Source organism: Phaseolus vulgaris, chromosome 8, assembly GCF_000499845.2.
Source record: "Phaseolus vulgaris cultivar G19833 chromosome 8, P. vulgaris v2.0, whole genome shotgun sequence".
NCBI lineage: Eukaryota > Viridiplantae > Streptophyta > Magnoliopsida > Fabales > Fabaceae > Phaseolus > Phaseolus vulgaris.
In genome coordinates, this window is record NC_023752.2 from 43595499 (window position 1) to 43739677 (window position 144179).

The 144179-nt window shown below is 32.5% G+C and overlaps 6 protein-coding genes, 1 long non-coding RNA gene and 1 other non-coding gene across 11 annotated transcripts in view; 2 read left to right on the top strand and 6 right to left on the bottom strand.

The window, feature by feature from the left end:
• Positions 1-21395: 21395 nt before the first annotated feature.
• LOC137824307 (uncharacterized) lies at positions 21396-23705 on the top strand. The gene is made up of 2 exons (XM_068629880.1): positions 21396-22007; positions 23238-23705. Exons 1-2 carry the CDS (start codon positions 21540-21542, stop codon positions 23304-23306), a joined length of 537 nt encoding a protein of 178 aa, XP_068485981.1. The 5' UTR covers positions 21396-21539; the 3' UTR covers positions 23307-23705.
• Positions 23706-36835: 13130 nt separating this feature from the next.
• On the bottom strand, positions 36836-37405 carry LOC137825185 (probable disease resistance protein At4g27220). Its single transcript, XM_068630860.1, has one exon. The coding sequence runs from the start codon at positions 37403-37405 to the stop codon at positions 36836-36838; it is 570 nt and encodes a 189-aa protein (XP_068486961.1).
• A 33227-nt stretch (positions 37406-70632) lies between these two features.
• On the bottom strand, positions 70633-73597 carry LOC137826028 (uncharacterized protein At4g29660). Of its 3 annotated transcripts, none has more exons than XM_068631871.1 (3): positions 73439-73597; positions 71406-71632; positions 70633-71022 (listed from the first exon to the last, which is right to left on the bottom strand). In XM_068631871.1, exons 2-3 carry the CDS (start codon positions 71586-71588, stop codon positions 70915-70917), a joined length of 291 nt encoding a protein of 96 aa, XP_068487972.1. In that variant the 5' UTR covers positions 71589-71632; positions 73439-73597; the 3' UTR covers positions 70633-70914. The 3 variants fall into 3 exon arrangements, with proteins under 3 accessions (XP_068487972.1, XP_068487974.1, XP_068487973.1); XM_068631873.1 differs by lacking the exon at positions 73439-73597 and adding an exon at positions 73184-73424; XM_068631872.1 differs by lacking the exon at positions 73439-73597 and adding an exon at positions 71766-73135.
• Positions 73253-73345, bottom strand: LOC137827328 (small nucleolar RNA U30). The gene has a single exon (XR_011083719.1). It is a non-coding gene; the product is annotated as a small nucleolar RNA U30 (small nucleolar RNA).
• A 1868-nt stretch (positions 73598-75465) lies between the features above and the next one.
• Positions 75466-114163, bottom strand: LOC137827033 (large ribosomal subunit protein eL32z-like). Of its 2 annotated transcripts, none has more exons than XM_068633229.1 (4): positions 114139-114163; positions 76545-76639; positions 76046-76227; positions 75466-75946 (listed from the first exon to the last, which is right to left on the bottom strand). In XM_068633229.1, exons 2-4 carry the CDS (start codon positions 76632-76634, stop codon positions 75817-75819), a joined length of 402 nt encoding a protein of 133 aa, XP_068489330.1. In that variant the 5' UTR covers positions 76635-76639; positions 114139-114163; the 3' UTR covers positions 75466-75816. The 2 variants fall into 2 exon arrangements, with proteins under 2 accessions (XP_068489330.1, XP_068489329.1); XM_068633228.1 differs by lacking the exon at positions 114139-114163 and adding an exon at positions 77170-77350.
• LOC137824408 (uncharacterized) lies at positions 99118-100219 on the bottom strand. Its single transcript, XR_011083251.1, has 2 exons — positions 99866-100219; positions 99118-99790 (listed from the first exon to the last, which is right to left on the bottom strand). It is a non-coding gene; the product is annotated as an uncharacterized lncRNA (long non-coding RNA).
• Positions 114164-123907: 9744 nt separating the features above from the next.
• Positions 123908-126501, top strand: LOC137824402 (cytochrome b561 and DOMON domain-containing protein At4g12980-like). The gene is made up of 3 exons (XM_068630038.1): positions 123908-124816; positions 125616-125870; positions 126006-126501. The coding sequence occupies exons 1-3, from the start codon at positions 124181-124183 to the stop codon at positions 126261-126263; spliced, it is 1149 nt and encodes a 382-aa protein (XP_068486139.1). The 5' UTR covers positions 123908-124180; the 3' UTR covers positions 126264-126501.
• A 16000-nt stretch (positions 126502-142501) lies between these two features.
• LOC137823792 (small ribosomal subunit protein eS6) overlaps positions 142502-144179 on the bottom strand; it is a 2906-nt gene continuing 1228 nt past the window's right edge. The window contains exons 3-6 of the mRNA XM_068629065.1: positions 144149-144179; positions 143945-144053; positions 143550-143822; positions 142502-142870 (exon numbers count right to left, since the gene is read on the bottom strand). The exon at positions 144149-144179 is cut by the window's right edge and continues 27 nt beyond it. Coding sequence (XP_068485166.1) covers positions 142638-142870; positions 143550-143822; positions 143945-144053; positions 144149-144179 — 646 coding nt within the window. The 3' untranslated portion in view covers positions 142502-142637. The remainder of the gene's footprint in view (positions 142871-143549; positions 143823-143944; positions 144054-144148) is intronic.

Below are 144179 nucleotides of genomic sequence, written 5' to 3' on the forward strand. Positions count from 1 at the left end.
TAGAAGACTTTGGGTTGAAGGTCAACAAGGTGCCTTTGCTTTGTGATAACACAAGAACTATTAAAATCACAAAAAATCATATTCAACATTCAAGGACAAAGCACATTGAGATTCACCACCATTTTATAAGGGATCATGTGAGTAATGGGGATTGTGAACTTCAATTTATTGAAACTGAAAGGCAACTTGCAGATATCTTCACTAAGCCACTGACTAAGGACAGGTTTTTCTTCTTAAGAAATGAGTTGGGTATTCTTGATTCTCAAATTATGTTTTTATCTCTTCTCTTACTCTATTTGTGAAGACAAATAGAGGGAAAATGATGTGGTTTCTGGTGTTGTATTTGCTGTTATAACTCTGGTTTATTATGCTGCTGCTATTGCTCTGATTTATCTCTTATCTGCACCTCAATTCACCACTGTTTTAACACTGGTTTTCATACTCTATTTTATGGTTTTCTTACTGAAAAGATTATGCAGAAAATTGGTTTTTGGGTGCTTTTAAAACTTGGGTTATCCTGCTACTATGTATGCCTTGTAAGTGCATAATTTCTGTTTTGCAGGATCTATCAAATTCAAAAACGACAACACAAGCAAACCATAGATTTGTCTTCATCAAATAGGGGGAGATTGTTGAACAAGGTGCTTTGATGTCTCCAAATCCTAGTGGAATGCATGGAGATCCTTGCTGCTGGTTGTATGTGTCCATAGTTGTTGAATTTGTTAATCCACTCTAATTGATGATCCAAGGTTGTTTGATTTTAATCCTTTTGAAAAAGATGTGTCTTCAAAGGAAAGTGAAAAATCAACCTGTTGAAATTTCGATTCAACTGGTTGTTTTACACTTAGTGTATTTTGAAAAGGATTTGAAAAAGCTTGACGTTGTTTGACTCTACTGTCAAACCAATTCAATTGATTGTTTCATGTTTTCAATCGATTGTTTTTCTGAAAACCTTAACAAAATTCTATTAAGTGGCTTTAATTTGTTTTAAATGAATTAAACTGATTTTTGGTTCTTGTCTTAAATGCTTTGACCAATTGTTTGGAGTTTAAATAAGTTGTTTTACGCTCCTAGTTGTTGTTTATTCAAGACAAATCATTTAAATCAGTTTTGCAAGATTGCAAAGAGCTTTGGATCATTCTTTAGAGTGGAATAGGATTATGTTGCGTTAACTTTGCTTTAATATATGATTTTACCTAGGTGTACTCTATTCTTTTCTCTCTTGACTACTGTAATTTTGTGTGAATTGTGTTGATCTAGAGTGATCAAAGGCTTTGAAGAATCCAAATCCAAGTGTTTGATGCAAGGCTGGAGTTGCTGTTGTGTTTAGGATAGGATCTGGGTAGTTTAAAAGTGTAATCCACACTTTGTTGAATCTAAAGCTAATGTGTTTTAAAACCTTTTTGAGTTTAAAGTGTTTTTCAATCTAAGTTAAAAACAACCTGTTGTTTTGTCGAAACAATCGATTGTTTTACTCATAGGTGTTTTTGAAAAGGTTGAAAATTGTTTTGGTTGGTTGACTTGCTGTCACACCAAAACAATCGATTGTTTCGTGGTTTAAATCGATTGTTTCTTTGAAAATCCTAACAGAATTCTGTTTTGGTGGTTGAATGTGCTTTAAATGATTTCCAACTGAATACGCTCCTCTATTAAATGCTTTGACCAATCTTTGAAAAGTATAAATGGTTTGTTTATATTTTAAAACAAACAAGAGAAACAGATTTGAGTTTTCAGTTGTGAGAAAGATTGATTTCAAGTTTTGAACATTCACATCAAGCTTTGGGTTTTCTCAAGAAAGAGTGGAATATGATTGCATTTGTATTGATTTTAGATTGTTCTATAAACAAGTGTAATTCGTTTTGAATCTTTTGTATTTTCTGGTGTTGTTGCCAAGGAGTGTTGTGTGCTCTTGAGGTGGTTAAGATCAACATTCTTGGTGTGTGTTGTGCCAAAGTGAGTGTGTTCTTTGAAGGGTTCAAGGTCACTACTTTGGTGGTTTGTGTGTAATCTGTTTTTGATTGCTTAGTGGATTGCCTAGTGGCTTCTGGGGACTGGATGTAGCTCTTGGTTTAAGAGTGAACCAGTATAAACTGTTTGTGTATCTATTTCTTCCCTTAAACTCATTTAAATTCAGTTGTTATTGCTTTACTGGTATAAACAACCGATTGTTTTGCAGAAACAACTGATTGTTTTTCTGGTGCTTTGTTCTTTTGTGCTTAAATTCTTGGCTGACTGAAATTCTGATCTGGATTCACACAAAGGATTTTGTTCTAGCTGAAAAAGTTTTCAAAAACCCCTCTTAAACAATTCACCCCCTCTCGTTTAAGGCCATATATTCTAACAAATTGTTGTTGTGCAATTTTAGAGGTTGTTCTGAAAAGTGTGATGTATTTGCCAAAGGCGCTGTGTTTTCTTAAAGGGTTCAAGATCACCACTTTGGTGTGTTGTGTGTAATCAAGGTTTTAATTACTTAATGAATCCTCAGTGGTTGTTGGGGACTGGATGTAGCTCTTGGTAAAGAGTGAACCAGTATAAACATTTTGTGTTAATCTCTCTATCCTTATTCTCTTTAAATTTGTTTTTGCTTTGTTTTTAACACTGCTGATATAAACAACTGATTGTTTCGCAAAAACAACCTGTTGATTTTCTGCAATCGCATTAAAAACTGTTTTCTAATTGGCTTATCTAATTTCTAATTGATTGATTCTTCATTATCATTCAATGTACCTTCAATATTTGCGAAAAAATTTCATAAACAAATCACCCCCCATCTTGTTGAAGGCCTATAATTCTATCAATACCTTGAAAAATTCATCTGAATTCAAAGAAAAAGTGATAATGTTCTTGGAAATGTAATCATATTGAGCTTTTTTTATTTTCAATCTCAGTCCATTGGGACCAAGGTTTTTCAATGAAAACATCATCTTTTTCTAGCTTAGGTACAAAAGGGCCATTTGTGATAGCATCCAAGATTCCTCTATCAATTGATTCAACACAAAATTTCATTCTTACCTTTCAAAATTGATAGTTCAGTCCACCAAACAAAGGTGGCTTGTTTATATAAGCACCCTTCCCAAAGGGTAGTTTTTCAACCATTTAAAAAAGGTTTTAGGATTGAAACTTGAGTAACTTTCAAGAACTCAGCTCCTAATGCCAATTGTTAGAATTAGTGGCCTAAACAAAAAAAGGGTGAATTGTTTTCACAAGATTTTCGCAAAGTTTGGAAGTAGAGTAAAAAGTTATGAAAAATCAACCAATTGATTTTATGTTCAACTAAATAAAAATTTTGTTTTAAGGTTCTTTAAAGAAAATCAACTTGTTGTTTTCTCGAAACAACTAGTTATTTATACCAGTAGAATATAAAACAATGTTAAAAACAATTTAAAAGAGAAGAGATAGAGAAAATCACACAAGAGGTTTATATTAGTTCACTATTAACCAAGAGCTACATTCAATCCTCAGGTAACCACTGAGAATTCACTATGTAATCAAACCTAGATTACAAAACACACACCACGAGTGGTGATCTTGAACCCGTCAATAACACACACCACTCTTTGGCAACACCACTGTTTTCAGAAACACTTTTCTGAGAATGCCTTATACAAGAACACACAAAAATACAATGTTCAAGGAGAAGAAAATAGAATACACCAAGGCTTTTCAAAGCTATAGTACAAAAGTATACAAAACTCAATCCTATTCCATACACAAGTGATGATCCAAAGCTCTTGATTTCTTGAAAAACGTTTTTAGTAATTTCTTTCTTAGAGTCTTGAAAAGAATATCAAAAAACTTTTATATAGACTCAATCAAGTGGTCAAATTTATTAGATCATAAACCAAAAACAATTGGAAGCATTTAAAACAGATTAAAACACATAACAAAATTTTGTTATAAAAACAACAAGTTGTTTTCCAAAACAATTGATTGAAATAAATTTTCTGTTAAGGTTTTCATAAAAACAACTAGTTGTTTTATCGAAATAACCGATTGTTTCTATTTGACAACAAATACAAAATAAGCAAAGCTTTTCCAATTCATTTTGAAAACCACTAAGTGTTAAACAACAAGTTATTTCAACAATTCAACAAGTTGGAAAACTTGCCTTAACCTCAATCCCTTGATTAGCAGTTTTTACAATTGGTTGATTTGAAAAACAACTAAATAAAATTTCTCAGCTTTTAAGAAAACATTTATTTCAAAAGAGATCAAGATTCAAATGAGCTTGGATCATTTCAATGAGTGAATTAACAAGTTAAAAACTACTAGACAACACACACACATCAACAGGGTCTTCAAGCTTTCCACACAGATTTGGAGGCATCAAAGCATCTTGTTCAATAATGGGTGTGGTCCGAATCAGCTCGACATAGGCTTGAGTCAACTTGGTGTGACATTGGCCCGGTGCCGACTCGACTTGGGCTCTGGCCTACTCAGCTCGACTTGGGCTAGGGTTCACTCGGCTTGCCTTTGGCTTGGGTTGACTCTGCTCGACTTTTGCCTGGGCCGACTCGGCTCGACTTTGACTCGGACCGACTCGGCTCAACTTTGGCCCGGACCGACTCGACTCGACTTTGGTCCAAACCGACTCGACTTTGGTCCAAACCAAATCGACTCGACTTTGGCCCATACCAAATCAGCTCGACTTTAGCCCCGACCAACATGGCTTGACATGGACTCGAGTTGACTTTGCTCGACCAGAGACCAGATTGACTCGAGTTAACCTAGGTCGAGGTTAAGTCAAAATCCAACCAAAAATTCATTTTGAATAATCCAAATATGTATCCAATTTATATTTAATCCATATCTAATTAAATGAATTGGACTTAAAATTTGGATTTAAATTTGAGATAAATCCATTTAAATAGTTTTAAAATATTATAAATATAAATACTTAAGAATTGAATTTCACAATTTGAATTTTTTGTCCACCATTAATTTAATATCTTAAAAAGTATATTATACTGGTTGACAAAATATATAACTAATAAATATATATTATACTAATCATATATTCAATCATTCTAAAAAAATAGGCTTGGAAAGGAATATATATATATATATATATATATATATATATAATCTATTTAAAATTATATCTCTAAATAATATTTGAGGCCTAAAAGTAAACTTAAATAAGAAAAAGAAATCAACTTGATTTCTAAAATATTAAAAGATTACTTCGTATGATATGTAGTTTACAGGAAACACTTTTTGCGTGTTTATAATTTAAAAGTTTATCTTAAAAATAAAGTAAAAAGATAAACATGCCTAAATCTTTGATTAGGGTCTCACTATTCTTAATTAATAAATTGAGTTGGAGTGAATTGAATCTAACGAAAAGGTAGCGCATACGCCATCTGTTACTTGATAAAGTCAACAATTATGGTGACAGTGCAAGTTGTTGACCAGAAATAACACTTACCATTCATAATTGCAAAACATGATTATCTAAATTCATTACACAAAATAATTATTCAAACAAGACAAAATTACCATCGTTGTCACACCTCCAATATATTGTCTACTATCTTGAGTGCAATTAAACAATACATAAATTTTATTATTCTTGTAATTATCATTCAAAAACCTTTATTCCTTTTGCACTAAGAAAACTTTACACACATACATTTTGAATAATAAGTTGGCAACATGCACACAAAATAAATAAAAAAAAGTCATTTATCTTTTAAATTAAGGGGAATAAAATAAAGTGTTCTCAACAACTTAGTGAGATAAACCCGGTTTCTTTTTTCTCTGCGGTGTAATTTAAAACGAAAATTTCAAAAATTGAGATATCGACGTTAAGGACCTGGTCTGTCTCACTGTCCGGGCATACTTCCCTCCGCTGAGAAGCGGTGCATCCCCCACCTGAGAAACCTCCCGAAATGGTGTGAATCTCGCCATGAACGGGCATCTCGTGCCCCTGATCACCTCCTGGCACTGCCAGTGCCTGAGCTCCCTGTGACTCCATTAAGTAGTCATTCAGGAAACCACTCTTCACCAGTTCGTCCAACTGGTGTCTGAGCGCCAAGCAGTTGCGTATGGGATGGCCATACGCTTGGTGGAACTCGCACCAGGCGTTCTTGTTAGGCCCCAACCTCTTGTCAGTTTTCGCGGGCATCTTCAATCTCTCTGCTATGTTGGGGACAACGATCAGCTCCTTCAATTCCACCAGGAAGTTGTTCCTTGGTGGCACATCCTCCCTCGCTCGCGCCCCCTGGTTTGGGGCTTCCTGGGCTCGTAGAGTTGCTGCTTTGCTGGGGCCTTCTTCTCCGTCGTTGCCTCATGCACCCTCATGGGCTGAGGTCGACTTGGCCCTCACAGGCGGGTGGGGACAACGCAATCGCACTTCTCTGTGAGTTCTCCTTCAGCGACAATATGGGCCACCGCTCGACGCCTGATCTCGCCGAAAGTCTTGGGGCGGTTCCTGATACGTGACTCACTGAAGGATCCCGACACGATCCCCTTCCTGAAAGCGTGTACCATCACGTTCTCATCCTTGGTGTTCATCCTCACCACCTGTGCCCCAAAACGGTTGAGGAAATCCTTAAAGGACTCTCCCTGATACTGTCTTACGTCGAAAGATCGTAAGAGACCGGCGGGGGAGCCCGATTGGCTATGTATTGCTCCCTTAACAATGTAGAAAATTGCGCGAACGATGTCACGTGCCCATTAGGGAGGCTGATGAACCAATCTAGCGTCGTGCTCACCAGCGTGCTCATGAACAGCTTGCAATGCACCGCGTCAGAGCCCTCAACCAGCATCATCTGTGTGTAGAAGGCTGTGAGATGAGCCTTTGGGTCCTCCACACCTGTGAAGGTGGCTTTAGAACCCACGAACGTGGCTGGTATCACGATGTCCATGATCGGTTGTGAAAACGGCATTGGGAAAGCCCTGGGTGGTGTGGCCGGTTCTTGCTCTTCCACCTCACGTTCCCCTGCCTCGTTCTGCAAATTCTTGCGCAATTCCTCATTGGTCCTACGCAGTTCTTCATTTCTCGCTTGCGACACAGCCAGATCAACCTGGATGCGTTCTTGATCCAGTCTTGATGTCGCCACCGTTTCCTGAAGGGCGCGCATCGTTTCCATGATCTGTTGCATGGTGATGCTCTCACCTCCATTTGGTGCAACGGATCCTTGCCTCGTGTTTCTCATTTTGATGGATCTTCGCTCTATGCTAGTGAATGGGACAAAGTTTTTAATCGGTCCCCATGGTGGGCACCAAATGTTCTTGCCAGTTAACTCGATTGCCTTCGTACTTCTAACGACGATCACATGCCCAATTCTCTCTGCCTAGGGTCGTGCTTTCCTTCGATCAAACACCCTGTACCTACAAAGACAAAGGGGCGCCTTAGAGGTCGTTTGCACTCCGACGCTCAAGTCAATACTGGGGCTAGGAAACATCAAAACTCTTGGTCGTAAAGGCTTTGTGTAAAACTTGCGTACCTTGTGAGGTTTCTTACTACCCTTTATATAGTCTAGGGTTTCTGTTGTTTTCGCTACCCGCATTTAGGGTTTCTGAGGGTATGCCCTAGCGCCACAATCACCCACTCTTAGGGCAATCTAGCGCGTAAGGCTCCCTTACTGGAGTGCAACCTCTGACGGAATGGCCACCTGGGTACCAACTTGTGCACCTAATCTCTAGGGCCATCCATCCTGGGGGTGCCCTAGCTGTTCACGTGCCATGCATGCAACCTACCCTTGGAACGCAACCCTAATGGGCCTTAGCGCTTCCAATGGCTTTTTACTTGTGTCGCGCCTGAATGCGCTATTCACACCACACGCATGTGTTGAAGATGGATGAAGCTCATCTCTACCTAGTCTTAGTGTGTTTGATGTAGATGTTAGCTAGGTTGCTATATGTCTTAGATGATCTCGTTCTTTAGGGTTGTGTGTATTCAAGATTGCCTTTTGCTGCATGACCCATCCTAGATGCCAAATCAAGATAGTAAGATCAAGCTCATGATGTGGTTAAACGGTTTCGGAAAATTTTATTTAAGTTTTCTTAAATGGTTTGATTAAGTATAAAAATAAATCTGTTTTATTGAGAAGCAATCGATTTATTTCTTCTCTGTTAAAAGGCTTTTCGAAATTCTGTTAGGGCACCAAAGGTACAGCTCAGTCTGTTATTTCAGTTAAGCTGAGTTGGCAGCTTTATCATCTTTTAACCTGTTGTTTTTCAGAATCAATCTGTTGTTTTGCTAACTGCTCTGTAACTGTTTTTTTAAAGTGGTTGGAAATTGTTCTCTATAAAATAAAATGCCCTTCTCATGTAAAGGAATGCTGAACAATCACAGTTTTAACAGAGATACAACATTTTGTGTGTGAGAAAGTGAATTGAAAAGGTTTTACAAAGGTTTTTCAAAAGTGAAATACATGTGAGCTTGTTCTTGAAGAACCTTGTGCTGGATGAAGGTGCTGGTACTGTCTTGGAGCAAATAGAACAACTGGTTTATGTTCTTGCGACATTGTTTCAGGTGTAATCTTTTCCTTATTCATTCTTGTATTGGTTTTAAGTGTTAGTCACTCTAGATAGGGTTTCTTGGAGTGCAAGGTATGCTGGAATAGTGTTTTTCAGCCTTGATAGTTGATGTTCTTGAAGGGTTCAAGAACTGCTGTGTGTTTGTAATTGATTGTATCAGTTTTTAGTGGATTACACCTTGGAGTGAGGTGAACTGAACGTAGCTCTTGATGAGTGAACCAGTATAAAAATTCTTGTGTGATTCTTTTCTCATCCCTGCACTTAATTCTGTAATTTCACATAATCTGTCAAGAAAGGAATCTGTTATATTGAAACTAAATCTGTTAATTCTAGACCTGGTTAGATCTGCTGTTCTAACTTGTTAATCAATCCTCTAATCATAAATCAAGCTACTGTGTGAATCTGTAATAGGATAAGAAGGGTGAACTGGTTCCTTTAACTAAACTGTGACATTTGGTTCATTACTCTAGATGGCTTATGTTAAGTAAAAATTGATTAATTATGTACCTTAAACTGCAACTTTATAAACAGTGAAAGTTAATCAATTTGGTTCTGGTATTGCTGCTGGTTGATTTGAACTGTGATGATCTTGTTTTAATTGTGCTAGATTCATCTGTAAAAACAATCTGTTCCATTTAATATCAATCTGTTCTTTTCACCTATGTTACATAGTAAATTAGATTGTTTTGCGAAAATTTGATAAGCTCAATTCACCCCTCCCCTCTTGATCTTAGACACTGCTTAACTCTAACAGCATGGACCCCTCGTGATCTGGGCTTCCCCCTACTGATAACTGGTGTGTTGTCTGGGATCCACCTCTCGTGGCCCAGCTCTGCTGTTTGAGTCACCGATGTCCGATGTCACATCGCTCTCACTCTGCTGCCTAGAACACGTCAGCACATTCTGGTGATCGACGTCTGACCACTCATCGGCACCCTGGCGCGTGCCGCTTGCGTGACACTGGCCCATGCCGCTTGTGGGACCTAGCTTACGTGGCCCACCATTACTAGCAGTCAACAACGTCCGAGTACTGGTCGGTACAAATATGATAAAATATGAAATTGGTAAAATTTTAAATTCGAAATATTAAAAAATAAACTAGAAACTTTAATAAAAAAGCTAAAGCGGTGAAAGTTAACAAAAAATTTTAATGTTTAAAAAGAACATGAAAGTCTGACATTAAGTGAATCACACAAACATGGCAATATAATTTAAAAAATAATTTATGTAATTTAACCTAAAGATGAACGAACTATGAGATTTTGTCCCACATGGGGTCCTTCTTTGTTGTCTTGGTGGACGTCTCAGTGGAGGTGAACTATCATCATCATTGTTGTTTTTCCTTCATTGTCGTTAGATGGAATATCTAACCCCAATGAAGGCATTGTGGGTCGATAATAATGCATGGTAGGAACCAAACGAAATGTGTGGTGTCATTCTTGAAGTATCAAACATTTGCAATGGACCCGAAGAAAAAATATTTCTCTACGATGGAAAATTGGTGTAAGTTAATGGCACTTGCTGGTAGGGAAATTGGGTAGACGTGTTGTGGTGATTCTCCATAAAGCTTAATATTTGGGGTGGTTGATTGGGGGCAGATTGAAGTTCAACTTATTGTCCAAATTGTACAACATTTGAAGACCTAAAATGATGAGACCCAACATGATAAGGGTGGCTTTCGGAATGGTGTGATTGACTATCGGGTGACATTTCGTAATGTTGTTTAAAAAAAATAATTAATGTACTTTTTAAAAAAATGACAATATGCAATGAGGTACAAATTGAACTTACATCGTCTTCAAATGTGGCCTCTATAGGTTAGACGTAGCGAATGGTATGAGTGATGTACCATTGCATGTAAGTTGAATCATCACGCAAATGGTGGTTTCCGTGGAATGGTACTTCCTGAATTAAACAGTTTTGTCGGTCCTTCCACATTGTTATCCACCTCTGGTGATACTCTGTTCAATACATATCTGTTCTCCCATGCATGTCTTCTTTGTGCACTTCATCGAGGTTGCATGGATCATGTGGAATGTGTTGTCGATACCCGAATTTTTGCATCACACGGTCTGCTTGATGAAATACGACAATTACAAAATAGAATAAAGGTACAACCACCCAACTTATAACTGTCACATCAATTGTAATTAGACCACTATTTTGAGATCTTTGATATGGAGTCAACAAAAACTGTCAATAATAGGAAATAACATTATTAATTTGTTGGATTACTTAAAAAGAATTTAGTTGTTAGAGGATGAAAGGATAACTTGTTTCGGTTGCAATTGATCTAGCTTTTTCTAGATTTGACCCACGGTTATCGCACTCGTGTTTGATCGATGCAAATTCTAAGACGACCTGCAATCAACGTTTGTAATGCCATAAAATACAAATTTTTGAAACATACAACATCGAGAGCAAGAAAATAAATAGTAACCTTATCGCAAACGGAAAACCAACCTTGACAGTGATGTCCTTAACACTCAATGGGTCAATAGCCGATGAAAAGCATGGCATTTAGTCTCACGCCCAACACTATAATAATAACATGCACCCTCTAATATTTTCTTGATTATAATTAATAACGTGATCCAGTGCACGATACAAATACGCCAACAAAGCTAACCCCTAACTAAAGTTTGATACATTATTCAAGTTAGCCAATAACAATAGATACATCAAATGAACCCCTACCTGATGTGTCCGACATTAATACACTTCCAATTAATGTCAATATGTGTACTCGTGCATGTAGCACAGTAATAATATCAGTTGCATCATGTACGAAGTCCTGAAAAGAACTATTCAACCAAGATATCTTGATTGTTTTTCCTTGAACCACAATTTATGGTGCCAAAGATCCCAACAATTCCTTACAATAAATACCAAGTCACCACTACTAACACCCGTAACAAATTTCTCATCAATTGGGATCACAAGTTGAACGACAACAACTTCTAAGGTGATTGTCATATCTCTGAGTGGCAGATGAAAGGTGTATGTTTCAGTTATCCACCTCTCGACTAATGTTGTAATTAGATGATGATTTATTTCAATGCTCTTCAAAATCAATATGTGTATGAACTCAACATGTTCAATTACATTTATGACTCGATGATCAAGTCATTCGAAATGTTTGAAAATCCAAATGGAATGTCGTTTAGGCCGTATTAGTCTTTCGTTCCCCTCCCATAAATCCTTCCTCACATGTTTATGTTGTTGGGATTGATGGCTAGAACAAGAGGAGGGGTGAGTTGTTTCTAAAATCTTTTCGCAAATATATGATTAAGAATGAAACTTTATCAATCAATCACATATAAACAATAAGAAAGACAGTTAAACAAAGATTCATAAAACAGTTTCAGTATTTTAATCGGTTAAAAACACGATATAACTGGTTGTTTGTGTTACAGAGACAAAAGAAGTTTGTAAGGCAGGAATATCAACCGGTTGAAAATACAAAATAACCTGTTGTTTATGACAACATATCAAACAGTTATGAAGAGAAGAGATAGAGAGATTTACACACAAGGTTTATACTGGTTCACTCAATCCTAGAGCTACATCCAATCCTCAGTCAAACCACTGAGTATTTCACTATGTAACCAATCACAGATTACAAAGCCTACTCACACTCTTTACACCAGCACACACCTCAAGCCAAAATCACACTGACTTTACAAGATTTTACAACAACGTTTGTAGAATGTAATTTGAACAATTACAAGAAACTAAGAAAGGGCAAAAAACACTTGGATTACAAAAGACCAGAAACCCTATGATCAGTTCTTGAATCACAACAAAGCTCAAAAGCAATCTTGCTAAAGTTGGAAAACTTCTTTTCACAAACAGTTGGTAATCTCTCAAATCGATCTGAAATCGGAGTATAAAACTTCTCTCTTTTTCATAAATCAAACATTTCAAGGAAGGCTATATTTATAACCTTTGAAAAGCTACCGTTAAAGGCAGATTTGAACAACTGAATCAGTTAAAACAGGTTTTCAAAAAACTGTTATGAAAACTCACATTTAATCGGTTGAAACTGCGATTTAACCGGTTTAATGGTTTCAGCAGTTACACAACTGATTCAAAAAATAGTTTCAAAAACTCCTTTGCCAGCTAAGTGACAAACAACTGATTGTCTCGAAACTTTAATCGGTTGTTTTTCCCTTTGCATGGAAAAGCCCTTAGTTCTTTAAAATAGATTAAAACAGGCTTTGCGTAGGAATCAAGACTGATCTTACATAAATTCTAAACACTCTAAACTACACCCAAACCAAAAGCAGCAAGACTTCAAGCTTCATCTTGAATTTGAAAACAGTTTTCAAACAGCCAAAACAGAGTGAAAAAACAAACCATAGGTGCAACAGCAAAAGAATAACCGATTAAAACGCAGGATTAACCGGTTAAATTTATCAGAGTAATAAACAAGTTTCTATCTAATGCAGTGATTAAAAGCAATTAAAAATGTAGATTATAAACTATTACATCCCAAAGCACTAACTAATTCTCCCCCTATTTGTCTTATTAAATAGACGAAAGGAGGGATTAATCAACAACACATAAGAAACAAAGATAAAGCGTTCATGAAATAAAGCTAGTACACTTAAAAAGAAGGACTATGGTCCCTGCCAAACTGTAGATCTGAAATCTGGTTTTGTATGACCTCAATTTGTTCATCCAGATTTCCAAAACGTGCATCTAGACCCTGGAAGTTCTGATTGAATTGCTGAAATCGGTTTTGGCACATCTCATAGAGATTGTTTTGTTGTTCAGCAAAGCTATCCATCCGGTTAAGCATAAGTATTTCAAAGGATGTCATTGAGGTGATTCTTTCTCCCCCAACATCAGTGTTAGGTCCAGCATAATCAATAGCAGCAAGTTCAACAGCTTCATCTTCATCATTGATTCCACTTGGGCCAACTTGGTCATCATCCTTACTCACCCATCTCCCACCAAAATTTGGTAAGTCCCATTTTTCTTAGGGATCCATTATTGATCTCACTTGAGGGCTTGATAATTTCAGCTAGTTCTCCCTCAACATCTACCTCAAAATAGTGCAGCAATTTAGATATCAAAATTGCATAAGGGTAGTGAAAGTCACTTAACCTTGTAGCTTTTTGCATATGTTCTTTGATGGTATGAATCTTCACTTTATTCATGATGCAATATATCATCAGCAAATCCTCTTCTTAAAGAGTGGAGTGATTGCTCCCCCTTGGTGTGATGATCCAAGACACAATGAAAGCTAGGAGCCTTTCATCAAGCTTTAGCCCACCAACTGAAAAATTCCTCACTTTGGAGTGGGGATCCTTGAGACAACTTTTGTAAAACTGGATTTTGTTGAAATCTTCCACTACTCCAAGGTTTCCTCTGTTGATTCTGATTCCAGAGAACTTCAATCCAGCCAAAACGGTTCCTACATCATTTGTAATGACCATGTCTACACCTTTCACATGAGACACAAGTGAGTCACCACTAAATACCTTCACCAAATTTGGATATATGTTTCCAGTAAGCTCAAGGAATCTCTTCAATCTTTGCTCCTTGAGGAGACTTCGCACAATGGACATATTTTGTTGCTTCATCCATATGAAGGAGACAAGTTTGGGTGTGTTGATAGTTTGCCTACTTGTTTCAAGTAGAAATTTGTTGATTTGTTCTGATTCTCCTGAGAACCACCCTTCAATCTTTCCACCACTCTTAACAACAATAAATGCAATATTGACCACAGATATCAATGGGTTTGAATAGAAACACAAATCAGATCTAAGAGATTAAATGCAGATTTTCCCAGTGCTGACAGAGAGCAAATAGTCGGTGTTTCGAGGAAATAACTAGTTAAAATTCTAGGACAGCAAGGAACAACCAAACATCTTTCAAAAAGATAAGAAGTGCTAAAAACATTCATACCTTTGCCTTACCTCAACATTTCTAGAAGCTCATGAGGCCAAACGAAGCTAAAACATAGAATGATCATGTACTACTTACTTTCCATAGGACATGAGCTTGAGTAAGGTGGATGTTTTTTGAACCATAGACATTGCTTTAATCAGTTTTCAACATAGCATCTATTATTTGAAAAGATCCTGCAAAACAGTATTTATGCATGTACAAGACAAATATGGCAACAGGAAATCAATGAAATCACTGTTATTAACCAATGCAGAGATATTACAAATCACTATATGCACAGATTATGACAGCAGTAGATCTAATAAGAGAAAAAGCATTATTTTTAAAGCTATTAAGATAACCAAAACACATATAAACTTTTCCCTGTATATGACCAAAAGCATGATTCAAAGGAAAATAGGTTTAACCATGCATAAGCAAACTTGACAACATTATACAAAGATGTAAGAGGAAATAAAACAATTGGTTGTTTCGAAGAAAAAATCGGTTGAAATTCTATGACAACAAACAAAACATAGAAAACCCAAATCCTTCACCAGAATCTGAGAAACACATATACATGTTAAGGCACACATCATTTGGAACCTTCAAAATCTTAGGTGCCTATTTTAAAATACCTTTGGGAACATAAACTTTTCTTATTTTACATAATCTAACAGAGTGACCCTTTTTCATGCAGTAGAAACAACAAACAACCGGTTGTTTCGTACTTTTAACCAATTGATTTTTTATGAGGTTTGAAAATGATTCTGAAAAACTAAAGTTTTTGCTTTGTGGGTTAAAACCCAAACTTGATTTCCCAAAAACACATTGTTGAGAAGCTAAAACATTCTCAAAATTTGATTTCCCTTTAGAAATAATATCAATAGTTTTCACAAGGTATACAACTTTTTCTTGAAGGGTTTTACAATTTTTACAACAACTTGAATCACAATTGCAAGAAGAGTTTTTATAAATCAGTTCAAGATTTTCGAAATCAACATTTGTATTACTCAAATCATTTTCCAAAACTTTGATTTTCTCTTTCAACTTGTTGTTTTCACTTTTCAATCGGTTATTTAAAAGGGTTAATCTTTTAGCTTCTTCATGAGTTTCTTGAAAAGCATTTAGAAGTTGAAAATAATTTTCATAATTGTTGGAAGAAGATGCACTTACTTGGTTCGATCCAGGTCCTTCTTTTGTCATAAGACAAACCTCCTTTCTGGATTGTGAAGAGAAAGATTCAGCAGTAGATTCTCCTTTGTCCATCAAGGAACTCCTTGGATTCTTGTGATACTCTTCAAGGGTATTCCACATTTCTTTGGCAGAACTGCATTTTGAAACCTTGAGCAATTCATTAGAGTCAAGTGCAGATACAATGATGTTCATAGCTACACAATGAAGATGTTCTCTTTCAAAAGAAACAGTTTCAGATATAGGCATGAGATAACTATTTGTAATCATATTCCAGATTTTCTTATCTATAGATTCAACAAAGAATTTCATTCTTATGCACCACAGTTCATAGTTCATACCACGGAACAAAGGTGGTTTGTTTAAACAAGCACCTTCCCTAAAAGAAAACTTTTTAGCCATTTAAAAAAGATTTAGGATCAAAACTTGAATAACTTTCAAGAACCTTGCTATTGATATCAATTGATGGCTAGAACAAGAGGGGGGGTAAGTTGTTTCTAAAACCTTTTCGCAAATATATGATTAAGAATGAAACTTTATCAATCAATCATAGATAAACAATAAGAAGGACAGTTAAACAAAGATTCATAAAACAATTTCAATATTTTAATCGGTTAAAAACACGATATAACTGGTTGTTTATGTTACAGAGACAAAAGCAGTTTGTAAGGCAGCAATATCAACCGATTGAAAATACAAAATAACCTGTTGTTTATGACAACATATCAAACAGTTATGAAAAGAAGAGATAGAGAGATTTACACACAAGATTTAAACTGGTTCACTCAATCCTATAGCTACATCCAGTCCTCAATCAAACCACTGAGTATTTCACTATCTAACCAATCACAGATTACAACAACACACCAAAAAAAGGTGAATTTGAATCCCACAAAGCCTACTCACCCTCTTTGCACCAGCACACACCTCAAGCCAGAATCACACTGACTTTACAAGATTTTACAACAATGTTTACATAATGTAATTTGAACAATTACAAGAAACTAAGAAAGGGCAAAAAACACCTGGATTACAAAAGACCAGAAACCCTATGATCAGTTCTTGAATCACAACAAAGCTCAAAAGCAATCTTGCTAAAGTTGGAAAACTTCTTTTCACAAACAGTTGGTAATCTCTCAAATCGATCTGAAATCGGAGTATAAAACTTCTCTCTTTTTCATAAATCAAACATTTGAAGGAAGACTATATTTATAACCTTTGAAAAGCTACCGTTAAAGGCAGATTTGAACAACTGAATCAGTTAAAACAGGTTTTCAAAAAACTGTTATGAAAACTCACATTTAATCGGTTGAAACTGCGATTTAACCGGTTTAATGGTTTCAGCAGTTACACAACTGATTCAAAAAAAAAGTTTCAAAAACTCCTTTTCCAGCTAAGTGACAAACAACTGATTGTCTCAAAACTTTAATCGGTTGTTTTTCCCTTTGCATGGAAAAACACTTAGTTCTTTAAAACGGATTAAAACAGGCTTTGTGTAGGAATGAAGACTGATCTTACATAAATTCTAAACACTCTAAACTACACCCAAACCAAAAGCAACAAGGCTTCAAACTTCATCTTGAATTTGAAACATCGAAGTTCCTATTTTCAACATATGTTGTAGTCGCAAAAGGGAATACCAGATGATAGTCGTGCATTGGTATCTGACTTGTTCAGAAAAAATAAAAATATGAAAATTTAAAATTTCCTAATACCGGGTAATTGAGTTTGACAAAATAAATTTAAGACTTACTTGGTGATATGGATTACAAACAATAGTATAAGGATAAACACAATAATTGATCTCCAAAATCATAAGGAGGAGGCAACCGCAATGGAGGAGATGGTGCTAATGGTTTAAGGATGGTATGCTTATGTGAACTCCACATCAATTTATTGAACTCTTTGCAGGTACTTGATGGGACTTTTTCCAACATGTCCATATGCATTTGAATATTGTGTGACATTGAAGCAACATGCTATGAATCTCTATGCTAAGCTTTCAAGGGTGAATAGTTAATATTATTGAGGAATCTCTCTGCCAAAGCATGAAATAAAGGTTAAAACAAGCATGAATGGAGGGCTAAACTCACCAATGACATGGACGAGATTCCCTGCAATATATCATGTTGCCATCGCCACTTAAATTGACGAGTTTAGAACATGCCAAATTGGAACTCGCAGTTGGCATGGACGAGTTTGTAGTGGACTCATATTTGTGGAGCACGAGTTTTTTAGTGAACTCACCAACCCCATGAAACAAGTTCTTCAAATTTGGTGCACGCATTTGATGTTGGTTGAAGGCACAATTCAATGTAATAAAGCATGAATAATACGTTTGTGCAGGTTGTCATCTTGTTCAATCTTTAAGAATTATAGTTTCAAACTCAATACTTTGGTCAAGGGAGCACTAATTTCCAAGAGTGAATGACTACACTACGCTTACATGCAGCTTGTATGCTATGCCTTGTAATATACCATTACATTACACAAATTGAATGTCACAAGAAAGTTATTGGGTTGGTTTTAATAATTTAAAACTTAAAGTAACTATGTTATATATATATATATATATATATATATATATATATATATATATATATATTTGCCTAACCAACCAATGAAAGTAACAATTTTCAGAATCATCAAATTTATTTTCCCAGGTTACGAAAGAGGTCTCGTGGGAAGTTTCCGATTGGAGCTTAACGTCTTATATATTCATCTTCACAAGGTTGTAATGAACTTTTTTTATACTTTAAAGTTTGTACTGAAATTACAAGGTTGTACAGAACTTGTCTTATACTCTAAAGTTTGTACTGGATGTTTTTTTTTAAGTATTCATGCTCATTGCATGAACTTTATAATAATAATATTAATTTCATGTTGCATGTGGTAGATGAATCCCTTTTGCATTGGAAATAGTTCTATTGGCACCTAGAAGGAAACCATAATCAGATATATTATTTATGAATTTAGTGAAGAAGACGATGTCGAAGATTTACCTAAAGATGGTGGTTTCGCAACGTCATCACGCCAACAAAGTGATTCCTATAGCCACCCGGACAAATAGTTCAATATGACATTTTTGAGTGGATGAGTTTTTCTAATAAAGAGGCTACTCTAGTTGCTATCAAACAATATCGCATAGCTGAAGGTTACAAATTTACAAATTTGTTGTCATGGAGTCAAAGACGTATCCATATGTAGCCCTCTGCATCCTTCACTAAAATTCGTGATACATGGGAGATCAAACAAAATTGAAGCGCATCACATATGTTTGTCGACCACTCTTTCGGATGATTACTTAAATTTGGACTCCAACCAAATTGCAACTATTATGGTCAATTCTGATAAAGCAAACAAATCCATCCATGTGAAAAGTTTAATTGCAGAAATTAAAAGTCGTTATGGTTATTTTGTAACGTATAAAAAAGCATGGATGGAAAAAGAAAATGCACTTGTCATGGATTCGACAACTGAGACAAATCCTATAATTATCTTCCAAGAAAGTGTTCCTAGAACAATTGTTGAATATGTAACTCGGTCTTTTATTATAGACGGTGTTCAAGACAACTTGTGTTACATATTCGAACGTGTATTTTGGGCTTTCAAACCATGCATTGATGACTTCAATTACTACAAGCCAATAGTCCAAGTTGATGGAGCATTCTTGACCGGAAAATACCACAGGACTTTGCTAACTGCAATTAGTCAAGATGGCAATTGCAATAGATGAAAAATAAGAAGCATTGATATGGTTTTTCCGCTTATTGCGACCACGTGTCATACTGCAACAAAATATCTGCATGATAACTGAAAGAGGAAAGACCATTTTATCAGCTTTAAAATCTCTAAAAGTTGCTTGAGAAGGACATGGTCTCCTATCAGTAATTGCGTATGCCACATTGCATCTAACTTCAATACGAAGTTCAAGAATGTCGAGACAAAAAAACAATTGATAAAAATGAGTATTTATCTTAATATAATTGACTTCTATTGATTATTCTTGTTGTAATACAACGACTTTAAATCATTTCATTTTTTACATTCTCATAGGTTACGAAATGAAACAACTAACTCTTCAGCTAAAGTTATCGACTCTAAGATCACAATTTCAACAAGCTTTTGCCTGGATAGATCAAATACCTTTAAAAAAATGGACACAAGCATATGATGAAGGCAGGAGGTATGACCACATGACAACAAATTTAGCTGAGTGCATGAACTTTGTATTAAAGGGAGCACGATCCTTATCCATATGTGCTCTTGTGAAGACAACTTTTGAAATAACCAAATCTTGGTTTGTTGAATGAAGGACGAAGACAGGGTGCATGTTATGAGTTGACCATCAATATCCGAAAGATATTATTATGTGTCATGTCCAAAGGTACAATAGACAAAATTCAAAGTTTGATGTTCAAGAGCTACCTACTCCCCAACTACGACGCCTACCTATGTCATACACAGTAAGACTTAATGATAGGTGGTGTGATTATGGGGAGTTTCAAGCTCTCTGACTTTCCTGTGCTCATATTATCATTGTTTGTTTGACATGTCATTTACAACTAACAACATTCGTTGACTCTATCTACAACCTACAATATATTTTGAAGGCTTACGAAGTTCAATTTCATCTATTTTGAAATCAAGATTATTCGTCTACTTATATGAGATTGAATTTCATCCCGGACCCTTACATGCATTGTAAGAAATTATGTAGACCAACAACTAATCGTATACATAATAAAATAGATGAATCATTTCCAAATAGGACAAACAAATGTTTTTTATGTAGGAATAAAGATCACAATAGAGCAAATTGTCCATATCGACAATAGTAGAATGCAGACTTTTGTATTATTTTTTTCCTTTTTATGAGAATTAAAGTTTCCAGGCAACGGTCTTAGTTTTAACTTTCTGGTTAAAGTTTTCGGTTTATTTTTAACGTTTCAGACCAACTTAATTTTGTATCATATGAATTAGATTTAATTTGATCATTTAAAAAAAAAATTACTTATATTATTTTATATTATTAAAATATTACATCATTAATTTTATTAAGAATTTAAAATAATTTTAATATTTTTAAAACCAAAAAATTATATTTTGTTTTCTAATTATATATATATATATAATATTTTCTAAAAATGTATTCATTCAACCATTCTTTAATTATATATACTAATAAAATATTTTATAAAAGCCTATTAGGCCATTTTTTAATTATATATAATAAAATATATTTTTTAAAACATATTCTTCTTTAATAATATAATAATTTTTTTAAAAGCATACACCTCGTAATTCATTTTAAAATCGTAAATAATGTATACGATTTCTCATATTTTAAAAATTTTCATATTATAATTTTATTTTAATTAAAAAGTATTGGTTAAATACAAATTTAATTGGAGTCCTTTTATTTTTGTAATTTGCGATTTCTGTATAGTTAAATCGTATAATTCATATATGATTTATCCCTCTTCAGAAAAAAAAAATTGTCCATTTCTGAACTTTCGTTTTAAATTATATTACAGAAAACCAAAAAAACTCTGGGCAAGAAAAAGAGAGGAAGAAGACTGAAATTATATTTTAATCATGAATAAATTAAATTAGAGTATAATCTTTTAAATATAAACTTAATTAAGATTAAAACATAATTAAAAAAATGAAGGAAGTAAGAGAAGAAAAGAAAAGAGAGAAGAAAAAGAGGCCCACACAGCACACAGCAGTCAGCAGTGACCACCGAATAACAATAATTGATCATTCTCTCCTAATCCCTTCTGTGTACAAGCTGTCACCTTTCTTCTTCTTCTTCTTCTTCTTCTTCTTTTCTCTCTCTCTCTCTGCCAATCCCAAAACCCATTTCACTATCTCTCCCTCTCCAAACCAACCAATAAACAATGTTCCCACAACCTTAAAACCTTCAAAACCCACGCACCCAAACCACCCACCACAGTATGCTTTCCTTAGCTCACCCCTTCTTCCTCCTTCTTCTCGCTCTCCTTTCTCCCACCGCCTCCCTCACCCACCGGACCAATGCCACCACCATCTACGAGGTCCTCCGCGACTACGGGCTACCCATGGGCCTCTTCCCCAAGGGCATCAAGGACTTCGGCCTGGCCCATGACGGCAGCTTCTGGGTCCATCTCGACAAGGCCTGCAACGCCAAGTTCGAGAACGAGCTGCATTACGAGCGCAACGTCTCGGGCCACATTAGCTGCGGCATGATCGACGCCCTCTCTGGCCTCCAGGCCCAGGATCTCTTTCTCTGGCTCGAGGTCATGAGCATCCGCGTCGACGTCCCCCCCACCGGCCTCATCTGCTTCGACGTCGGCGCCGCCAACAAGAGCTTCCCTCTATCGCTCTTCGAAACGCCCCCCGAATGCGTCGCCGTTAGCTCCAAACAACACCATACCCCTTCCCAGGTTTCACTCTCTCTTCTCCTTTCTCTTATTCAATCCTTATCCCACAAATTAGTTTCAATCCAAATTCTTACATGTTCGTAGTGGTTGTGGTTGTTCTTGGGTTTATTAGACCATTGGCTATTCAGTCATTGGCCGGTTATCCACCAATGTCTAATTTGGAACGTGGAGTTGACTTGGGGATAAACCTAATTTATTTTTGTTTTTGGAGTGGAGGTTCTAGAAAAACTGTAACTTCAGAAGTGGGAGTTGCATTTGTCTGGAATTTTCTGTAATTTTAAGGATTGTGACGAAGTTGTGGTGGATTAATTGAAATCTCGTGTTTTTGTTTTTGGGTTTGTTGGAGGGAGGTTGGGACGAAAAGGGTGATGGTGTTATTGTCTGAATTCCCGTTATTGTGGTTTAGTTTGGTGGATGGTTGTATTGATGCTGGGAACCGTTTGTTTCTGGTGATTAAGTAGGTGCACGTGGAGGATGGGGTGATGTGTTGAATGGTTTTGATCTTTCATTTGTCTCTTCTTTTGACTATTGGTGGAGTTGTGGTTTTGTTGCGATCTTTGGTGTTGGGAGACCAATGTGGTTGATGCGGCTGCAGTGGCTTTTACAGTTACAGAGACTCAAAAGGCATAATGTTGCGGCCATGATTATGCAGACTGGTTTCTAAAACTGAGGTGTGATTTATATTGTAAAATATTATTTATTTTTAAAAATATTAAGAAAACAAATATCGACACCAAGCTCATGCCTCACCACATGCAATGTCACTCGATATGACCCACACTATTGAGCTGGGACCACAAAACAGAAGAGGATGGAAAGACATTTCCCAGCTGTTTTTGTTTTTTGAAAAGTTTTGTTTTGGAAACAACTTCCAAGACTTAGTTGGTTTTGGATGAAAAATTGATTGTTAAACATGGAATTGTTTTCACAGAAAACTTTTAAAATTAAAATTGAGAGGGAAACCAAACACGTCCTGAGGCTTAAATGTGGATTCTGTTTGTTTTTCTGTTAAGAATAAGTTGATTTTGATGAAGTTCTTTTATGAGGTTGTCTTATTCTGTGGCACCACTTGTGTGCTTGTTCTTTTTGTATCCCTATGGTTCATGGCCCTTTGTTAGCTGCTGGATGAATGTATGTAGTTGCATACAGATTGTGAGCATGCTATGAATCTTGACGTTCTATTTTGAGTCATTAGGCTAAAAGTCTGCTGCTTGATTTCTCTTTCATATGCAGGGACAGGGTCAATCTGGGAGGCTTCGGTATAAGCTTGATGAGGGAACCTCTGGAAGAGATGTTTTATAGAGTATGGACCGTGCAGAAAAGGGTGAATGGAGTTTTTCTGTAGCATGATCATCATGGGTTCTCCAATCAGATTGTATGCCTTGGGAGAGTATAAATGAATAGGTCCACTGATTTGGACCTGTTGTGTTGTTTGTGTTATCGGTGCAGAGTTAGTGTTGTAGAAGCAATCCGTATCTTGGTAATTTGTTGATTCATAGGTTCTTATGAAGAGGAAAGCAATGGAGATAAAGTTGAGAAGATAGTGGTAATGGAGCATTTTGTTGATATGGGTTGAGGTGAAAACTTTGCAAAGATTTTTGTATCATGTCAAATTTGTTTGTATCATAAGAATATAATACTGGGGGTGTTTAGTTGAATCAAATTTATGATATTAATTCAAAATTGATAGATTGGTATGCAGTTTTGGAGATAGAAATTGAGTAGGTTTTGTGTTTATTTGATGTCTGTTTAGGGCTGAGGTCCTTTATACTGAAAGAATGGAAGGAGAAGAGAAGAGTATTAGGTATTCCTGTTGCTTGTTCCTCTAGTCCTACAATTATGCTATTCTGAACCTTCCTATACAGTAGACATTCAGTATAGTTGTTTATATTATTGGTAACATAGTGAAAGTCACTAAAGTGATTATTTCGAGTAATATTGACAGCTCCTTCAGCCCTGCCATACGCCTAAACGAATCTTAACAACCCTTCTGTACATTCGACTGCAGCTTATAAACATGATCTTCCATATATCCAATAACATATGATGTGAGTAGAAGAAAAGAATGTCAGAGCAAAAGCAAAGGATGAATATTATTGAGAGAAAACTAAAACCTAGTTACAATGAACATAAGAGAACTGATATGTATGTATGCATATATATAAAAAAATAAAAGAAAACTGGGCTTAAGTGCAAACAATGCTGGAGCACGATGTGAAAAACACACAAACGAACAATATATTGAGCGAGGTGCTAAGCAAATCATGTAGAAACAAAAATTCTGTTGAATTTTGAGAACCCTCTTGGGAATAAATATTAAACATTCTCAACATGAAATAAAGATTATGAAAAACATTTAGAGAAATAAATAGTAAACATTCTCAACTTGAAATAAAGATTATGAAAAAACAGAATAAGGAAGAACTTTAGTCAAAATGTCATTGGAGACGGAAACATATCGGTAGAAACTTGATAAGATCTTGATCTCTCTCACAATGTATGGTTAGAGCTGATAGTGTCTGAAAGAGAAAATTGCATTAAAAAGAGTTACTAACTTTATAATTCTTGCATATCAGAAAATGAAACCTTCCTTCTCCGTGTGTGTGAATAATAAGAAAAAATTAAACCACTGTTGTGTAGTTAGAGGGATAAAGATGTTGTTACAGTAGTTGCTTTGTATTATGTGGACAAAAAGATGAACACCTTAAGATAATAATTTAAATCCATAAAAGTGGTATTAGAGAAGTGTTAATTTAATGTTTAAAGTTGAAATTGAATTTTAATTGTTGTTTTTTACGAGATATAAAGATATTAATGGGTTTGTTTCATTAATATCAGATATCTTCTACTTTTCATTGTTCTGACGAAAAGATCTTTGAACTTTAGCTATGTTGCACGTTCTTTCTTTTGTTACTTCCACACTTTACATATTATGAACAGGACATTTTTCCGAGAATTTGGTTATTTGAGTTGAAGTTGAATGAGATTATGCAACACGTGATGGAAAAGTTGATTGGTAGAGGTTGACCAAGTTGCATAAAGATGTGTTTGGTCTACATCGTTCTTCCTCCACCAAAACTATACCCATGTTTTCTTAGACCAAGTATGAAGAACATGATTGGTTTCTCATACATATGACTAGCATGAAAAAGCGAGCATCTCCTTAATCAATGGTTCTTTGGGAATCTGATTCGACAAGATATGTTTCACTTCCTTTTCTGCTACACTTCCAACTCCCAAGACTATTCTCAAACTTCAGCTTGAGTAAGCAAACATATACAGTAGCCACACAAAAAAAAATCAACATATATGCAGATACAATTCTATTAAATCAGACACAATCAATTGTCATACTACTTATAATTTTTTTATTTATTTTACTGAATTGAGTATCTGAAAATTTTGTGCGGCCATAATCTCGATAATTATCTGTGAATCACAACTCAACATATTAGATAAATCATATTCTTCGTCATGTTATCTAAACAAAATATTTTAGAAATAAAAGAATTTAAATGTACTTGGTTGAATCTCTTAAACGGTTGTAAAATTTGTTATTCAAACACATGTTTAAAACGTGGTTTAATTAGTAAGAAAGGGCGTAGTAAACAGTGTATATATTGTGAAAACGAAGTTAGAATCCCATTTCCCATTGGCTAGACCAGGATGAGAACCCATGGGGCAGCCGTTTAAGAAAAAAAATAGTTTTGTTACTTATGAATATATGTATAAAAGTTATCCATAATTTTTTTATTTTCACCAATATCTATGTAAACATATTTTTTAAATTTTTTAAATAAAATTTTTTAAAAATAATTTTCTAAAATATAAACTCAAATGAAAATTTGATAATTCAAACAAAATTATATTATAAAATATTAATACAAATAAAATTATCCTTTTTACAAAATAAATTCAAATAATTATATCAGAAAGTATAATTTAAGTAAAATTAACTTATTTTAAAACAACTTTAATCCATAAATCTAAAAAAACATAAATCTATAAAATCTAAATAAATTTAATATTTATATCACTATTAACTTTTAGTTATTTTTATTTTTTAAAAAAATATTTAAATAAAAACTACTAACAATAACCACTGTAGCTAGTATGTATAATATTTATTTATACTTTCTCCATTAATAAAAGTGCATAATTAAAATACATGTATATTACTCATATGTAAGATACCTATTTATTCAACTCTTTGAAACAAATAACAAAAAAGGATTAAGAGTTTTATCCTTCATTTATACACTTATAACAAATCTTAATTTGTGAAAAACAACATAAGACCTTCAAAATCACATTTAGAAAGTTTACTTTTGATAAACTATTTAACGGTTGACTAGAATTAAACAAATTAATAACTATGATTAAATTTACTAGTCAATTGGAGTCTAAAATTTTTCAAACACTTTATTTACTAAAAGTGATTTATTAAACACTATATAAACCATTTAATTAAGGAATTAAACCTAATTAATCAAGGTTAAATTTTACTTTTTTACCATTCTGTCTTTGAAATAGTTATATGTTTTCTCTCCAAATTTTCTCCTCCCAATCTCTAAGCCATCACCTTAGCCTTCAACTTTGGAGACCAAGGCAGCCAATGTATGATGAGCATCTCCCATCTCCTAACTCTCTCCTCCTACACACCTTCTTCCCCCATTTTTATAATGAGTTTTTAAATTGATGTAAATATATTATTCTTGGCATTTTTGATGTTGTAACTTTGTTCATGATTCCATGGCAAAGAAAAGTTATTTGTTATTTTGATTTTGTTATCTCTTTTGGTGCGTTGAAACCTTTATTTTACATGGGGTCATGTTCTCCATTTTTTTAAAGATCCCATACTTGTGTTTAATATTTCTAATTCTGCATATGAAATAGGTTGCCTCCTAACCAAACATGAAGAATCATTGTTATAGCATAGGAGGATAACACACATTCATATGCATCATTTAAATAAGCTGATTTCAAAAGATCTAGTTGTTGGTTTTTCCAAATTCATCCAACCATACATCCATCTTCATGAGCTTTCTTCTCTCCTTCCTTCCTTCTCTTTCAATTGTTCATGTTTAGCTTGTTGTTCTTGAATTTCTGTTTGGCAGTTTTCAATTCTTAGGTGTTTTGGTTCGGTTCCTTTGTTTCCTTGCTGTTCATTGTTGTTCTTATTCATTTCCAGCCTTTATGTTCGGTTCATTTCAGTTTTTAGCTAATTCTATTCGGTGCAATTGCTTCTTCTTTCATTTTAATCGGTTCAATTTCACTATAATTGGAACTTTCATATGAGTTTGGATTTGGTGCTAGTTTTGGTGAGTTCTTGACTTAGAACATTGATCCAATTCTAAGAGAAAGTGCCTAACTATTGTCCAACTCAAGTTGATTCCTAAGAATGTCAAGAATCATTCTCTTCTTTGCTATTGGAATCACATCAACTTCTCTAAAGAAGAGCTTAGAGATGTTATTAGCATCATCCACTTTATGGCAGGGTATAAAATGAGCCATCTTGCTAAACCTATCCACTACGACAAAGATGGAATCAAAGCCTCTTTTTGTCTTAGGAAGCCCTAAAATGAAATCCGTGTTTATGTCTTCCCATGGAGCACAAACAAAAGGTAAAGAAGTGTAAAGTCCATGAGGCATTGTCTTAGATTTAGCTTTTAAACATGAAATGAATCTACGGAAATTTATTTGAACTTCTTTTCTCATGTGGGGCAAAAAGAATTTTCCTTTTAAAAGCTCAAGAGTTTTGTCAACTTCAAAATGGCCCATGAGACCTCCTTCATGTGACTCTTTTACAAGGAGTTTTCTATGTGTTCCTTGAGGTATACAAATTTTTCATTCTTTAAACAAATACCCCTCATAATCATAAAAATCTCTTTGTGCTCTATGTTTACATTTAGCAAAAGTGGGTGCAAAATTTGGATCCTCTTTATAAAGTTTAGGAATGTTTTCAAATCCAAGAATTTGGACTTCAAGTTTAGAAAAGAGGACATGTCTATGAGATAGAGCATCTGCCACAATATTTGTACCTCCCTTCTTGTATTTGATAACATATGGAAATTGTTATAGAAATTCCATCCATTTTGCATGTCTTTTATTCAACTTATGTCGATCCTTCAAATATTTCAAAGACTCATGACCACTATGAATGACAAATTCTTTTGAAACCAAATAGTGTTCCCAAGTCTGCAGGGCCCTCATAAGTGCATAAAGCTCTTTATCAAAGGTGGGGTAATTGAGTGATGCACCATGTAGTTTTTCACTAAAATATGCATTTGGGTGCCCATCCTGCAATAACACTACACCTATGCCTACTCATGATGCATCACACTCTAGCGCAAAAGTTTTTGAAAAGTTTGGTAACGCTAGAATGGGTGCATTAGTGAGTTGAACATTTAACATTTGAAAGACTTGCTTTTGTTTCTCTGTCCAATAGAATTGAATGTCTTTCTTCACCAACTCATTTAGTGGTGAAGCTAGACTTGAGAACTTGGAAAAAATATTCTATAAAATTTGGCTAAACCATGGAAGCTCCTAACATCTCCTACATTCTGCGGGGTTGGCCACTCTTGGATGACTTTGACTTTCTCGGGGTAAACATGAACCCCATTTTTTTTAACTATGAAACCTAAAAACGCTACACTATTAACACAAAAAGTGCATTGATATACATTAGCAAACAAATTATTATTCCTAAGAACTAATAAAACTTCCCTAAGATGACTCAGGTGAGACTCTAGACTCTACTATACACTAAGATATCATCAAAATAAACTATTACATATTTACCTATACAATCCCTAAGTACATGATTCATAAGCCTCATGAATGTACTAGGTGCATTAGTAAGTCCAAAAGGCATTACTAATCACTCATATAGTCCAAATTTGTTCTTAAAAGTAGTTTTCCACTCATCACCCTCTTTAATTCTTATTTGGTGATAACCACTTTTGAGATCAATTTTGGAAAATATTGTGGACCCATGCAATTCATCAAGCATATCATCAAGTCTAGGAATGGGATGTCTATATTTGATGGAGATATTATTGATGGCTCTACAATCACAACACATTCTCCACTTGCCATCTTTCTTAGGCACCAACAAAACAGGTACAACACAAGGACTTAGACTCTTTTGGACCCAGCCCTTGTCCAACAATTCCTGGACCTAGGACTTTATCTCCTTAGTCTCTTCAGGATTAGTCCTATATGCCGGTCTATTTGGTAAACTAGCTCTGAGTACTAAATCAATTTGATGTTCTATACCCTTGAAAGATGGAAGTCCAATTGGTCATTCCTTAGGGAATACATCTTCAAATTCTTTTATAAGGCTTTTGACTTTAGGAGGTAGAACACTAAATTCTGAAAGTGGGGCAGTGCATCTAAGTGCTCATTTACAAAGAAGAAGGTTGGAAGGTTGTTCAGATAAAAGTATTTTTTTAACTTCACTTTTTTCACAATTTTGTTCTATCTGAATGATTTTGTAGGAAAGAGCACTCTTCTCCCACGCCTCAACATTGTTCCTAAGGACTATCCCTTGATTTTTGATTTTGTTTTCTCACTTTCTCTTTTCATTTGTAATTGGTCCTTTCCCTCTTGTGAATGTGTTAAATGATAAAGTACAAACTTCTTTTCCATGTGGGTAAAAGTAATCTCGCGGGTAAGACCATCATGGGTAGTTTTCTTATCAAATTGCCATGATCTCCCCAATAAGATGTGGTAGGCTTCCATGGGGATTACATCACATAAAACATTATCATTATAGTTCCCTACGGAAAGGCTAACTTTTACCTGTTTATCTACAGTTAAATTCCCCATCTTCATTCAGCCATTGCAATTTATAAGGTTTTTGGTGGGGTAAAACTTGTAGATTAAGCTTCTCAACCAACCTAGTGCTACAACAATTGCAGCAAGAACCACTATCCACAATTAGAGAACAAGTATTTTGTAAAATTTTACATCTTGTATGAAAGATGTTCTCTCCTTGTGTTTCATGTTTCATGCTAGGTTGATTGTTGAGGGTTCTTCGGATCATCAATAATTCTCTCTCACAAGGATTTTCCCCCTTCCTCTTTTCTTTTTCCTCTCCACCACTAGACTCATCTTCTTGGCTACTATATTCATCCTTACCTCTTAGGATCACGGTTCTCCTATTTGAACATTGGGATGCTATATGACCTCTACCAAGACATTTAAAACATTGTATATCTCTAGTGCGGGTGTGTGAGGCGAACACATCTTTTCCTCTTTCTAGGCTTTAGGAAGTTTCTATCTTAGATTTATCTTTAGAAAAAATATCCTCCATTTCTTTCTTATACTCCTTCTTGGGATATGAGCTAGAGTAAGAACTCTCCTTATGACTTGATCCTTTTCTCAAAATTTGTTGTTCAACTTTTATGCAAAGTTAGATCAAGTCATTCAAGTCCCCATAGGGCAAGAGTTCCACTTTGTCTCTTATCTCAAGACCGAGTCCATTAAGGAACCTAGAAATGGTGGTGGTTTTTTCCTCCCTAATAAAGGCTTTCATCGTGTAGAGCTCCATCTTTTGCCTATACTCCTCTACCCTCATATTCTTTTGATGGAGTCATTGAAGCTTGTCCATCAACTCCCTATCGTAGTATGAGGGAATATGGCGACCTCTCAAGGTTGCCCTAAGTTCATTCCAATAGGTAATGGGAGGGTCCTTGTGGACACATCTCTCTCTTTAGGGAAATCCACCAATACATTGCACTAGATTGAAAGCTTAAGGTGACTAGGGGTACCTTCCTTTCCTCACTCACTCTATGGAAAGCAAAAAATTATTCTACTTTCATCTCCCAATCTAGGTATACCTCAACATTCTCCTTAGCATAAAAATAAGGTAGGTCAACCCTAGTCTCTATTGGTTGGCTTTCTCTCCTAGTTCTTCTAAGTGTAGGTTGGCAATAATCATTGATTCTAAAGCTCTCTTCCTCAGCATGAGAGTCACTAGACCTAAAACTAGATGCATGAGATTTTTTTAATTTTCTTATGTATTCATCTTTTTCTCTAACAAGTTTCAACTCTTCCTCTATAATTGCAAGATGAGAATCTCTTTCTTTCTTTTCTTCTATAGCTTGATTCTCATATTGTAATTGTCTTAGTGTAAGTGATTAAATGTCTTTAGCCATTTTTTTCAAAAGAGATTTAGTAGAGCTAAAATCAATTTCACTAAGATTGGAAGTGTGTTTAGACATGTTAAAGTTTTGTGATAGAAGTAATTCCCAAAGAGAAAAATAGGTTGATTGAAATAGGTAATTTCCTAGGAAAGGGAAGTGGATCACTAGGATCTCTTAAGTACAAAGCCTTTCCTTGCCAGAGAGTATCCCGTAATCACTTCAAAAACCTTTCTCTAAGAAATTTAATAAAAGCACAATCAAAGATAAAATCACTTTAAGCAAAAACAAAATATGCAAAGTAATAAAACAATTGAAAATTTCTAAACTAGAAAACTTTAAAGCTAGAAGGTTCCTAGATGAGGCTTCTTGGAACCTTGGACCTTGAAGACACACTACCGACTAAGCATGATTTTAGTCCTCTATGTAACCAAGATTTAACAAACACAACTAAGAGAAATATACAATGAAATTTAATTCAATAAATTCTTGCACAAAATAATTTGTCTATTTTATGACTCCAAAATTGTAGTTCCTTTTCTAATTTGTGTAAATTTTGAGGTTGCTGCCCTTTTTTTTTTGCCTCTTTAGGATATTCAACCTAAGATATTAGGTCTTTACCTCTTTAGTGATGTAGTTTTCACCAAAAAAAAATTTAGCTCCACAACTCACCAAAATAAAAAACAATAAGCACCACACGGAATTAATGACAATTTGGATGAACATGACTTAGACATTACTTGAACTTGAATTGAAAATCAAAATGACTCAAATAAAATGAAATGCACCGAAATAAAATTGCAATAAGACTCAAATAAAATGCAAATAAAACGGTATACTCAAATTAAATCCTGTAAAATATTAAAATGGACGGTTCAAGAACATCAATAATTTGAATAGATTAAAATTAACAAAAACATCATAAGATGATTAGTAAATTGGCAATACAATCAAACTTGGCCTTTTTATTTTCAGCATTAGTCCATTGGGACCAAGGTTTTTCAATAGAAGATCCATCCTTTTCAAATTTAGGAATAAAAGGGCCATTTTCAATTGCATCCCAAATTCCTGTATTAAGAGATTCAACAAAGATTCTCATTATAACTTTCCAGAATTGATAATTCAATCCACAGAACAGAGGTGGTCTGTTAATTGAAGCACCCTCCCCAAAAGGTAGTTTTTCAGCCATTGAAAAAAGATTTTAGGATCAAACTTGAGTATTTTTCAAGAAGAAGTGACCTTTGGCACCAAAGAAGTGACCTTGAATCCTTCAAGAAACACACTTCCTTTGGCACAACACACCAAGAATGTTGATCATGACAACCTCAAGATCACACAACACTCCTTGGCAACAACACCAGAATTTACAAAGTATTCAGAACGAATTACACTTGTTTAAATCAATACATATGTAATCCTATTCCACTCTCTCTTGAGAAAATCCAAAGCTGAAATGTGAATGTTCAAAACTTGATACAACTGAAAAACTCAAATCTGTTTTTCTTGTTTGTTATAAAACATAAACAAACTATTTATAGATTTCAAAGATTGGTCAAAGAATTTAATAGAGGAGCGTATTCAGTTGGAAATCATTTAAAGCACACTCAACTAACAAAACAGAATTTTGTTAGGATTTTAAAACAAACAATCGATTGAAATCACGAAACAATCGATTGTTTTGGTTTGACAGCAGCCAAAACAGTTTTCAACCTTTTAAAAAATACCTAAGAGTAAAACAATCGGTTGTTTCGACAAAACAACAGGTTGTTTTTCATTTAGTTTGAAAAACACTTTAAACTTAAAAGGTTTTAAAAACACTTTAGCTTTAGATTCAACAAAGAGTGGATTACACAAATAAACTACCCAGATCCTATCCTAAACACAACAACAACTCCAGCCTTGCATGAAACACTTGGATTTGGATTCTTCAAAGCCTTTGATCACTCTTGATCAACATTAGATCCATACAAGTTCATATACATCAATTATATTGTGTCTTTGAAGTTTCTTAATGATGTTTTTTAATTCCATAATAGGTTTCTTCTGTTTTCACTGAATTTGTACTGACTGAAATGGTTTATGAAAATTTATTTTTTTGGAGAAAATTTCTGAAACTCAGGATCTGAGTAGTTGGAAGTGTTGCAAAAGAGTGAAAAAAAGAAGTGTAGCAAAATTCAAAATACAAAAAAAAAATATAAATGAAATACGTACAGAGTGCAAATTTCTGACTCTAGAGAGACAGTGAAGCGGCAATGATTTTAAAAAATTTATCACAATTAATTGGAGCACTGTTTTAGTACAATCCCAGCGCCTATTTCTCCATATAACATGTTTTCTTCTAATTGTTTGTTCATTGTGTTTTGTGTTTGTTTGATAATATGGATCATATTTCTAGTGGTGAATCACCTAAACAACATTCTCCTCAAAAAGCTTTCCTAATTGGAGAATTGAAGGAAGCTAAAAAGACAATTGCACAAAAAGAGGAAGAAATGAGACAATTGGAGGAAAGACTCCAAAGATTGGAAATGATGAATGAAAGACCCCAAAAACAAAGGAGGCACCATCATAGATATGAATCAAGGATTTCTCAAACTTCTCATGGCTATGATGAAGAAATCGAATGGAGAAGGCAACATTATGAAGATAGGCGCCAATATATGGCAAAGCCTTATTTCCCATTTGTAAAATTGCCTAGTTTTAGTGGAGATGGTGATCCTAATGTGTATTTAGGATGGGAGGCTAAATGTGAACAAATTTTTAATGTGCATGAGGTCCAAATTGACCAAAAAAGTTTGATTAGCCTCCTTAGAATTTATGGACTATGCCATGCAATAGTGGCACAAAACTCTCATGGACATTGGTTTAAACAAGAGACAACCCGTGGTCTCTTGGGATGATTTAAAACAATGCATGCGCGCTAGATTTGTGCCTCCACATTATAGGAAAGACCTTTTGTTGAAACTCCAAAGGTTTCATCAAGGCACTCTTAGTGTGGATGCTTATTTCTAGGAACTTGAAACGCTTTTAACTAATATAAACATGCATGAAAGTGAGGAGTCAAAGATGGCTAGATTTGTAAGTGGATTAAAAAGAGATATCCAAGATGTGGTAGAATTTGATGAATATTCTTCTTTATAAAATTTGGTTCACCTTGCCATCAAGGTAGAATCACAAATTTCCAAGAAAAACTCTTTCAAAAATTCTCATAATGATGGCTTTTACCACAATCTTGGACAAATAAAAAAAAATCTACTTCCACTTTTCCCTCCAATTTTAAAAAGGAGTCCACTTACAAACCAAAAGATTTAAAACCTTCACCTTTAACTCCTACACTACAAGAAATTGCTTATTTAGCTGCAAAAAAAAGCGAAGGTCTTAGGTCGACACTAAATAGTGTCAAATAAGCCTTCGCTATTTACAAAATTCAAATAAAATGTGAGAAAGCGTGGGTTATACCCACGCAAACTTTAAAAAAAAAAAAGTTGTGTGGGTGAAACAACCACTATTAAAAGTATAAAAATAATAAAAATTTAAATATTTGAAGGTTTAGCCCACGCTAAATATTTTAAATTAAATTTAAACAAAGAATTAAATTCTGAAGGTGTAGCTCACGCAAACAATTAATTTATATTTATTTGAAAAATTTTAATTATTAAGATTTTAAATATTTTGAAAATTTTTTAAACCCCTTTTTCAGAAAGTGTTGTTATTCATTGTTAAGCATGTGTAGCACGTGTAGCCTTCAGCTTCAGCAGGTTCATTCAGGAAGACACTTCACAGTATTCAGCTTCAACGTTCATTTCGGAAGTTTCGGAAGCAGCGTGCCAGAGAATAGCTCATTCGGGAAGCAGCGTGCTAGGGAGAATCGTTCATAAGCATCGTCCCAACGTAGTCTTCGCGGTTTTGCCCTAGGTTTTCATTTCGATTCCTTTCTTTCAGTGTTATGTGTAATTTTATTTTTTATTTTTACTCTCAATTTTGCCCTAACACTGTGTTTTGATTTTCAGTGATTCTCTCAGTTTTGCCCTAACATTGTGTTTTGATTTTCAATGATTCTCTGTGATTTTGTATTTTGTATTCTCAATGATATTGGATTCACTGGTTTTTATTAATGTGTATTTTGTATTCTCAATGATACTGGATTCACTGGTTTTTAATTCATACAGATTCACTGGTTTTTATTAATGTGTATTTTGTATTCTCTATGATACTGGATTCACTGGTTTATGTTTGATTACTGCATTGATTACTGCATTGTTCACCTGCACCTGCACATGAATTTGATTGTTTAGTGATTACTCAGAATCAGGTTGTGAGTTAGAGAACCTTAAGCTAGCTCCATGAATGTTATTGAGTTTGGTAGTGCATGTGATTGTATATATAGCATAATAAAAACACTAAAAGACATATTATATTGGACTCAGACCTGCATCTTTCTGAGATCATTCTGAGTCACCGATTTTCTGTATCAGGATAATGCTTTATGGAAGAGCCACATATGTAAAGGGACACGTGCAGCTCTCTACGTCTATCCACGTTGCTCGCTTCGTTTTTTAATCTCAACACCTCTTCCGGTGAGATCATTCATGAATCATCTACAACAAAATGATACTGGATTCACTGGTTTATGTTTGATTACTGCATTGTTCACCTGCACCTGCACATGAATTTGATTGTTTAGTGATTACTCAGAATCAGGTTGTGAGTTAGAGAACCTTAAGCTAGCTCCATGAATGTTATTGAGTTTGGTAGTGCATGTGATTGTATATATAGCATAAGAAAAACACTAAAAGACATATTATATTGGACTCAGACCTGCATCTTTCTGAGATCATTCTGAGTCACCGATTTTCTGTATCAGGATAATGCTTTATGGAAGAGCCACATATGTAAAGGGACACGTGCAGCTCTCTACGTCTATCCACGTTGCTCGCTTCGTTTTTTAATCTCAACACCTCTTCCGGTGAGATCATTCATGAATCATCTACAACAAAACATATTCCTGCAATTTTATTTATTTTCGAATTGATTCGATTACCCTCGTTCCATGCATTTTCAGTGGTCTGTGAGAGCTTTTAATTTTCTCAGCTAATTCTTGTTCAAGGTCTTTCCATGGTGGTCAAACCAATACCCAATAACTCCTAAAATATTGATATCCCAATCAATAATTTGATTTAGATTACAAATTTTGCTTTCTCTCTAATGTGTTTGGCTAATGGGGTTGTGGCTATACCACCCAGCCCCCATACTCCAACTGCTTGGATACTAGGGTTGTTGGTGAGTATGGACTTCAGTTGCATAGTTTGAACCTTGGTCCTTGTCAGAAAGTGTGATATCATCTTAACCCATCCATGGAAAATAAAACAAAGCAGATCAGGCTCAACATCTAAAATGAATTTTTATTGCGTAATGGGGTGAAGCATTTATCAAATAAAAATTACAAAGTAATCCAAATAAGTATTAGGAGACTAGGTTTGATCCCTCCTGCTCTCTCCTAGCCAAGTAACTAGCCATTATCCAAAACAATAAATAACCAGTCAGTTAAAAACAAAATTAATAACCACTACCTTGCCCCAGCCCAACACACACACACACTTATCTGTCCTATTCTGCTACATAAACTTAGTGTAGCAAGAGATCAGAATAGAATAGTTGAGATATTCAACTTATCACTACTGATAGTTGCTAAAAGTGTAGCATAGGTTGGCAGTGTTGTGCAAATGCCACACTTTCCATCAACAAACTTGAGTCTTTTAGCACTTCAATCAATGCATTTACTCTATGTCTCGCTTCTCTGATTGTGAAGACTCCTTGAAGTAAGCCTGAACCAATACAGAACTTCACCAAGTCCATAATCAAAGCATCATTTCCCATTCTAGCACATTGTAAAAAAAGACACTTAAGTTCATCATTTATAAGATGATCATAGCTCAACTTTACAGAGAACTCGATAGATTCCCACTCTTCTGTAAAACTTTGTCTTTGGATTTGTCGATAGACATCCTCCCATACAGAGGCACTCTTATTCTTTAGTGCTCTTCCAATGGAAACTAAGGATATAGGCAACCCAGGACAAATTTTGGCAATTTCAGTGACTTTATCAATCATAGAATTTGTGGAATGTATACCAGCCACTTTCTTAAGCAAAGTTTCTGCCTCCTTTTCATCAATGACTCCTACCAAGAAAGTTGATTGATCCTGCACATCCATTTGATTACATATCCATGATGTTCCTCTGTAAGTGATGCCTTTCATGCACGTTTTTTAACTTTTCTTATAATTTATTTTGTTATGCTCTTGTCTAGCAGTTATGATGGCTTAATAGTTAAGTGGATTCAAGAGATTGGATATAGTGGAAAAGTACAAAGAAAGGAAGGTTCTCAAATCAAATGCTTAATTAGTAGCTGTAGGAGAAGAGATTGTTACATCTGGATTTGATAATATAAGGTGAATGTTTTGCTTATATTCTTTGCTAATATGAGAATGATATATAACAGTTATACTACTGTTTACTCAATTTCCATCTACATTGGTTAAAAAATCTGCTATGCTTGTTATTTGCATTTAAATAATATATTTTTTGTGTTGAAATAAATTATTCATATGGCATTATCCATGTTGGTAGTAAAGTTTCTGACAGGATGTGGGACTGGATTAGAAAATAGTTGGAATGGGACTTGAACAATTAATAAATTCATTATAGAAGTATGTTTTAACTTTTTATTTATTTTATGGACATATATTTCATGTTATTTGTTTATTGTTCTTTTGTTCTAACTGCGTTGAATTTGGTGCAGGATCAAGCTGGATCTGATAAGGAAGTTACTGCTAAAGAAGTGGAAGAGGAGTTAATGGATGAAGTGTAGTGATGGCGCTTCGGCACTCCTTGGTCCACATGTGCCTGGGTTTACTGTGATAATTTGTAGTGCTCACACAAAAAAATCCGTATAATTAAGGTAAGTATTTGTAGCTAAAATGCATATTTTGCTCGTGCCTAGTTTGACTCGTGATGAGAAAGAAATTGGAACAATGGGATTTTCTTTTCTTTTTCTTCTTTTTGATTCGTGACCATAATGTTAGTTATTCTTGATTTGCAGGATATTGTAGTAGTGATCTACAAGCCTTGTGTGAAGAATCTGCAATGATGCCAATTAGAGAGTTGGATGCAAGCCTTAGATGTGGATTGGAATAATCTGGTAAATGAGAACCTTTCTCGGGTATTCATCTCACAACACGTGATATAGTTTATTTTTCTTCTTTCTTCATTCTTCTTCTTTTTAATACATTATTCTTTCGCAAGAACTACTCCATAGATATTCCATATTTATTGTCCAAGGTTAAGCCCATTCTAATTTCATTGTCATTTTACCAAGGTCAAGCCCTCGCTTTATTCTAATTTTATTGTCCCACTGTCCAAGGCTAAGTCCACGCTTTATTTTTAATTTTATCGTCCCCTTATCCAAGGCTAAGCCCACGCTAATTTTATTGTCCCCCTACCTAAGCCTAAGCCCTCACTTTCTGTCCAAGGCTAAGCCCCCGCTTAAGTTAACATTTGTAATTTTTTGTGTTGACAACTTGTAGGCAAAGCCCATGCAAGCCAACTTATTGCGACGCCACGCACCCGAAAATTTATTTTGCGACAAGGATATTAGCTTCAAAGTTGTGTGAAGGCAAAGCCCACGTTAATTGCATCTTTGCGTGGGCTTTTTGTGATTAGTGTCCGCCTTTGGCCCTTTCTAATAAAAGTTTTTTTTTGTAGTGCTATATCACCTACCAAGACCTCAAGTAAAAAATGTTTTAAATGTTTAGATTTTGGTCATATAGCCGCAAATTGTCCAACAAAGAGAACCATGATGGTTAAGGAGGGTCAAGTTGTTAGTAAAATAGTGATAACTCATATAGATCTAACTCCCCTTCCCCTTCAAAATGAATGTGACATACCTTGTGAAGGTGACTTATTGATGATAAGGCGAATGTTGGGAACAATTCCAAAAACCTTTGGATGATACCCAAAGAGAAAATATTTTCCACACCCGTTGTCTTATCACCAACAAGTTATGTTCTTTTATTATTGATGGGGGTAGTTGTACTAATGTGGCTAGTACAAGAGTTGTGGAGAAGTTATCCTTACCCACTATCTCTCGTACCAAGCCCTATAAATTACAATGGCTTAGTACTGAAGGTGAAATCATGGTTTATAAACAAGTCCTCATTAACTTTGCAATAGGAAAGTATAAAGATGAGGTTTTATGTGATGTTGTGTCAATAGAAGCAACTCATGTTCTTTTAGGAAGGCCTTGGCAATATGATAGACATGTTTTACCTGATGGCCTATCCAATACAATTTCTTTTTCCTTCCAAGTGCGCGAGGTTACTTTAAAACCCCTCTCTCCCCAAGAGGTTCATGAGGACCAAATAAAAATGAAAACTAAAAGAGATAATGAGAAAGCAAAAGAAAGAAATGATAAATTGAGTCACAATACTTTATCAACTAAATCCCTAATGTTTACGCGTGTTATGCCTCAACTTGAAACTCCAAGGTATTCTTCTTCTTTGTTTTTTCATTACCCAAGGTTCCTACTTCCACACCATCTTGGTTAAAGGATGTTAGGGATGTTTTTAACATACCTCCTAAGGATTTCACCATTTAAGAGGACTTTTTCCAAAAAATATTATCATTCCCAAACAATCTTTTCCAACATGGTCTGTCTATAAGACCTCTTTTTCTGAACTCCCGACGCTTACAAATGCTAAATCAAGTTTGCCTATCTCTTCTTGCATTCTCTTATCTAATTGCAAACTGACTTTGTCTTATGCAGGAGTACTAAATTCGTGGTCGAATTTTCTCCAACTTAGAGGGCATGATGTAACCCAAAAATACATAAATATGACAAAGGATGATAAACTTGGAGGGTCATCTCAACAAGCAAATAAAGACTTCATCAATAGAAGAAATGGAAAAGGCTTAATGCATTTAAAGTTCTTCTTATTAGTCTTCTCAAAAGATGAGGCCCAAGCCCAATTAATATCTCTTTGTAATATCTTTAGAATAGTTTCAAGATAGAACATTAAAAGGGAAGTAGTAGGAAAAGTCACTTTTTCTAGAATAGGAAGTGACTTAAAAGGGGCGGCATTTGCAATGCCTTTTCATGTACCTTGCCTCTTCATTTGCAATGCCTCTTCATGTATCTTACCTATTCATGACTGGTCCTCTATTTCTATATAAAGAGGAGCTTGGGTTTTTGTAAAGACACATGAAATTGAAATTGAAAGTAGAGTTACTCTCCTCAAATTTGAGTGGGTTCTTTGTGAGATTTGTTCTCATTCTTCTTAGTCTTATCTTGTGGGTTTTGGAAACTCTCAAGTGGCGGCACTCTCACTCATCTTGGAGCTAATCATCCTTCAAGTGGCGTGACCATTCCCAAGTCTTCAACCACATAAGTTTCTTCAACTTTTCATCTTCTTCTTCCATACCCATTCCATATCAAAAACTCTAAAACATGTTTTGTTTCTTGTTCTTGATTTTCAATTGGTCCAATGATGATATTGAATGTTTTTAATCGGTAGTTTGTCCTTGGTTCTTGTTTTAATCAGTTGGAATTACTTGTTGATGCTCTATTTGGTTCAGGGTCTATAGTTGTGTTTCATTTGGTTTGAAATGGGTTTCTTGATTTGTATTCTTGAATTGCTTGTAGAATCTTGATCCAAATTCTTGAAAATGTCATATAATGATTCATCTCTTAATCAACTCACATCACCTTCCATATGAAATTATGCAATGTATATGTATCGCAAATTTAACATAATTTCGTTTCACGGTATGTGATGAGCATAATTTTATTCACACTTAATAGCTTTAATCATAAATTATTGGACTATGATAATAAATAAATCCATTGTTTTAATTAAGATTCATATATTTGGGTTTATTTGGTTCTTAACTATTATTTTTGTTAATTTTGTGTTTTTAGAGTAAATGGTCTAAAGGAAGTGTCTACCTTTGTGAATGAGCCAAATATGCAAAAGTCTAAGTTGCCTCTTTGAATCAAAACAAAAGAAAATATTTGAGAAGATTTTATGCAAAGTATGAGAGATTTTCTCCACCTAAGTAGGAGTTGGATCTTCTCCACTATCTTCTCCATCAAAAGTTGTATCTCCAATGTGGAATGTGGATGAGGTTGCATGCAACATGCATATTTAAGAAGAGTCAGGGAAACACACAAGGGATACTAATATCTCTGGATGCAAAGTTGCTTCCTTTGTTTATTTTTTTTACATTTTTTATCTTTGTATTTTTTTCCTCCGCATGGAAGGCTAAACCTTTTTGGTTGATTCCTTTGAAATTCCCTATTGAGTTTTGAGGTTTTGATCAATAAAAGTTTTGTTTTTTTTTTTCAATTTTCTATAGTAGTTGTTTTAATATTCTAATCTCTTGGAAAATTGGTTTATGTGAGAGATTGTACTTAAATGTCATATTTTAGTAATATTTCATATTAAAAGATAGGAACTGTTGGATTTTTATTGATAAAATAGCTATAATTCAACCCCTAATTTAGTAATTTAAACATTTGTACATATTTTGTGATTATAAGATGAATGAGAATGCTTTATTCCGAAATTTGTGTTAATTTCAAGATTCTATGGTAAAATGGAGATGAAAGGGATAACGGATAATGGACAATATGAAAAGGGAAAGTTGGAACATTGGAAACTCGCTCAAAACTTGCCAAAACTCTCCCAAACAAGATCACTCCAGAGGAACTCGTCCAAGGCTCACCTAAGAGAATTCACTCTAAGAAGTTGGGCTTTTTCTTGTCAAACTCGCTTAAGCAAGTAATAACTCACTTAAGTGAAATATCACTTAGCCCAAGCCAAATAGGTTAAATAGAAGGTGTGAGGCATAACCATAAACATCATTAGAAGAATATAAGGAGATAAAAAAACTCTAGAGGAAGTAACCGTTAAGGAAAAACATCCTAAATCTCACTGGCGGAGATGATTCAAAAGTTTACTAGGGAAATATTATAATGAATTTGAATCTGAAACTTTTATCCCAACTCCACAACACATCAAGCAAGGTGTGGTAAAAATTTTAGGTCAAAAAGCCCAAGTGATGTGAGTTGATTTTAGGATTGCACATTTTAATTGGTTGCTCTTGCTTATGATTTTTGATTTAGCAATTTAAGGTGAGAACCCTAAGAAGATTCCCACGAACTTAACCAACTAGTTAAGTAAGTGTGAAGGTTCACTTCAGAAGGGCAAAGAGAAAAAGACAATTAAGATGGTGTGGATGATGCAAGGGTAGAAATTAAAGAGCATAAAATGAAGCAAGAAATGAAGATGACCGAATGGAAAAAGACACAAACAAGAACATAAAGGAGAATGTAAATGGCGAAATGGAAAGGAATGGAAAAGATGAGATGAAGAAAGCTTATGGAAATTGGGAAAGATGAACATGCCACTTGGAGGGTGAGAAAACTCCAAGATAAGTGAATGAAAAGCCGCCACTTGAAATGCCCACACACTCAAGATAAGACCCAAAATCATTTAGGAGACAAAGCTCACTAATCACTCAAGTAGAGTTTCTTTACTATATTCAAATCTAGGTGTAAATACATGAGGCAAGGCACCCTATTTATAGGAATGAGTGCCTTGTGGGCAAGATGGAGGAGGGGTAAAAAAGGTATATGAGAGGGGCGGCCTAGGTGTTTGACCTAGGTCAATGTCGTCCCTTAGTCCTAGCTTCTAGAAGCTAAGGCTACCTTCTAACCCTAATGGACTAGGCACAAGCCAAAATGATAACTATACCCCCTATTATGCTAAATGGACCCTACTCCACTGAAATTAAAAACAAAGAGACTAGTTGGTGATCAGCTCCCATGGCTTGGGCTCTACTTATGGTGATCCTCTAAGGAATGATGGGCCCTGAAGCACTGGCTAGTGGTGGGTCCTGACCTAGCTCTAGATCCTATTTCATGCTCCTGGTCATCCTTCTGGAGGGTTGGACTTGGTTAGTGGATGCTTTATCTCTTAGGTTTTCATCATGCTCTCCGTGTGGGAGAGAATTTGTCCACGAATTTGCAACACCTACAGTGAAAGGAGTTAGATTACTAACATTAAAAGAATGACTCCCTAAATACGTGTCACGTAAATCTAACTCATAAGAATTATCATTGATCCTTTTGATGATCTGGAAAGGACCATCACCACGTGGTAGGAGTTTGGATTTCCTTTGAGTAGGGAAGCGATCAATGCCTTATGCTCCTTATTGGCGTGTTGTGCATACTTGCCTACCTTCCTTTCAATTTGGCGCTTGATGTGGTGGTGCAAGTTTTTAATAAAAGATGTTTTTTTCAAAACCATCTTGCTCAACACCTCATCAAGTACAGGAATAGGAAGTAATTCAAGGGGTGTGAGGGGATTGAACCCATACACAACCTCAAAAGGGGTGTGAGAAGTAGTAGAGTTAACTACTCGATTATAAGCAAACTCAATATGAGGAAGTAAATTTTCCCACACCCTTGGGTTCCCAGAAATAAGGCATCTTAACATTTGGGCCAAAGTTCTATTGACCACTTTTGTCTCACCATCAGTTTGGGGAAGACAAGTAGTACAAAACAAGAGTTTAGTGCCAAGTTTTCCCCATAATATCTTCTAGAAGTGACTCAAGAACTTAAAGTCTCTGTCAGATACTATACTTCTAGGAAGCCCATGCAATCTAACAACTTCCTTAAAGAAGAGATTTGCAATATAACAAGCATCATCTACTTTGTGGCATGGAATAATATTGGCCATTTTTGAAAAGCAATCCACTACCACAAAGATAGAATCCATACCCTTAGATGTCTTGGGAAGACCTAAAATGAAATCCATAGAGATATCTACCCAAGGCATGTCTGGGATGAGGAGAGGGGTATATAAACCATGGGGTTGCACCTTATACTTAGCCTTCCTACATGTTATGCACTTATTGCAGAAGCTATGTACGAATTTGCGCATGTGGGGCCAAAATAAATGCTCATGCAATGTATCTAAGGTTTTTGTTACCCCAAAATGTCCCATTAAACCACCCTCATGTGCCTCTCTAACAAGAGATTGTCTCAAAGACCCTTGGGGCATACAAAGTCTTTTCCCTTTAAAGAGAAAACCATCATGTATGAAAAAGTCTTTGTGGTCACCCTTTGAGCACTCTTGAAAGATGAGAGAAAAATCAAGGTCATCTTTGTAAATTTCCTCGATGTGATCAAACCCCAAGTATTGAGTATCCAAAACATTAAGCAAGGTGTGTCTTCTAGAAAGAGCATTTTCCACCACATTAGACTTGCCTTGCTTATGTTTGATCACATAAGGAAATTGCTCAATAAAATCTTCCCATTTGGCATGTCTCTTGTTAAGCTTGCTTTGAAATTTCAAATATTTAAGAGATTCATGATCACGATGAATCACAAACTCTTTTGTTAAAAGATAGTGTTGCCAATTTTGCAAGGCCCTAAGAAGAGCATAAAGCTCTTTATCATAGGTGGAGTAATTGAGGTGACTTCCCTTGAATTTCTCACTAAAATAAGCTATGGCGTGACCCTCTTGAAGGAGGATAGCCCCAATGCCTATGTTAGAAGCATCACACTCAATCTCAAATGTTTTAGCAAAATTGGGAAGTGTTAAAATGGTTGCCTTGGTTAATTTATCTTTCAAGGTTTCAAAAGCATTTTCTTGTTCTTGGCTCCATTTGAACACTACATCCATCTTTACTATCTCATTGAGAGATGCAGCAATAGTACTAAAGTCTTTAACAAATCTTCTATAGAAACTAGCTAATCCATGAAAGCTTCGTACTTCACTAATATTGGTGGGTGTAGGCCAATTTCTTGTTGCTGCCACCTTTTGCTCATCAACATGCACCCCTTTGGAACTCGCTACAAACCCTAGGAAGTCTATATGGTCTATGGAAAAGACACATTTTTTCGGATTGGCATACAACTTCTCCTTCCTAAGGGTTTCTAGAACTTTCCTAACATGCTCTTTATGGTCTTTTATGGTCAAGCTATAGATAAAGATGTCATCAAAGTAGACTACAAATATTTTTGCCTATAAAAGGTCTTAAAACATGATGCATAAGTCGTGTGAAGGTGCTTAGAGCCTTGATTAAGCCAAAGGGCATGACTAACCACTCATACAACCCAAACTTGGTCTTAAAAGCAGTTTTCCATTCATCTTCCAGTTTAATCCGGATTTGATTATACCCACTTTTAAAATCAATTTTGGTGAAGATTTGAGACCCATTTAACTTATCCAACAAGTCATCTAATCTAGGAATAATCCATACACATCCTCCAACTCCCATCATTTTTAGGGACAAGAATCACAGGCATAGCACAAGGACTCATGCTATCTTGGACCCACCCCTCAACTATTAACTCCTCAACTTGTTGAATTTCTTTTGCCTTAGATGGATTGGTTCTATATGCTGGTCTATTTGGTAAAGAAGCCTCGGGTATGAAATCAATTTGATGTTCAATGCCCCTTAGAGGAGGCAATCCTTTGGGAGGCTCTTGGAACACATCTTGATACTCCCTTACCAAAGGATCCAAACATTTAGAATTATCTACCGCTGACTCATTCTCAAGGTTTTTCTTAGGATAGGCTTTAAAGATAGCCTTGTGAGCTAGCATTACCATTTTGACCTCTTTAGAGGAGATGAGAAGGCTTTTCTTAACACTCTTTTTTTTAATTTTTTTAATTTTTTTTAATTTTCTCTTTTCTCTTTCATTTTAACTTGGTCTTCATGTACCACTTTCGAAGAGCGAGATTTCAATATGATCTAATGACCTTGGAAGGTAAAAGAAATTTAATTAACAACTATTTCTCCCTCTTCACTAAGCCATTGGAGCTTGTAGGGCTTTGCATGAGAGGTGGTGGATAATCCAAGCTTTTCCACCACTATTGTACTTGCCACATCGATGCAACTATCCCCATCTACATTAATGAACATAATTTGTCACTAATAAGGAACCTTGTATGAAAAATATTTTCCCTTTGACTCTCATCAAAAGGTTTTTGAATGTGTCCAAGCATACGCCTTGCTACTAACAAATCACCTTCACAAGGCAACTCATATTCATCCTCACTTTAGCTTCTTGAAGAGGCAAGGGAACTAGACCTTGAGGTTTGGGAACTATGGTCACTCACAACAAGAACCCCTTTACCATCATGGTTCTTTTGGATGGACAATTTGAAGCTATGTGCCCAAAACCTAAACATTTAAAACATTTTGTGTTTGAGGTCTTGGTAGGTAACTTAGGGGTAGAGGTAGAAGGTTTACAAACTTTATGGTTAGAAGTAGTTTGTTTTGAAAAATTGGAAGGAAAAGTCTTTGAAGAAATTTTGTTTCTATCCTTCCATGAAGATTTGTAGAAGCTAGTTTGACCAAAATTAATATGTGTACCGACCAGTCCTCGGACGCCGTTGACTGCTAGTAATGGTGGGCTACGTAAGCTGGGTCCCACAAGCGGTAGAGTGGTCAGACGTCGATCACCAGGATGTGCTGATGTGTCCTCGGCAACATAGTGAGGGCAATGTGACATCGGGCATCGGTGACTCAAACAGCAGAGTGGAGCCACAAGAGGTGGATCCCAGACAACACACCAGTTATCAGTAGGGAGAAGCCTAGATCAAGAGGGGTCCATGCGTGTGGTGTGCATAACGCATCCAGGCGTGGCACAAGTAAAGAATCACTGGAAGTGTAGAGGCCCATGAGGGTAGGCTGCATGCATGGCACGTGAACAACTAGGGCACTCCCAGGACGGATGGCCCCAGAGATTAGGTGCACAAGTTGGTACCCATGTGGTCATCCCGTCAGAGGTTGCACTCCAGTAAGGGAGCCTACATGTTAGATTGTCCTAAGAGTGGGTGATAGCGGTGCTAAGGCATACCCTCAGAAACCCTAAATGCGGGTGGCGGAAACAGCGGAAACCCTAAAGTATATAAAGGGTAGTAACAAACCTAACAAGGTACGCAACATTTACGCAATACACACACAGTTTACACAAAGTTTTTACAGCTAAGAGTTTTGGTGTTTCCTAGTCCCGGTATTGACTTGAGCGTCAGAGTGCAAACGACCTCTAGGGCGCCCCTTTGTCTTTGCAGGTTCAGGTGTTTGATCGAAGGAAAGCACAAATGAAGGCAGAGAGAATTGGGCACGTGATCGTCTTTAGAAGTACGAAGGCAATCGAGTCAACCGGCAGGAACAATGCATGATAGATGATGGAAGAGGCCTCAGCACCCAAAAGAGCGTCTAGGACCAACCTTGCATGAAAGGCAACCAAGAGAGCGTCTAGGACCAACCTTGGATGCAGGGCACCCACAAGAAGCGTCTAGGACCCACAAGAAGCGTCTAGGACCAAGAGAGTTGATGTCCAAGAAGGCCCAACAAGTGTAGCTTAGTTTTAATTGTGGTGCAAATAGCATAGCCTTGTGAACCTTTGTTTAAATTCTGCAAAATAGGATTAAGAAAGGGTTAACCTAGATTAGTTACGGTTTTCTAGAACCTACCACTAATCTAGGATCGGCCATGTGAAGGTTAGGAGGCCATGTGCTCCCATGTGCCATGTGCTCCATGTGCCTCCATGTGCTCCTCATTTGCATCTCATTTAGCTTACATTTGCTCCTCATTTAGCTTACCATTTATGGTCCTCCTTAGGCTCTAAAAGGAGGGGCCTACCTCATGTAATTTCAAGATTAAATTGAGTATTGTTATGCTGCCAAACTTGAGCCATACTTTACTCCCTTGCCTAGGATCTAGGTCTTAATCTTCAATCCTTTTACCTACCAAAGGGGGCTGGCCGAACCTCCCTCAATTTCCCTACTCTCATGCACCTCCAAGGCAGCCACACCTCCTAGGAGGGCCTTGATCCATCAACAAACCACTAAGCTTCCGAAACCACCCAAAAACCACAAAAGAGAAGAGCTCAATGCCATCAATAGTGAGGAGTCAAAGATAGCTAGGTTTATGAGTGGTTTAAGGATATAAATCCAAGATATTCTAGAATTATATGAGCACTCTTCTTTGGAAAAATTGGTTTACCAATTTCAAAAATACTCATAATGATGGTTTCTACACTCCTAGGTCCTTGTTGAAGTCGTTGGAGCTTCAATAAGAGTTCCTTCTTATAATGAGGAGGCACAAACCGCAAATGCATGCAATCCTTTAAATCATCCCAAGAGACCACAACTAGCCTCTTGTTCAAACCAATGTCCATTACAGTTTGATGCCACCACTGCATGACACAATCTACGAATTCTAAGGAAGCTAACTTAATCTTTAAGTCCTTTTGGACCTCATACACATTAAAAATTTGCTCTACTTTAGATTTCCATCCTAGATACACATCGGGATCACTTTCCCCACTAAAACTAGGCAATTTAATAAAAGGGAAAGAAGGCTTTGATGGTGGTTGTTGGTGGTGCCTCTCTTCAAAGTTATGCACTCTCCAATCTTGTTCTTCCTCTTGAATCTCATAGTGCATGTGGCTTCTAGAGGCTCTCCTTTGTTCCCATCTCCTTCCTCTATGTTGTCTTTCTTGAGCCACTTCTAGTCTTTGCAACCTTTCCACTAATTGCCCCATCTCTTCTTCTTTTTGGGTCAAAGTCCTCTTGGTTTACGCAAGTTCTCCGAAAAGAAAAGCCTTTTGAGGAGATTATGCCTTTGAAGATTATCCCGAAGACAAATGCGCCATGATTTGCACAAAAAAGGAAACAAAAAAATAGTGAAAAAAAAACAACAATTTTATCCACTCCTCACTTGTGTCACTTGGCAATTTTAGTAAAGTATGGAAGAATTCTAAGGCACTCAAGAAATATTTGCACTCAAAACACAAAGGTCTTCACTTGGTAGCAAGCACTTCAAGTGAAAAATGACAAAGCTCTTACACTTGCTTACTCAAGATTCCGACAACAAAACTTAAGAAAATTTGAAAAACAAACAAGAAAAGATTAAAAGCAAGAAAGCTAAACCAAACTTGAAATAAGATGAAGACATAACTTTAACAGGATAAGCAAGAAAAGTACAAAAAATAGTCAAAGAAAACTTACTTAAACTTTAATGATGAAGATTTGGAATTTCTTGGAAATTGAGAAAGTGAGAGGGATTAAACTCCATAATTATGAACATAATTTTCCATATACTTAGAATCCTCTTTAGAAATTTGCAAAGTGAAAGTTGAAATTTGAATGCTTCTCCAAAACTATTTTATCTTTTTTTTTTCTTTATGGATTCAAAAGTTCCATATCCTTTTTGTAAGCATATTTTTTAGTTGTCATTCCACTTTTCACTTCTCAAAACGATGTTAAGTATGGATTCAAATCATACGAACACTTGCATTATATATTTGGAATTAAATCAACCACTATTCACACAACTTCAAATTTGGTTTTAACTCTTCACAATTAAAATCAAAATAAGTAGAAATACTCCTAGAACACTAAGAACAAAGGACTCAAGCAAAAGATGTAAGGAAAAAAGTTTGACAAAAAATAAAATTTTAAAGCGGAATTTAAAGTGTTTAATGAATAAAAATTGCGGAATTGTAGATAACAAGAATGTAAAGGCAAAATTTAAATTTCTTGAAGGTAAAAACAATAATTTAAATGTGCTAGAAAATAAATTGTCGAAATCAACTCAAAGCAAATAAGCACAAAATAACCATGCTCAGAATATCACATGATGTGAGTTGATTTTAGGATTTCACATTTTAATTGGTTGCTCTTTTTTATGATTTTTTATTTAGCAATTTAAGGTGAGAACCCTAAGAAGATTCCCATTGGACACTAACTTAACCAAGTGGTTAAGTAAGTGTGAAGGTTCACTTCAGAAGGGCAAAGAGAAAAAGCCAATTAAAATGGTGTGGATGATGCAAAGGCAGAAATTAAAGAGCATAAAAGAAGCAAGGAATGAAGAAGATGACCGAATGGAAAAAGATGTTGAACAAAATGCTTTGATGACTCCAAATCCAAGTGGAAAGCTTGAAGACCTTGCTACTGTGTGTGTTGTCTAGTTATTTGAAACTTGTTAATTCACTCCTTAAGATAATCCAAGTTCATTTGAATCTTTAACATTTTGAAAAGATGGGTTTTCTAAAAGGAAGTGAAATTTCAACATGTTAAAATTTTGAAACAACAGGTTGTTTGACACTTAGAGGATTTTAAAATGATTTAGAAAAGTTTTGTCTTTGCCTTTGCTGTCAAACAAATTTCAACAGGTTGAAATTTCGAATCAATAGGTTGTTTAACACTTAGTGGATTTTAAAATGATTTGGAAAAGCTTTTCCTTTGCCTTTTCCTTTGCTGTCAAACAAAAATCAATCGATTGTTTTGATAAATCAATCGATTGTTTTTCTAAAAACCTTAACAAAATTTTGTTAAGTGGTTTTTCCGTATCAAATGATTCCAACGGCTTTTGATTTTTTGTTTTAACTGTTTTAACCATTTATTGAAAGATGAAAAGGTGGTTTTACGCTCCTAATCTGCAAGCAAGAAAGAGAGTTTATCAAAAAAGTTTTTCTTAGATTTGAAAGAGCTTTGGATCATCTCAAGTGTGTGAAATAGGATTAGGTCTTGTATTCTGAACTTTGATCTTGTGATTTATCCAGGTGTATTCTACTCCTTTATTCCTTAATAATTTTATTTTTGTACAGGTGTTGCCAAAAAGTGTTGTGTGTTCTTGAGGGGATCAAGATCAACATTCTTGGTGTGGTTTTTGCCAAGGAGTGGTGTGTGTTCTTGAGGGGTTCAAGATCATCACTCTTGGTGTGTGTAGTTTGTAATCTAGGGTTGATTACATAGTGTATTCTTAGTGGTTCTTTAGGACTGGATGTAGCTCAGATGTTGAGTGAACCAGTGTAAACATTCTGTGTGAATCTCTCTATCCTTACACTCTTTAAACTGCTTTAACTTTGTTTTTATAAACTGTTGATAAAAACAACCGATTGTTTCGTAAAAACAACAGGTTGATTTTTTGCATCAAACTTAAAAACAGTTTTATATTTGGCTGGACAAATTTTCCATTGATTAATTCTTCATAGCTTTTCACTTTACCTTCAATACTTGCGAAAATCTTTCAAAAACAATTCACCCCCCTCTTCTTTTAACCTTAATATTCTAATAATTGGCATCAAGAGCAAGGTTCTTGAAAGTCATTCAAGTTTCGATCCTAAACATTTTTTTAAATGGCTGAAAAATTACCCTTTGGGAAGGGTGCTTCAATAAACAGGTCACCTTTGTTTTGTGGACTGGATTATCAATTATGGAAGGTTAGAATAAAAATCTTTGTTGAGTCAATTGATAGAGGAATCTGGGATGTTATTGTAAATGGCTCTTTTGTTCCTAAAATTGAAAAAAATGATGTTTTCATTGAGAAACCTTGATCCCAATGGACTGAGAGTGAAACTAAAAAGGCTCAATATGATTGCATTGCTAAAAATATCATCTCTTATGCCTTAAATTCCAATGAGTTTTTCAGGGTCTCAAAATGTTCTTTTGCAAAGGAGATGTGGGACATCGTTGACGTTATCCATGAAGGCACGATTGATGTGAAGAATAGCAAGGACAAAAACCAGCCATCAAACAGGTATAATACCAAGAATGTTAATGAATTTAATTCTACAAACTACACTTGTTTTGGATGTGGTAAACAGAGACACATCAAGGCTGAATGTCCAAGCAATGTGAGCAAAGAGAATTGGAGTTACAAGAAGTATAAGAAGAAAGGAAAATCAATAAGAGCATACAATGATGATTCATCTTCAAGTTCTTTATCAAAGGATGATGAGGAAGTCAATCCTTGTTTCATTGTAAAGGAAGAATCTACATCAAGCAGTGTAAGTACAAACTCTTCCATTGATGTTGAAAAGTATAATCAACTTCTTGAGGCTTTCAAAGAAACTCATGAAGAAGCTTATAAATTGACCCTTTTGAACAATCAGTTGAAAAGTAAAAACAATTGGTTGGAAAATAGAGTCAAAATCCTGGAAGAAAAATTAGACAATTCAAAAACTGATTTTGAAAATTTGGAAATGATTTATCAAAATTCTTCTTGCAAGTGTGATTCTACTTCTTGTAAAAAATGTGAATCTCTTCAAAAGAAAGTTCTTTATCTTGTGAAAACTGTGGATAAAATTTCTAAAGGAAAATCCAACTTTGAGACTGTACTTGCATCTCAAAATTTTGTTTTGGGAAAATCTAGACTCTGTTTTAATCCACGGAGCAAAAATAGTGGCTTTTCAAAACCTTTTTCAACCATTGCAGAAAAATAACCGATTGAAAAATCGAAACAACCGGTTGTTTCTTGCTTATATTGTATGAGAAAGGATCATTCTGTTAGGTTCTGTAAAATTAGGAAATTTTTTGTTCCTAAAGGTGTTATGAAGTGGATTCCTAGGATTTCTAAGGTTCCTACTAACATCATTGGACCCAAATTTATAAGGGGACCAAATCTTGCTTCTTAACCTTTTCTTATAGGTATGTTTGAAAGCCAAGAATTATATTGGGTGTAAAGAATGAGTCTTAAGGGAAAAAGATTTAAAGTCAGTTCTTGTGCCTGCACTTTTCAAATGTGTACATCTAGCAGGGTTCTTTAAATGTCAAGAGAAATCCTTAGCCATGCATAGTGGTTGGGCAAAAGAGAAACTTCAAGAATAAAGAGAGTATGTGTGTTTTTATTTCTCAATTTATGTAAGTGTGCCTTGTGACCATATGAACATCTCAAAGTCTTCTTTTTGGGTGAATCTATTGGGGTTCTCTGTGCAAAGGTATGAACAAATTGCATACTGCAATTTTCATCAGTTTAAAAGGTAATTTTTGGTTATGAAAAATGTTTTCTTTGTTGTCACAGTAAAACAACCGATTTTTTTTTCAAAACAACCAATTGTTTTCTCGAAACAACTTATTGTTTTTTCGAAACAACCAATTGTTTTGCCTCTGCCACCTCTGTATAATGCTGCCAAATTTGCTTACAAATGGTTAAGCCTATTTCTCTTTTTCAAATCTTGCTTTTTGACAAATATACATTGAGTGTGCCTCAAAATCTGATAATAAAAGAATATATCAAGTTGTTTTCTTGAAAGCTCTATATCATTTTCTATTCTTGAAATGTCAAGATTGTTTGTACTGCTGGACTACTTTATTATCATTCTGATTTCTGCTTTGTACAACCCTTCTCGTTGTCTATTTGTGAGAACAAATAGGGGCAAAAGTTTATGTTTGATTTGATTGTATAGATTGCTTTAAAACTGATGCATTATGTTGTTGTTGCTCTACACTTGAAAGCACTTGAACACTTCACTTTTGCAGGACCTTTCAAGTACAGGTGCTATGATGAAGACTAATCAAAGTGATGCTTATTATTATGGTTTAAAAGTATACACCTTACTCAAATTCTTGACAAGTCAAAATTCATGACCTATGTAAAGTAAGTTGTATATGTTCATCCTATGCTTTTGGCTTCATAAAACCAAATGAACTTCTACACATGTTGAGGTAATGCAAAGGTATGAATGTATTTCATTATGCATTTCCCATCACTTTGAAAGATGATTTGCTTTGAAAAACATTTTCTTGTTGTCTTAGAAAAACAACTGATTTTTTTCACGAAACAACCGATTGTGTTACCTCTGGCACATTTGAATAAAACAGTTATGAATTCTTATGCATGATTACAGTTGTTTCTTTTCTTTCAAAACCCATTATGGGTCAAATATGCATTCTTTGTGCCTCTGAATTAGATAATAAAGGGATATATTCTTTGTTTTCCTTGAAATTTAAAGCTTTCTATGTATGGCAATCTCATTGGTGGTCATGGGTTAATGAATATTTGTATATGTGATTACATTTGGAGTCTTCATCTTGCTTTGGTTTATTATGTTGTCTGCTTGCGGGATATTGGGTTGTGTGTGTTAGAAGAGTTGCCCAAGGATAAGCGGTCTTGTTACAATTACTGCAATCAAATATATGTGGCTCTTCAAATTTCAGTTTCTGCTTGAGCAAATATCATACCAGCTTCCTAGACAAAACTATATTTTGTTGATGGTTCAAAAGATTTTGGTGTACTTGGTTCGGGATGTGCTTTTATCCCAGCTAACTTGCCTCTGTTGACACCAAGTTATGAGGATGGCATATGTTGTGTGGAGAATGTGATTTAGATTGTGAGACCAACTTGAAGTTAAACTTTTTTTTAAGTACTCCATGTTGGGAACTGCTGGATGAAGAAAAGATAGGGGGAGAAACTATGGTCTCCTTGTTCAAATTTTTGGGGTCTATGGTACTTTAATTTTGTTGTTATCATAGCTCTGATAAACCATAGATTTTTGCTGCAATTTTGTTATGGTATCACAGGTTTGTTGTTGCAATGGTGCTGCTACCCACACTGGTATTCTGGTTTTTCTTATTAAGAAATGAGTTGGATATTCTTAATTCTCAAATTTCTTCTTAATTCTGTTTTTACCCCTTCTTCTATCCTATTTATGAAGACAAATAGGGGGAGAATTATATGGTTTGTATGCTGCTAAATATCTGCTACACATCTACTTTAAAACTGGGTTTATATGATTTAGTTAGTTGCTACATAACTCTGATTTTGCACCTTGTTTTCACTAGTTTTCACACTGATTTTGCTGGTTTTCCTTATGAGAATCACCTAGTGAAAACTAGTTTTGTGGTGCTAATGATATTTGGATATGATTACTTCTGGTACATGCACAAATTATGTTTTGCAGGTACTAACAAATTCAAACAGAACATCACAAGCAAACCAAGGATTTGTCTTCATTAAATAGGGGGGGATTGTTGAACAAAATGCTTTGATGACTCCAAATCCAAGTGGAAAGCTTGAAAACCTTGTTGTTGTGTGTGTGTGGGTTGTCTAGTTGTTTGAAACTTGTTAATTCACTCCTTAAGATAATCCAAGTTCATTTGAATCTTTAACAATTTGAAAAGATGGGTTTTCTAAAAGAAAGTGAAATTTCAACAGGTTGAAATTTTGAAACAACAGGTTGTTTGATGCTTAGAGGATTTTAAAATGATTTGGAAAAGCTTTGTCTTTGCGTTTGCTATCAAACAAATTTCAAGAGGTTGAAATTTCGAATCACAGGTTGTTTGACACTTAGTGGATTTTAAAATGATTTGGAAAAGCTTTGTCTTTGCGTTTGCTATCAAACAAATTTCAAGAGGTTGAAATTTCGAATGAACAGGTTGTTTGACACTTAGTGGATTTTAAAATGATTTGGAAAAGCTTTGTCTTTGCCTTTGCTGTCAAGCAAATTTCAACAGGTTGAAATTTCAAATCAACAGGTTGTTTGATACTTAGTGGATTTTTAAATGATATGGAAAAGCTTTGCCTTTGCCTTTGTTGTCAAACAAAAATCAATCGATTGTTTTGATAAATCAATCGGTTGTTTTCCTTAAAAACCTTAACAGAATTTTGTTAAGTAGTTTTTCTGTTTAAAATGATTCCAACAGCTTTTGGTTTTTCGTTTTAACTATTTTAACCATTTGATTGAAAGATAAAAAGGTGGTTTTATGCTCCTAATCTGCAAGCCACAAAGAGAGTTTATCAAAACAGTTTTTCCAAGATTTGAAAGAGCTTTGGATCATCTCAAGTGTGTGGAATAGGATTGGGTCTTGTATTCTGAACTTTGATCTTGTGATTTACCCATGTGTATTATATTCCCTTTTTTCATGATAATTATATTTTTGTACTGGAGTTGCCAAAAAGTGTTGTGTGTTCTTGAGAGGATCAAGATCAACATTCTTGGTGTGGTTTTGGCCAAGGAATGGTGTGTGTTATTGAGGGGTTCAAGATCATCACTCTTGGTGTGTGTAGCTTGTAATCTAGGATTGATTACATAGTGTATTCCCAGTGGTTTTTTAGGACTGGATGTAGCTCTGGTGTTGAGTGAACCAGTATAAACATTTTGTGTGAATCTCTTTATCCTTACACTCTTTAAACTTCTTTAACTTTGTTTTTATAAACTGGTGATAAAAACAACTGATTGTTTCGTAAAAACAACAGGTTGATTTTTTGCATCAAGCTTAAAAATAGTTTTATATTTGGCTGGACAAATTTTCCATTAATTAATTCTTCATAGCTTTTCACTTTACCTTCAATACTTGCGAAAATATTTCAAAAACAATTCACCTTCCCCCTCTTTTTTTAGCCCTATAATTCTAACATAAGATACAAACAAGAACATAAAAGAGAATGTAAATGCCTAAATGGAAAGGAATGGAAAAGATGAGATGAAGAAAGCTTATGAAAATTGGGAAAGATGAACACGCTACTTGGAGGGGGGGAAAACTCCAAGATAAGTGAATGAAGAGGCTCCACTTGAAATGCTCACACACTCAAGATAAGACCCAAAATCATTTAGGAGACAAAGCTCACTAATCACTCAAGCAGAGTTTCTTTACTATATTCAAATTTAGGGGTAAATACTTGAGGCAAGGAACCCTATTTATAGGAATGGGTGCCTTGGTGGGCAAGATGGGGGAGGGGTAAAAAAGGTATATGAGAGGGGTGGCCTAGAGGTTTGACCTAAGTCAATGTTGCCCCTTAATCCTAGCTTCTAAAAGCTAGAGCTACCTGATAAGTGCCTAATTTCAGTAATATTTCATATTAAAATATAGGCACTTATGAGGATTTATTGCTAATTTACATATAAAATAATCCCTAATTTATGAATATATACCTTTTTACATTTTTATGAGCTTTATTTGAATAAGATCATTTTATTCCCAAATTTGGTGTTAATTGCATATTTCTAGGATAGATTGAAGATTTGGAATAAAGGAGAATAATTTGAGCTAAAAAATAAAGTCGGAAGGTCCCAGAATGAAAAAAGATGCAAAGAAAGATTGGGCCTTTTTTATGTTTTATCATTTAGCCCATTAGCGCGACACAGGAAGCAACCTAACCCTAGAAAACTAGGATAAATAGAGGGCTAGAGGCTCAACCCTAGTGTGCCAGATTGAGAGGAAAACACCATAGAGTGAATTGTAACCCAATTGGGAGAATGGAAGGTGCTAGAAGTATGCGTGGCTAATTCTACCCTTTGGGATTTGGAGTAATTTTTTCAAACTCTTATGTATTGAGGTGATATCTTATATATTAATATTCATTTCTTGATTGATTATTGGTATTGTTGTTTTACTTTTAATTTTTCGTGACAAATTGAGAATCTTAAATATGATCGGGAGGTATTTTTAGGGTTTGGACCTAAACAACAATACTTAACATATTTGAGTGGTAGGAATAGACTTGAAATGTTAATTGCTATTAACGTCTGAGCTTCGTTCTAAGTTGTTCTTATAATTATGCGAGGGATCGATAGTTAGGGAACATTCTTAAGGATTTTATATGTGAGGAATCGATATAAATGATTTTTATACGGGCATCAATTTCAATTAAAGAACTTAATATTGACATGCTAATCAAAATTCATGAGAGTGAGAGAGATGAAAGCTAATCCATATTTTTCCAATTGAAACAACTAATTCTTTGTTTGTTTTCTTATTGATCGGTGCCAACATCATCACTTCAAACTCTTTTTATTGTTATGTTGTTATATTTAGCGAATATTGTACTCGATAATTCATTGTTCCTTGTGGGATCGATATCCGTCTTTAGGGACAATTATTACTTCTGACAAACGCGGTGTACTTGCTGTAAAAAGTCATCACTACCTTTTAACCCTAATGAACTAGACATAAGCTAAAATGATAACTACACCCCGCATATTATGCTAAATGGACCCTACTCTACTGAAATTAAAAACAAAGAGACTAGCTGGTGATCAACTCCCATGGCTTGGGCTCTACTCATGGTGATCCTCTGAGGAATGATGGGCCCTGAAGCATTGGCTAGTGGTGGGTCCTGACCTAGCCCTAGATCATGTGTCATACTCCTAGTCATCCTTCTGGAGGGTTGGGCTTGGTCAGTGGATGCTCTATCTCTCAGGTGTTCATCATCAAGGAATAAGGTGCAGTAAATTTTATACTGAGAGCAACACCACACTGAAACTGTTTTTTCTGGCTGAAAATGTCTTGACTTTTACTGTTTATAACTCTTTTTCTATTTTGTTTTTGGACGTTCTGTCTTAACTAGATACCAACAATATCTCAATAGGGTTCTATGATTTTTTTTCAAATTTTTTTTTACCAAAATACAAACCCACAATAAATTCTCACAATAGAGACAAAATTTCACAAAAACTGGAAAAGAAGAAGCTAGGGGATTTGAAAAAAAAAATTGAAACTCAAAACATAACAAAAACCCAACTCTAATGAACTTGTTAATGATCTAATAACAAGATAAGAGACTCAAAAAAATAAAAAATAAAAAAGCCCACAAAAGGCAAAAAAAAACTCAAACCACATGGATATTCATTGTAAAAACAAGAAACAAAAAATCAAACAAAGGACTACTTGATTTTATGACATATAAGGAAACAACATGACGTTAGACAACTAGAAATGGATCATAAGATAAAAATGAAACCAACACAAACCGTTTTTACCAAAAGAAAACGAAAGAAGATTCAACAAAAATCAAAAGCACACAAAATAAACTCAAAAAGAACTCCTAAACACTAATATAGATGGTTCAAGAAAGAACAAGCTATTTGAACCGAATAAACTAAACAAAAACACATTTTAAAACAGATTTAAAACAGATTCAAGACATTCTGAAAAATGAGGAACAACGCGAAAATGGAAGAACAAAAGTTAGAACAACTTATCTCTTGAAGACCTAAGCTCTTGATATCAAACGATGCAATCCTAGCTTGCATTGTTATGAGTATTTTGTTTTGTACTTTGGGGTGCGGAATTTGGTGGGATTGGATGGCTAAAATGGGTGAAAGTAACTATGAAGTATTTGTATATGGAGAATGATAATGAAGCTTAAGAGAGGTTAGGCCAACTCTTAAGAATATTCAAGAAAAACACTAATAAAAGTGCAAACTTGAGAGTGAGAATTTCAAGATAAATGAGCTAGCAACTTGGGCAGCATTTCTTTATCAAATCAAATATGATTTACAAGGGGGCTAACACTTGTATTTATAGTGCTATGGGCATCCAAGGTGCAAGTTTTAACCCTAAAAAACTCTTCAGATGGTCTAGACTTCCATTGGGTCCAAGGAGGCCCAATTGTAACTCTAGCTAGACTCTTTTTTTTTCTATTTACACTCTACTCTAATTGGAAAAATTGGCCTAAAGCATGGCCCAAGGTAATGGCTGAAATACAAGCCCAAAATAAAGCATATACTATTTTGTACAATTTATAAGACTAGAAAATTTGGAAGAAAAAGTTAAAAATTAATTTTCCATAAAAATAGAGTTTTCTAAACTCCTTCTTATTCTTCCATTCTTCTAGCCAGGGCCCTAGTTAAAGGCCTAATATGTGTCCTTCCGGATGGTCCTCCATCAGAAGGTCCACAATGTGTCTTTCCTTTGTGAAAACACAAGTGCAATCAACCTCACTAAAAATCAGATTCAGCATTCAAGGACAAAGCACATTGAGATTTGCCACCACTTTATAAGAGATCATGTGGGGAATGGAGATTGTGAAATTCAGTTTATTGAAATTGAAAAGCTACTAGCAAATATATTCACCAAACCACTGCCTCGTTAAAGGTTTTTTCTCTTACGCAATGAGTTCGGTATCCTTGATTCTCAAAACCTTTCTTGATATATCCATCCATTCTCTTAATCTATTTGTGAAGACAAATAAGGGGAGAAATTAGTGGTTTCTTTGTTGTAATTTTAGCTACACTATGGTGTGCTTAATTTTGTTTACAATTGTTGCTGCTACACTCTGTTACACACTGATTTTGCTGCATATTGTTTCTGCTACTGTCAAAACTGATTTAAAACTAGTTTTGAGTGTCCTTTGTAAAACTGTTATATGTTGTTGCTATACTTACTTTGTATGTGTGCAAATTCTATTTTGCAGGACCTCTCAAGTTCAAAAACTACAATACAAACAAACTCGGGATTTGTCTTCATCAAATAGGAGGAGATTGTTGAACAAGATGTTTTCATGTCTCCAAATCTATGTGGAAAGCTTGAAGACCCTGTTGATGTGTGTGTGTGTTGTCTAGTAGTTTTTAACTTGTTAATTCACTTCTTGAAATGATCTAAGCTCATTTGATCTTTATCTCTTTTGAAATAAGTGTTTTCTTAAAAGTTGAGAATTTTTTATTCAGTTGTTTTTCAAATCAACTAGTTGAAAAACATGCTACTCAAGGCAAGTTTTCCAACCTGTTGAATTGTCGAAACAACCTGTTGTTTGGCACTTAGTGATTTTCAAAATAATTTGGAAATGTTGTGCTTATTTTGTCTTTGTTGTCAAACATAAACAATCGGCTATTTTGATAAAACAACTTGTTATTTTTATGAAAACCTTAACAAAAAAATTATTTCAATCAATTGTTTTCATAAAAGAATTATGTTAAGTGGTTTGAACTGGTTTTAAATGATCCCAACTACTTCTTGTTTTTTATCTAACAACTTTGACCACTTGATTGAGTTAATATAAAGGTTGTTTGATATTCTTTCCAATACTCTAAGAAAGACATATTACTTAAAATGTTTTTCGAGAATCCAAGAGCTTTGGATCATCTTAAGTGTGTGGAATAGGATTGGGTTTTGTATACTTCTTAACTATAGCTTTGTAATACCCAATTGTATTCTATTATTTTCTCCTTGAACATTGTATTTTTTTGTGTTCTTGTATAAGGCAGTTTCAGAAAAGTGTTTCTGGAAATTTTGGTGTTGCCAAGGAGTGGTGTGTGTTCTTGAGGGGTTCAAGATCATCACTCTTGGTGTATGTTTTGTAATCTAGGTTTGATTACATAGCGAATTATCAGTGGTTAGCAGAGGACTAGATGTAGCTTTTGGTTAAGAGTGAACCAGTATAAACCTCTTGTGTGATTCTCTCTATCTCTACTCTTATAAACTATTTTAACTTGGTTTCATATTCTGCTAGTATAAAAAACCGGTTGTTTCAAGAAAACAACAGATTAATTTTCTATAAATAACCTTAAAAAAGAATCTTTATTAAGTTGAACAAAAAATCAATTGGTTAATTCCCCCCCCCCTCTTGTTTAGGCCACTAATTTTAACAATTTATGCTTGATGATTGGCTATGAATCATCAATGTAAGTTATAACTTTTTTGTTAATGTAGAAAATTACAATCATCTTTTATAAGCTTTCAATGAAAATCATGAAGAAGTTAATAGGTTGACCTTTTTCCAACAATAGACTTAAGGGTTTGAATATTTCGCTAGAAAAATAGAGTCACTATATTAGAAGAAAAGTTTAATAATGCCAAAAAGAATTTTGAAAATTGAGAAATTATATATAAAAACACTTCTTGTTGTTGTGTTGAATCTATTAGGTCGGTTAAAAATTGTGAAAAATATGAAGCTTTACAAAGCAAAGTTCATTATCTTATAAAAACTTTAGCCAAATTTACAATGGGAAGAGCAAACATGGACTTTACATGGATCATAAAATTGTGTTTTCGATAAAGCTGGAATTGGTTAAGAATTTGGTTTTCATGATAAAGTGAAATATTTCACAAATTTCTGTTGAATCAAGTGTGTTCAAGCTTTGAAGAATCCAAATCCTTTATGTTTGATGGAAGGCTGGATGTGCTTGTTGTTGCTGAGGTGCTTTAGAATAGGATCTAAGGTAGATTATATTTGTAATCCACTCTTTGTTGAATCTAAAGCTTAAGTGTTTTCAAATCTTTTAAGATTAAAGTGTTTTTCAAACTAAGTGAAAAACAACCTGTTGTTTTGTCGAAACAACCGATTTTTTTATACTTAGGTGTTTTTGAAAAAAATTGAAAACTGTTTTGGGTGGTTGACTTGCTGTCAAACCCAAACAACCGATTGATTCGCTATTTCAACCGATTGTTTGTTTGGAATCCTAACAGAAAACAACTTTGTTTGTTAAAAGAGCTTTAATTGATTTCATAACTGAATACGCTCCTGTTTTAAATGCTTTGACCAAGATTTGAATACTATAAATAGTTTGTTAATATTTTATAACAAACAACAAGAAAAGAAAAACAAATTTGAGTTTTTCAAGAGTTTTTTGAAGCATTTTGAGTTTGAACTTGAGCTTTGGTTATTCAAGAGAGAAGTGGAATAGGATTACTTTGTATTGATTTCAGTTGATTCTGTAACAGTGTAATTCGTTCTGTGATTTGTGTACATTCTGGTGTTGTAAAGCCAAGAAGGGTTGTGTGCTCTTGAGGTTGTCAAGATCAACATTCTTGGTGGTGTATGTGCTAAGCCAAAGGAAGTGTGTGTCTTAAGGGGATCAAGGTCACTTCTTTGGTGGTGTGTGTATGTAATCTGGATTTGATTACCTAGTGGATTCCCCAGTGGTTTCTGGGAAACTAGATCTAGCTCTTGGGTTAAGAGTGAACCAGTATAAACTGTTTGTGCATTTCTCTCTTCCTTAAACTCTTTAATTTCAGTTGTTGTTATATTACTGGTATAAACAACCGATTGTTTTTCTCTTGCTTTTCTGTTTTGAGCTTTGTTCTTGGCAAACTGAATTTCTAAATCTGGTTTCTTGCAAAGAAGTTCATTCTATCTTAAAAAGTTTGCAAAAACCCCCTTTAAACCATTCACCCCTCTCTAGTTTAAAGTCATACATTCTAACAATTTCTTCCCTTACAAAATAATCATATGTTTCACCATTCATCACATTTTCGCTTTTGGGGTAGACAATCCTTATTTGATCGTGTAATGCTTAGTGTAGACGATTTGGGTCCCTCTTTTTATGTTTGTTTATGGGATAGATGGCCTCTGTTTGATCGTTTAATGGTTGGTGTAGACGGTTTGGTTCCTCATTTTTTGGGTATATGGTCTTTGTTTGACTGTCCAATTCTTAGTGTAAACGATTTGGGTCTCTGATTTCATTTTTGTTTTTGGGGTAGATGCTCTCTGTTTGACCGTGTAATGCTTGGTGTAGACAGCTTGGGTCCTTGTTTTCATTTTTTTTTTAGGGTAGACAGTCTCTAACCGTCTAATGCTTGGTGTAGAGATTTTGGTCCCTATTTTTGTTTATTTTTTTTGGAATAGGTGGTCTCTGTTTGACCATCTAATGTCTTGTGTAGACGATTAGGGTTCTATGTTTTTTTTGGACTCTTTTATGCTTTCTCTATTTTTTGCTCTATGTTCTTCTTCTCTCTTCTTCGCCTTTGTTTTTAGCTATGTTTATTTCCACTAATGTACTGTACACAAAAACAAATTTGAGGGAGACGATGTTGTTGTTTTTTTCACTAATATGTGAAGAAAGACGAGCGAGGATTTGCAAAGGATGTGGGGGTTCCTCGTTGCTGTGAAGAGAAAAGCCACGTCAATCATGGGGAAATCATTAAATGCCATTGCTTTTACTGAATAGTTTCGTGCATTTGAAGTGGAGGTCAAGACGGTTGTGGTGGGTTTTGACTTTGTAGACATCATAGCTAGTGAGTGAGTGAGGTGTGAAAAAAGATTAACATGGACAATTGATTATAAGAGTATGCATTCCATGGAAAATAACCACATAATCAATTATGCATACCCCATAATTGATTATCCATACCCCCATAATCGATTATCCATGATTTTATTTCCAAACAACAATTTGAGCCAAAAGAAAATAATGGAACATAAGAAAATATGTTGTCAAAAAAGGAGAAACAAAAAAGAAAGGCGAAGAACAGAAAAGAAAAACAGAGAGCAAAAGAAAGAGTGACCAGAAAGGTCCCAAAAACGAAAATGAAAACAAAAATAGGGAGCCTGGTCATCTACACCAAGCATTAGATGGTCAAACATAGATCTTCTACCCTAAAAAAAAAAACAAGGACCTAAGTCGTCTACACCGAGCATTAGACGGTCGAATAGAAATTGTGTGTTCTGCATTAAACAATCAATTGATTCGTAAAAATAACCGTTTTATATTGTTCACGTAATTGTTAATATGTTAAATAACTAGTTGAATAGATAAATCAATTGATTGACTTAACTAGTCTTTTCAATCTACTTCCATTCTTTGCGAAAATCTTGCGAAAATAATTAAGTTTCCCCCCTCTTGTTTCTGTTAGAATTAAAGGCCTTAAACAAGAGGGGGTGAATTGTTTATGAAATATTTTTGCAAGTATTGAAGGTAGAGTGAAAAGCTATGAAGAATTAATCAATGGAAAAAAATTTCGGCCAAATAAAAATTTGTTTTTAAACAAGATTCCAGAAAATCAACTTGTTGTTTTCACGAAACAACCGGTTGTTGTTTATACTAGCATATTTGAAAAGCAAAGTTAAAACAGTTTAATGAGTGTAAAGATAGAGAAATTCACACAAGGTGTTTATACTGGTTCACTCTTAACCAAGAGCTACATCCAGTCCTCAGCTAACCACTAAGAATTCACTATGTAATCAAACCTAGATTACAAAACACACACTAAAAGTGATGATCTTGAACCCCTCAAGAACACACACCACTTTTGGCAAACCACATAGTTTCCAGAAACACCTTCTGAAACTGCACCACACCAGAAAGCACAAAAATACAATATTCAAGAAGGAAGGGAATAGAATACACAAGGGTAAATCAAAGATTAAAGTTCAGAAAATACAAGACAATCCTACTCCACGCTTGAGATGATCCAAAAGCTCTTTGATATCTTGAAAAAAAAAATTGATTGATCTCTCTTTCTTAGTTAATGCATAGGAGCATAAAACAACATTTTTATACTCCAATCAAAGGGTCAAAGCAATTAAATCAAGAACCAAAAGATGTTTGGATCATTTAAAACAGATTGAAACATCCTAACAGAATTATACAGAAAAACAACCAGTTGAATTCTCTAAACAACCGATTGAATCAGTTTGACAGCAAAGTCAAAACAAAGTCAAATTTTTCAAACTCATTTTAAAAGCCACTAAGTGTCAAACAATCGGTTGAGTCGACATTTCAAAAGGTTGAAATTTCTCACTTTTTAGAAAACTCATTTTTTCAAAAGGATTAAGATTCAATTAACTTTGGATCATCTTAAAGAGTGGATTAACAATTCAAAGACTATTAGACACACACAGAAAACCAACAGCAAAGTCTTCAAGCATTCATCTTGGATTTGGAGACATCAAAGCACCTTGTTCAATAGTTTCAACCACACATTCTAACAAGCTTTCCTAGGTATTCTTTGTGAACCTATATTGGTTCCCATTTTTTTCTAAGTGTGAATCACATAAAATCATGAAAAATCAATAATAGTTGTACTATGAAAAACATTAAACACAAAATCTCAAAACACAAATAGACACATATGCTTAAAACGTTGGACGAGTGAACAATAAATAAATGAGTCTACATAAAATAAAGAAGCTTTACACGACTTAGTCAAAGACTAGACAACCATACAAAACAACATACACTCCAAAACCCATATCATTAAATACATGGAATAATAACCCTTAAAAAGAATACATCATAACTTTCAAAGTAGATTCTGACATAGGCACATGTGTTGTATTCTCATTTCAGTGAAATCAATGCAAACAAGATAATTGCTCAAATAAAGCATATATATTTCCTTAACAAAAGGAGTGTAACAGTAAAATGTCAACAAGTCAAATATCCCTATAGATAGGCTCTATTACAAAGGGCAATGTAGAAGCATTGGGTAATAATAAATAATTTTGTGACACCTATATATAGAAGTTGCATCATACGCATAAACAACTGGATAGTTAAATGAAATCTACAAACGTGCATGTTCTTATAATTATATTATTCTTTGAAACTTCTAAGTGTTTTGTAAAGTTTCCTGATGGACGACTTATACAGAAAAAGTGATCTTCATTATAAACCCTTCACGTGTGTGAAGTTATCCTTTTAAAAAAGAGTGTTTGTATTTAATATTGATTCTTTGAGTGTGAAACTTGTAAATTATGTTCTATTTTGTTGTATAGCTTAGAGAAACATTATGTACTTAGCTTGGAGACGTGTTATGTATTCATTTTATAACTCAATGAGAGCTTAACGGATAACCTGAAGAGACCTTATGTACTTTATAAGTTAAAAGTGACAATAAGAATACTTGTAAAAATTTAATTATTTAGTGCAACTATTTGCCTATAGCATATAGCAGGAAAACTAGAATTAGCCCAAATTAAGTTTGAGTCAATATGAAAACCAAGTGTTCATTGTCTTATTCTATTACACATACATTTTCTTTTGAGGTCATCTTAAAAATGTTTTAGAACGTGTTTGTAAACTTGTTTATAAAAACCTATTAGACATCCCTTTACAAATTTCTAATAAGTCTAATTGAAAAAAATCTTCTAAGGCAATTCTCAATCTCTATTTAATGCCCCTTCTTGAGTTAACATTCTTTTCAAACATCACATATCACATTGTACAAAAACAAGTCTACCGGAACTCTTCATTCCTTTGGAAGATCACTATGCCTTGAAATTTTTGTTGTATCTTATATGACTTTTTTGTCTCACGTATTTCATGCTAGAAGACACCTTGAATCAAAATTTCTTCAACATTACCTACATTATCACAAACCTTATGCTCTTTTTGGATATCAAATTTACCAAACACAATATGAATAAATTCTTGAATGTTCAAATTTTTTATTGCAAACCCGATGTACTTTTTACTATGTAGAACAACCCAAAATGATAACATGACCAACTTGTGTATCAAACTTTCCTAAGATTAGCTATGTTAGGCATTTTATCCTTATATAACTCAATGAGTTTTCTTAAAGTAACACCTTATTTAGCACATAAAAAATTGTATTAAGAGTATAATACTTTGGTACATTAGTTTCACTTAACATAGTTCTCTAAAGTATAAGTCTAATTAACACCTTATTTAGCATATGATAAATTGTATTAAGAGTATCGACCTAAAAATACAGTACATTAGTTTCACTTAACATAGTTCTTAAAAGTTATTCTAATGATTTATTCTTTCTTTTAACCACATGGTTTTGTTGTGGACTCAGAGATAAAATGTTGAAGTCACAAAATGCATGATTTTGAAATTCACTCCCATGATAATTTTTATTAGAATTTATGTGACTAGTCTTTTGAAAGCTTTAAATGCAGTGCCTTTTTTTTCAGCAATAAAGCATGTGCATGTAAACTTAATGAAATCATTAACTATCACTAAAACATTGTGATTTTAATCAAGACTCAGTTTTGAATGACTAAAGAAATTCTTATGTAAAAGCTCCAAAGGTTTAGAAGTGAAAACAACACTTTTTATATTAAAAAGGTACTCTTTTTTTTTTATTTTCCTATTTTACATGTTTCACTTATTTTACCCATTTGAAACTGTTGGTAGATCAATTACTAGTTCCTTACAGGAAAGTTTACCTAAATAATGCATGTGAACGTACGCAACCCTTCTATGCCAAAAACCATGCATCTTCTTCTTTCATTATATGACATGTGAAATTCATGGATAATGTATAATCAAAATCTAACATGTAGATAATTTCTATGACCAATCAAATTTATTTTTATAAGTTACAACATAAACAAAAAATTATGCTTGAAACCATCCACATATAACACATTTTCTATAAGAATAGAATAAATGTTATCAACTTTACAACTCCCAATAATTCTTTCTTTATTATAATCACAATAGGTGAGAAATGTTATCCACCATTCTTAGAGAGAGAAATTGAAGAATGTGTCGTTGTCCCCACTCATCTTGAATAACTACTATCAAGATAACAAAGAGATTCCTTGCCTTTAAAGTATTCTGCAAAACAAATTTAGAAAAAAAGATTTTGATCTTCGCATCAATTTGGATCCAGAAAATTAGTACTTCTCTTGAATTCTTTGACTGCACACAAACTTATCACTAAAAACGCCAAATTTTCTAATTTGATAAATTTGAAATATGAACTCTCTTCAAAAAATAAAAACATGTCATGAATAGTTTGTTGGGAGGTTTTCCAAAGGCAAAGAAGTTTTTGTAAGGCTTTTCTTTCTTTTGGAAACCAATTTCATAACCTATTCCAGCTCTAGCTAAACTCAAGTCCATCAAGATTGACTTTTTCCCATTGTAAATTTGCAAAAGGTTCTAATCAAATACCGAATTTTATCTTCCAAAACCTTGCAATTTTCACAATGATATACAATACCTATAGAAGTAGAGACACAAACGCGAGGAATTTTTATAAATCTGATTTTGTAAAACAAATTTAAACAAAAGTTTAAGCAAAAGTAAACAATTATGAATGTTAGCATTGAATACAAATTGAACAACACAAGAGCATGAAAAAACCTAAGAACTTGGATTAAAGTATGTTGAAATAGATATGCAAAAATATATTAAAATTTGGATTAAAGTATGTTGGAATAGATATACGAAAATATATTGAAATTTGTAAGTAATATGACGATTGTGAAATAATTTTAATATTTTTTAGGTCTAAAATGTAATATTACAAATTTATTATTGTTTTTAAAACTTTTTAATGAAATACAAGATATTTGTTTGTATAGATTTAAATTAATTAAAATTTTGTAAATTATTTCACTGAATAATTATTTTACAAAAACTGAGTTTCTTAGAATATTAAAATTTTTAAATTAATAATGATATTATTATTATACAAATTTATTTTTTATATAAATAACTATATTTATTTTTAATATATTATAAAAAATATTTTTATTATTATTAATTTATTACTATTTATTTTAATTAACAACAATATTAAATATTTAATAAAAATAAAATAAATAATAAATAATAATAATAAATTTAATAACTTTAATTAATTATTATTAAATTTTAAATATTACTTTACTTTTTGTTGTATTATATTATATTACTTATATTTAAATTATAATACTTTTATATGTAATTTTTATTTATAATTATTTTAGTAATATTTTTATAATTAATTTTTTTTTTATATGTGTAGTGGATACTGTAAAAAAAAAGTTACTAAGGTATTTGTCGAAATGTTTACATAAGTTTCTTATCATTTCCTCGCTTCTTCGCAGATGAGAGGGCGTTTTTCCGTCACCTATCACATTATTTTCAAAGATCACCTATCACATTGTCCAAAGACAAAGTCTCTTGGCACTCTCTCCATTCCTTTCGAAGATCACTATTGCCTTGAAATTCTGAATGTATCTTCTATGACTTTTTCAGTCTCACTTGTTTCATGCATTTTCTGCTGGAAACACCTTCAATCAAAATTTCAAACATTACCTACATTATTACAAATCCTTCGCCCTTTTTGGTATCAAATATGTAATGAATAACCCATAAGGATAGCATCACCAGCTTGTATATCAAACTTCCCAACAGATTCTTTACCCTTGTTTAACTGACGTTTAAGTTAAAAACTCTTGAAACCAAAAACCTTAAGGTTAACTATGTTAGGCTTTCTATTCTTGTATAGCTCAGTGTTTTCATAAGGATAAATCCAGCTAACACCTTATTCAGCATATAACAAATTGCATTTAGAGTATCAACTTAAAATACTCTCGTAGATTAATTTCTCTTAACATAGTCCTAGAAAGCTTTTCCCATTGTAAATTTTACAAAGGTTTTAATAATATACCGAATGATATATATATATATATATATATATATATATATATATATATATATATATATAACACCTATAGGAGTAGAGACAACCATGAGGAATTATTATAAATCATTTCTAAATTATTAAAATCAGATTTTGTATTTTCTAAATTTTTTTCCAAATTACTATGCAACGCTCAAATTTAAATAAAAAGTTTAAGCATGGAATTTTATCATGGTATATAAAGTGAACAACATAAGCACATGTGAAGGATAAGACATAAATGTACAAATACTAAGAGTGCAAATAATTAAATAAACAATTGAAAAAGTAGTAATTGACAACCAAATGAAGAATGAGAGCCTAGATTCTATATGCAACTATTTAAAGAAATGAATGATGAGTGTAATTTCTCTTTAATTACAGAAAAATAGTTAAATACTTTTTCAAATGAAATAGATCAATTCAATTAACATGAATCAAATTGCATTGCTCATATCCTGACATCATGACCGAATCGATCATAACATCACGTTAGACTAATTTAAATAAATTGGTTAGGCAAGAAACATTGACAAATATGAAAGTGACACAGAATAATTTGATTGGAAACAATTCAAATTAATGTCACAGGCACACTGAAGGGGTTGCATTTGATAAAAAATAATCCCATAAACCGACAAATAGTACTTTTTTATGGATAATGATATCGAGAATCGAATAGAAAACTTCATACATACTACTCAGGTTGACCAATTTGAAGAGTCCACACATGGTTCCTAATTAACATGTAAGGAAAGCCTATCTTAATAACCAATCAAGAATAGCAAAAGCTAGAAGAAAGTAAGAAATATGGAGAAACATAACTAGACTCCGATATAATAAAGGATCTTTTTGCCAAAAAAAATATACATCCTGTGATAAAATTTTGTTGACACCAAACAGTCAGTTATCAATTAATCATAAAACATGAAAGTGGATAGGAATCAAGTATGAATATGCCTCTAGAGCTTTTCATTCAAGTTTAGGAAAATCACCGACAATTATCCTCCAGGGACCCCAATAAAACTTTGGTCTCATGAGAGGCACTGCTTTTCCAGGGGAATAGGAATCAAGTATGAACATGTCTCCAGAGCCTTTCATTCAAGTTTAGGAACATCACCGCCCATGATCCTCCAGGGACCCCAATAAAACTTTGGTCTCATGAGAGGCACTGCTTTTCCTGGGTGCTCTTCCCAGTACTTTTCCTGTGATGTTGATATAGAAGTTAGTTTTTAAAAGACGGATTACCCTAGTATATATTACAATCAAGTGTTTTTCAACCAAAATCAGCAATCACTATTAATGCACTAGGCTGGACCATGCTTTCTAACAGTAATGATTAATCATTCTTTCATCCAATACCCAAATAAAAACCACCACTTGGCAAACACAACAAAATTTCACCATTTTTCTCCTTCCAATCCCATCAGAAAATGCAAACAATAAAACCCACTCAAAGTCTCGGTTATGTTTAAAAACTACAGATAAGTGGTAGTACAAATAAGAGAAACAAAACACACAACATATTAAAAATAACAGAATTAAAAATAAAAATAAATAATGATAATAATAATAATAATAAAAGAACCTTGTGGAGTTGTTCAGTGATGGCAGCACCAATGACACCGGAGTAGAAAGCCGCGATGTAAATAGTGACTAATGGAGTAAATGATTTGGGCCTTCTGTAAGGCTCCACCATGTCCCAGAGAAAGGTTTTTTCCCACTTTGTGTACAAATAATCAGCATATTTTCTCCACAGGTAGCTTGCCATTTCAATCACTTCGCCTTCAGTGCTCACATTTAGTATTCAAGGTTCTGAAAGCAAAAGAGAAAGAAGACTGTAATACTACCTTAAATTGAAAAGAAGACTGCAGTAATATCAAGAGCAAACTCAGGGTATTCATTAATTGTTATTGACTATGCGAAGATGAGTTTACAGGTTACTTACATGGGCACCTCCTTTCTAATTAAACTAAATATACAAATTAGAGATGGAGGTTGAAAGGCCCGATAAAAAGAATAAATTAGCTGAGGGTAACCTGATTGATTAAGGCAAACAGAGACCAAGAAAAACAATAAGCAACATACATTACTAAGAAGAATTCAAAGGTATAGATATTATATAAGATAAAACATTATGACACATTGGTTTGCTTCATCAAACGAGCCAATTATAATGGGAAAAGACATAATTGTTGAAAGGCCCGATAAAAAGAATAAATTAGCTGAGGGTAACCTGATTGATTAAGGCAAACAGAGACCAAGAAAAACAATAAGCAACATACATTACTAAGAAGAATTCAAAGGTATAGATATTATATAAGATAAAACATTATGACACATTGGTTTGCTTCATCAAACAGAGACCAAGAAAAACAATAAGCAACATACATTACTAAGAAGAATTCAAAGCTATAGATATTATATAAGATAAAACATTATGACACATTGGTTTGCTTCATCAAACGAGCCAATTATAATGGGAAAAGACATAATTGTTGCTGAAAATGAACAATTTATAAAAAAGATTATGAATACCATCATAACTACCAAAGACCAAACCACAACAAGCAATAAACTGATGCAGCTACAGAAAACCCGATGCAATAAACACCACAGCATTTTCCAAACCCATCGAACTAAATAGTCCTAAACAGTTGCCACTAAGAAATATGCGATATGCTTGAGATTTGCTAGTTATTTCTTTGCTAGTTATCAAGTAGTTTATTAGCAAAATTTGAATGGCACAAAACATGAATGATTAATATCACAAATCCAACATGAGTTCAGAAATACGAAATAAAAATGGAATCAAAATAACTGTTGTCACTAAGAAACAGCTTCCCCCTTAGTGTTTTGGAGGCAGCTGTCCCCTTAGTGTTTTAGAATCAACTATCGACCCCGATCTCTTTTCATTTTTGGTCATACTAGCCTAGCCTTCGCCGCTGTAGGAACGGAGACATTTCAATACAAAGAAGGCGAACTGACCAACGAGAAACCTCGCTGCTTCCTTTCAATCCATGTCTATACATTCAACTGGCCTTAGGTTTTGTTGTTTTACACAAATGCCACTAATGAGAATAACTAGTTCTCATTGTTCATCAGTTTGCGAAAGATAAATGAAAAATTAAAAACGAAAACACCTAAAACCTCTTTATATTTTTTAGTTTTACAAAATTTAGCAGTCAAACAATTTTCAATTTTGAAAAACAGAACTACTTTTAAAATCAGTTAACTAAGAGGCTCTAAATCTTTCACTTTCAGAAACAATTCAGCATTAAAGACGAAAACCACAAAGCAATAATACTCTTCAACCATGAAACCAGTGTAAGAATAATCATGTAATGAGAATGCAAAAAAACGCACTCTTTTTAACACAACTTTTTATGATGGATGAAATTCATGTTCAACAGACGGAGAGAAAGAAAGAGAAGAGCTCAGAAAGAATATTGAATGGTTGAGAAAAGGTATCCTCATGAATGAAATATTCATCAGATTAACGAGATTATAGATCTCATCATCATAGCAACTTCTCCCCTCACAGTTTCAACTCAACAAACAAAATGCAAAAACGATAACGATTAGGTTTAAAAACGGAAACGAAGAGATAGATAAACGTACAAATTGCTTTCTATTGCAGCGTCTCTGATAGTGTAGCCATTGATGGGTTTCAGATTATTTACAGCCACGCCCACCGTTTCAGCTTGGTTCGGTTCACTCCGACGTCGTTTAATTTGTTGTCTGCGTAACACCGTGTCGTTTAGGTAAACATTCATAAACTAAATATTTTTGTTTTGAGGCCCTTCCCATAAAATAAAAAATGGGCCGGCCCAATTGATTCACTGGCCAATCCAACATTCATTTGTGGGGAGAGATACCACATTTAACCCATGTGCCTCTCGCTCACATGTTTATAATTACTTTTATATTGTATTTATAAAATATTAAAATTGTTTTAAAACTAAAATAGAAAGATTATAGTTTTTTACGATAAAATATATAATAATACTATTATTATTATTATTATTTTAATTATACAAGTTAGGATTTTTATAGTGATCGTTGTTAAAATTTCTTATATAATTTAGCTTAATTAACCTTTCAATTATATATTTGGCTTAATTAATCCTTTATCCTATATTAAGGGTTAAAAGTAAATTTAGTCAAAGACTTTTAAAAAATTCAACATGTTTCTAGATTTTTTAAAACGATTTAATGTGAATTTTTCTTTCCTTCATTAAAGCAGATTTATATGTGATATTTTGTCACTACTTATGTGATTTTTTTAACGCTAAATTCACTAAAAATTTAGAAAGATGTGAGTTTGCCCATCTAATCAACCCAAGGCAATAACACCATATTTATAAACCTTTTAATACACTGAAATATCTAAGGTTGATTCTTCCTACACCCAATCAAATTGGACCTGCACCCAATTGCATTTGTGAAAGTACCGAATTATCCTTAATGAAAATGAAATTAGGGTTTAGTGATTTCTGCACCCAATCACACACCCAAGTTTGTTTCTGTCATTCTTGCACCCAACACCATCTCTCGCACGGGCGTTCGCATCCTCGCACCTTGGTTGACATTTCTCCGGTAGCGTAGTGTTGAGTGGAAGGATCCCTTGAACAAAGACGAAGCCAGGAACGCGAAGGTCGTCCATTGTTGCGCAAAGGTTTGAGGGCATCATCTGCATCAGCGCACCCTACAAGCTTTTTCAAAATAAACATGACAAGGGTACAATTGGGTTTTAAAATGTTCTTTGGGTGCCAATCACAATTGATTGGGTGCAGGAAAAAATTGCCAATATCTAATTAATTGACACGAGAAGAGAAGTCATTTTTTAAAGAAGTGTTTAAGTTATTCAAATGTATGAAAGCCTACTTTCATATAAGTATTCTTGGTCTTTTTCAATAAAGTGGGTATTATATTCTTGGTATTTTCAATACTAAGTAGTGCACTTGAACAAAACAAAAAATTCTCAAATTTTCATTTTCATGTTAAACTTCCTGTCACGAGTATTTAATTTTAAATCAAACATTTTTTAGAATTTTAAGAAAGAGTACGATATTTTTAGGCATTTTTTTATTGTTGGCTTTGAAATTTTAGACAAAGTATTTATTTTATCTTTGAAAATCAAAATTGATAAAAAAAAGATTAATTAAGGAAAATTTACAAAAAAAAATCATTTGAATTAAAATTTATAATCATTATTAATCTTATAATATAAGTTGGAACTAAGTTCCCATCTTTTAGAAATTAAAATACTAAAATTATCAATTTAAAAAGGAGCAATTTAAACATCTAAACTTTTTCTGGAGAGAATGAAAATTGAAAACTATATGTTGTCAAACCCGATATTTATAAAATAAGTGAACACGTGGAAGAGAGATAAGCATATTCAATCGCAATTTAATGTATTTAACCTTTATTTTTTAGAACATTCAAAACAATAACATTTATACGTTTTGTACTTTCACAATCTTCATCATTCAAAAATACTTTTTCCTTACTTTAAATATGAAATTTGTGATATATTACATATTTGAGCCACTTCCATGATACTAAAATTTACTTAGGGTCAATTCAAGATTATTCTTGCTTGTTCATAGCTTAAAAAGATGTTTCTAAACTAGTTAAGAACATTTCTCATAAACTAAAATATCTTAAAATCAATTAGTATACAAAAATGTTTGAACAATTGGAACAAGGTTATAACCAAGACCAAATAATCAGGCTACAACTCATTTGTAACATCATACAAATAAGTCCAGAAAACGATGCATCCACCTCATACAGCTTCATAAAATGCAAAATACGTTTCATAAAAGAAACAAAGGAATAATAGCATAAAATGACTACTTATCTGAAGGAGTGAAACAAGTTATAACTCAACTAGTCAAATACTAAAAAGCTCTGGATCCAAAACAAAGATAACATAACACTAATAATTTTGAAAAGATTTTCAGCCAAGTTATTTGATTCAGCAAAAGCAATCACTCATCTTCTTGGCTGCGCAACCTGGCCAGTTTGTTGGTAACAACAACATCCAACTGTGCAGCACGTTCCACAATCTCCTTTCTCTTCCTGGTTGACACATTGTGTGCTATCTCAGCACAGTATGCCCTGATGTTTCATCAACCATAATAACTAAGTCAGGAACATAATGTACCAACAAAGGGCAAACGAAGAAATTTTTACTGGCAAACTAAAACCAGTTACTACCTGTTGTGCATCATCAGAAGCTCAAGATCCTTGATATTGTGGACAACAAACTTCTTGAATCCATTAGGCAGATAGTGACGGGTCTTCTTGTCTGAACCATACCCAATGTTTGGCATCAAAACACATCCTTTGAACTTTCTCCTCACACGTGAATCAATACCCTTCGGCCTGCGCCAGCTAGGCTACATACAACAATAGCATATATGGTCTATCTAAGTGTTACACCTTGGAACCAATGATGATCAAGAGTATTGACCAACATAAAAAACATTGCATATCAAAGAGATGAAAGCAATCACACTATGGGATCTGACAATTATATGATGTTAGTGGAAAGGTAAAGAGATACAAATTGGAAACATCTAAAGCTTACTCTGAAAGTCATCCTAGGTTCAATTTAAACATTTAAAAGCATACCCTTTGCAATTATCAAAAGCACAAATAACATTGAAAATCTCCAGGAAACTAATTCACAACCAAACTAATCCAGCAAACATACCTTCACGGAAATTTTGCGGTCACATTGGGGCCTCTTAAAATGCTTGACACGCTTCTTCACAACCTTCTTGGTTAGCAAGGGAACAGCCATCTTGTCTTAAATAAATACAAATCAAGGTTATTTAACGTCCACACTAACTTTGCAGAACAAAGAGTCATTCAAAACTTACAGAAAAGCTATCAAGGACATTACCATTATAGCAATACAAACAAAAAGCTCTAACTTAGGGCAATACAAGGCACCACAATATCAGAAAAGCTAGAATAAAGTCCAAAATCAGCAATTAAACTAAATAAATAGCTCAAATCTGATTCCAAATTTGGCTAAATCACTCACAATTCGAGTGATAGAAAAACACAATATCAAACAAGCTACGATTCCAAAAACGCATGCTGAATATTACGCCAATGGTTAATTTCATTTCAACCCATGTCAGTATTTCTCTAAAACAGAATGCTAATTAAGCAAAAATGAAATCTAGGGTACATAAATTTAGTTCAAACAAAAATGGCTTCACACAGAAAGATAGTATGAAGCACAACACAGTTACAGTAGAAAATAATCAAAATCAAATAAAATGATAACAACACAGAGACAATTGTAAAGAAACAAGATTGTCCCATACCTGCTTGTTCTGGTGCTCCTTTAAGAACAGGGTTCAGAGATGATGAACACAGCGGAGGGACTGTCAATTAGGTTTTAAAGTGCAATATATATGAACGGGTAATGATTCGGTGGCATTGGACCCACCTTAAATATAGTGCACCTTAAGATTCGGAAACTAAATGAGCCTTGAGGACTCAATTGGGCCAGGCCTTTTTTTATTTACGCACACTTTTTATTTTGGGTGTTCTTCCTGTATCCCGACAACGTTCTTCTTGCACTCATCAAATAAATAGAAAGACCAAAATATCTCATCTAATTTGATTTTGTTTCAGATTTTTTTTTTTTCAAAACACACTTATAAATTTCAGAAAGGAGTATTTGGAAAGCTCCGGAAAAGATAATCCAAAATTCATTTAAAAAATAAATAAAATTGTATTTTCGGATAATGATGAGGTATAAGAAGAAACACCCTTTATTTTTTTTCTTTTGATAAAAAGTATTCTTCGCTGAAATGGGTTCTTTAGCAATAAACAAAATGAAAATGCATATTTGATAAGTGGACTTTTGTCAAACTAAAAGTGCATTTTATTTTGCACAATTTATCTATATCGATATATTTAGAAGAATAGTTATTTAAAAATAATTTTATATGAAAAAATAATTTTAAATATATGATTTAGGATTAAAATAAATTTCAAATAAAAATTTATATAATAAAGTTATATTTTAAAATAAGAATTGTACTGGACCAGAGCACTGAGTTCAGCGCTTGATGATCGAACTTCGACATCTGTGTCAAACAGGTCAGGTCGGTTGGGCCACATGAGCAGGCTCCAGGTAGCGGGTATTGACTTTTATGTGTATACTTAATGTAACTCTTCGTGTAGAAGGCCTTGTCAGGTCAGCGAAAGGTGTTAATGGACCTAAGGGTGTGTTTAGTACATTCAAGTCTAACACAAGTAAAATATTCTCTATGACGCCTAAGCCCAAGAGCGTTAAGGGTTCTGGGGGATAAGTTGCATGCATGATATGTAAAGGCTGTTGAACCAAGTGGTGTTCAAGTTTTGAAGAATCCAAACTCTTTGAAGGATGTTGAAGCCTCTGTTGTGCTTGATGTTGATGTGCTGCTTTAGTATAGTTATGGGGTAGTTTGGATGTTGTAATCCACCCTTTGATTAAATCTAAAGCATAGGCATTCTCAATCTTTGTGAAAGTAAAATGTTTTCAAACTAAGTTAAAAGAACCGATTGTTTTTTCGAAACAACCGATTGTTTATACTTAGGTGTTTTGAGAAAAAGATTGAAAACTGTTTTTAAAATGGTTGAACTGTTAAGTACCAAAACAACCGATTGATTCGAGGAAACAACCGATTGTTTGTTTTGGGACCATAATAGAAAAACGGTTTTATCTTTGACTGAGCTTTAAATGTTTTAACTGCTTACGCAACAGTCCTTAAATGCTTTGACCAATCTTTTAATGCAATTTAAGAGTTTGTTAAGATTTGATAACAAACTACATCTTTGAATAAATTCAGAAAAAACAGATTTGACAATTAATCTTTGACAAGTTTTTGCTAAGAGTTTTTTAGTTTTTCAAAGAGCAGAGATTGCTAAGAGTTTGTGATTGATAAAAGTGTATGGAATAGGATTCTGCTTGTATTGATTTCAGATTATCTTCTGTAACAAGTGTAATCCTTGTACTCTGTTAAACAAGTTTCGTTTCTGTGTTTGCTGAGATTGGTTGTGTGTTCTTGAGGGGATCAAGATCAACAATCTTAGTGTTGGTGTATTGGCCAAGGAGAGTGTGTTTCTTGAGGTGTTCAAGTTCATTCTCTTGGTGTAAGTGATCAAGGTGTGGTTGCTTAGTGGATTTCCTCAGGGTTTCTGAGAAGACTGGATGTAGCTCTGGGTTTGGAGTGAACCAGTATAAACTGTTGAAGCTGGAGGAAGCTTCTTCCCTACCAAGGCTTGATGTGTGTTTGATGAAGAAAATGGCTTGAGTGCTTTGAAGATTGTAATAGGTTTTTAGATTCATTTGTAATTAGGCTTGTAAGTGTGTATGATTGCCTTTTGCTGTGTAACCTATCCTAGATGCCTAACCAAGTCTAGATCAAGCACATGATGTGGTTAAATGGTTTTGAAAAGCCTTTTGAAATGTTTTTAACAGTTTTAAAACAGTACACAAATAAATCTGTTTTATGGAGAAAGAATCTGTTTATTTCCTCTCTGTTAAAAAGGCTTTCGTTAAATAGTTTTTGAAAAGCTTTTTAAAATGGTTTTAACAGTTTTAAAACAGTACACAAATAAATCTGTTTTATGGAGAAAGAATCTGTTTATTTCTTCTCTGTTAAAAAGCTTTTCTAAATTTCTGTTAAGGCACCAAGGGAAAACTCAGTTCGTTATTTCAGTTAAGCTGAGCTGGCCTGTGTGTTATACTTTAATCTGTTTTACTGTGAAAGAACAGGTTTATTCTTTGACGTGCTGAAAGGTTTTTCACAAGTTAGTTAGGGCACCAAAGGTACCACTCAGACAGTTATTTCTGTTAAGCTGAGTTGGCAGTTTTTACAAAATAAATCTGTTAAGTTCAAAACTGAATCTGTTGTTTTCTTAACTGCTTTTCAACTGTTTTTTGAAAAGAAGTTAGAAACTGTTTTCTATATAAACAATAACTCTCTCACATGAATAAGTGCTGAGGAATTACGGTTTTGACAGAGATCAAACAATTTCCATGTGAGAAGAAGGATTGAAAGATGTTTTGAAAGGTTTTCCAAAGAGATTTTCAAGTGTGCTTGTTCTAGGAAACCTTTGAGCTTGGTGAAGGTGCTGGTGCAGTTCTGCAGCAAATTGAACTACTGGTTTTGAGTTCTTGCATCTTCTTTTCAGGTGTAATCTTTCCTTTATTCTGTTTTGTAAAGGTGTAAGTGTTAGTCACTCCTTGATAGGGTTTCTTGGAGTGCAAGGTGTGCTGAAATAGGGTTTTTCAGCATTGTGTGTGGTGTTCTTGTAGTGTTCAAGAACTGCTGGTTTTGTAAGTGATTGGCACTGTTTTTAGTGAATTCCACCTTGGGGTAAGGTGAGACTGGATGTAGCTCTGTATGAGTGAACCAGTATAAAAACGTGTGTATCTTGTATTCTCATCCCTGCACTCTTTTCTGGTTTTTGCTTAATTCTGTCAAGAACTAAATCTGTTCTTTTTAAATTGAATCTGTTAATTCTGGGTTAAGTGAAAACTGTTCTTCCTGATTTGTTGAAGTTTTCTGATCATAAACAAGGTTGCTGCATATAATGGTTTAAGTGAATTGTGAACAAACTGATCATACATTAAAACCTGAGAAAGGATCATACTTCTTGAAATCTTGTGTTGTGTAACTTTTGATTGATTTCTAAGCATAGCTGTATTCTTCATCCTCACAATATTAAGCTGATCTGGTTCTGTTATATTTCTTGTTGAACACAATTTTACATTGAACAAAATTCAAATTGTGCCAAGACTGCTCTGAAGAATCAATCTGTTTCATGTAAAAACAATCTGTTCTTTTTGCCTCTGGAATACTGAAAAATTGTGTGTTCTTGCGAAAATTTTATAAGCTCAATTCACCCCTCCCCTCTTGAACTTAGACACTAATAGACCCAACAATTGGTATCAAGAGCTAGGGCTTGTATTTTGCTCAAGTGTGTGTATGATGTTTGAGTTTAAAATGCCTTTTGCTGAAGGTGCATCTATTAATAGACCTCCTATGTTTGGTGGTGTTAACTATGCTTTCTGGAAAATCAGGATGAAGATCTTTATGGAATCTATTGACATGGGAATCTGGGATGCAGTGGTCAGTGGACCTTTTATACCTATGTAGGTTGTCAAAGATGAAACAATAAAGAAGCCTTGGTCTGAATGGAGTGAAACTGAGAAGAAAAAGGCCCAATATGACTCCTTAGCCAAGAATATCATCACCTCTGCACTGAATATGGATGAGTTCTTTAGAGTCTCTCAATGTAACTCAGCAAAGGAGATGTGGGATGTACTAGAGGTGACTCATGAAGGAACTGATGATGTGAAACGGGCAAGGAAGCACTCACTAATTCAGGAGTATGAGCTGTTCAGAATGCAATCTGAAGAAAGTATTGCAGATGTGCAGAAACGATTTACACACATTGTAAATCACCTCATTGGCCTTGGTAAAGTCTTTGACAAGGAAGAGCTTAACATTAAGGTATTGAAATGTCTTGATAGGAGCTGACAGCCTAAGGTAACAGCAATCTCAGAATCCAGAGATTTATCCAAGATGTCCACTGCTGCACTTTTTGGAAAGCTGATAGAACATGAAATTGAGCTGAAAAGATTGAAAGAATAAGAAACAGTGGAAAAGAAGGCCAAAGGAATTGCTCTGAAAACTACCATAGAACATGATACAAGTGAGGAAGAAGGTGATCCAGAACATGATGAGACTGTGAGTCTGCTCACCAGGAAATTCAGCAGATTCCTTAGAAAGAAAAATCGTGACAGAACTCAGCAGAGAAAGAGGTATTCCAAACAACCTATTGATTCAAATTCTTCCAATTACACGTGCTTTGGATGTGGTAAACCAGGTCATATAAAAGTTGATTGTCCAAACAATCAAAGTAAAGAAAAATCAGCAAGCAAGAGGAGTGACAAAGGGAAAGGTAGAAGAGCATATATCTCATGGGAAGAAAATGATGTATCCTCATCTAGTGATTCTTCAACTGAAAGTGAAAAAGCAAATCTTTGCTTCATGGTGAATGATGAGGGATCCAACTCTGACTCAGTAAGTAATTTCTCCACTGATTCTGAAAACTATGATCAACTGCTATTATCCTTTAAGGAAACACATGATGAAGCAAACAGGTTGGCTGTAATGTGCAACAGATTGAATAAAGTAAATAAGGTACTTGAACCAAAGGTCAAAGCTCTTGAAGAGGAACTGCACAAAGCTAAAACTGAATTAATTAGTCTTGAATTGACATGTTTGCATGCATCAATTAAAACTTGTGATAATTGCAAAAAGCTGGAAAAACAGGTTGAGTATTTGTTAAAAACACTTTCAAATTTCACTAAGGGAAGAGAAAATCTTGAAACATTATTAGGTTCACAGAATGCTGTTTTCAATAAAAATGGTTTAGGATATAATCCTGGAATGAAAGGTAATGTGAAAAAGCTGTCAAGTTTCTTTGTTCCTTCCAAAACAGTTTTTTCCTCTTTTAGTAATTCAAAAACAATGCATACTGCAACATGCTTTTATTGTATGAAATCTGGTCATGTATCTAGAACATGTAAGGCTAGGAGATATCTTGTTCCTAAAGGATTGGCCAAATGGCTTCCTAAGGAAAGGTGTTAATCATGCTGGACCCTAGACTAAAGGGGTACCATATATGCTAAATCTGTTTTGTTGCAGAAAAACAGCAGGAAAAACCAGTGGTACCTAGATAGTGGCTGCTCAAAGCATATGACTGGTGATGTGACTCAGTTCATAAATCTGAAACTCAAAGCTGAAGGGCATGTCACATATGGAGATAACAATAGAGGAAAAATTCTTGGAAGAGGAGATGTTGGTACTAAAGACTCAACTACTATTGAGAATGTCCTATATGTTGAAGGGCTAAAACATAGTCTTCTAAGCATTAGCCAGCTATGTGACAAGGGATACAAGGTCAATTTCGAAGCCAATACTTGTACAATTTCAAATGAAAATTCTGGTAAGGTGCTGTTCACTGGAAAAAGGGTAAACAACATTTATCTCCTTGACATTGAAAAGAGTTGTTCTGAAAATGAGTGTTTGCTATCTAAAAATGATGAGTCATGGCTGTGGCATAGGAGACTAGCTCACATTCACACAAATCACTTGAACAAGCTAAAATCTAAGGAACTTGTTTCTGGCTTACCAAACATAAAGTTTCAAAATAACAGATTGTGTGATGCCTGTGTAAAGGGAAAACAGATTAGAACTTCTTTTAAATCAAAAGATATGGTTTCCTCAAATAAAGCTTTGGATGTTTTGCATATGGATTTGTTTGGACCTTCTAGGACTGCTAGCTTAGCTGGAAATTACTATGCTTTGGTGATTGTTGATGACTTTTCAAGATATACATGGACTTTGTTTCTTGCTTCTAAAAATGATGCATATAAAGCCTTTAAGAAACTTGCAAAGGTTCTGCATAATGAGAATGAAAATAGGATAAAACAGATTCGTAGTGATCATGGGGGAGAATTTCAAAATGCAAAGTTTGATAAATATTGTGAAAAACATGGGATCATACATAGTTATTCTGCTCCTAGGACACCCCAACAAAATGGTGTTGTTGAAAGAAAGAATAAATCACTAGAAGAGTTAGCTAGGACTATGCTAAATGAATCTGGTTTACCTAAATATTTTTGGGCTGATGCTGTATATACTGCTTCTTATGTGCTTAACAGAACATTGATTAGACCATTTCTTAAGAAAACTCCCTATGAATTGTATAAAGGTAGGAAGCCTAGCATTACTCATCTTAGGGTGTTTGGCTGCAAATGCTTTGTTTTAAATAATGGTAAGGATAATCTAGGGAAGTTTGATCCTAAATCAGATGAAGGAATACATATTGGTTATGCTATAAATGGTCATGCTTATAGAATATATAACAAAAGATTGCTTGCTGTTGAAGAATCTATACATGTTGTGTTTGATGAAACAGATTTTTCTGTGCCCAAATCTGTTATGGATGAACCTGGTATGGATGATTTAAGAACAATTATGCAACAGAATCAATCTAGTGAGCTTGATGCTACTAATCCAAATTCTGTCAAAGAATCTACTGTGAATGCAGGACTGCCTAAAGAATGGAAGACTCCAAGGGATCTCACTCTTGACAATGTAATTGGTAAAATTGAGAAAGGAGTCTCAACAAGGAATTCACTCAATAACTTCTGCAGAACAGTAGCTTTTGTGTCACAGATTGAGCCTAAAAGCCTGGAAGAAGCACTGCAAGACAGCAATTGGATAACAACAATGCAGGAAGAGCTGAACCAGTTTGAATACAATGAAGTGTGGATTTTGGTTCCAAGGAAGCATGAGATGAACATCATAGGAACCAAGTGGGTGTACAGGAACAAGATGGATGAACATGGAGCTATCACTAGAAATAAAGCAAGACTGGTTGCTAAAGGGTATAACCAAGAAGAAGGTATTGATTTTGGTGAAACCTATGCACCAGTAGCACGTCTTGAAGCTGTCAGACTTCTTTTAGCATTCTCCAGCATACAAGGTTTCAAGCTGTTTCAAATGGATGTCAAGAGTGCATTTCTAAATGGCTACATCAATGAAGAGGTGTTTGTATCTCAGCCTCCAGGGTTTGAAGATTACAAGAATCCAGAACATGTGTTCATGCTTAAGAAAGCCTTATATGGATTAAAGCAAGCACCTAGGCAATGGTATGAAAGGCTAAGTGAATTTCTGCTGTCTCAAGGTTATAGCCGTGGCAATTCAGATAAAACTCTCTTTCTAAAGAAGAAAAGTGAAGATATCATACTTGTGCAAGTCTATGTAGATGATATTATCTTTGGATCCACAAATGAAGAGATGTGTGAAGACTTTGTGAAAACCATGAAAAGTGAGTTTGAGATGTCAATGTTAGGAGAAATGAATTTCTTCCTTGGTCTACAAGTTAAGCAACTCAAGGATGGGATTTTCATAAGTCAAGAAAAATACTGCAAGGAACTGCTCAAGAAGTTTGATATGAATCAATGCAAAGCAATCAGCACTCCTATTTCAACAAGTTGTCAGCTGGATCAAGATTCTGCAGGAAAATCAGTGGATCAAACGAAGTATAGGGGTTTAATTGGTTCCTTATTATATCTAACTGCCAGCAGGCCTGACATTATGTTTGTTGTATGTCTATGTGCTAGATATCAATCTGATCCAAGGGAATCACACTACAATGCAGCAAAGAGAATTCTGAAATATTTGCAAGGATCTAAGGATGTTGGATTGTGGTATCCTAACAAGGTATCTTTGAATTTGATTGGTTTTTCATATTCTGATTTTGCAGGCTGCAAAGTTGATAGGAAGAGCACAAGTGGGACTTGTCACATGCTTGGATCAAGTCTAATCTCTTGGCATTGCAAGAAGCAAGCTTGTGTTGCTCTCTCCACAGCAGAAGCAGAATACATAGCTGCTGGAAGTTGTTGTGCTCAAACCTTATGGCTAAGGCAGCAGCTAAGTGATTTTGGTATTCTGTTAAATAACATACCTATAAATTGTGATAATACAAGTGCCATAAATCTGTCTAAGAATCCTGTCATGCACTCAAGGACTAAGCACATTGAAATTAGACATCACTTTCTAAGAGAACATATAGCTAATGGAACATGTGATATACAATTCATTGGTACTGAATTTCAATTAGCTGATCTATTCACTAAACCACTTGCTAAAGACAGGTTTCACTTTCTTTTAAATGAATTGGGTATTATTAGCTTGAATTGTCCTCTGCAGTGAAAATTTCAATCTGTTGTTTTATGTTTTAACATGTTTCGTTCTCTGTTTCAGAAATCACAGCTGTGACTAGGAAAGAGAAAGATTTATTTTTCTCTCTCTCACTTTATTATTGACTGCTTTTACGGTTATTGACCAACAGATTCATGCAAATTAGTGTGTGGGTATCCTAACTAATTGGATTTTGTGTAGATGCAACAGATTTGATGTACCAAAATCAGGTTCCAAGATATTCTTACGTGAATCCACACCTGAACCTGCTGCACCATTGGAATAAAATCTGTAGCATATCTGTGGGATTTGATTTTTCTTCAAAATTCATTATTTCCAAAATCTGATTACATTGCCCTGAATTAAAATTTGTGTTTTTCAATTTTGGTTTAATAATTCTATATAAACCTAGCACAATTTAGCTTGTCTCTCACACCATCTCACTTGCACTATAAGCTGTCCAGGTGCACATTGCTTCACCACAGGTTTTGTTTCTGCTTTTGAATAATAATCTGTAATGTGTTTCTTCTAGAATTGTATGGTAATATATTGATGCAGGGAAAAACAGATTAAGCATGGCATCCTCCTCACATAGAAAGAAGAAATCCAAGGAGCAATCTCAAAGCAGCCAAGGTATCCTGGAAAACTGGTTTGCTGGAGATTCAGAGGCAATGACAAGGTTCATACATGAAACTGGCAGGAAGCAAATCAATGTACCCAAGCTGCTTGAGTTCTCATGGCTGAGAGAAGAAAATTTGATAGAAGCCAAAGACTTGCTCAAACATCAAAAGCTGAAAGGATTTCTGGAGATGAATGGAAATGTCTATCCAGACCTTGTGAAGGTGTTTTACTGCAACCTTGAACAGGAAGGTAAAAATCTGGTTTCCCATGTAAAAGGAGTGAAGTTGAAGATCACTAGGGAAATCTGGAGCAGTGTGGGTGGAATCAAATATTCAGGACTGAAAGTGAGCAAATGAAACACTGCTGGAATTCAAGGATTCAACAAAATGCAATTTTATAGAAGCTGTGTGAGGAATCCCACTGAACCAGTAGCTAGGTATCATGCAGGTAGCCTAACTCTAATTCCTAGACTCTTAGCTCATATAATTGCTTGGCAGCTTACCCCTAGAGGAAGTAATCATGCTGTACTTCATGAGGAAGACTTGATACTGCTGTATTGCATCATGAACCAGCTTAAGGTAAATTGGGTAAGTACTATGGTTGAACATATGCTGAAATCTGCAAGACTACCTGATTATCGCCTTCCCTATGCAATATTTGTGTCAAAACTAATTGATCACTTTAAAGTGGACACTACCAATGAAAGGAATGATTCTATTAAGGCTGCAAGTGAAATAGATAACTCCACACTCATGAAAATGGGATTCTATAAGGATGAAGATGGCTGGGTTTTTAGAAGGAATGCTGGACAAAGGGCTGAGCAAGAAGCTGCTCCTCAAGGAAATGAAGAAGAAGAAAATGCTGATGGTGTGCAACACATGGACGAATCACCAGTACATTCTGCTGAACATGAAGATGTTGCTGCCACTAGTCAGAATGCAATAGTTGCATATGAGGCACCTGAGTACAGAGGTGAACCTCTGTCTATGTTTGAAAGACAGGTGCTAAGCAGGCTGGACACACTCACAGATGAGCAGAAGGCACATTATGAGATGACTTATGCCAGGTTTCAACACTTGGATGATCAACTTGAAGGAGTTCAAGTGCAGCTAGCTGAGCTCTATTACAACAACAAGTGATCCCATCTCTAAGCCTTTATCTCTTATATGTTGTTGAACAATTTGGGATTAATCTGTACTGTTTTTTTCTGCACTGGTTTTTAGTTGTTTTGTGGTTTGTAATGAACCTCTATGGTTTATTGGTTTTATTTGACTGTTATGTATGGCTATTATTTTTCTGTGGTATTTTGTGCTCCCAATCTGTTTGATGAATCCAAAGGGGGAGAAGAATAGCCTGGTACAGAACAGCCTAAGAATAGCCTGGTACAGATTCTGCAGATGATATTCACAGTGGCTGCTGATATGATTCAGATGTTAAATCTGCAGGTATAACATTTCTAAATCTGTTGTTCTGCTTTAACACCTGTTTTCTTTGTATACAGTTCTGTACAGATTTGGTCATGATCCTTCTTCGAAGCTGTGCAAAGCAAAGGGAATTTGTCTCCATCAAACAGGGGGAGATTGTTGAAGCTGGAGGAAGCTTCTTCCCTACCAAGGCTTGATGTGTGTTTGATGAAGAAAATGGCTTGAGTGCTTTGAAGATTGTAATAGGTTTTTAGATTCATTTGTAATTAGGCTTGTAAGTGTGTATGATTGCCTTTTGCTGTGTAACCTATCCTAGATGCCTAACCAAGTCTAGATCAAGCACATGATGTGGTTAAATGGTTTTGAAAAGCCTTTTGAAATGTTTTTAACAGTTTTAAAACAGTACACAAATAAATTTGTTTTATGGAGAAAGAATCTGTTTATTTCCTCTCTGTTAAAAAGGCTTTCGTTAAATAGTTTTTGAAAAGCTTTTTAAAATGGTTTTAGCAGTTTTAAAACAGTACACAAATAAATCTGTTTTATGGAGAAAGAATCTGTTTATTTCTTCTCTGTTAAAAAGCTTTTCTAAATTTCTGTTAAGGCACCAAGGGAAAACTCAGTTCGTTATTTCAGTTAAGCTGAGCTGGCCTGTGTGTTATACTTTAATCTGTTTTACTGTGAAAGAACAGGTTTATTCTTTGACGTGCTGAAAGGTTTTTCACAAGTTAGTTAGGGCACCAAAGGTACCACTCAGACAGTTATTTCTGTTAAGCTAAGTTGGCAGTTTTTACAAAATAAATCTGTTAAGTTCAAAACTGAATCTGTTGTTTTCTTAACTGCTTTTCAACTGTTTTTTGAAAAGAAGTTAGAAACTGTTTTCTATATAAACAATAACTCTCTCACATGAATAAGTGCTGAGGAATTACGCTTTTGACAGAGATCAAACAATTTCCATGTGAGAAGAAAGATTGAAAGATGTTTTGAAAGGTTTTCCAAAGAGATTTTCAAGTGTGCTTGTTCTAGGAAACCTTTGAGCTTGGTGAAGGTGCTGGTGCAGTTCTGCAGCAAACTGAACTACTGGTTTTGAGTTCTTGCATCTTCTTTTCAGGTGTAATCTTTCCTTTATTCTGTTTTGTAAAGGTGTAAGTGTTAGTCACTCCTTGATAGGGTTTCTTGGAGTGCAAGGTGTGCTGAAATAGGGTTTTTCAGCATTGTGTGTGGTGTTCTTGTAGTGTTCAAGAACTGCTGGTTTTGTAAGTGATTGACACTGTTTTTAGTGAATTCCACCTTGGGGTAAGGTGAGACTGGATGTAGCTCTGTATGAGTGAACCAGTATAAAAACGTGTGTATCATGTATTCTCATCCCTGCACTCTTTTCTGGTTTTTGCTTAATTCTGTCAAGAACTAAATCTGTTCTTTTTAAATTGAATCTGTTAATTCTGGGTTAAGTGAAAACTGTTCTTCCTGATTTGTTGAAGTTTTCTGATCATAAACAAGGTTGCTGCATATAATGGTTTAAGTGAATTGTGAACAAACTGATCATTCATTAAAACCTGAGAAAGGATCATACTTCTTGAAATCTTGTGTTGTGTAACTTTTGATTGATTTCTAAGCATAGCTGTATTCTTCATCCTCACAATATTAAGCTGATCTAGTTCTGTTATATTTCTTGTTGAACACAATTTTACATTGAACAAAATTCAAATTGTGCCAAGACTGCTCTGAAGAATCAATCTGTTTCATGTAAAAACAATCTGTTCTTTTTGCCTCTGGAATACTGAAAAATTGTGTGTTCTTGCGAAAATTTTATAAGCTCAATTCACCCCTCCCCTCTTGAACTTAGACACTAATAGACCCAACATAAACAATTGTGTACAATCTCTCTATCTCTAACTCTTTAAATTCAGTTTTATTTTGTTGTTTGTTGGTATAACCAACCGATTGTTTCTGTGAAACAACCGATTGTTTTTCTGGTATTGCAGCTTTTGCTTGCTGTTTTGGCGAACTGAATTTCTGAATCAATTGTTTCTTGAGATAATTCCATTTTTGTTTGAAAAGTTTGCGAAAACCCTCTTTAAGCAATTCACCCCCCCCCCCCTCTCCTCTAGTTTAAAGCCATATATTCTAACAATTGGCATCAAGAGCTTGATTCTTGAAAGTTATTCAAGTTGATCTAAAAATCTTTTTTAAATGGTTGATAGACTACCTTTTGGGGAAGGTGCTTCAATTTACAGACCACCTCTGTTTTGTGGTTTGAACTACCAATTTTGGAAAGTAAGAATGAAAATATTTATGGAATCTCTTGACAAAGGAATTTGGGATGCAATTGAAAATGGTCCTTTTTTCCCAAAGTTTGAAAAGGATGGATCTGTTATTGAAAAACCATGGTCTCAATGGACTGATGCAGAAAGCAAAAAGGCCAAATTCGATTGCATTGCCAAAAATATTATAACCTCTGCTTTAAATTCTGATGAGTTTTTCAGGGTCTCGCAATGCAAATCATCAAAAGAAATGTGGGACACTTTGGAAGTCACTCATGAAGGAACAAATGAGGTGAAAAGAGCTAGAAAGCATGCTCTTTTCCAAGAGTATGAGATGTTTAGAATGCTTAAAGGAGAAACAATTTCTGAGGTGCAAAAAAGATTCACGCACATCATCAATCACCTTATGAGCCTTGACAAAACTTTTGATAAAGAAGAGCCATCAAGATCTTGAAATGTCTTGATAGAGCATGACAACCAAAGGTAACTGCTATTTCCGAATCTAAAGATCTAACATCATTAAGTGTTGCTTCTTTGTTTGGAAAGCTTAGGGAACATGAGCTAGAGATGAATAGACTCAATGTTCAAGAGAGTGAAGATAAGCACACAAAGAGCATAGCTTTGAAAGCATCCAAGCACAAGGGAAAGCAAGATTCCAGTGATGATAGTGATAAGGAAAACCTTAGCTTGCTGTCAAGAAAGTTCAGCAAATTCCTAAAGAGAAACCGCAACAAAGATAGGTATGGAAACAAGAAATCCAATGATTTTAATTCAAATAACTATATTTGTTTTGGTTGTGGTGAGCAAGGTCATATAAAGGCAGATTGTCAAAACAAGAGTAAAGAGAAAAAGTCTAACTACAAAGAGAAGAAAGGCAAGACAAAAAGAGCCTACATAGCTTGGGATGAAAATGAGGTGTCATCATCAAGTTCTTCATCAAGTGAAGATGAGAAAGCAAACATATGCTTGGTAGCTGAAAATGATGATGAATCTGGTAGCTCAAGTGAGGTAAGTTCATGTGCTTCCTTAAATGAACAAAATTACAGTGAATTGCTTGAAGCTTTTCAAGAAACACATGATGAAGCTAATAGATTGGTTCTTTCAAACAACCGATTGAAAGATCTTAACAGTTGGCTTGAAAAGAGAGTTAAATCACTTGAAGAAGATCTGGAAAAAGCAAAAAGTGATTTTGAAAAATTGGAAAACCATTTCAAAAAAGCTTCTTGCAAGTGTGATACTCCCAATTGTGAAAATTGTGAAAATCTTGAGAAAAAGGTTCACTGTCTTATTGAAACTGCGGACAAGCTTTCAAAGGGAAAAATCTAACATTGAGAATGTCTTGGCATCTCAAAGTTGTGTTTTTGGAAAGGCTGGTTTAGGCTTTAATCCACAGAACAAGCAAGATAAGTTTTCAAAAGGTTTTTCAAGAAAATCAGAAAAACAACCGATTGTTAAGAAGAAACAACCGGTTGTTACATGCTTTTACTGCATGAAGAAAGGCCACTCTGTTAGGTTCTGTAAAATAAGGAAATATTTTGTTCCAAGAGGTTTTATGAAGTGGATTCCTAAGGGATGTGAAGTTTCTAACTGCAAAGAAAAGTCAAAAGGACCCAAATTTGTAAGGGGACCAAATCTTGCTACTTGAAATCTTTTATGCAGGAAAACTAAAGAAAAAGGAGGGACTGAGTCATCTGATCAAGTTCTTGAAGAAAAAGACAATCATTGAAGTTGAATCAATGATATGCAAAGGACCTCTACAGTGAAAAGAGGCTTCTTGATCATAAAGCACATGGCTCATTGAAGAATTAACATAAGGATAAGACCTTCCTTTATTTGTTCTTAATTTCTGTTTCAAAGTTCTTTCTCATGGTTAAAAAATCTTTTTATGATCAATGTTATCTGCTTTGAACTCCTTCTGCTCATGGTTAAAATTCAAAAACAATTTAACTGCTGCAGAAAAACAACCGATTGTTTCTTCGAAACAACCGATTGTTTTGTGTTTGACAGCACTATGAAGAAATTGTTTTAATTGCTAGTTTAAATTTCTATCCGTTGCAGATCAATTCAAAGAGAGAATCTTGATCAAAGAATTTGTGTTGAAAGTTGAACATGTTCAGAGAGAAGTTACAACAGTCATAAAGGAGAATATTCCAAAATCTTGGAAATTCAAGAGCCTTAATGACTAGTCAAAGATCACATGTGAAGATCACGTGATTCTCAGCTTTTTCTGACATTTTCTGTGCAAAGCAGAGTCAAGTCCTCTCTCTCTGAAAATCAGGTACTCACTAATGAAATTAAATGCTAATTGATTCGTTTTCTGCTATAAAATCTGGTGCAGCTGATCTCTTCAACAAGAACAACCAATTGCAACATCTCTTGCAAAAATCTATGAAGTGAGTTTTTCTCTGTTTTCGTCTCTGCCATCATGGAATCAATTCCTCCCACCTCAAAGAGAGTCAAATCCAGAGCTGTAAGGTCTGGAGGAAGGCTAGAAGGCTGGTTTTCTAGAGACAGTGATCTAATTGAGAAGTATAGGTATGAAACAAGTATCAAGAAGATAAACAACTCCAAGGTTGTATGCTTTGATTGGCTGAAAAGTCAAAAGCTTGATAATGTGAGAAGACTGCTCAAGGATCAATCTCTCAGAATGTTCCTGGAGATGAAGGGAAACAAATATCCAGATTTGGTGAGGGTGTTTTACACAAACCTAAAGTTTGAGGGAAACAATCTAGTTTCTCATGTGAAGGGTGTAGAAAAGGAGATAACTCATGAAGTATGGACTGTTGTTGCTGGTCTCAAGTTCTCTGGTCTTAGAATCAACAAGGGAAACCTTGGAGTGGTGGAGGATTTTAACAAAATCCAATTCTACAAGAGTTGCTTGAAGAATCAACATGTTCAAGTAAGTACATGCTCGGTTGGAGGTCTAAAGCTTGATGAGAGATTGCTTGCTCTCATTGTAACTTGGATTCTAACTCCAAGGGGGAGTAATCATTCTGTGCTAACTGAAGAAGATCTGGTATATATCTTCTGCATCACCAAGAAAATCAAAATCAATTGGATCCATATAATCAAAGAACACATGCAAAAAGCCATGAGGTTAGGTGATTATCATTATCCATATGCTGTTTTGATATCTAAATTTCTACTCTATTTTGAAGTTAACCTTGAAGATGAAACTTCTGAGTTGGTCAAGTCAACTCAAGAGTTGAACAATGGATCACTCAGTAAGATGGGTTTTACCAAAGTAGGTGGAAAATGGATTAGTAAGGATGGTGATCATGGTGCTTCATCTAGTGGTGCTGCTAATCTTGAACAAGATGAACCTGCTGATATGGATGTTCAACATGAAGATCCACCTGAAGATTATCAAGATGCTGGACCTAGTGCTGGTGCTAGAGATCAGGAAGATGGAATGCCAACCATGTCTTCTTTTGAAAGATACATGATCAATAGGCTTGATATTTTTGGGGAGAATCAAAGGAATCTTCATGATCTGTGTGTTAGCAACTTCCAGAACATTGATAACAGATTCAACAACATGGATGCAAGGTTCATGACTCTGGATGAACAGATTGAAGTTGTTCAAAATTAAATCTTTGATCTTCAGTTTGCTGATGAAGAAGAATGAAGGAAAAAAAACCGATTGGTTATCGGAACAATCGATTGTTTTCTTGTTGTTATATTTGGTTTTTAAATTTCTTTCTTTCTGCTGTTGCTGCATTAATTCTGATGTAATCAAAACAATATCTTGTTTTATCTCTTATCTTTGTCTATTTCTGAAGACAAATAGGGGGAGATATATGTTGTGTATAAGTTTTTAAGTTTCGTTTTTTATTTGTTAAAACAGTTTGGGATAAGTAATATTTTTCTGATATTTAGCTCTGAAGTTTATTACTGTTTAACTGTGCTAACCAAATATCAGAAGTTCTATGCTTTGTTCAAAACTTTATTTTGCAGGAACTGCTTCAGATTCAATCAGGTACAACACAAGCATCAGGGATTTGTCTTCATCAAATAGGGGGAGATTGTTGAACCAAGTGGTGTTCAAGTTTTGAAGAATCCAAACCCTTTGAAGGATGTTGAAGCCTCTGTTGTGCTTGATGTTGTTGTGCTGGTTTAGTGTAGTTATGGGGTAGTTTGGATGTTGTAATCCACCCTTTGATTAAATCTAAAGCATAGGCATTCTCAATCTTTGTGAAAGTAAAATGTTTTCAAACTAAGTTAAAACAACCGATTGTTTTGTCGAAACAACCGATTTTTATACTTAGGTGTTTTGAGAAAAAGATTGAAAACTGTTTTTAAAATGGTTGAACTGTTAAGTACCAAAACAACCGATTGATTCGAGGAAACAACCGATTATTTGTTTTGGGACCATAACAGAAAAACTGTTTTATCTTTGACTGAGCTTTAAATGTTTTAACTACTTACGCTCCAGTCATTAAATGCTTTGACCAATCTTTTAATGCAATTTAAGAGTTTGTTAAGATTTGATAACAAACTACATCTTTGAATAAATTCAGAAAAAACAGATTTGACAATTAATCTTTGACAAGTTTTTGCTAAGAGTTTTTGAGTTTTTCAAAGAGCTGAGATTGCTAAGAGTTTGTGATTGATCAAAGTGTATGGAATAGGATTCTGCATGTATTGATTTCAGATTATCTTCTGTAACAAGTGTAATCCTTGTACTCTGTTAAACAAGTTTCGTTTCTGTGTTTGCTGAGATTGGTTGTGTGTTCTTGAGGGGATCAAGATCAGCAATCTTAGTGTTGGTGTGTTGGCCAAGGAGAGTGTGTTTCTTGAGGTGTTCAAGGTCATTCTCTTGGTTGTTGTGTAAGTGATCAAGGTGTGGTTGCTTAGTGGATTTCCTCAGGGTTTCTGAGAAGACTGGATGTAGCTCTGGGTTTGGAGTGAACCAGTATAAACAATTGTGTACAATCTCTCTATCTCTAACTCTTTAAATTCAGTTTTATTTTGTTGTTTGCTGGTATAAACAACTGATTGTTTCTGTGAAACAACCGATTGTTTTTCCGGTACTGCAGCTTTTGCTTGCTGTTTTGGCGAACTGAATTTCTGAATCAATTGTTTCTTTAGATAATTTCATTCTTATTTGAAAAGTTTGCGAAAACCCTCTTTAAACAATTCACCCCCCTCTAGTTTAAAGCTATCTATTCTAATAAAGGCTTGTACGCCTATGGTGGACAGATTGGACCCCTAAGGTTGGTATATGAGTTGGTACTCTGGCGGACATTTTGTTAAGATTTATGCACTCCAAGGAGAGAAGATTTTGTGCAGTTGTCGTGCTAAGATTGTGCGCATTGCAACAAACTCCTCCCATCAAACATGCTTTCACTTGAGATAAGGTTCTCATGAGAGAAGGTTGTTACAAGAGGTAACCTAAAAATAGTTTATAAAAGGGACTTGAGATCCCTGGTAAAGGTACACTGTTTATAAGACTAAAACTACTTACTTACTTCTTATTGTTTCTATAAGCCTGGTACCTTACTTGATCGTAGAAGTTCAATCAACAGGTAGGGTCTCCTCTGTTTCAATGGAGTCAACTGGCAACCAGGTCAACCGGAAAGAACAAGAATATATTAAATAAATTCATTTAAAAATAATATTTAAATTTTTTTATTTTATCTATTATTTTAAGTATATGCTTATTATTAATAAAATATTAAATTAATTAGTTTACTTATTATTTTATTTTTTATTTTTTATCTTAATTATTTATTTTATAATAGAAAATCTATATTAGTAAAATATTAATTAATTGATTTATTAATTTAACATTTCTATTTTATTATAATATAAAATATACATTAATAAAAAATTAATAATATAGTTATCAGTAAAAGTACACACTCTATTATTCTTTTATTTAATTGATTATATTATTAATATTTTTGTTATTATTAGTATCTAGTTAATTATCAATTATGAAAAACTATAATGCATTATATATAAAATTTATATATAAATATTCTTTTTAATTTGAAAAAAAATTATGTACCGATCGTGGACGAATGAGTCACGTCACTCAGCATCATTGACCTATCGACCGAGTGATCAACCACATTAAAGAACAAATTGATAATAAATGATAAATAAGGAAACATCTTATAAATTAAGGTACTCCTTATAAATCTGGGTCACACCCCACCAAATCCAGATGACATTTCGAGAAATCAACTAACACTGTATGTGTTATATATGACCCATGAATCAAATAGTTCATTACCAAACACTATAAATAAGCCTTCTACAAAGGAGTAAGGTACGTTTTTATCATTTTTATATCATACACTCTCAATACAGAGTACTAACTTGATTGTCGAGGAACCTTCTGTAGGTTTACTCCCGACCGCTAAGAAATTGAAGGGTTAAAGTCTGAAGGAGTAGAAGAGTTTAGAGAGCTGAAGTACAAGGAAGCACAACTAACGACACGACTACTAGAGAGTGATCGACATCAACAACAATTGTTACAATCAATCTCAGTTACTATCTAGGCCCACTTTGTCTATACAAGTACAATTGATGTGCACCGTGAGGCCGAGATAGAGTCAAAGCAAGCGATAATGGTTTCAACAAGACAAATGACGAACGACAGGATGCCAGAGAAGGATCAAATTGCTATGTTCCAGGCTCTATAAAAATAGATGTAAGAAACGCGTCAAAAGAATAAAAAGGAGATTGTCGTCCGCCAAAAGAATGAAGATGAGATGTGAATCCTTAAAGAGCAAAATGAAGAGATGAGGCGGCAACTAATCGATCCCACGCACGTAGTCGAGAGTGGACAGTAAAGGCAATCTCCTCAGAGGAGCAAACATACTCAAAACCAGAACCAGGAGAGAATGGTTACAGCCTGAACTCTGACTTATCACTCTTCCAGACTGCATACAGAGCGCACAACCATCATAGAAGATGATCTGAAAGGACATCCCTTCACTGATGAAATCATGAAAGCATAACTCCCTCCTAATTGGTAGGGATCGAGTATTGATCGATACGAAAAAACCATAGATCTACATGTAAGACAAATCAGTGTGGTGTCGGGTATTCCCCACCTTACTGAAAGGAGGAGCACTCAGTTGGCTCACTCGACTACCATCTAATTCGGTGGATAATTTCAAAACCTTGTTATCTAAATTCGGCACTCAATTCGCAACAAGTCGATCGCATAATCTAAAATCCATAGCATTTGCCAATATATGACAAGAGAATGGTGAATCATTACGAGCATTCATGGAGAGGTTCAACTTGAACATCAAAATTCTCAACCCAAAAGTGGCCATGCATCATCTAGTCACGATTCTTCGGTCAGGACCGTTTGCTGATAGTCTGTGTAAAAAACCAGCGAAAAACTTAGACGAATTGAGGTAACAGGCGGCTAAATTCATGCTATTGGAAGAATTGTTTGACTACCGCAATAATGTCTGAGTGGACGATGGTGGAAAAGAGAGGGATAAAGGTGGCCAACATGCACCCAAAAGATCTGACAGATACAAAGAAAATCAAGGTTTTCGGTTTCACACTTGTACCCATTTGAATGCTGATAGGGGAAAATTATGGATGAGGCATTGAATCCCGATCTCATCTTGACACTCAAAAGGTTACAAAGCCCAAAAAACATTGATACGTCTAGGCAATGTCGATAGCACTGCAACTTTGGCCACACGATCGAAGAGTGTCAAACATTGAAAAACAAGATTGAAGAACCTATACAAGTTGGGAACTTGTGCAAGTTCGTCCAGAGTATGAACAGAAGTACCCATAGATCCCCTACAGGGAGAAATATCCTCGGAGGAACGAACAAAGGGATCCTTATTCTCGCCATCATCATGATAATGACCGACGACCTGTAAAACAACAGCGAAGGAGTGAAACTCTAAGAATGGCTTATTATTTAGAATATTTATCTGGAAGAATTGTACCAAGGATGTGGAATGTCACACACCTCAAATTTTATTATAGTTAATAAATTGAATAGTGCACTCTTTCCTCACTCGGTTGTTTTATCCATAAGGAGGGTTTTCAATCAAGAAGGTTTAAAGGAGACACTTTAAAATTACACACTTGTTATTGTTTCAGTTATGGCGAACATGTTAACACTACACTATTCTCATAAGGAAGCCTGCTTAACAATTAGTAGCCCTTCCCGAATGAACGCGTAATGTGCTAATATGATTAAGGAATCACACTAGATGCAACTTTTCGACCAAGGCAACTTGCTTAACAATTAGCAACCTTTCCCGAATGAACGTGTAATGTGCCGATACAGTTAAGGAATCACATTAAATGCAACTCTTCGGCCAAGACAAGTTTCTTAATAATTAGCAGTCCTTTCTAAACGAACACGTAATGTTCTTATACGGTTAAGGAAGCTTTGTCTTAAAACGAAAATCCCTACCAATATCCTAAATTTATACCTGTCGACCAAGGCAACTTGCTTAACAATTAGCATTCATCCCCAAACGAATGTGTAATGTGTCGATATGGTTAAAGAAGTTTTGCCTTAAAACAACAATCCCTCCCGATATCCTAAATCTATACCCTTGGACTAAGGAAGGTTGCTTAACAATTAGCAACCCTTTCGAACGAACGTGTAATGTGCCGATACGGTTAAGGAAGTTTTGCCTTAAAACGACAATCCCTATCGATAACTTAAATATACCTTTCGGCTAAACAAGTTTTGCCCCCATGAGGCAATCCCTCCCGAACGATTAAAATAAAATGTTCCGATTAAGGAAACTGTCTTAAAACAACAATCCTCAACACCCGACCAGTGTTCAACCTATATAAAGCTTGACACAAGTTATTTAAATTATATTGATTCATGTATCAGGTCAACATTCAATCTGTTAAAGACTCAACTTATTTAAATTATATTGATTCAAAATATCAGGTCAACGTTCAATCTGTTAATGATTCAGCTTATTTAGGTTATATTGATTCAAGCATATGCTCGATATTCAAAATTGTAAAGTAATTCAAAAGCTTGTGTCAAGCTTCCTTAGTGTCAATAAGGAACGAGCAATAACTGAATAAGGATTATATTGATCTTTCAACATACATTCTTTAAAACTTTACAAGTGTCAATAAAGGCATTCAAACAACTACTAAAAAGATCAAAAGCAATAAGGTCGTTCGGTCGACAATCAAAGAAGAACGAGCAATACACAAAAATGTGATTAAACCAAAAGCATTACTTATAAGGTAAGGAAGGGTAATTGTATGTGGCCCACACCACATGCCCAAGGGAATTTTCAATATACAGCAAGATATAAATAATTTACAGAGGGTCAAACAACTCCTCCATCGAGTGCTTCCATCCTTGACCTGATGCGATTATTCTTCTAGAGACCCCATGGCCTCCAACATCGCCTTCAAGGAGTTGAAAGTCTCATCCAACTCTGCCTTTAACATAACCACAACAACAACCAAATTCTTTTCAAGCTCTCTCTTGAGTGCCTGACCTAGGACAAGTGTCTTACCCATCATTTAACACCATTCCTGACACCATGTCTTCAACAGGCGCAACAACAATGATCTCCTCCCCATTAGGAGTGCAAGCACTTTGGACACCCTGAGCAAGGTGTAAACGCTCGCCCAGCAACGCTGATGAAGATGACCCAACTTCCAGAACGGTTTGGGGAGAAGTACAACGAGGTGACCGATCGAGTCTTCCCCTTTTCTTCGATTTTGTTGGTCGCTCGTCACCACTGGAGGGGGGACTAAGTCAATTACAGGGTTGGACAAGCCCCCCAAACCAGTTTAAGTGACCCCTTTTGTCGCTTTGTCTCCTAGCGGCGTAATTGTTTTAACATATTGGCAACATCTGGTGCAATTTGCACCATTACTCTTGCAAATCAACAAGAAATTAAGCACACGGTTAATAAAGTGAAGAAAAACACTAACATTTTAAATGCTACATACCGACAAAATCTATTTAACGGTGGAGCGATTGGTAGACAACCAAGATCTTTCAAGTAGGGAGTCTCTTCGAAAGTTGGTCGAATACACCAAATTTCTTTATTCTGAGGGACCTCGGTCACGACTTATATCAATTGGGAAACCGAGTCCACTGGAATGGAAACTTGGGTTTACCCCCATAATCGTAAAAATACGGCTTACCATCCGACTCAACAAAAACTTTGAAATACCTCTCCTTAAAAATTTTATATCACGAAGAATAAGGTGCACAAAGAATGCTACCTAGACAATTAGAAAAAGAAAGCCAACCCACAAAATGAACCGACCGAGAGTTATAATAAAACAAAATGATTGTGTGGACGACCTTAGACAAAAAACATCGCAAATAAGCCTAAAGGCTTGGAGGGCCGCCCACAAATTAGCAACTGAGTGTGAGCTACATTGAGGATCCTAAGAACCCCCATCGTGAACTAATCAAAAGGCAATGTCACATGCAAGTCATTAAAGAGACAAGTATATACAAAGAAAAAGTCATGAGGACCATTCTCCCGACCGTGACATACCTGATCGATGTAATCACAACTATCGGCTACAATCACATCCGACGGGGAGTCAGGTTTCAACATGGAGACTTTGGAAAGGAATCCATATGTATTAGAAGGACCCCTGAAGTGGGTAGGAATATCAAGAACACGTGGATCAACTCACTCATAACTGGGATAACGAGGCAGTTGACTAGTAAGGTCGATCGCCTGACGGAAACAACCCACATCCCTAACCTCATTAGGATTGGAATGTGTTTGTTCTGATGAAGAAATACAAGAAGTCACTTCATACCTTGATTACAACCACATCTAGACTCTTTTGAAATAAAGCTTCATCGAGCTTGGGAGCAGTTGTACCGGTCAGGCCAAATGAGCCACGTCACTCGACATCATTGACCGACTGACCAGGTGATTAACCACATGAAAGAATAAAGTTACAATAAATGAGAAGTAAGGAAACATCATATAAATCAGTGTAATCTCCCTATAAATCTGGACCACACCCCGCCAAATCCGGGTGACACCCCGAAAAATCAGCAAACACTAATTTATTGAAGATATGCGTCAGATATGGCCCATGAATCAAATAGCCAATTACCAAACACTATAAATAATCCTTCTATAAAGGAGTAAGGTATGTTTTTATTAGTTTTACATCATACACTTTCAATACAAAGTACTTACTTGATCGTTGAAGAACCTTCTGCAGGTTTACTCCCGATCGAGCGTTAAGGAGCTAAGGAGCTAAGGAATAGAAGGGTTGAAGTCTAAAGGAGTAGAAAAGTGTAAAAAGCTAAAGTACAAGAGAGCACGATCAAAGATGCGATTACTGGAGAGCGACTCACAAAATTATTACAATCAATCTGTCACAAAATTATTACAATCAATCTCTGGTACTATCTAAACTCCTTTTCTCTACGTAAATACAAAATTAGTCTCTTTTAGTAACTTAATATAATATAGTGTATTTTGTTCTTTCCATGCTTCTTTTCTGTTCCTTTAATAAAGAGTATATTCCAGCCAACAATTAAAAAAAATAAAGAGATTTAACGATAATAAAATTATTTTTTATGGTGGGAAATTGGGGAAGGAATCACCAGAGGCTGAACTAGGTTTTCATCCTTCTTTTGAAGTTATCATTTTTATAAATTCAACCAAAACTTTTAAATATAAATATTTTAATTAGAGTATTGATATTCATCCAATTATAATAGGTGGAGTATTAGTACGGTTGATCATATTTTAGAAATAAAAACAAATATCAGATATAGAAAGATAAAAAAAAAACTTTTAAACTACTGGAACTAAAACTCGAATCTTTGAATTAAAAAAAAATACAACAGAGGAATTTTTATTTTCTTAACCTAAAAATATATGTGAATATTTGAATATATATATATATATATATATATATATATATATCAAGTTGTTAATAAGAATAAAACATAACACATAAAACATTAATAATTAAAAAATCAGAGACACTAGACAAAGCATCACACAATCTTATCCAAAATATTAATCATCTGGAACTCCAAAGAGTTGTTTCAACATGGAGGGAAAGAAATAAACAAAAATAAAGAGCAAAAGTAATAAAAAAAAGTAACAAATGAGATAAAAGTAAGGTACAATAGAAAATGGAAATAAGATGAATATTTTCCTTTTTTATTATTATGCATTCTAGATGTGTTTAATTTTTTTAGAACATAGATTACAAAAATGTGAATTTTAAAATATTTGTATGAATGGTTACAATGCACTAAATTTAGTACTAGTCGGTTAATCCTCATTTTATTTATTGCTTGCTGTTAGAAATTTGAATTTAAATAAATCAGAGTATGTTCAGATACACAGATGCTGATAGAATCTTCTGTTAAAATTGTAGAGATTTTTTGTTAGGGAAGGAGGAAAGGAAAAAAGATTAGTGAATAATCGGAAATTGATATGTTTTGATATATCTTTTTGAGGCAACAATAAGAAGTTAAAATTACTTCATCCAGCAAATAAGGAGTTCATAACATCCTAAACAAAATACACTGAACAATTACATAGAAACTGACAAAGCTGAAAGCAAAAACACTGGCATACACATTATGACTCCACTGCCATCATAGAAACCGAGTCAGGTTCATGACCATGGACTCTAAATATACTTGTGTGTGAAGGGCTTCCATGGTTGGATGTAAAATCGAGCCTTACCGTGTTGATGAGACCAAAAGCACTTGAATTCAACACGTTGAAAGTTTGAGCATTGCTCTTCTCAAGGTCATAAGTAAATTCTGATAGAAGATACATCTTTTCAATGTCAATTGCAGAATCACCATTAAGAAAGATCCTACAGTCATTAGGGGCACTTGATCTGTCATATGCAACGCTCTGTTGAATAGAAAAATTATCAGTATTAAAATTTAAAAGTCTAAAAAAATGGATTAAGTGTAGCAGGGCATGAAGTAAAAGTATGTTGATACAACAACATCCATCATAAAGAAAATAACAAATAGAATTCGGAAGAAATGACAAGTTAAAATAATCAACAGCTGATAATTTCTCAAAAGCAATATCATTCTGTTCAATGTCCACCACAAAAGCAACTAAATATACTCCTCTAAATTGGATCTGAACTAATAAAAAAAAACTGAAATTTTTTTTTGGAGATGCGGGGTATCGATCCCCGTACCTCTCGCATGCTAAGCGAGCGCTCTATCATCTAAGCTACATCCCCATGTGTTTACTTATTGATACCAAATTTATTGTGCCTTGGTACAATTTGTGTAGGTGGTTGGTTCACCTTTAAAAAGAAGGCATAGTAAGCCAAAACTTGGGTGCTTCTTTCTCAGCCTTCCATACTTCCTTCCTTTTAACCCTATCATAGGAGCCCCTCTTTCTCTAGGTTGCATTCTTTTGTGGAATAGAGAATCTGTAGAATGGTTTTCTGGTCATGTATAGAGAATCTGTATAATGGTTTTCTGGTCATGTATGTATAATTTATATTGTTGAGGTTTGATTATATGGAATATATATATAATATTTAAAAAATTTAAATAACTTATTTTATTTTTGAGATACATATTTTTAATTGTGATACATGTTTATATTGTAGGTTTTTTATCAAAGAAGTGTGCCAACAAATTTTGGACATCAAGAGGAACATATGTGATTGTTGAAGAATTTATTATAATACATAAATGATTTTTGAACTATTTTGTGCTTTGTGAGCAATATGTTATGTTTTCATCTATAGTACTTCATAGTATTATTCGTCTTATATTGCTTCCTCGTAATTTTTAACTCATATTTTGTGTTTAATTGAATTTTAATGTGTTTACTTGATATATTTTGGTATATTTTTTTAAATATTTTGATATATCTTGTCAATTGATGAATGTTATATCCATTTATTTGTTTTATTTATTGAAAAAGTACTTTAACAAACATAGATAAATAAAAATAATATATGTAAATAATTATGATTTATAAAACACATGAATGCCTAAATGATAAATAAATAAAAAACCAAATTTTCATAGTTTTGAAACCTATGGTATATTTTACAGAAGTTTTGGAACCTACGGTATTTTGCGAAGATTCTGAAACATTTTACGGAGATTCTAAAACCTATGATATTTTATGGAGGTATTGAGACTATTCTCGAATGGGGGCTAGGGCCTAGCGAACTATTGGAACAACTTCTCTCATTTCTTGGTCGGTCGATCGGGTAATGCTTCACTTCCTCTTCAAGCAAATTCCTTTCTCCTTTCTACTCGTTTCACCTCTCGGTCTTCTCGTAACCCATACTCGGACGGTACCTGCATTAGACACTCTGACACTTAAGTCAGATTTAGTATATGACAATCGGTAATCAGAGCACTGTGTGATGACGTACTCGGTTCTTGGAATGTTTGTTATTTATATTACCTTAGTGTGCCTTCTTTATTGGGCTAGATTAAGTGGCTTGGGTCATGTTTAGAAATACATTACCTAGCTCTTAACCATTGATTAACTCTGCTTGAGCGTACTTGGATTCATGGTGTAGGTCGACCCATTGGTGGGGACTGAGACATGGGGTCAGTCGTCCGAACCTCACCAGTACATTTAGAAATACATTACCTATCTCTTAACCATTGATTAGCTTGATTAAATCTGCTTGAGTGTAATTGGATTCATGGTGTCGGTCCACCCATTGGTGGTGACCGAGACATGGGGTCAATCGTCCGAACCTAACTGGTACACTTGTCCTCCAGGCTTGAGGATGGTTATTATAAAAAGTCTTTATCCGTGACCGACGCGACGATTGAGGTTCTCGAAGTCTGACATGACGTTAGGCGAACACCTGCACGTGTGACATGACCTACATTAATGAGGGGGGTTTTTTGACGCCATTGAATATGGGAGATCTAATAGTTGAGATGGATGTGACACTTCGTCTTTCGATACCCCCAAGGGTTATAAATAGTGGTCCCTACAGTGTTGATGCAGTGCTCTTCTACTCTGCTTTCCTGCTCCGACACTCAAAAACGATTACCTTATTTATGTAAGTTTCCTTTCTTCTATAAACTTTGCAGTGGCCAAAGCACCCCATTTTAGGCTCGTGTGAGAGAAAAACACGAAAACCCTAATTTCCTTTGTTCCGAGCACCTTTAGACTTGCATGAGAGAAAAACAGAAACCCTACATTCCTTCCTTTAGAGCTCCTTGTGACTTGTCCATGTGTCTTCCACCTAGCCATCCACGAAGAGGTTTTGTGATTGTGTCGCATGTCTTCTTTCTTCTTTTATAAAATTCTTTTCGTTTTTTTTTTCAAAAAAAACGTGGTTGTGACACGTGAAAAAAATTTCTGATTGTGCTCCATTCAATTATATTATGTATAGATTTTTTTTACACATTTTGTTGTTTCAACAAGTCAAAACAATTTGTTCATCAAAAGAATCTAATTCTCCTTCAGTTCATCTTTTCGTTATGGTCAATTATTTCTTTATTTGCAATTAGCAATGGACAAACTATATTTCATGCAAAGATTAACATTTTATTTTATTACGTTTTCATGTTATTTATTTTTGTATCTAAAATTTATGTTAAGCATCACTTTGAGTTATGACATCGGCGAGCTTCACAATGCATAGTTCAACAATAACTTGTCATCTCATGAAATAATTTGTTGAAAAAAAAAATATGCGAGATCAAACCAAATTCAAGTTCAAAAAAATCTATTATGAAAAGTATTCTAGTCTAATAATCGAGGAAGACAATCAAACTATTATAACTCGTTTCTTTTATCAACCACAACAATTTATGCAGATGAAAAATGCTTCACAAGTAGAATCAAATTCCAATAACAATAGTCTATAATCATAAGTCCAAGATTTCTCAATAGCCAAAATAACCTTCATTATCTCAGCATGTAAAGCATTTTGAATATCCAAATAAGAAGAGAAATTTTCAATATATTCTTCAAACTACCTTTGAATATCACCATAAGGAGTTGGACAACCTCTAGCAATCCCATCCGTATTAATTTTCATATATCCGACAACATGTATCTTCCAACCAACTTGAAGAGTCATAGTTGTTTTCCTAGACCTAATTTGAATATAAAAAAACTTTTTAGATGAGTTACGAGATAACTTGGCATATTCCTTTATAGATTTTATAGATGACTTTAAATCTATATTTTTTTCAAATTTAGAATAATGTTTCATTTTCCACAATATCCATATAAGTAAGATAGACATATATATTAGTATGATTATCATTAACTTCAATGAACTAAATCAAATGAATAGAAGAAGAATAGAAGAAGAGAAGTAGAGAAGTGTGTACTTGGAAAAGCTTATGCTAAAACTTGATATAAAGGGCAATGTTACATTCAAATAAAATGTGAAAAATGTTTTTTTCTTATTGGTTACATATTCATGACATAATTTATAAAGATCTTATCATTTTCAACAATTTGACGAGTCAAAGGTTCTTTTGGAATGGAATCATTAATTATATAAAAAAATCTTTTAAAAAATTATCTCCTGAAATGAATTGAGTAAATTTATTGAAATATTGAGATTTTGACTTCTTCAATTGGACCTTCTTATTTTGTTAGCTCCTTTTCTCATTTTGAGGATTTTTATATTTGAAACCAACAAGTATACCATGCTTCAAGGATAAAAATGAGATTATGATTCAATTAAACCAATATCAATTTTTAGTTATTTTTTTCCTCTCCCAATTTTGGAAAACCTAGTTCATTAAAATAATAACCAAAAATCAAACTGTAAATAGATCTCCTATTTATTAGTTTGAAATATTTTACAATTAATGGAGATTTATATTTTTATTGTGAATTATACGTATTTTTAATAGTTATATAGTTCATTGTACTATAGATTACAAAATTAATGTATTTTTGTTAGGACACAAAATATTTGGAAAGTTTATTATAAGAAAAATAAAATAAAAATAAAGGGCGGTTAGTAGTAGTTAGTAGCGGTTAGTAGTAGTTAATAGCGGTTAGGGCGGTTAGTGGTCTTTAAATAAAGACCAACTGGTTTAGTAAAAAGTTATGTTTTGGTGTATTCTGTTTGGTAGACAGGGAAATCCTGTCTAAAAGGAATAATATTTTCCTTTGTGGGCATTCTGAATGTAAAGTGCAAAATTATTAATACAGAAAATTATTCAGTAGATTTTGGTGTTCTTGACTTATTTTTTGGTGTGATTTTCTTGATTCCTAACAAATTGGTCCGACCTGTCGGATCCAAAAACAAAAGAAAAACAGAGGATGGAACAGAAAACCATGACTTTAGATAGAGTAACTAGCGAACAAGGGAGGTTAATATTAGAGATGCAGACAAACATTAACATGATAAAGTCGGACATTAGCGGACTAAAGGAAAGCATTCTAGAAATAAAAGAAATGAAGCAGGACATCAAGAAAGGGGACAAAATGTCTGAGGGAGGAGAGAAATCGGTTAATGATGAAGAGAAACAGACCGAAGATGTTTGCGTCTCCAATATTAACCTCACTTGTTCGCTGGTTACTCTCTCTAAAGTCATGGTTTTTTGTTCCATCCTCTCTGTTTTTTTTTGCATCCGGCAGGTCGGACCAATTTGTTAGGAACCAAGAAAATCACACCAAAAAATAAGTCAATAACACCAAAATCTACTGAATAATTTTTTGTATTAATAATTCTGCACTTTACATTCAGAATACCCACAAAGGAAAATATTATTCCTTTTACACGGGATTTCCCTATCTACCAAACAGAATACACCAAAACATAATCTTTACTAAACCGGTTGGTCTTTAATAAAGACCATTAACCGCCCTAATCACTATTAACTACTACTAACTACTACTAACCACTACTAACCGTCCTTTATTTTTTTTATTTTTCCTATAATAAACTTTCCAAATATTTTGTGTCCTACCATTACTCCCCTCCGACAAAGCAACCTTGTCCTTAAGGTTGGAACAATGGAACCTTGATTTTGTGGCTCATCTTCAAGACCATGATCTTTATCTATGCTTCCTGAAAGTATTGTGATATTGTCTATCATAGGGAGGGAATCCATTGGCTACCGCTTGCAAATTCAAATCTGAAGGCTTAGGAGGTTGTGGGAATGAGAGGGGGTTTTGTATGAAAGTCTCTGCACCCAGTAAGTTGAAATTCCAAGATTCTGATGTCATTGATGTTGTAGCCACCTTCATTATCAAATCTTGATCCCACAATGAGTCCTTATGCTTATGAAAAAATCTAAATTTGGGAAAAAATTATGCTTGGTTGCATCTCCACCTTCAACTTTCTTACTAGAGAAAAAGATCATTATAGCACATAGTCTTCAATTTCTTTATTGATGCATCCCCTTCTGCCCTTATCATTTCAATTTCCCTTGCAAATCTCACTTCATTTTTGGTTTTTTATTCGTTGTAGAGGATGTGATTCTTCATATCTAAACCTTCTCCCACATCTTGGGTCTTCTTCTCTTCATCATTAACAGATTTATCTCCTCCCTCAGACATTTTGTCCCCTTTCTTGATGTCCTGCAACATTTCTTTTATTTCTAGAATGCTTTCTAGGTTTTTTTTTTCAATCTGGAGGTCGGACCAATTTGTTAGGAACTAAGAAAATCACACCCAAAAGTAAGTCAAGAACACCAAAATCTACTGAATAATTTTCTGTATTAATAATTATGCACTTTATATTCAGAATGCCCACAAAGGAAAATATTATACCTTTTACACAGAATTTCTCTGTCTACCAAACAGAATACACCAAAACATAATCTTTTACTAAATCAGTTGGTCTTTATTTAAAGACCACTAATCGCCCTAACCGTTATTAACTACTACTAATCGTTATTAACTACTACTAACCACTACTAACCGCTACTAACTATTACTAACCACCCTTTATTTTTTATTTTTCTTATAATAAACTTTCCAAATATTTTGTGTCCTAACAATTTCCTTTTTTAGAGTGTAAATAAGTAATTTTCTACAAAATTTTAATTTAATTATATTAAATAATATCTTGAGCGAATTAATGTGAGTTGAATGTTTTGATAAGAATATTAGTCTTAATTAATGGTTGTTAATTATCGTCTTTTTGGTCAACCTATTGTGAGAGTGTAAAATGAATTCATCAAACTCATGGGCCAAACATTGTTGTTATGCACCAATTAGAAGCACGCTGGTTTATCTGCACCTCAATACCTTCTTATGGCACTCCCATAACTTATTTAATTAAAAAAATATCCTTGTAAAAAGGTTAAATTTTATGGAGTTTTTGTTGTTGAGGGTTAGTGCACTAACTGCGAGAAAAGATTGGTAAATGCCACCGTGATTATTGCTTTCGTCATTGCAAGGTGATTCGTGATTGTTTGTCACGGTGGTGATAGTTGGAGGTCCGCATTTACAGTAGATTTTTTTGTTTATTTATGATATAAGTTCTGATGTGATTTTAATTAAAAATAATATTTGAAAATGGAGAATTTGGATATTATTTCCAAATCCGAAAGATACTTCAGGATCTCTTGCTATTTAGATTGTATTTGTTAAAAATATATTATGAATTACAAAAAATTCTCAAATCCAAAAAATCTTCCAAATTCTAAATTTTAGATTCATAAGCCTTTTCCAGATTCGATAATACCTTCAGATTCTCCAATGCGAAATGCATTTGTTAAAAGAATATTTTAGATTCTATAATTTGAAAACTTTTTCCATATCTGAAAATAATTTGTTTATAAAACTAAAAAAATGATAGGAGTTTCAAATCAATAAAAAAAAAACAGTCAAATGCCAATAAAAACCCAATCTTTTCCACCACGAGATAACTATAGCACAAACAGCCTGCAGTGTTAGAGTGCCGCAGTAGGGTTTATTTGTTTTTTTACTTGAGGACAAAAACGTCTTTTCATATAACCTATGAAGGTGTCATGTTGGAAGAAACAACCTTAGAAGCAACAAGAACAAAATAAGGTCATCTTCAAAACATTTTAGAAAATGTTTGTAAACTTGTTTATAAAACTTTTAGATAACCCCCTCCACATTTCTAATAAGTCTAATTGCAAAAATCTTCAAATGCAATTTTCAAGCTCTATTCATTCCTTTTAGAGTTAACATTCTTTTCAAACATCACCATCACATTGTCCAAGAGACAAGTCTCTTGGCACTCTCTCCATTCCTTTCGAAGATCACTATTGCCTTGAAATTCTGAATGTATCTTCTATGACTTTTTCAGTCTCACTTGATTCATGCATTTTCTGCTGGAAACACTTCAATCAAAATTTCAAACATTACCTACATTATTACAAACCCTTCGCTCTTTTTGGTTATCAAATAGGGAATAACATTACCTACATTATTACAAATCCTTCGCTCTTTTTGGATATCAATGTAATAAATAACCCATAAGGATAGCATGACCAACTTGTATATCAAACTTGCCAAGAGATTCTTTACCATTGTTTTACTGATGTTTAACATAAAAACACTTGAAACCAAAGACCTTAAGATTAGCTATGTTAGGCTTTCTATCCTTGTATAGCTCAGTGTTTTCTTAAGGATAAATCCAGTTAACACTTTATTCAGCACATAACAAATTGTATTAAGAGTATTAACCTAAAATACTCTAGTAGATTAATTTCACTTAACATAGTCCTAGAAAGCTTTTGTTGTGGAGTCTAGAGGTTTGAAAGCTAGAAAAACAACACTTTTCATATTGATAGATACTTTCCTTTTGATTTCCTCTTTGCAATGTTTCACATATTTTGGTAGAACAATTACTGGTTCCTTATAGACAAGTTTACCTAAATAATGCATGTTAATGTGTGCAACCCTTCTATGGCAAAAACCATGAATCTTCTTATTTCGATATAAGACATGTGAAATTCATAGATGCTTGAAACCATCCACACATGAAACATTTTCAATAAATGTTCCCAACTTTACTACTCCCTATAATTTTTTCTTTATTAGTATCACAGTAGGTGAGATATCCACCGAGAAAAAACTGATGAATGTATCGTTGTCCCCACTCATATATTGAACTACTATCAAGATGCCAAAGAGATTCCTCGCCTCTCAAGTACACCTACAAAACAAATTTAGAGAAACATTTTGATCCCCGCATCAAATTGGATCCTGAAAAATAGTACTTCCCTAGGAAACAAACTTATCACTACAAAAGAAAATATTCTAATTTGATAAAATTTTGAAGTAAGATCTTTCTTCAAGCAATAAAAATATGCCACAAATGGTTTGTTGGAAGGTTTTCCAAAGGGAAAGAAGTATTTGGAAGACTTTTCTTTCTTTTGGAAACCAATTTCATAACCTTTACCAGCTCGAGCCAAACTCAAAAGTGCACATCAAGGTTGACTTTAAACATTGTAAATTTTGCAAAGGTTTTAGTCATCTACCGAATTTTATTTTCCAAAACCTTGAAAATTTCACAATGATATACAACACCTATTGGAGTAGAGACAAACACAATGAATTTTTATAAATCATTTCTAAATTTTTAAAATCTGATTTTGTATTTTCTAATTTTTTTTCCAAATCACTATGCAAACGCTCAAATTTGAATAAAAAGTTTAAGCATGGAATTTTATCATTGTATATAAAATGAACAACATCAGCACATGTGAAGGATTAGAATGACATAAATGTGAAAATACTAAGAGTGCAAATAATTAAATAAACAATTGAAAAAGTAGTAATTGACAACCGAATGAAGAATGAGAGCCTAGATTCTATATGCCATTTAAAGAAATGAATGATGAGTGTAATTTATCTTTAATTAAAGAAAAATAGTTAAATACTTTTTAAAATGAAATAGATCAATTCAATTAACATGAATCAAATTATATTGATCATGTCCTGACATCATGACCGAATCGATCATAACATCACGTTAGACTAATTTAAATAAATTGGTTATGCAAGAAACATTGACGAATATGAAAGTGACACAGAATAATTTGATTGGCAACAATTCAAATTAATGTCCTGCTCATGCAAATTGAGAGGATTGCATTTGATAAAAAAAATCCCATAAACCCACAAATAGTACTTTTTTATGGATAATGATATTGAGGATCGAATGGAAAACTTCATACATACTAAGGTTGACCAATTTGAAGAGTCCACACATGGTTCCTAATTAACACATAATATGGAGAACCATAACTAGACTCGGATATAATAAAGGATTTTTTTTGCCAAAAAAAATATGCATGCTGTGATAAAATTTTGTTGACATCAAACAGTCCGTTATCAATTAATCATAAAACATGAAAGTGAATAGAATAGGAATCAAGTATGAACATGCCTCCAAGAACTTTTCATTCAAGTTTAGGAAAATCACCTACCATTATCCTCCAGGGACACCAATAAAACTTTGGTCTCATGAAAGGCACTGCTTTTCCAGGGGAATAGGAATCAAGTATGAGCATGCCTCCAGAGCTTTTCATTCAAGTTTAGGAACATCACCGCCCATGATCCTCCAGGGACCCCAATAAAACTTTGGTCTCATGAGAGGCACTGCTTTTCCATGGTGCTCTTCCCAGTACTTTTCCTGTGATGTTGCTATAGAAGTTAGTTTTTGAAAGACGGATTACCCTAGTATATATTACAATCAAGTATTTTTCAACCAAATCAGCAATCACTATTATTGCACTAGGCTGGACCATGTTTTCTAACTGTAATGATTATTCATTCTTTCATCCAACAAACAAAACCCATAAATGGCATTTCTTTAAGGATCAACATCATTCAAACAACCACATTGAAAAAATCATAGTCATAGTGTACCCAAATAAATACCACCACTTGGCACACACAACAAAATTTCACCATTTTTCTCCTTCCAATCCCATCAGAAAATGCAAACAATAAAACCCACTCAGAGTCTCAGTTATGTTTAGAAACTGCAGATAAGTGGTAGTACAAATAAGAGAAACAAAACACACTAAACATATTAAAAATAACAGAATTAAAATTAAAATAAATAATGATAATAATAATAATAATAATGAAACCTTGTGGAGTTGTTCAGTGATGGCAGCACCAATGACACCAGAGTAGAAAGCAGCTATGTAAATAGTGACTAATGGAGTAAATGATTTGGGCCTTCTGTAAGGCTCCACCATGTCCCAGAGAAAGGTTTTTTCCCACTTTGTGTACAAATAATCTGCATATTTTCTCCACAGGTAGCTTGCCATTTCAATCACTTAACCTTCAGTGAGCAAAAGAGAAAGAAGATTGTAATACTACCTTACATTGAAAAGAAGACTGCTCTAATCATACAATCATACATTGTTTATTATTGACTCTGCTAAGATGAGTCAACAGATTATTTACATGGGCATTTCCTTTCTAATTAATCTAAATATACAATTTAGAGATGGAGGTTGAAAGGCCCGATAAAAAGAATAAATTAATTTAGGGTAGTCTGATTGATTAAGGCAGACAGAGACCAAGAAAAACAATAAGCAACATACATTACTAAGAAGAATTCAAAGGTATAGATATTATTTAAGATGAAACATTATGACATAGGTTTGATTCATCTAACCATTTATAATGGGAAAAGACGTAATTGTTGTTGAAAATGAACACAATTCATAAAAATATTACGAGTGGGTTGACCCTCGTGTGATTGAGTTGATTACTAATTTTCGGTGTTTATCTGCTATAGATAAATTTATCACTAGGATCTCTATGTTAAAACCCGACACCCATCCACACTAACTTTGCAAAACAAAGAGTCATTCAAAACTTACAGAAAAGTTATCAAGGACATTACCATTTAAAGAAAAATTATGACAATACAAACAAAAGGCCATAACTTTGGGCAATACAAGGCACAACAATATCAGAAAAGCTAGAATAAAGTCCAAAATCAGCAATTAAACTAAATAAATAGCTCAAATCTGATTCCAAATTTGGCTAAACCACGCACAAATCGAGTGATAGAAAAACGCAATATCAAACAAGCTACAATTCCAAAAACGCATGCTGAATATTACGCCAATGGTTAATTTCCCTTCAACCCACGTCAGTATTTCTCTAAAACAGAATGCTAATTAAGCAAAACTGAAATCATGGGTACATAAATTTAGTTCAAACAGAAATGGCACACAGCAACATCGAATGAAGCACGGTTATAATAGAAGATAATCAAAATCAAATCAAATAATAACAACATAGTGACAATTGCAAAGAAAGAAGATTGTCCCATACCTGCTTGTTCTGGTGCTCCTTTAAGAACTAGGCTGAGAGACGTTGATGAACAAAGCGGAGGACTATCAATTAGGTTTTAAAGTGCAAAATAAATGAAAGGGTAATGATTCGGTGGTATTGGACCCACCTTAAATACAGTGAACCTTAAGATTTGGTAACTAAATGAACCTTGAGGACTCAATTGGGCCAGGCCTTTGTTATTTACACACCCTTTTTAATTTTGACAAAAGTTATTCGCTAAAATGGGTTTTTGTTTAGCAATAAACAAAATGAAAATGCATATTTGATCAGTGGATTTTGTCTTTCCTATACAAAACTAAAACTGAATTTTATTTTGTGCAATTTATCTATATCAATATATTTAGAAAATAGCTTTTTAAAAATGATTTCATATGAAAAAATAATTTTAAATATATAATTTAGAATTAAAATCATTTTTAAATATATAATTTAGAATTAAAATCATTTTTAAATATATAATTTAGAATTAAAATAATTTTTATATAAAAATAAAACTATTATAATTTTTTAATAAATAATAAAGTTATATTTTAAAATAAGAATATATTAAAATAAATTAATTTATTTTATTTTATCTATTATTTAAGTATATGTTTATTATTAATAAAATTTTAAATTAATTAGTTTATTTATTATTTTATTTTTTATCTTAATTATTTATTTTATAATCGAACATCTATATTAGTAAAATATCAATTAATTGATTTATTATTTTAACATTTCTATTTTATTATAATAAAGAATATACATTAATTAAAAATTAATAATATAGATATTAGTAAAATTAATATACACACTCTATTATGTTTTTTATTTAATTGATTATATTATTAATATTCTTTTACTATTTAGTATTTAGTTCATAATTGATAAAAAATATAACGGGTTATATATAAACATTACATATAAATATTCGTTTTAATTTGAAAAAAATTACTAATACAAAATTAGTTTTTTTTTAATTTAATATCTTGTATTTTCTTCGCATACTTGTCTTTCTCTCTTAGTAACTAACTCCTCTAATAAAGAGTATATCTTAGCCAACCATTAAAAAAAAAGACATCTAACCGTTATAAAGTTAATTTACATGGTGGAGATTGGGGAAGAACCACGGTAGATCTACGCTTTCTTCCTTCTTTTGAAGTTGTACTTGTATACACTGATAAGGCTAAATAGTATATGGAACTGGTAGTAACAATGGTTAGTGATCGCTCGGTCATTTCTTCTTTGTCTTTCTCGTACTCACTTTTTTGTACTCGGTTGTTCCTCCTTCATTCCTCTTGTGCTCCTTGGCTTTTCAAATGCTCACTCCTTGGTGCCAATCTAGAGTTAACATGTAAAATAATATCTAACGATCAAGTAAGTACTTTGTATTAAGAGTGTGAGATGTATTTGATAAAAGTGTACTTTACTCTTGCATAACAAGACTTATTTATAGTGTTTAGTAATGAGATATATTGTCCATGAACCTATCTGGAGCGTACCTTAATAAATCAATATTAGCTAATTTATCTTATAATTCTTGATTTTGTCAAAGTGTTGTCCAGATTTATAGGGGTTACCTTAATTTGTAAAATGTTACAATACTTACCATATATATTAGTCACTCAATCACCAATATCGAGTAACATGATTCATTTCACTCCAACCAGAAATTATTAATTTTATAAATCCAACCAAAATTTTTAAAAACAAATATTTTTATTAAAGTATTCATATTCATCCAATTATAATTGGTGAGGTATTGATAGTATTCATCGTATTTTAGAAATGAAAACAAATATCAAATATAGAAAGATAAAAATAATTCGAAACACGTTAAAACTACTGGAATTAAAACTTGAATCTTTGAATTAAAATATAGAGTAATTTTTTTTAACATAAAAATATATGTAAATAACTTGATCCCATATATATATATATATATATATATATATATACTAATATATATATATATACTAATAAGAATAAAACATACCACATAAAATATTAATAATTTAAATAATCAGAGATACTCAATCAAAGCATCATACGATCTTTGTAACGCATCAGATTAAATTATCAAGTACGTAAAAATATCAAAAATAACGAATTAGTTCATAATATTAATCGTCTCAAACTCTAAATAGTTATTTCAATATGGAGGAAAAGAAATAAACAAAAATGAAATAGAAGTAAGGTAGAAAAGAACATATAAATATGATGAATATTTTCCTTTTTATTATTATGGTTCCTAGATGTGTTTAATTTTGTTAGAAGATAGATTACAAAATGAGAATTTTTTAATATTTGTATAAATGGTTACAACGCACTAACTGCCTAGTAGGGTAAATATGGTCCCTTTGGTCATGCATAACCAACTCCACACATGAAGCTTAACATGTACACTATCATTATTTCCACATGTTCATTCCACACCATCACTAGTGGCTACAGCATCATGTATATTTGGAAAATAAGATCATTCTTGCTCTTTAACATTGCCATTCGTACCAAACATTATTCAAATTATAACCAAAGTTTTTCTCTACTTTATGCCTACAAATATTAGGATCTTATTATTGACTTAAGAATATTAAAATTTAGGTTGAAATGTAATACCGCTATCAGTGTTTTGTGTTTAGCAGAATTTGTTTTTTTGTGTTTTCTAAAGTTTCCGTGTAATTTCTATAAGTGCTGATTTGTTTTAAAAAATTGTTTTTACTTAAATATGATTAAAGATTTTTACTATATTTGGAAAAGAACCCAATGCAATGAGGTTATAAATACCATGCAATAAATATATACATTACTTTTTGACACATTTAGTTGCAACTTTTAATTGTGCGCATTTATATATATATATATATATATATATATATATATTGTTATATATATATATATAACAATATATATATATATATATATATATATATAACAAATTCATTTTTTATGTCTCGATATACATTAAGACGGTTGAAGATAAATTAAATCAGCAAAATAAGTAGACGGAGACTTAATTTTATTAATTAACTAAAAAAAAAATTATGCATGATTGATTTAATTTAAACTAAAAATTAAGTTTGTTAAAAGTTGATTTTGAGATAGGTATTATTTAATTATATTAATTTATCAACCAATTTGACACATCGGTTTTGAAACATATACAACTATTTTATAAATATAATTTAATTTCATGATTTCAATAATTGTATTATACACATCATAATTAAACTCGTGATTTCTTTTCATGTTATAAAAATAAATCAAATATAATATCTATCTATATTAATATATAATAAATTTAAATAAATTGAGTTCGGTCTAAAGAAAAATATTCATACCAAAGTCAAATCGAATAAGTTGAATGACACGAATCTTACTTCAATTGGACTCATTTCCACATCCTACAGGATCTTGAATGTTCATGAAAACAGATTTTTAATAAATAGTACAGTAATACTTAAATTATTCTGTTTTAAGAAGATTTGTACCTATCTTATTTAATGGTAAAATATTACAACTTTCTTTACTTTCTTTATTTTCCATTGATTGAAACTTAAATTTAAAAAATCATATTAGTTCATGTTTCCAATTGTTAATAAATTTATATTTTTTTTATCAACAACAAAATAAATTTATGCTTAATTTCATGTCTTCATATTACTATAGGTAAATATTTACTAATGTATTTGTAGAAGTTAAAAAAAACAGTAAGGATATTTTATGAAAATAAACCCGTGATTAGATTTTTCAGAAATTGTTTTGCTATAAAAAAAAGTTAAAAATATTAACTCTTTTAGTCAACAAATCTTAAAATCAATAACTAAAATATTATTGATTTTTTAAAATACTTTTAATGATTTTTTATACATTTTTCCTTTTTACTTTTTAATCAATTCTTAAGAGCATACCTTAGTTACTTTTCTAAGTTTTTAAAATTGAAAATTTTCTTATATAAAAGTGTCAAAATTAGATTTCAATAATGTATCTTTCATATTGATATTTTATATTGTAGAAATGATTAAACTCGAGTAACTATACATAAGAGTAATGGTGAATTTAACATTTACGAATTTTCACAATTTTAGAATTGAAATTTTTTACTTAATCCTTGAACATCAAATTTATGAGGAAAATAATATGAATGCAATTCAGAAAAAGAATTTTGATCAATAATTAATAAAATAAATATGAGTAATAGAGAAAAAGAGAGGGAGAGAAAGATAAACAGAAAAAATTATATTGGTTCACTGAATAACTAATGTCATATCCATTTGTCTAGCCACACTTGCTAAATCACACACTGTAACTTCCAAGTTTTTTCAGTACAATGTCCTCCTTCAACACACCAATAAGAAGGAGAACAAAATCTTTTGATTTTAGAGGAAAGAAAACTCCACATCTTGGTGAATCTTTTTGGTAGCCTCTCACTCTGATGGTAGAGGCCCAAGCTCATGATAAAAGAAGCCCAAACTCAAGTACAAATACAAGTTCAAGTTTCAGCTCAAGCCCAACACATAGAAGATCTGGGCCAACTAAGCATCATTGGATGTCTCTTTTTGTAATTACGTTTGAGTACTTTTTAGTAGAACATAAAGGGAGGTGTAAATATAGATATAAGAGGTGCAAATGTATAAAGATAAGTCACATCGTCCATGTGACATAAAGAGAAGGTGTAGGTATAGATTTAGGAGGTGCCAAAGAAAGAAACCAAGTCACACTTCCCTTGTGACTAGGAAATTGGCGCCAAATTCAAATGTTTCTCATTTGAATTTCCCTCCACTTTCATTTGAATTTTCAGCCCTCTAAACACTATAAATAAGAGGGCTTGGCTCATGTAATTAGAAGATTAATCATATGAGTGAATTGTTGTCAATTACACTATTGTCTCCTACTCTCCCTATGATAGACGTTTGATCTTCATTCTTCACCCTCCACGTGATTAGGCCTCACCTATCACTCACCATACATCTCTTGCACCTTCAAGGATACCACACCTCTTAGGAGATCCTTGCACGCCTCTTTCATATGCTTCCACCACTATCATTCAAGTTTCGTCACACATGAAGGCACTTCTTCCATCACACTCTACCATCTCCTTACACATAGGTTGGAAACATTAATACCTAGTTCTTTGATGATCAAGGTATTCCTTCAAGTGGTAAGGAGGAAAACAGTTAATGTGACAAAGGTGCTTAAATTCTCTTTGCTAAAAGAAGATAAAATTTGAAATATGAGAAAACTACTTCAACACCAAAATCTTCAAACCTTTATGGAACTCATACGTAGGATCTACCCTGATCTTGTGAAAATGTTTTATACAAATTGAAGTTTGAAGGGGTTGTACTCAAATTCAAAGTCCATGGAGTTGATATTGAAATCACTCCACGCATTTGGAAGAAACTCACTAGGCTAACATTTAGAATTATACAAGTCAATAAGGACAATACTAATGCTCTTGAAAATTTCAACAAAGTTCAATTTTTCAGAAGTTGTCTAAAAAAACCACCTACATCCATCAAAAGCTTCAATAGAGGAGGCCTAAAGTTTGAAGAGAGTCTCCTTGTAATTATCATTGTTTGACACCCATAATAAGATCAAAATCAATTGGATATATGTTATCAAAAGACCATATTTTGTAGTAAAAAAGACTACCTGATTATAGATTTCCTTATGCTATTCGTGTCTCCAAATTCTCAACCACTTCAAGTTCAAAGTGGATGGTAAACTTTTTAACATCGTCAAAAGTACAAATGAAATGACTAATGTTACTTTTCACAAAAATAGGATGAAGAAAAGAATGTTTATGGAGTTGTTACACATAATGCTCAAGAGTTTGAGTCTACCTATAAGGTTGGAACCGAGTAACACTCAAGGAGATGACATGATGATAACTGACATTATTGAATATGTTCAACCAGTGGACAAATGTCTTCCTTTATCTCAATTTGAGAAAGAATGAACATATTCGTTATTGATAAAATATCACATCATGAACTTTGTGCAACTCAATTTCAACACTTGGACAACTAAAATTGAAGCATTCAAGATCAACTTGTTGAGTTTCAATATGATAGGGAAAACTAGGCATCTTAACATTGCATCTATATAGTTTGTTTATGTGTTGTTGGCGTATTGTTGCTATAATTTTTCATTCTATCATGTTGTTTTTAGTTTTGTTGCATATTTTATATTATGTTCCTTTAAAACTTATTCACAATCTTTGATGGAAGAAGTGCCTTCATGTGTGACGAAACTTGAATGATGGTGGCAGAAGCATATGAAAGTGGCGTGCAAGGATCTCCTAAGAGGTGTGGTATCCTTGAAGGTGCATGAGATGTATGGTGAGTGATAGGTGAGACCTAATCACTTGGAGGGTGAAAAATGAAGATCAAACACCTATCCTAGATAGAGTAGGAGGCAATAGTGGGATTGGCTCAAATTTGGCAGCAATTCACTCATGTAATCAATCTTGCAAATACATAAACCAAGCCCTCTTATTTATAGTGTTTAGAGGGCGGAAATTCAAAAGAAAGTGGAGGGAAATTCAAATGAATTTCCTCCCAAAAGTAGAGCCTAAATGAGCACATGGGGAGGGGTGTGTCTAGTTTGTATGCTCAACCCCTCCATGGGCTTTCTAGACCGGCCTTGGTAAATATAAAGGTTTTTAGAAACTCTAAGTTTACCTAGGTTGGTGTTTTAGGTGCCAACATTTAATTCCAAGAAAATTACAAATAAAGTTCATATGCTAATTTTGACAAGAATTTAAAGTCTACTCTACACTAGAGTTTATGACATCTTGAACATGTATAAGAAGGTTTGTCTGCCATCAGTAGCAGCATTCGAGTCTTCTTGGATCTTCTTGGCCATAGCCCTAGTGGTTGGCCCAAATCTACTCTTTGGTGGGCTTGCATTTGGGCTTGTGCTTAGGCCTCTTGCATCAATCTTCTTGAATGTTTAATATGTTATTGGAGTTGTCTCTCAAAATCTTGATTGTCAAACACTTCAATATATTTTGATGTTTCTTGATGAGTCATTTTATGTTTAAGGTTTAGGGTTTAGGGTTTATGCTTCTTTATACGTGTTTGAACTTTGGTTGTTTGATGACAACTCATGAGACTTCTTGTGCCTCTATTTGCTATTGTCTAGTCTTTGGTTATCATCTTTTGATTCTTCATAAGACTTCTAACAAATTAGAGACTACATCTCTTTATATTATAAACAATCTTATATTAATTCACACTTGACAAACTCGTTATATATACTAAAACTTGATATTATTTGTTATTTTCAAAATTTAGAGAGAATTATTATCAAATATGTAGACTTGTGTTAAATAGTTCTTACTTTAACATACATGTCCCTTAGTATTATATGTTAATAAATCAAAATTATTAGTTAATGTCATCCCCACGAAATATCAATATGAAGGACAAATTTACATTATTGTACCAACTTTTTCCTTTAACACTCTTTCTCATAAATTCATAGATACCTTATACTTTCAAAACTTTGAAAATTCATTTAACTTAATTTATTATATATATATATATATTATATTATGATTGATTTTTTTAGATTAAAATTTATTAAAGAAAAAAAAAGTGTTTCTTTTCATTTTTTACCTATATTTTAAGTTTTTCTCATATAAAAACAAAAAATATAATAAAAAACATCAAACAAATAGATATGAAGTATCTTATTTTATTTATGCAACAAATTAATAAATAAATATTAATCAATTAACATTTAAAATATTAAAAAAATAATATAATTAAAAAAAATAATTAACAGAAATGATTTTTATCCTCTAAAAATAATTCACGTGACAATCCACTACAATAAAATCATGAAATAGAAATCAATTTTAGAGACAAAGATAATTAGTTGTTATAGTGATTAAATTAGATACCATTTTAGAAACTAAAAAAAGTTGTTGGTTTCTAAATTAGTTTCTATTATTGTTAAATGGTTTCTAAATCAATATCCAATTAGCTACCAAAGTTTTCGCTACCAAATTTATAATTAAAACCTTGATAGCTAATTATATATCAATTTAGAAACTATTTAACAATAATAGAAACTAATTTAGAAACCAATTTTTTTAGTCTCTAAAATTGTCTCTAATTTAGTCACTATAGTAACTAATTATTTTTTGTTCCTAAAATTAATTTATATTTCATAATTTTCTTATATGATCCAACAATATTATTTTATACATATATATAAAAGGGATTCTCCATTATAATTATTTTTTTGTGTACACAAATTTGTTCTTATTTTATCATTCTATCAATATTTCATTTTATTATTTTATTTTGACTATTTTATCATTTTATAATTACTTAAATTTAAAACTAAAAAAATAAGTAATATTAAATTTGAAAGTTAAGAGGTGCACTATATTTATTTACTATGGGAAAAAATGAGTAAAATTGAATTTTGAATTGAAATGTGATTTGATTGCTAGTTACTTTATTTTTTTTAAAATATTAGGAATTTTTAATTTTTTTAAAATATAATAGGAATTTAAGTAAAACTTCATAAATATCTCATCAATGTAATTTACTTTTTTTATAAATTAATAAATTTAAATTTTGGTTTTATTAGTATTAATGGTTAAATTATATGATTTTTTTTTAAAATTTAGAGATTTTGGATCTTATATAATAGTTAGGATATGTCAATAATTTGAATAAAGAATAAATGATAAGTAAACTAATATTTAAAATAAAATAAAATATTATTATTCGTATATTTATATTACAAATATAAATTTATAATTTATTTTAATAAATACAAATATCTTATATCTATATATAAAAATATTATTCTTTATAACGGATTTTAAAAATGACATTATAGTTTAATTTTGTTTTGAAAACAATTTTTCCCATAATTAAGCAAAACAAAATTATATAAATAAATATATATAAATTGTACAGCTTTTATGTTTCTCCTATTGAAAATCTATAACTCACCAAACAACTTTTTTTGTTTTTTCTTCCACTTTCATTATGTCTTTGTCTTTTTTGTTACTTTTCTATAATTTTGATGTTGTAATTCAATTTTTATTTTGCTTATAAAAATCAAATAAATTATAATATTTAACAATCATGATAACTATTTTATTTTGTTTAATCTGAATACACAAATAAATAAATAATAAATAAAATTTGCAATTTTTTAAAATTGAAAAATTATGAATAATATGTTTTATATAATTTGATTATTATTATAATTTAACTAATAAAGATATTTGTTAACAATAATTTTATATTTTTCAATAATACATATAAAGACATCTTTAATATCAGTTTTTATTTAAATTTTCCTTTAATAAAATTTAATGTTTTTTTCTTTAAAATAAATATATAAATAATAATATTATTTATTCAAACTTTAATATTAAAATAGTATATAAATAATAAAAATAAAAAACCCGATACACAAAAATTTTACGCCACGTGTTTTCACTAGTCATAAAAAAATTAAATTAAATTAAATTGATACATAATTAATTTTAATAAATATTAAATTATTAAAAAGGTTATATTAATTATTGTATTAATTTTATTTTAAAAATATTAAATTGAATTTATGAAATTAAAAAGTATGATATTTTGTAATAATAATTTAAATAATGCAACATAATTGAATTTAGTTGAGAAACCATAATATAATTCCACATTATTTAACTTAATTGTCTTAGACATTTTAAAATATATTTTAATTCTATAAATGTGCTAAAAAAAATGTAGAATATACATGATAAGGCTGAAAAGATTTGTTGGAGGTGATATACGTGATCGATGATGAACCTTGTCCCCTTCTTCTTCCTATTAATGCATTGTTTTGCAAATAACATTATAGTTTCAGTGTTCCGTGTTCTTCGCTTCCCCTTAATTCCCGACCTCACAATTATTAACTTCACCAACTCATCTCCCTACCAAAAAAACCCAAAACCTACTTCTCTTTGCTATCTTTTTTTCTCTAAAACCCACTCTCCTCCTTTCTCATCTCACCACCACCAACATCAATGGCTTCTCCACCTTCTCCTATATCCCCTCAACTCCTCCTCATCCTCTTCGTCCTCGCCATCAGCGCCGCCACGCCCTCCGCCCTCACCTGCACCACGCAGAGGCTCACCGACTCTGCCAACAAACTCTACGCCAACTGCCTAGACCTCCCCGTGCTGGATTCATTCCTCCACTGGACCCACGACGCCGCCAACGCCTCCCTCTCGGTGGCCTTCCAGGCGGCGCCGCCGAGCCCCGGCGGATGGGTCTCCTGGGGGATCAATCCCAAGGGGGTTGGTATGCAGGGGGCGCAGGTGCTGGCTGCGTTCAAGGGCGGCAACGGCGGCGCAGTGACTGTGAACACGCTTGACTTGCAGTCATACAGCGCCATTGTTCCTGGGAAGCTGTCGTTCGACGTGTGGGACACGAGGGGCGAAGAGGTTGGAGGGGTGATTAGGATATTCGCTAAGGTTAAGGTTCCGGAGAAGGTGGAGAGTGTCAACCACGTGTGGCAGGTGGGGCCATCCGTCACCGCCGGGAGAATCAGCAGACATGAATTCCAACCTGCCAATTTGAATTCCAAGGGGATTCTTAGCTTCAGTGGGGAACAGAGTAATGTTGCCCCTGCTGTCGACCCAGTCACCAAGAAGAAAAATGTGAGTTTGTGTTTTTTTTAAAAGAAAATCTTTTTGGGAAAGGAAAAAACTTGGGTCATGGTGGTGGTGTTTTGCAGTTTTAATTTTTACAGGGGTTGGTTTTTATTCCTGCCAAAATTCTAATTGTGATTGGAGAATAAGAACCGCGACTAAGTTTGTCTCGGGGAAATGGGTGTTTTTCTTTGATTTTAACATGTGGGGTTTTTGTTTTTTGGAGGGATATTGGAAAAAGGGTGTGTGGGTGTTTTTGTTTTTTGGAGGGAGGAGTTAATTTTCTGGATTTGTTGAAGAACAGTAGTAGTTTTGGTTTTTTGTTAGATTTCAGAAATTAAAAAAAAAAGGTTTTTTCTAGTTTTTTTTATTGGTTTTCGAGATTTCAAGAAAAAAAGGTTTTTTTTTTGTGATTTCGAAAAGGAGGTGTTTTTCTTTTGTTAATTCTTGTTTGGTTGAAGGCGAGCATGAGTTTTTTTTTTGTGATTTTCGGGAAAAGCAAGTTATTTTTTGGCTGTGAAGTTTGACTTGTTTTCATTTTCAATTCAAAAGGGTGTTTGCTTGTTGACATTTTTGGGTGTTGAAGAAATTGTTTTGTTGACGTCTGATTTAAGTTAAGTTATTGGATAGATTGATATCTTTTTAGAAAAAAAAAACATTTGATTTGTGCTGAGAGGAGTTTGAAGAAGGGTTAAATTTTAAGTGAAATCTAGAAAGAAGGACTTTTCCTTCTATTGGATATAGAATTCATGTGATTTGATTGAGTTGGTTTGATTTTTGAATTACATGTGATATTCTTGAATGACAGATTCATGGAATTCTAAATGCTGTAAGTTGGGGTGTGCTGTTTCCCCTTGGAGTGATCATAGCTAGGTATATGAGAATTTTTCCATCAGCAGATCCAGCTTGGTTCTATCTTCATGTTGGTTGTCAGGTCTCTGCTTATGCCATTGGTGTTGCTGGATGGGGAACTGGTATGAAACTTGGAGGGGAATCAGAAGGGATCCAGTACAGTGTGCATCGCAATATTGGAATTACCCTCTTTTGCTTGGCCACTCTACAGGTAAATAAAATAGTTTATATACACTCAGTTTTATTCTGTGACTATACACAAATCATTCATTGATCTTGAGGTAGAGGAGTTCCCGCATCTTAAGATGAAGTTTGACAATGTTAACTGTGTTGTGTGGAATCACAGATTTTTGCATTGTTCTTGAGGCCAGTGAAGACTCACAAGTACAGGTATTTATGGAACATCTATCACCACAGCATTGGATACAGTGTGGTTATCTTGGGAATCATAAACATATTCAGGGGCTTCAGCATCTTGCATCCTGATGAGAAATGGAAAACAACTTACAGTGGAGTGCTTATTGCACTGGGAGTTGTTGCCATATTCTTGGAAGTCATCACATGGATTGTTGTGTTGAAGAGAAAGTCTAACAAGTCTCCCTAAACTTATTATGGATACAACACTGGAGAGAAACTACAGACCAACCCCACCACTGATAATCAAGTGAACAAATTTGGACCATATTCTTCATTATGTGATTCTTCCTTTCACTCAAAGTCTTCTTCCATTTACCCCTTCTGCTCCCCTTTTCCCATCTTTTACTCTCTTTTTTTCTTCTATTTATTACATATCTTTGTATAATGCTTGCTTATAAAGTATATATATTTTTCATTTGGTCTTACATCACTCTTAAAGAAAGCTTCATAGACACAAGACGATAAAAATGAACTCAAGTGTGTGTGCGGAATTTCATTATCCAGCTACACTTCTAAACCAAACTAGGCCACAAGTATGCTGAATAAAAGATTCCTAGAATAGATATATCTCAACCTTGATGTAACAATTAAAAATAATGTAAAGAAAATTGAAAAGGTCAACTATTAAAATGTAAATAATTATTAATTGAACGTGGAGCAGCAGTTTTCAATATTGATTTATATGAGAACACATGAACTGTTTGTTTTCCTTTTTACTGTTACTTTGAGTTTTGTTTTTTGTTTTACTGTTACTTTCCTTCCTTCCCCTGATAGTTATATGATAGTGATTTTTGACTCCCATCATGGATGCATCAGATCACTCATGAAGCTAATTACACTAATCAGGCAAGTGTTTGCAATGATTTCACATACTTTATAAAGCGAAAGCATGCAATATGAGTGAAAAGGCCAGAATTCTACGTCAAATTCTCATCTAGTTCTTGACAACTTTCTTTAAATTGTCGGAAATTTTGAAGGTGGAAAGACCTCATTGGCTTAAGCAAGATTTTGAGGGAACCTTTTATTTGTTAGTTGAACAAAGAAATCGCACTTTGGTTTAACGCTCAACTTTTGCTTAACGTTATCTACCAAACCATAGTTTATTTTATTTTGATTTCTATAGTTCCCCTAAAGTTATGGTCCCTCCAGACAGCAATGTTCATAGCACCCTTATCCCCACAATCGCCACAATCTCAACTAATGCTTTCGCTTTCGTTATTCATGCCTTTGTTGCTTTCCCTTTAATCATAACTTTCTTTTATGAGATTCCCATGCCATGCCATGCCATGAGGTGCATAATGCATCATGCATGATGATGGATGGACCTCATCATCCTCATGAGTTTTAACTTAATTGAAATAAGCCCATAAAGACTAACCATGTACCAAGGTGAATTGAATTTTCTATAAGTATTTGACAAGAAAACACCTTTTCTTTACCTTCACTCTTCCCATGTTTTAACATCATCTACAAATCTCTTTTCAAACTTGACTTACCACACTCTAGACAATCTAAATTTCAATACAAGTCGTGAAAATGTTTAAAATACTTTGTATATCTAAAGCTTTACACGTTTATTATTCTTGTTTAACTTGCTTTTTTCTTTTTCATTATTTAATTGGATAAATAGAATAAAATATATTCAAATAAAGACTTTGGAACTTATACAGTTAATTAATTAAGTAAAAGAGATACCACTCATTTGATATCTTTTTGTTATTAGTTAACTAGATTTACAAAGTAAGTCTTAGTCCGTGTGTAGAAAGTTAATTCACTAAAATTTGGCGAATTGTATTGGTATTCTTAACTTGTCAGTGTGTCTTAATTTGTCTTGTCTAACTTATTAAGATTTAATGAGTTGTATTGGTATTTTTAACTTGTAAGTATGTTTTAATTTGTCCTTCCTAACTTGTTAAACTGGTGGGCCAAAGGTGGAACGGGATTGGTTGATCTACAAACATTTTTCAAATTAAAAGTTAAAACAAAATGTAGTCTAAAAGATTATTTTGGAGCAAAAGTCCAACATCATGTAGTTAGCATCCTATAATTTTGATTAGATATTTAAACGAATAAGGCATGAAGTTACATCTGATATGACAAAGATCAAATCATGTAAGAGTATTATCTCTTATACGATAAAAACACCATGTTCACAATGTTTGATAGTTGAAAACTGAAGATTTTATGATAAGTACAGATAAAAGACCAATTTGACTCATTCATAAAGAATATTCTTGAAGCTTGAGTCTATTTTACAGAGAATGTCTTCTATATATGTTTCCAAGAAGATTTGCGTCAAACAAAAACAACAATATTCAAATATATATTGGAAGTATAACTAAAGTTGTAACATCTGCCAACTTTTCTGACGTAAGCTATTTTTAGCTCTTGTCCAATTATTCGTTCTGTATAGTTTGCATTTTTAATCAGTGTTTACTATAAAATGTTATGATATTGAGGAAGATAAGAACTACTAACAACTAGAGAGAATTAGAGATATTGCACGAAGAAGAAAAGAGAAATTTTAGTAGCATGTCATGCATCTAATGTTTTTTAACGTACAAACTCATTAGATGACAAGCAAAAGAGAAGAAAACTTGCAAAGCTTCTCAACGATCTGAAAATGTAATGCAACAACTACTTTTTTCAAGTTTATAAGAGGACATGCTTCGAAGAGAAGAAAAGAGAATAGAAGTGAGCCATAATTTGCAAATGCTAAAACTCTATCAAAATATTATGCAACCTAAAGTCTTGTAAGAACATTGTGTATGTTCATTTCTGCATACTAGCAAAGAGAGTTTAAAATTATAATATATTTATTATATAAATTTGGTTTGATAAAAAAATAGACAGATTTAAAATAACAACAAATAACATGTATAATATATATAAAAATTTACTATTATATAATTTTAGAATAATAATAAATAATAATAATAATTATAATAAATTTTTTAAACAAAATAATGTAGGAACTAATTGAAGGAAATAAGAGAAGGCAAAAGGTTGTAGAAACTTATTGAAGGTAATTGCGCAAGATTGCAAAACTGCTTAATTGATTCTTATTCATTTTGATTTACTTCAATAATATATATAATAAAATTACAATTACCGGAAGCTATAAAATAGGAGTACTAACTGGTCTATAAATTGACCATTAATACAATAATACGGTAAAATAGTTTAAGGCTAATAAAATCAGAATTAATAATAATAAAATCAGGATTAATAACCAACGAGCATATATTATCATAATTTTGTTGTTTGAAAAATGTTTGTTGACGGATTAATATGTTTATTTTTTATATCATTATATTCAATTTGATTTTAAGAACTCATGTCATTAGAAAAAAAAAGGTAAAATTAGTTTAAAATGTTTGAATTTTAACATGAAGACTAGACTACTATTGACTTGTGCTTCAAACAGATTGAACAAAATATTTACCTATAAAAAAGTAAATACTATAATAAATTTATATTATCATTTAACTTTGATGGAACAAATCTCAATAATTAAATAATTAAAAGAGGTTGTTCATATTTGACTTTTTGGTAACTCAACAAATTATTATTAATACTATTTGAAACTTCTTATGTTTCCAATAAAATCAAGCACAAATCATAACACAAATCATAATAATGATTAAAAAAAAATACAATACATTAAAACAATTAAATACTGTAAAAGGGTAATTGATGAAAATGTTTGTTTTTAAAATTCAAATATTAGAACATACCATGATAATTAAAAGAGAGTGAAAACATTTGACCTTTTGGTATTTCAGTAAATTACCATTTAACTCAGTGAATTTTGGTCCCAACTTTTTTAATATTAGTTTAACGTGATCCAACAATTAAATACTATAAAAAGGGTAATTGATGCAAAAATATTTAAGAAAAAATTTATTAATTTTTAAAATCAAATATTGGAACATCTCTCAATAATTGAAAGATAGTCATCAAATTTGGTAACTCAACAAATTATCAATTAATATGGAAGAAATATGACATGTTTCTAATAAAACAAAGCATACAATTAAAAAATGTATTTATCTAGGATTTTGAATATTTTTTATTTTTTATTTTTTTTTATATTTTTATTTAAGAATGACATTAAACAATTTAGTATATGTATTTATTTAGAAATTTTAATCATTTAGGAATTTTATTTATTTCTGATTTTTATTCAAATAAGACAATAAATAATTTAAGAATGTTAATTATTTTAAATTTTTATTTAAGTAGAAGATTAAATAATTTATGGTTTGTATCTATATAAGATTTTGAAAAAATTAGGAATTCTATTTATTTTTAATTTTTATTTAAGTAGAACATTAATAATTTAGGATTTATATTTATTTAGAAGTTTGAATAATTTAAAATTTTAATTATTTTAGATTTTTATTTAAGTAAGACAATAATTTAGAATTTGTATTTATTTAAAATTTTGAATAAATTAAAAATTATATTATTTCAAATTTTTATTTAAATTAGACATTAAATAATTTAGGATTTTTAAAAATTTAAAATTTTTATTTGTTTTAAAAATTTATTTAAGGAGAAAATAAAATAGTTGAGGATTTGTGTTTATTTAGGATTTTGAATAATTTAGAAATTTTATTTATTTCTTATTTTCATTTATGCATGACATTAAATAACCTTGGATTTATATTTATTAAAATTTTGTATAATTTATGAATTTTATTTATTTCAGATATTTTATTTAAGTAGGACATTAAATAATTTAGAATTTTTATTTTTTTATAATATTGAATAATTTAGGGATTTTATTTATTCCAGATTTTTATTTAAGTAGCACATTAAATAATTTAGGATTTATATTTATTTAAAAAATTTAACAATTTAGAAATTTTATTTACTCCAAATTATTATTTAAGTCGGACATTGAATCATTTAGAATTTGTATTTATTTAGAATTTTTAATAATTTAGAAGTTTTATTTATTTTTAATTTTTATTTAAGTAGGAAATTGAATAATTTAGGATTTTGTTTTTATTTAAGATTTTGAATAATGTAGGAATTTACTTATTTCATATTTTTATTCAAATAGTACCTTAAATAATTTAGAATTTTGGGTTTAATGATCATTTTGGTCCTATGTGTTTTAGAAAAATATAATTTTGTTCCCAGTTATTTAAAAAAGTTGAGTATGATACCAAAGATTTTTAATAGTCGAGTATAATATCCCTTTTATTAGATTTTATTAGATTGTTGTTACTACAATAGATTCAAATTGTCACTCTATATTGAATTATATGTGTTTGGATCAAATTTAATCATATTAAAATACTCACTACACAAAAATCATCAAATATAAATCAATTTTTAGAGATCAAAATAATTAGTTGCAGTAGTAATTAAATTAGAGACCATTTTAGAAATTAAACAAAATTGGTTTTTATATTAGTTTATATTATTGTTAAATAGTTTCTAAATTGGTATCTAATTACCTACCAAGGTTTTAACTACCAATTATTTAGTTTCTAAATTTGGTAGCAAAAACTTTGGTTGTTAATTATATACCAATTTAGAAACCATTTAACAATAATAAAAACTAATTTAGAAACCAAAAATTTATTTAGTCCACTGGTTTCTAATTTAGTCACTATAGCAACTAATTACTTTTGTCTCTAAAATTGGTTTTTATTTCATGATTTTCTTGTAGTGACTTTAGGACCAAATAGATTTTGTTTTTAAAAAGTATGGACAAAATTACATGTTTCAAACAAAAATAGTCATTAAACCTTGTATTTATTTAAGATTTTGAATAATTTAAATTTTTTTTATTTCAAATTTTTATTTAAGTATGATATTAAATAATTTTTTATTTATATTTATTTAGAATTTTGAATAATCTAGAAATTTTATTTATTTCATATTTTTATTTTAAGAAGGACATTAAATAATTTATAGTTTGTTTTTATTTAAGATTTTGAATAATTTAAATTTTTTATTTATTTCATATTTTTACTTAAGTACAACATTAAATAATTTGAGATTTGTATTTATTTAGAAGTTTTAATATTTTAGAATTTTTATTTATTTTATATATTTATTTAAGTAATATATTAAATAATTTAGGATTTGTATTTATTTAAGATTTTGAAAAAATTATAAATTTCATTTATTTTTTATTTTTTATTTTCCTAAGCTATAAAATAATTTAAGATTTCTATTTATTTTGAATTTGAATATTTTAAAGTAATTTGTTATTTTTTAAATTCAAATATTAGAATGTTGAAAAAGAATAAACAGTAAACCTTTCCTATATAACATTGTATTTAGTTAAAATTTTAAATAATTTAAAAATTTATTTATTTTATATTTTTACTTAAGAATAACATTAAATAATTTAAGATATATATTTATTTAAAATTTTAAATAATTTACGAATTTTATTTACTTCAATTTTTATTTATTTAAGTTGGATAATAAATAATTTGGGATTTTTATTAATTTAAGGTTTTTAATAAGTTAAGAATTTTATTTATCTCATATTTTTATTTAAGTAGGAAATTAAATAATTTAGGATTTGTATTTATTTAGAATTTTGAATAATTTAAAAATTTTATTTATTTCAAATTTTTACTAAGGATTTGTATTTATTTAGAAGTTTTAAGAATTTAGAAATTTATTTATTTCAAATTTTTATTTAATTCATACATTAAATAATTTAGGGATTTTATTTATTTAAGAATTTAAATAATTTAGAAATTTTGTTTAATTTAGATTTTTATTTAAGTAAAACTTTAAATAATTTAGGATTTGTGTTGAGAAAAATAATAATTTAGGATTTGTATTTATTTAAAAATTTTAAAAACGTAGAAATTTTATTTATTTTAGATTTTTATTTAGATAGGCCAAACAATAATTTAAGATTTGTGTTTATTTAGGATTTTAAATAATTTAAATAATTTATTTATTTTAAATTTTCAATTAAGTAGGATTTAAATATTTAAGATTTGTATTTATTAAGATTTTTAATAATTTAGAAACTTATTTATTTTAAATACTTTATTCAAGTATAACTTTAGATAATTTGAAATTTGTATTTTATTAGAATTTTTTAATAATTTAGAAATTTTATTTTATTTCATATTTTTATTTAAGTATGACAATAAATAGTTTAAGATTTGTATTTTTTTAAATATTTAATAATTTAGGAGTTTTATTTATTTTAAATTTTCATTTGAAGTGGAAAATTAAATAATCTATGAATTTTACTTATTTCAATATTTTATTCAAATAATACATTAAATAATTTAAAATTTGTGTTTAGGTTTAATGATATTTTGGTTTCAATATATTTTTAAAATGTGTAATTTTGTTCTCATTTCTTTAAAAAGTTAAGTATGATCTCAATTTTTTTTTTAAAAAGTTGAGTACAGTTTCCCTTGTATGACATTGTCCTTATTATACAAGATTCACCTTAACGATTATTATGGTGCATATTAAATTATATGTGTTATGACGAAATTGAATATTTTAAAATACTTTGAGATTTAAAAAATAAATTTAAATTTGATTTATTTATAGAAATGAAATTTTATTTATAAATTTAAATTATAAAAAATAATATATATATATACATACATATATATATATATATATTATATATAAAAATAAAATAAAATAACTTATGAAAATGAAATAAAATAATTTAGAACTATAATTCAAGTAATTATAAAATAAAAGAAATAAAATAAAATAAAACTAACACTTAATATATTAATAAATAATAAAATACTTATAAGTTTTACAAAAGTTTAGTATATAAAATAGAATTTCTTTTCACATCTTTCTAAGTCGAAAAGTTAATATCGGTATCCGAAACTAAAAACCCATATTAAAAATATATATTGTGAATAATTAATAATAATAATAATAAATAATAATAATAATGATTATGATAATAATAATAGTAATAAAATGGATAAAATATTTTTAAGAAGAAGAAAATATTATAAAGATTTATATTTCTAAAATGTAAATTAAATTTTTAAAAAATATATACTTAAACATTTATCTCCTCTACAAACACGGGAAACAAATATACATGCATGTTTTAAAAAATGATTGGAGCTTTATTATCATGACTAATAAGACATTGATAGGATTAGTTTTGTGTAGAACTTAAATATTTTAAGATTGAAAATTTTCATACACTTTTATTCATATTGACAATCTTTAAATACAGGAGAATCATATTTGATAAATGATAATAATTCCATCCATTAATCTGAAAATAAATTAAAAATAAATTACCTATAAATTTCATAAACACCCGTAATTTTTATAGTTAAAAAACTCGTAACAATAAGAATCCTAATATTTTCCCATGTATAAAGAGATAATTATTGAGAGAAAGTATATTAATGGCCTGCATTTTATCTCTAATTTATGATTTGGTTACAATCAATCTAGTAATTAAGGAATAATTATGGTTATTTAAAAAATTAGATTGCAGCCTATTTATGATGACTAATTAGGTATTGATAGACTTAGTTTTGTATAGGAATTTAAATATTTTAAGGCTGAAAATATTCACACACTTTTATTCATATTCACCATCTTTAAATTAGGAAATCTTGTATTCACGTTGACAATCTTTAAATGCAGGAAAAACATAGTTGAAAAATGATACTAATTCCACCAATTAATTTGAAAATAAATAAGAAATAAAACTACCTATAAATTTCATAAAAACCCATAATTCTTATAGTTAAAACTCACAACAATAGGAATCATAATAATTTTCCGTGTATGAAGAGATGATTATGAAGAGAAATTGTATTAATGACTTGTACCAAAGATGATAATAATCCTATCCATTAATCTGAAAATAAATAAAAATAAAATTACTTATAAATTCATAAACGTCCATATTTTATTTATTGAGAAAAGAATTATTTTATTTTGTTTTTTTAGAATAAATAAATAAATATTGGAAATAACAAACCCCTTTCCATGAGAACACGCCTTAAGGTTGTTGGTAACAAATGCCTACCTCATTGTATTTTACATGTCAATCTTGAATAAAAAAGTTATTCTGCACAAATTGTGTGAGGTTTGAATCCTCTTGGTTAGGTCTTATCTTGAGTAGTGTGAGACTTTCAAGTAATGACCCTTCACTTATCTTGGTGACTACCACACCCCAAGTGGCGTGAATCACCCATAAGCTTCTCTTCTTCCACTTTTTTCAATTCATTTCCATTTCATATATGTCTTTGTCTTGAATTCTTGCTCTTGGTTTTGCTTTTGTTATATGCTCATGGTTCATCATTTGGTTCGGTCATGACCACCATTGATGCTTACCTTATTGCCATTTCCATTCCACATTGCATCCCATCTATCACTTTATATTGATTTTTCATCTTTGCCTTTGTGAAGTGAACATTCACACTTAACCACTTGGTTAACCACTTGGTTAAATTCGTGTCCAGTGAGAATCTTTCTTAGGTTTCACCATAAAATTCTAAAATCCCAACTCTAAGTAAAGTGTCACCATAAAAATGGAATCATCTAAATATCAACTCACATCACGATGACTCCCTAAGAATCAGGATCACATCCCATTAAATCTAGGTAATGTCCGGAGAAATTAGGATAACCATCCTAGAAATCAGCTAACATTGATACATGATAGATTTGATCCATCATTCAGATGACCCATGACTCAATGCTATAAATAAACATTTTATATACTCTCTACACATAATACTTACTTGATCTTGATCGTTAGAGTACCTATTACAAGTCAACCCTGACTGAGTACTAAAGAATTAAAAAGAAGGATCTTTAAAGTCCGAAGGAGTGACCGGTTTAAGATACTATCTAAGCCCTATCAATTTATAGAATTACGTTTAGTATCTTATACATATTCAAAGGAAAGGGATTTTCTTTTTCTCCATCCTACTGTTCTCTCTATGTACATATATATTGAATCACATTAAAATAATACTTTGTAGTATAAATCCTTATCATATGTTCTAATAAAACATATTTAGAAGCAAAGAAATTGCAGGAAGCTTGAAGTATGGGTAAGTGGGAAACTTGAAAGGGATTGTGGTGGTCACACTGACCAAGACCTTCGCCTCCCATCTTTTCACCTTCCATTTTCCTTTCTTTGTTCTTATTTTAATGAAAGCATATGTTTTGGACATTTATGTATCTAAAAAACAAAAAAAAATACATACAAGTATTAAAATAATACTTTGTAGTATAAATCCTTATCATATGTTCTCATAAAACATATATAGAAGCAAATAAATTGTAGGAAGCTTGAAGTATGGCTCAAGTCTGCTGCTTCAAAGGGATAGTGGTGGTCACTCTGACCATGACATTCGTCTCCCATCTTATGACCTTCCATTTTCCTTTATTTCTTCTTATTTTAATGAAAATATATGTTTTAAACATTTATGTAAAAAACAAAAAATACATAGAAATATTTAAATATTTTTTTTTCATAACAGTAAGATGTAGGATTGATTTTCGTCTTTTAGAATAAGAACACAAAATTAATTATAATTTTATTTATATTTTACTTACATTGATTAATTTTATTGCTAATTAAATGGTTTTTATTGTTTCAAACTAAAATAATCTTCGTAAATACAAAAATACATTTATGGTAAGGTTTTATAAAATATTTTTAGTCTACGGTTTTGAATTATTATTTTAAAAAATCAAATAAATATAATTATATTTTTGAACGAAAATATTTTTGATTGTCTTAGGTTTTATTGATTAATAATATATGTAATCTATAAACTAACATGTAAAATGTTGTAAACATATATGTAGCAAGTTATTTACTTTTTTTTTTCTAGTAGCTGTTTTTATTGATCATATGCTTTAAAATTATAAATTTATTTCAATAAAAAATAAGGAAATAATTGTTAAAGGTGAAAGTATTATTAAATTGGTTAAACAAACTTAGCAGTAAAATGTATTGTAGTTCTACAAAGATAGATAGTGGGTAGTGACATCATTATTGCGTCACTGTTTGCTCATTTTTGTTTTATTTACGTGTAAGGTCTAATTGTTGTAACATCACTGTGATTGAGAACTTATTTTAATATGATAGTTATTTCAAAATTATAAGAAATAAAAAGGAGATAGTATAAAATGTAAACTGTAAAATAAATATAAAATATAAACGGAAATGAGAAAGGAATAAATTATACAACTAATATAACTATAAGAATTTTGTTCAGTCAAAGTTCCCAATAGTATAATTTTTTAATTGGTTCTTTATCTGTAATTAGCAGAAAGGAAAACACTATATGATCTGATCTCAATATTTTATATTATGCTATTTTTGTGATAAATTAAAATTTCATATTTATATTAATTTAATTTATTTATTTAACTAAGATATGCCTAATGTTATTTTTATAGTTAATATTTGTAATTTACAATTTGAATGAATATAATTTATAATTTCAGATTTATACAAAAGAGCACATCAAAAGGGAAAGAAAGTAATTATAATGTGAAGTAGTAAAAGATAAAGAAGGAGTGTGTAATTAATTATACTTAGTTGATGAAGAATCTATTTTTTTACTTTTTTACTTTATAATTAAATAAAAAAATTACAAAATTAAAAATATTATAATTTTAAAATAATTAAAGATAAAATAAAAATATAATGTGTGTAATAAAATGGAATATCTCATTATAAATAATTAATAAAAGTAATAATCTTTTATCATATTTACTCATTATACTATGTATTCTGTTTTATTATTTTTTTAACAACTTTTTGATCACCCTCTTTATGTTCTTTTTTTATTTCTTTATAAGTTCTTTTCGCTCCCAAGTTCCAATTCTTTTTCCTTCTATTGGTAACCTCAATTTTTTAATCTTAAATTTTAAATATTTTTAAACAATATTTAAATTTAAGCAAAGTTATATAAAATAAATAATGTATGTTTTGGCCTCTTCACTTCACTTTTAATTTCTTCTTCTCTAGTAACAATCTCACTTCTGGGGAATATGTAGTCTTCAGATCACATCTCAATATGGAAAAGAGGACGTGTAACCTATATGAATTATCTCAAATTTAAGTCAATTTTATTTATTTAAATTTAATTATTAAATTAAATGCACGGCTACTTGTACTAATCACTAATGAATTATTACCTTTTATTTGTTTCAGAATAAGTTCATTTGATTAAATTTTTATATTTAAATTTTATTTTATTTTTTTAATTTTAATTTTAATCATTAATTAATATTTGTTTATTGTATTTACATGTATTTTTTTAAAAAGAGGATATGATTGTCATTTATTGTTTTATAAATAGACACTCATAAATATAAATTTATTAAGTAAACTGTTTTATTCATAATTATTATTAATCACAATGAAAATCTCATTAATATATATATACAATCTTCCAAATTCTTTAACATTTCCGATCTTTATAACGGATAGTTACAATAAGCTTTGGGAAAGAAGTAACAAATTGGTAGGTTTTAAAAATTAAAAAAAGCATGTAGTTTTAATTGGTTTCAAAAAATTGGTACTCTTAAAAATATAAAAATTAAGCATTTCTAAAAAAATTACTTGACCAGAAAAGGATATAAAAGTTAACTATAGATTAAAAATATTAAATATTACAAGTTATCAGTTATCTAATATATACTATCAACAACTATATAATGTAAAACTTGGATATAGTATGTTTAACTAACATTATGTTAGAAAATAAAAAATTTAATTTATAAATATATATAATATAATATAATAATAATAGAAAATATACATTAACATGTCATCTGTGCTGCTCAAATATAGTTGAATCAAATGATAATTAGTTTTAGTAACTTCGTCTTGATTCGGATGCAAAAGAACAAAATAGATTATATGAATGACAATGACATAAAAATTTATTGAGATTTAAAAAAACTATAAAAAGAATTAATGTAATATATTTATAACACATTAATAATATATCTGTATTTTTTAATTTTATTATAAAAATTTATATGTTTCTGCATATATAGTTAAAAAATATGCATAAAAATTAAAAAATATTACACATAAATTTATGATAAAATAAAATATTACAATATAAATTTATAATTTATTTTAATAAATATAAATACACATATAATAATGATAAAAACAAAAAATTGAATACACATACGTAATTCATTTTAATAATGTAAATACACATATGGTAATGATAAAAACAAAAAATGTGAATACGTTAGGGATGACAAAGCGGGATGGCCCGTCCCCGCACTTGGCCCGCAAAATGTGGACCCGGTTGACCTGCCTCGCGTAATGAATGCGAGCTGGATTCTCTGTCCCGCCCTGCATAAGAACCAACCCGCCGGTCTGTGGGTCTGCCTACATTCGTTTTTCTTTTTCAGAACAACCTGTGTGGAATGTGGAGGTCGTGCGTGCATGCAGCGGAAAGGCGACTGCGCGTCGTGGTGAAGTGAAGGCAAGGAAGGAAGGAGAGGAACGATATGTGTGTGCGTCGGAATGGAAAACCTAAAGTGACCACAAGAGAGAACAACACTCACTCTGCCACTGTGCCAAGTTGCCAACACACAAACTTATATTTTTTACTCTTTTGCAGGTTAGCGGGCCAACCCGCCTCGCCCCCCTGCCGCTGGCCAACGCAAGTTGCGGGTTATGCAAGCATACTAAAATGGGTCAGCGAGTTGAAAAACTGAGCCTGTCCCGCGTTTTTTTAGTAACTGGTTGCGGTCTCACCTGCATGGCCCCGCTCCGCATTGTCATTCCTAGAATACGCACACATTCGCACTTGTGTTTCCACGGATAGAAAATAATAATAATAATAATAGTAATGGTTAAATATATTTTTTGTCCTTATATTATAACACAAAATTGATTTTGAATAAGTTTTTTTTTTTACGTGAAATTGGTTCAATTTGATGTTTCATTTCATAAATACATTTAAAGTAATTATAGGTAACATCAATTTTCAATAAAACAATGAATTTAGATGTTTGCAATTGCAATTTCATTATATAAACATGTTTTTTATACTTGAAATAAATTATTTATAGTATCTATTAGAGTTTTGATTAAGTTCTTTATCTTATTATTTTAATCCAAATAAAATGTAGATATATCAAAATTAAAATAAATAGATAAGTGACAATTTTACAATATCTATACTTATATATAAAATGGATTTTTTCAATGTAACTGTTTTTGGTTGTACACAAATTTATTCCTATTTTATCCTTATATCAATATTTCATTTTATTATTTTATTTTGGTTATTTTTTCACTTTAGAATACTTAAATTTTTTTTAAAAAAGTTAATATTAAATTTTGAAAGGAATTGTTTGAGAGACTTTAATTGATACGTGGTTTGATGGGCAGTTACTCCAATTCCCTAAGATAGACAAAAAGACACAACACAAAAGAAAACTTTGAGAGAAGTGTGTGAAGAAGAGACAAAAAAAAGAACAAAAAGAAAAAAAAACATAAAAAAGAATGTAAAGCACAAAACCCTAAATCAATCAATATAGATTGTATAAATTATGATTGTTTAATTGTTAATGCTTCTCATTTTTTATTTCTTTTACTATATTTTTCATTTTTGTACAACAAGTGGAGACGGAAGATGAAAAAGATAAAGAAGCAGGATATCCCAAATTGTTACATGAATACAGAACATTCAGATTTTTGCACAGGTACAGAGTTATCTTGATGTCATTGTTAATGAGAACGTCGACGGAGAGGATGCATGTGTTTCAAGTATGACATTGTTGCAAAGAATAGGAGATGGATTAGAAAATGGATACTTTCTTAGGATTTGTTATTGGAGTTTCTCATATTATTATTCTTTTTTTTTCTTTTCATTATTATATTTCTCTTTTTTAATTTTATATTAGTAATTATTTTCATTATTATATTATTATTTTTTTAGTTTTATATTAATAACAAATCAAAATTAGTGATTTACAATTGAGAATTATATTTATTGTGTTATAAATTTGAATTTGTTTAATATATTTTGTAGTGTAACTTAATTATTAAAATTATATGTTAAAGTTGAGAAAATGTTTCTATCTTACTTTTTCTTAGTGATAAGTTGCATAGAAATGATTTCAATAAATTTTTTTACCAATACTTTATTTTATTTCAATAAGTTTTGTTTCTTAAATTTCTATATGAAAATATAAAACATACATGTATTTTAAAAAGTATTAATTTTCTACTTCGTAATAGTTCTAAAAAGATTATATTAATGTTTGAAAGATAAATGTACCAAAATAAAAATACACACACATATATATATATATATATATATATTTGAAACATTAATATAATTTTTTTATTGATTGATTTAGAAATATATATATATATATATATAATTTATACCATCATATTACGGATTTTTAATAACTATATATTATTAATATTTATAGAACTATATTTATAAATATTAAAAATTTGGAAAGACTAATTTAAATATTGTAAGTAGTTGATATTATACAGGAAACAATTTTCTTTAACTTTATATATTTATAATTAATTATTTCTATTAAATGAAAGAGATATTATGTTCATATTTTGACATAGATAAATATATTTTATTATTGTTACTTTTATATTTTTTTAATTTTGATTTTGAAAGAATTATTTTTGTTATGTATTTATAAATAGTTTTTAATCACCATTTTAGTGGATACAATTAATTAATTATTTTATTTTTATTTTTACTTTTTAATGTAATTTATTTTATTATAAAATTAATAAATTTAAAATTTAACTAAATTAATATTGATGATTAAATTACATAGTTTTTCTTGAAAAATTAGATAATTTGAATCAATATAATATTTAGAATGTGCAATAATTTATGATCAGTTTGTATTTAAACTAATATTTAAATTTAAATAAAATATTATTATTTATATATTTACATTAAAAGTATAAATTTTTAATTTATTTTTTAATAAACATAAATATATTATATTTATATATAAAAAATATCTTTATAACTCAAAATATCTTTATAACTCGTTTTAAGAATGATATTATAGTTTTGTTTTAAACCAAAATACTTTTTTTCTGATTTTTTTTCTTCCACTTTCATTATATTATGTTTTTTTTGATGTTTTTCTTATTTGAAAACAATAAATAAAATTTATAATTTTTAAAGTTAAAAAGAATATAAATAATATGTTCTATAATTTGGTTATTGTTGTAATTTAATAAAGATATTTGTTAATAATAATTATATATTTTTAAATAATACGAGCAGAAAATATTTTGAATATTAATCTTTATTTTTATTTGATCATACTTTTAAAAGATATCAATGCTTCATCAATATAACCAGTGAACATCTATATGCTAAATAAAATAAGATGAAGTCGAAACAAACAATAAATAACACTGCGTAATAAATACTTAAGTAACTCAATCTAGTAAAAAATAGCAAAAGCATAGTTTCTCATAACACATGTGTCATAAAAAAACGTTACCAAAAACTACATCAGATGAATAACATTCATCATATCTATATCTGAAAGTCACAGCCTATAGAGCTGCCTTAGTAGCACTGGAAATCTTGGACCTCCTCTTGGCTAAACTCTCACTGCGGCGTTCCCTCTGCTCCTTCAACCTCGAGGCAAGGAGTTTCTGGTACTCTGCTGCCTCTGATTTTGCCTTCGCAATTCTCTTTTTCTTATCAGCAATCCTTGCCCGCTTTCTTTGGAGAGTAAGAGGAGTCACTAATCTTTGTATCTTAGGAGCTTTGCTCACTTTTTTCCCTGCAATCAAACGTTCATGTTCAAACCCATTCACAAAGTACGTTTCCTATCCAGTGTCCCAAAGGGACCATAGCCTAAATATGCCTCAAAACAACTCTTCCTTTCAAATTATATCAAGTTATACAAGGGTCTGCTATCTGCCATAGCATATTCTAGAGGGTAAAACTTCTTTCAGGAAGTGCGAGAGATATTTCATATAACTTCCAAATTTTTTTTTATCCATAACATTTAATACCATTAATAAAAAAAATAGACGAGAAATTGACCTTAAAATATCTAACGCAGAGCAAGTCAAACAACACCCATTGAGTAGTCAATAAGAATAAGATCGTATTCTATTGTAACATATATGAACTAGGCAGCAGATTAATTTTATGGAAATCATTTTTCTGTAAAATTTAAGAAATGATGACTACTATTCCAAATCAACATTGCATGAAGTATATCTGCTCTTAATACAAATGTACACCAACATAAAATAAATCAGCTACGGGAACTGTATCACCATAAAAAATTGGCAACAGACAACACAAACTTGCAAATGATTTAGTAGTCAATAGATTTATGGTCGGGAACAGATTAACATCATTTTGTTTACTCATAAAATAATCATTTTCTCTATTTGAGAACATAGGCAATTACAAAATTAAGCACAGCATATATGTCACAGGGATTTTACCTGCTTTTGTGGTAAATGTCCGACGGTAGGTGTTGACATACTTCCTAACATCATCCTCTTTGGAGAGGTTGAACAGTTTCCGGATTTTGGAGGCTCTCTTTGGACCTCTCATCCTTGGCTTCTCAGTGTCAGTCAATCCTGGTAAGTCATTTTCACCCTTCTTCACAATTACCAAGTTAAGAACAGAGAGATCAGGGCTGACAATGCACCCACGAACAGACTTTCTCCTGCGCTCTCCATTACGCCTTCCATATCCACGGAAGCAAGGAGTTCCTATTCATGAAATGGAATTGATTTTTAAAAAAAATAAAGTTCTTAAAGGCAGAGCACAAAAATGGAATTGATTTTAAATATAAAATGGGCAGAGTATAACATAGAGTACATAAAAGACTTACCCCTATGAAGCAGCAGGCGGACACGACCAGGGGTCAGCACTCCCTGCTTCATTGGGAATCCTTGTTTGTCACAGCCTCCAGTAATTTTGAATACATAGCCTTTAAACTCCTGTTGGCAACAAAAGTCGTGATGAAATAATTATAAAAAATTCAGCAAAACTTTGGATCAGACACTGAAGGTTTGAGGCTAAAGGGCATACATACCTCACCAAGTGCATCTCCATTGACCTCCTGT

What these genes read in the sequence shown, in the direction of transcription:
- LOC137824307 (XM_068629880.1), top strand. Translation starts at nt 21,540, where the DNA reads ATGCTTTCCTTAGCTCACCCCTTCTTCCTCCTTCTTCTCGCTCTCCTT. An exon ending in AACACCATACCCCTTCCCAG is followed by an intron (nt 22,008 to 23,237) that starts GTTTCACTCTCT and finishes TTTCATATGCAG; the next exon opens with GGACAGGGTCAATCTGGGAG.
- LOC137825185 (XM_068630860.1), bottom strand. Translation starts at nt 37,405, where the DNA reads ATGAAAGGCATCACTTACAGAGGAACATCATGGATATGTAATCAAATG.
- LOC137826028 (XM_068631871.1), bottom strand. Translation starts at nt 71,588, where the DNA reads ATGGCAAGCTACCTGTGGAGAAAATATGCTGATTATTTGTACACAAAG. An exon ending in TCACTGAACAACTCCACAAG is followed by an intron (nt 71,023 to 71,405) that starts GTTCTTTTATTA and finishes TCAACATCACAG; the next exon opens with GAAAAGTACTGGGAAGAGCA.
- LOC137827033 (XM_068633229.1), bottom strand. Translation starts at nt 76,634, where the DNA reads ATGGCTGTTCCCTTGCTAACCAAGAAGGTTGTGAAGAAGCGTGTCAAG. An exon ending in ACCGCAAAATTTCCGTGAAG is followed by an intron (nt 76,228 to 76,544) that starts GTATGTTTGCTG and finishes TGTTGTATGTAG; the next exon opens with CCTAGCTGGCGCAGGCCGAA. An exon ending in CTTCTGATGATGCACAACAG is followed by an intron (nt 75,947 to 76,045) that starts GTAGTAACTGGT and finishes ATGAAACATCAG; the next exon opens with GGCATACTGTGCTGAGATAG.
- LOC137824402 (XM_068630038.1), top strand. Translation starts at nt 124,181, where the DNA reads ATGGCTTCTCCACCTTCTCCTATATCCCCTCAACTCCTCCTCATCCTC. An exon ending in CAGTCACCAAGAAGAAAAAT is followed by an intron (nt 124,817 to 125,615) that starts GTGAGTTTGTGT and finishes CTTGAATGACAG; the next exon opens with ATTCATGGAATTCTAAATGC. An exon ending in TTTGCTTGGCCACTCTACAG is followed by an intron (nt 125,871 to 126,005) that starts GTAAATAAAATA and finishes GTGGAATCACAG; the next exon opens with ATTTTTGCATTGTTCTTGAG.